The sequence below is a fragment of the Ranitomeya imitator genome, chromosome 1, assembly GCF_032444005.1.
Source record: "Ranitomeya imitator isolate aRanImi1 chromosome 1, aRanImi1.pri, whole genome shotgun sequence".
Lineage (NCBI taxonomy): Eukaryota > Metazoa > Chordata > Amphibia > Anura > Dendrobatidae > Ranitomeya > Ranitomeya imitator.
This window is the reverse complement of record NC_091282.1, coordinates 786,624,698-786,768,876: the sequence shown is the minus strand read 5'-3', so window position 1 is coordinate 786,768,876 and position 144,179 is coordinate 786,624,698. Positions and strand designations below refer to the sequence as shown.

At 46.6% G+C, this 144,179-nt stretch overlaps 2 protein-coding genes and 1 non-coding gene across 7 annotated transcripts; 2 read left to right on the top strand and 1 right to left on the bottom strand.

The window, feature by feature from the left end:
* Positions 1-447: 447 nt before the first annotated feature.
* GLRX5 (glutaredoxin 5) lies at positions 448-4,768 on the bottom strand. Its single transcript, XM_069737577.1, has 2 exons — positions 4,475-4,768; positions 448-881 (listed from the first exon to the last, which is right to left on the bottom strand). Exons 1-2 carry the CDS (start codon positions 4,725-4,727, stop codon positions 703-705), a joined length of 432 nt encoding a protein of 143 aa, XP_069593678.1. The 5' UTR covers positions 4,728-4,768; the 3' UTR covers positions 448-702.
* Positions 4,769-5,066: 298 nt separating this feature from the next.
* Positions 5,067-5,319, top strand: LOC138660494 (small Cajal body-specific RNA 13). Its single transcript, XR_011317886.1, has one exon. It is a non-coding gene; the product is annotated as a small Cajal body-specific RNA 13 (non-coding RNA).
* Positions 5,320-50,926: 45,607 nt separating this feature from the next.
* SYNE3 (spectrin repeat containing nuclear envelope family member 3) lies at positions 50,927-133,794 on the top strand. Of its 5 annotated transcripts, XM_069737529.1 has the most exons (45): positions 50,927-51,025; positions 77,873-78,029; positions 81,241-81,413; positions 81,549-81,858; positions 83,822-83,980; positions 85,129-85,473; positions 85,568-85,704; positions 89,850-90,027; positions 95,163-95,345; positions 95,553-95,696; positions 95,919-96,053; positions 96,163-96,312; positions 98,813-98,985; positions 99,219-99,299; positions 99,690-99,764; positions 100,119-100,223; positions 100,300-100,398; positions 100,482-100,577; positions 100,653-100,751; positions 100,833-100,925; positions 105,984-106,082; positions 106,183-106,281; positions 106,365-106,469; positions 106,563-106,667; positions 106,774-106,869; positions 106,957-107,055; positions 107,142-107,246; positions 107,333-107,437; positions 107,548-107,652; positions 107,739-107,843; positions 108,841-108,942; positions 109,025-109,129; positions 109,210-109,314; positions 109,429-109,524; positions 110,059-110,142; positions 116,355-116,429; positions 116,556-116,606; positions 117,031-117,108; positions 117,249-117,338; positions 117,522-117,602; positions 117,839-117,980; positions 120,499-120,633; positions 121,288-121,443; positions 121,569-121,607; positions 127,085-133,794. In XM_069737529.1, the coding sequence occupies exons 2-45, from the start codon at positions 77,886-77,888 to the stop codon at positions 127,277-127,279; spliced, it is 5,436 nt and encodes a 1,811-aa protein (XP_069593630.1). In that variant the 5' UTR covers positions 50,927-51,025; positions 77,873-77,885; the 3' UTR covers positions 127,280-133,794. The 5 variants fall into 5 exon arrangements, with proteins under 5 accessions (XP_069593630.1, XP_069593639.1, XP_069593646.1 ...); XM_069737538.1 differs by lacking the exon at positions 106,957-107,055 and having other exon boundaries at positions 110,056-110,142; XM_069737545.1 differs by lacking the exons at positions 99,690-99,764; positions 106,957-107,055 and having other exon boundaries at positions 110,056-110,142.
* The last annotated feature ends 10,385 nt before the right edge of the window (positions 133,795-144,179 follow it).

Here is a 144,179-nt window from a genome sequence, read left to right as displayed (position 1 = left end):
TGACTTAAGACTATAAGTAGGGTGCACTGGCAGCCGGGGCCCCAATAGTGGCTCTCAGGTTTGCAGTGGTTGTACAGATTAATACAGGAGCCTCACATGGGAGCAGAGAAGAAACCAAAGGGCCACCAGGTCAAGTCACAAAGTGAGAGGTGGAGGAAAAAATAAATCTTGCTTCTCGGGGAACCATAATCAGTCTCCGGAGTTGGTCTTTTCTGTCACCGAGTGGCCCCTCGATCCCTCTCACGGCTCTTCCGGAAGCCAATCACAGCGAGACCCCCCTTACACCCCTGGCCGTACAGGATTAAATCTTTCTGTAAAATGTGGAATAAAACGATGGGAGGAGTAGCTGAAAAGTGAATTCAGTGTGGCAGGAAGTAGCTAACTTCTCTTCCAATAGAAATCAATGACACGACAATGTCTGTAGACACGAGACAGGACGGCTGCGGCTAATTCTAGATAATTATACTTTAATTGCCTCTAGTGCGATCATTACATCCCTCTGGTCAGTATCCGGACAATCATACAATCCTTCTCTACAGACACAGGATGGACCTGCCCTGTAAGAACGTGAGCTTTGTCTCCTGCCGGCTCCACGGCTGTACAGTTCATAAAACATAAGGCTTCTCCGGTGCGGACGGGACAGGTCGCCTCCTCAGGGGAGGGTCCATAGAAATAGTTCACAGCGCAGGCGGAGCTCCCCCGTTACTTCTTTTCTTGGCTCGGCTCTGCGTCTAATAGTGCGGAGCGGATCCCCAGCTTCTTCAGCTCCTCCACCAGGTCTCCGCTCTGGTGCATCTGTAGGAGGATGTCGCAGCCCCCCACAAATTCTCCGTTCAGGAACACCTGCGGGATGGTGGGCCAGTTGGAGAAATTCTTCACCCCTGTGACACAAAGAAGAGGTTCATCATACAAATTCCTTATTAAAAAGATCTGTAAATCCAAAACTCTAAGGCAATCTATTGTCCTCTGCTATCAGCCACAACTGGCAATGCCTCCCCGACCCCACAGCTCTACAATCTTACATCTCATAGCTCATCCCCCTTTCCAGGAAGCAATGCACTCGATCCACGGTGGGCACAATAGCAACATGTGCGCCCCACCCGGATGGTCACTGGGGCAGCCTTATAGTACCAGCACCACAGCTCTGCGAGATCAGCAGCACAAGAAGAGCTAAGGCTATGTGCACACGTTGTGGATTGGTGTGCGGATTTTTCCGCACTGTTTTTGCAAAATCCGCAGGTAAACCGCACTGCGGATTACCTGCGGTTTTTCTGAGGATTCTTATGGAGGAGCAGGTGTAAACCGCTGCGGAATCCGCACAAAGAACTGACATGCTGCAGAATAAACAACACTGCGATTCCGCACGTTTTTTTTTTCCGCAGCATGTGCACTGCAGATTTTGTTTTCCATACGTTTACATGGTACTGTACAACGCATGGAAAACAGCTGCAGATCCACAGCGTCAAATCCGCAATGTGTGCACATAGCCTAAGCCAAGACCTGGAAGCAATGATTGATCCCATTCACTGACAGCAAGCAGAGATCTGAGTCACTGAATCACTCAGTATAGAAACTTAATCATTTCATTGCATCTCAGCTGCTGAACCTAGAAGAATGCCAAGTCCACTGGTGGTGGGAAAGGAGTGCTGAAATCTAAGGGAAACTCATGCTCAGCTACATGTATCAGCTGCGTCACAGGAAGCCCACCCTTAGAAACATTGCTGGTATGATTATCAGCTAGTACAAACCATTGAACACCTGTTTTTCTATAGGGAGATTTATAGATTATGTCCCCTTTAACGACAATCTGTGTTGTCACATTGTATCATGTGAACCCATTTAGTGTTACATGGAGACAAGTAGGAGAAGGTCAAGGGCAGAGACAAGGGGACACCTCCCAAAAAGAGGATCAGAGTCATGGAAATGTTATATTAGCCATTCAGCGAGCACCTAATTAGTAACAGGATAGTAACAGCAATGAGCGCAAAACACAAATGAAAAACAACCCCTCCAAATACAGGCAAAAAGAGATGACTCTGCTCAGGACCCCCGTAAGGAAAAACCCCTCCAAATACGGGCACCGGAGAGGAGGACTCTGCTCAGGACCCCCGTATACAAGCCAGAAAATGGAAACAACCCCTAGAAATACAGGCACCAGAGAGGACTCTGCCGGGGCCCCATATACGGGCCAGAAAAGAGTAAGACAACCCCTCCAAATACGGGCACCGGAGAGGAGGACTCTGCTCGGGACCCTCGTATATAGGTCAGAAAATGGAAACAACCCCTAGAAATACAGGCACCGGAGAGGAGGACTCTGCCAGGGCCCCATATATGGGCCAGAAAATGGAAACAACCCCTAGAAATACAGGCACTGGAGAGGAGGACTCTGCAGGGGCCCCATATACGGGCCGGAAAAGAGTAAAACAACCCCTCCAAATACAGGCACCAGAGAGGAGGACTCTGCTCGGGACCCTTGTATACAGGTCAGAAAATGGAAACAACCCCTAGAAACACAGGCACCCGAGAGGAGGACTCTGCTCAAGACCCCCATATACAGGCCAGAAAATGGAAACAACCACTAGAAATACAGGCAGAGGAAAGGAGGACCCTGCAGGGGCCCCATATACGGGCCAGAAAAGAGTAAAACCACCCCTATAAATATGGGCACAGGAGAGGAGGACTCTGTTCAGGACCCCCGTACACAGGCCAGAAAATGGAAACAACCTCTAGAAATACAGGCAGAGGAAAGGAGGACCTAGAAATATGGACACCAGAGAGAACTTTCCAGCACTGACCACACGGGGACGACGTTTTAGCTTTGTCAGTGATAAAGTTACACAATCACCATTATATGCAGATCTGGGAGATTAGGAGCCGTCAGCTCTGCACAGTCACGGACAACACTACATCTCATGGCTACTGCTTCCTGTTATACACAGACTAATGTTGGCGGGTCTGTGTATGGGGGGCTGGCCAATGGATATTAGCCCCACTTCTAATACTTCTGGACTGATAACGCCAGGGATTCCTGTACATTAGCGAGTTGCTTTTCTGGAGATATGATTTTGACGACAATAAAGGGAAATACCTGCAGGACGGACCCAACAATCCTCATTATGGGCAGACCTGGGCTATAGGTGACCAGCAGGCCACATGACCCGGCTACGGTCAGCCACAGAGGTGGAAACAGTGGCATCCTGCCCATGTGGCCGCCCCCTGCACCACATCTTTATTTCATGGGTGGTTGCATCCAGGGGATAGCGAAGAAAACAGTGATCGGGAGGCTGACGGCTCCTCCATCACTGAGCCGGTGTCAGAGCTCAGCAGGCTCAGTGTCACTAAACTGTGCGGGGTTCAGTGCACTGCAAAGACCAGAAGGACCAGGGTTAGGGGAAGAGCTGGCTTGTGAGGGGACACCCCGGCCTTCATGTTGTGCTGGGAGCCATTTCTGACTCTACAAGGGCTGAACAGGAGTGATACAATTTATAAGAAGCTGCATATTATATGGTTATAGAACACCGGAGCATCAGCCCCCGGAGGAACTGCACATAATGCGGGGGCCACAACGGATAACACAGGAGCCACACTCCCCCCTACACACATAGCATCCCCTCTCCCCACACAAAGCACCCCCCAACATCCCCTCCCCCCACACATAACACCCCCCAACATCCCCTCCCCCCACACATAACACCCCCCAACATCCCCTCCCCCCACACATAGCACCCCCAACATCCCCTCCCCCACACATAACACCCCCCAACATCCCCTCCCCCCACACATAACACCCCCCAACATCCCCTCCCCCACACATATCACCCCCCAACATCCCCTCCCCCCACACATAACACCCCCCAACATCCCCTCCCCCCACACATAACACCCCCCAACATCCCCTCCCCCACACATAACACCCCCCAACATCCCCTCCCCCACACATAACACCCCCCAACATCCCCTCCCCCACACATAACACCCCCCAACATCCCCTCCCCCACACATAACACCCCCCAACATCCCCTCCCCTCACACATAGCACCCCTCAACATCCCCTCCCTCACACATAGCACCCCTCAACATCCCCTCCCCCACACATAACACCCCCCAACATCCCCTCCCCCACACATAACACCCCTCAACATCCCCTCCCTCACACATAGCACCCCTCAACATCCCCTCCCCCACACATAACACCCCCCAACATCCCCTCCCCCACACATAACACCCCCCAACATCCCCTCCCCCCACACATAACACCCCTCAACATCCCCTCCCTCACACATAGCACCCCTCAACATCCCCTCCCTCACACATAGCACCCTCCAGCATCCCCTCCCCCCCATACACAGCACCCACCAACATCCCCTCCCTCCACCCATAACACCCCCTCAACATCCCCTCCCCCCACACAGTACCCCCAGCATCCTCTCCCCCCCATACACACAGAGTCCCTCACTCACCCTCCAGCACTCACCCTGCCTCAGGTCCTGGTCCTCCAGCACGTTATAGGCCGCGTACTCGTCCACCCCGTGCATCCGCAGGATCTGCACCACCGCGTTACTGAAGCCGCACAGGGGCTGAGCCGGGGAGCCCTTCATGAACACCACCACCTTGTCCTTCTTCACCAGCCCCTCCAGGTGCTCCCGGGAGACGCTGCTGTCGCTGAGCAGGCGGCGGACCCCGGAGCTCCGGAGCGCAGCGGACACTCGGGACACGCACCAGCTCATGACTGACACCCGACACCCGTACGTCACTCACACGCGACAACCTCGCAGAAGCTTTCTGACCCTGTGAGGCTTCCGTTGCCACATTACCACGCCCACCGTATGAGTTTCAGTGAGCTAAACAATCTCGAGCGTTTATTGGACACAGCATGTGTCTGTTACCATAAGGAACCAATAACTAACCGTGACGTCATGCGCAGGGCGGGTTCACAGAAGACGTCTTGTACGCGCGTCCTCCTGCTGCCTGAGAGAATCAGTAGCAGTCTGGGTGCCATGATGGTAAGGTAGTACGGTGAGTGCATGTGTGCCGCCATCTTGGTGGAGGCTGTGTGATTTCTGTGTATTGCAGCTTCCTCTCCGGCCTCGTGTTCATTGTACTCGAGGCCTCCGGAGCTGCATAGAGCAACATGTGAGGAGGCCGAGACACCCCCGCGGGAGAGGCCGGCGGTGCGCTATGCTCCTCACACAGCAGCGTCTGTGGCCACGGAGGTAATGACGAGCCGTGTTATTATCTATCCGCCGACAGACAGAGCAACGCAGCCAGATGTTATTTACAGGGCGAGGAGGCCTGATAAACACTGACCCTGCGACACCGTCACACGTGTGTGACCCCCCCCCCCCTCTGCAACACGGGATACGTGTGACCCCCCCCCCCCCCGCATCACGTAATGCATGTGACCCCCCCCTGCATCACAGGATACGTGTGACCCCCCCCCCCCCCCCCGCATCACGGGATGTGTGACCCCCCCCCCCCCCCCGCATCACGGAATACGTGACACCCCCCCCCCCCCCCGCATCACGGGATACGTGTGACCCCCCCCCCCCCCCTGCATCACGGGATACGTGTGACCCCCCCCCCCCCCTGCATCACGGGATACGTGTGACCCCCCCATCACGGGATACGTGGGATTCCCCCCCCCCCCCCCGCATCACGGAATACGTGACCCCCCCCCCCCCCCTGCATCATGGGATACGTGACCCCCCCCCCCTGCATCACAGAATACGTGTGCCCCCCCCCCGCATCATGGAATACGTGACACCCCCCCCCCCCCTGCATCACGGAATACGTGTGACCCCCGCGTTGCCAAATACCTGTGTGACCCCCACATCACAGAATACCTGTGTGACCCCACGATGCTGAATGTGTGTGTGACCCTCTGGCACGTGTCCTGTCTATACCACCAGTGTGTGTGTATCATACTGACCCTGTAATGCGTCCTCCCCTGTATACTTCCACATGTGTATGTAATGCTGCAGCAGCCAGTCTATTACTGATGGATTAAAAGGAACCTGTCACCAGTTCACCATCCCAATAAACGTCACCCCCCTTTTCTGTGGGTTTTCATTTCACAAATGATTACGTAGCCTCCTGCATCCCCTGTACAGGCCGCTCAGGTGGGCGTCCTCCTTGTGGTGTCTGTTCCTCCTCCTGCCCTGACTGACATGGATGATTTGTGGCACCAGCATCACAGGCGCACATTTCTCTGCCCTACTGCAGTAAAGCCAAAACAGAGCAAGGACATCAATGCGCATGTCTGCAGTAAGGCCGAGCAAAGTGCGGCCTGCGATGCTACTGCGCTGGCGCCACACATCAGTCAGGGCCGGAGGACAACTTTACTGGCAGAGAGGAGGAACACACCATAAGGAGGATGCCCACCGAAGCAGAGCGGCCTGTACAGGGGACTCGGGAAGCAACGTAATCATTTGTGAAGTGAAAAACCACAGAAAAAGGGGGTGACGTTTATTGGGATGATAAACTGGTGACAGGTTCCTTTTAAATACAGATGTATAATAACACTAACTGTAATGCTGATGTGTAATGTTAGATATGTGATTACTGTGTTTGACTGCTGACTGTCATTTTCTATTACAGGAATCCAGGGTGACGCTAATGCAAGAAAAGAATAGTGAGGGCAGCTCTGAAGTATAATGCAGGATATAACTCTGGATCAGTAATGTGAACAGTGACTGCACCAGTAGAATAGTGAGTGCAGCTCTGGGGTATAATACAGGATGTAACTCAGGATCCTATATTAAGGGTCACCAATCTAACCCAAGAAGAGGTGCGAAACCGGCTAAATAAGATTAAAATAGATAAATCTCCGGGTCCGGATGGCATACACCCACGAGTACTAAGAGAACTAAGTAATGTAATAGATAAACCATTATTTCTTATTTTTAGTGACTCTATAGCGACAGGGTCTGTTCCGCAGGATTGGCGCATAGCAAATGTGGTGCCAATATTCAAAAAGGGCTCTAAAAGTGAACCTGGAAATTATAGGCCAGTAAGTCTAACCTCTATTGTTGGTAAAATATTTGAAGGGTTTCTGAGGGATGTTATTCTGGATTATCTCAATGAGAATAACTGTTTAACTCCATATCAGCATGGGTTTATGAGAAATCGCTCCTGTCAAACCAATCTAATCAGTTTTTATGAAGAGGTAAGCTATAGGCTGGACCACGGTGAGTCATTGGACGTGGTATATCTCGATTTTTCCAAAGCGTTTGATACCGTGCCGCACAAGAGGTTGGTACACAAAATGAGAATGCTTGGTCTGGGGGAAAATGTGTGTAAATGGGTTAGTAACTGGCTTAGTGATAGAAAGCAGAGGGTGGTTATAAATGGTATAGTCTCTAACTGGGTCGCTGTGACCAGTGGGGTACCGCAGGGGTCAGTATTGGGACCTGTTCTCTTCAACATATTCATTAATGATCTGGTAGAAGGTTTACACAGTAAAATATCGATATTTGCAGATGATACAAAACTATGTAAAGCAGTTAATACAAGAGAAGATAGTATTCTGCTACAGATGGATCTGGATAAGTTGGAAACTTGGGCTGAAAGGTGGCAGATGAGGTTTAACAATGATAAATGTAAGGTTATACACATGGGAAGAGGGAATCAATATCACCATTACACACTGAACGGGAAACCACTAGGTAAATCTGACAGGGAGAAGGACTTGGGGATCCTAGTTAATGATAAACTTACCTGGAGCAGCCAGTGCCAGGCAGCAGCTGCCAAGGCAAACAGGATCATGGGGTGCATTAAAAGAGGTCTGGATACACATGATGAGAGCATTATACTGCCTCTGTACAAATCCCTAGTTAGACCGCACATGGAGTACTGTGTCCAGTTTTGGGCACCGGTGCTCAGGAAGGATATAATGGAACTAGAGAGAGTACAAAGGAGGGCAACAAAATTAATAAAGGGGATGGGAGAACTACAATACCCAGATAGATTAGCGAAATTAGGATTATTTAGTCTAGAAAAAAGACGACTGAGGGGCGATCTAATAACCATGTATAAGTATATAAGGGGACAATACAAGTATCTCGCTGAGGATCTGTTTATACCAAGGAAGGTGACGGGCACAAGGGGGCATTCTTTGCGTCTGGAGGAGAGAAGGTTTTTCCACCAACATAGAAGAGGATTCTTTACTGTTAGGGCAGTGAGAATCTGGAATTGCTTGCCTGAGGAGGTGGTGATGGCGAACTCAGTCGAGGGGTTCAAGAGAGGCCTGGATGTCTTCCTGGAGCAGAACAATATTGTATCATACAATTATTAGGTTCTGTAGAAGGACGTAGATCTGGGGATTTATTATGATGGAATATAGGCTGAACTGGATGGACAAATGTCTTTTTTCGGCCTTACTAACTATGTTACTATGTAAGTAATGTAATGTATGTACACAGTGACTGCACCAGCAGAATAGTGAGTGCAGCTCTGGGGTATAATACAGGATGTAACTCAGGATCAGTAATGTATGTACACAGTGACTGCACCAGCAGAATAGTGAGAGCAGCTCTGGAGAATAATACAGGATGTAACTCGGGATCAGTAATGTAATGTATGTACACAGTGACTGCACCAGCAGAATAGTGAGTGCAGCTCTGGAGTATAATACAGGATGTAACTCAGGATCAGTAATGTAATGTATGTACACAGTGACTGCACCAGCAGAATAGTGAGAGCAGCTCTGGAGTAAAATACAGGATGTAAGGGTACCGTCACACTATACGATTTACCTACGATCACGACCAGCGATATGACCTGGCCGTGATCGTAGGTAAATCGTAGTGTGGTCGCTGGGGAGCTGTCACACAGACCGCTCTCCAGCGACCAAGATGCCGAGGTCCCTGGGTAACCATCGGGTAACTAAGCGCAGGACCGCGCTTAGTTACCCGATGTTTACCCTGGTTACAAGCGTTAAACTAAAAAAAAACAAACAGCACATACTTACATTCTGGTGTCCGTCAGGTCCCTTGCAGTCTGGTTCCCGCACTCAGTGACTGCCGGCCGTAAAGTGAAAGTGAAAGCACAGCCGCTGTGCTCTGCTTTCACTTTACGGCCGGCAGTCACAGTGCTGGAAGCAGACTGCAAGGGACCTGACGGACACCAGAATGTAAGTATGTGCTGTTTGTTTTTTTTTAGTTTAACGCTTGTAACCAGGGTAAACATCGGGTAACTAAGCGCGGTCCTGCGCTTAGTTACCCGATGTTTACCCTGGTTACAAGCGAACGCATCGCTGGATCGCATCGCTAGATCGGTGTCACACACACCGATCTAGCGATGACGGCGGGAGATCCAGCGATGAAAGAAAGTTCTAAACGATCTGCTATGACGTACGATTCTCAGCAGGATCGCTGCTGCGTGTCAGACACAGCGATATCGTAACGATATCGCTGGAACGTCACGAATCGTACCGTCGTAGCGATCGAAATGTTATAGTGTGACAGTACCCTAACTCAGGATCAGTAATGTAATGTATGTACACAGTGAGTGCACCAGCAGAATAGTGAGAGCAGCTCTGGAGTATAATACAGGATGTAACTCTGGATCAGTAATGTAATGTATGTACACAGTGACTGCACCAGCAGAATAGTGAGAGCAGCTCTGGAGTATAATACAGGATGTAACTCAGGATCAGTAATGTAATGTATGTACACAGTGACTGCACCAGCAGAATAGTGAGAGCAGCTCTGGAGTATAATACAGGATGTAACTCAGGATCAGTAATGTATGTACACAGTGAGTGCACCAGCAGAATAGTGAGAGCAGCTCTGGAGTATAATACAGGATGTAACTCAGGATCAGTAATGTAATGTATGTACACAGTGACTGCACCAGCAGAATAGTGAGAGCAGCTCTGGAGTATAATACAGGATGTAACTCAGGATCAGTAATGTATGTACACAGTGAGTGCACCAGCAGAATAGTGAGAGCAGCTCTGGAGTATAATACAGGATGTAACTCGGGATCAGTAATGTATGTACACAGTGACTGCACCAGCAGAATAGGGAGTGCAGCTCTGGGGTATAATACAGGATGTAACTCAGGATCAGTAATGTATGTACACAGTGACTGCACCAGCAGAATAGTGAGAGCAGCTCTGGAGTATAATACAGGATGTAACTCGGGATCAGTAATGTATGTACACAGTGACTGCACCAGCAGAATAGTGAGAGCAGCTCTGGAGTATAATACAGGATGTAACTCAGGATCAGTAATGTATGTACACAGTGACTGCACCAACAGAATAGTGAGTGCAGCTCTGGAGAATACAGGATGTAACTCAGGATCTGTAAGGTAATGTATTTACATAGTGACTGCACCAACAGAATAGTGAGTGCAGCTCTGGTGTAATCTTTTGTATGCAGCCTAAAATAAAGCAACTTTACATTTCCCATCTTGTTTCTTGTGTGACTGGGGGTTTGTTGACTCTTGTGGTGGATCATTCATGGTTTGGGAACAGATTGACTTTACAGCAGTGCCGCCCTCTGACTGCTCGGTGGTTATTATGGGGCTGGTATCACATGACTACTTGGATTACATTCAATTGGTGCCATTTCTCCAGTGAGGCTAAGTGCACATGTTGCAGAATTGCCATGGAAATTTCCGCGGCAATTCTGTGCCTCCTGCCGCGGGTATATCGCATGCATATTCCCGCAGAAAACTAACGTTTTGCAAGCATAATTAGCTCGCAGAATGCTAGCGTTTTCCAAGCGATCTGTATCATCGCTTGGAAAACTGATTGACAGGTTGGTCACTTGTCAAACATAGTGTTTGACAAGTGTGACCAACTTTTTACTATTGATGCAGCCTATGCCGCCTCAATAGTAAAAGATAAAATGTTAAAAATAATAAAAAAAAAAAAAATGGTTATACTCACCTACCACAAACAGCCAATCTCCTCAGCGGCTTCCGTTCCTATAGATGTTGTGTGCAGCACCTTCGATGACGTCACGTGACCGCGACGTCATCGTGGTCATGTGACCGCGACTTCATCGCAGGTCCTTCTCACACCATCTACAGGAACGGAAGCAGCCGCGTGCAGCGCTGAGAGGCAGTTATACTCTCCTTCGATGGCCCCCGAAGTCTATCACGATTTTTTTTTTTAACTATATGGTGCCAAGTCTGTGGAGGAGTCTCCTCTCCTCCACCCTGGGTACCAACCGCACATGATCTGTTTACTTCCCGCATGGTGTGCACAGCCCCATGCGGGAAGTAAGCAGATCGATGTATTCCTAGGTGTGTGGAATCCCCGCGATTCTGCATATTTAATGAACATGCTGTGTTTTTTTTTTTTTTCTGGAATGCAAATCCGCTCAGGGAAAAAACACAGCATGCGCACAAAAAATGCGGATTGCATTCTCTTAAATAGGATGCTTAATGTGAGCGGTTTTTATAGCGAAAAATCTGCTATGTGTGCACACAGCCTGAATCTGTTGAGGGAGGATCTAAAGTGACCCTTCACTGTTGACTCAGTGATTTTCAAATTGATTCACAGGGCTTTGCCGGCAACTAAAAATGACTAGACGGAGACGTATGTCTCTATTTGGGGGGGGGAAGGGATTGAGCAGATCTCTATGTCCCATATGTCCCATACGACTTCTACATCGCAAATACGTCATGAAATTATCGCTCCAGCGCCGTACATCGTGAAGTGTGACCGCAGTGGAGCGATAATTAAGCGACGATGTAACGTCACAAATCGTGCCGTCGTAGCGATCAAAATTGCACTGTGTGACGGTACCCTAAGCCCCATCTATTGTGTCACACTTTTCATAATCTTAAGTTACACTTCAACCAATCAACATAAGAACATGCTCACAGTTCTTAACCTATAAGAATGCAGGAACAGCTCGTACGTCAAGGTCTCGTAGAACAATACACCCTCAGTGTCATATCTTGTTCGGGCTGGAATAATCAAGGTCTCATAACAACTATGAACTTTAACCTAGTAACAAAAATTTATCTCAATACAGCAAGATGGAGTCGAAAAGCACAAAATGAAGCCTGCTTTAATTTTTCCTAGTTTAACCCTTCACAAATCTTGCCCTACTCATACTGCTGCACAGCTATATCCCTGTCATGGTGGTGCTGTATGTTCCTACAGTAGAGGGCAGCTATAGCTTTACCATCTTAGACTGCAGTACATTGTTTCTGTGGCATCTTGAGGTACAGGACAGAGGAGGCCCTAGTGGGGGTAGGTGGGATATGACTTAACAAGTCAGTGAGGAAATTGAGTGATTTGTCCACCCATTTCTTGCCCTGATTTGATGGTAGGATGCTGCACCCATATGAAATGCTAGCTGTCTAATCGTTCAGCCTTGTAGTGTGACACTGCTGTGCTGTCACAGATCTGCAGTGCTAACAGCCTTTACTAACATTTATCCCCATGTGTGGATATCCTTGCCCTGGTTATACTCCACAACTGGTCTGTGAGCTATTTCCTGACCATTGATTGTTTTGTTTTGTTTTTTGTTTTTTTTTCTGCCCCCCCTGCTGGCTGTAATCTGGATATTCAGCTGTTGTCCGTGCAGTTTTATGCATTGATCACCAGGTGGCGCTGTATGACTGCTATGCATGCATTATTGAAAAGGTCACTGACCTGATACACTATGATAGGTCATGAGCGGGTACACTGGAGAAGGGGGAGGTTGGAGCTGAGCCCACTGGGTACCTTTTGTCGGCTGAGCTGGAATACTGGTTCTGGGGCTAATAGTTTGCCACAATGTATCAGGATATAGAGTTGTGATATTTGTACCATGCACAGAATTATAACACAGCCTCAGCATGACTAAAGTAATATGCCTCAGTCATTGACAGCAAGCAGTTGTCTTGAAATGCAAACATATTAGGAAAAAAAAACTGGGAAATCTTCAGTGATGAGTCTCGTTAGACATATGGATGTCTCTCTGCATTATTCATGTGCCAGGATCCTGAGGGGAGGAAATCTGTCTGCTACATTCGTCACTTTCTCCCTCCTAATCGTTTGGAGCCGGAGCGTATGGTCTTGCTCCTGTGTTTATATGGCAGCTGGCATCCTGCTCTATCAGCTTAAGGCTATGTGCATACGTAGGAAAAGAGGTGCAGAATTTTCTGCACAAAATCCGCATCTCCTGGCAGAATCCGCAGCTGCGGAATTGATGCGGATTTTCAGCGGTTTTTGCCACTGCGGAATTTTAACATGGAGAGATGCAGAAACGCTTCAGAACCGCACAAAAGAAGTGGCATGCACTTCTTTGAAATCCGCAGCAATTCCGCACTGATTTTTCCGCACAGCTTTTTTTTTTTGTTTCTCATTGACTAACATTGTACTGTACATCACAGTGCTTATCCGCAGCAAATCCGCATCGTGTGCACATAGCCTAAGTATCAGCGATCACCCAGCTTTCCAAGAGTCCTGAATGGTAGACTAATGATCTACAGCTCCTGCATCTTACTCCATCCGTGCTCTGTGTGCTGCTGCTCTATGCCATTAGTCTGGGTAACGTTGAAGAAATTTCCCCCAATCGGGAAATGTTCCTGGGCTCCAGCTTGGCTGCATTGTCTGTTGGAGACAGGTGTAGTCTGAAATATGTTTCTGGGCTTAGAGATTGCTTTACACTGCAGCCTTTCGTCTTCTGTCTGGCTGTGGTGAAGACGCACGAGCTTTGTAAGAATTCACAGGAAGAGAGGATCAAGAACTGCGAACAGCAGAAGCATCAGTGCAAAAGTAATATCCAGTAAGTGCTGCATTAGTCTGAGGCCATGTGCCCACGTTGCGAATTTGCCTAAGGAATTTTTTGTGTGGATTCTGCATCTCTTGGCAGAAAATGCAGGTGCGGATTTGATGCATTTTTTGTGCGTTTTTGCTGCGGATTTTGTGCCGATTTCTTGCGTTTTTTTTTACCCCTGCAGATTTCTATAATGGAATGGGTACAAAAACGCTGCACATCTGCAAAAAAGAAGTGACATGCTACCTCTTTTAATCCGCAGCGTTTCCGCATGGAATTTTCCGCACCATTAGCACAGCGTTTTTTTTTCTCATTGATTTACATTGCACTGTAAATCACTTGCGGATCTGTGGCGTTTCTGCACAGCAAAACATGCTGCGGATCAGCAGGAAATCCCCAACATGTGCACATACCCTGAGAGGGCCACAACAACGAGGAGGAGGCATCAACAACGAGGAGGAGGAGGCCTATCAACAATGAGAAGGCCACAACAATGAGGAGGGGCATCAACAAGGAGGAGGCCACAACAATGAGCAGGGGCATCAACAAGGAGGAGACCACCACAATGAGCAGGGGCATCAACAAGGGGGAGGCTACAACAAGGAGGAGCGTGGTGATCTGGCCTACGGACAAATAAGAAAGAGAGGCTTTTAAACAATTGCGCAACAAAGAAACGTACATCATGTTACCCCAGAACCCATTACCAAAATTTATGAGGGAACTTGGAGAGATATTGGAGGAGGCTCTGTATCAGGGTACCATCAGCAAAAAAACTTTTGATGGCTTGATAGTGGAGTACCCCGTGATGCCCACGTTTTATCTTCTCCCCAAGGTCCATAAGAATTCAGTGAATCCCCCGGGACGTCCGATTGTCTCTGGCATGGGAGGGTTATGTGACCCAGTATGCAAATATATTGATTATTACCTGCGGTCGCAAGTAGAAACCTTACCCTCCTATGTCAGAGACACAACGGACGTCCTGAGGAGACTGGATGGGCTTTCCTTGGAGCCAGACATGCTGTTGGTCACGGCAGATATCGAGACACTGTATACCTCCATCCATCATGATGATGGGATGGAGGCTGCTACCTTTTTTCTTGAATCTAGTAACATTGATCCAGATGTAGTGAGCCTGGTGTTGAGGCTCTTGCAGTTTATTCTAACACATAATTGTTTTACTTTTAAGGACCGATACTACCTCCAGAGTCGCGGGACCGCAATGGGGGCGGCATGTGCGCCTTCGTATGCAAATTTATTTTTGGGATATTAGGAGAGAACAATATTCGGGGGCGCACACTCCGCCCCCCAAGTACTGGGGTGGTATCGGTATATTGATGATATTTTGTTTATTTGGCAAGGGCCAGTTGAGCAACTCCACTCATTTATGAAAGAATTGAACTGTAACAGCCTCAACATCAGGCTCACATATAATTTCAGTAGGGAGAGTATCTCTTTTCTCGATATCTTGCTGCAGGCCCAGCTGGATGGCTCCATACACACGGATGTGTTCAGGAAGGAAACCTCAGTCAATGCACTCCTCCATGCCTCCTCATCCCACAACAGCTCCACTATAGGGGCGATCCCAATAGGACAGTTCTTAAGGATGAGGAGGATATGTTCTTCGGAGGAGGCATTTGCTAGGCAATCTGTGGACCTTGGGGAGAGATTCCAATCACGTGGATACAGCAATAGGAGTATAAGGCGTGGGTATTCTCGGGCCAAAAATCAGAAAAGATGTGATCTCCTGTCACAGCCACTCAGAACGAAGAAAAAAGATGATGAAAAAATCCGATATATCTCGACATTTAATCATCAGTGGGGGACAATGAGAAGTATTTTGAGGAGACATTGGCCTATTCTGAAGACCGAACCTACCTTGGCCAAGTATCTCTCAGATGAACCCCTGATGACAGCGAGAAGATCAAAAAATCTGAGAGATATGTTGGTCAAGAGTCACTATATTACCAAAAATCCATCGATATTTGGAGGTGGGAAGAAAAAATGGGGTTTCTTCCCATGTGGTGACTGCCTGGCATGTCGGAATCACGTGAGGACACTATCCTTTGCCTCAGCCGACGGAAAAAAAGAATTTAAAATAACGGACTACATCTCCTGTAGTACCACTTATGTGGTTTACATGGCGAGATGTACATGTGGTTTGTCATATGTGGGACTAACCTCACGGGAATTGAGGATTAGAACCCGTGAATAGGGTTGAGCGAAACGGGTCGTTCATTTTCAAAAGTCGCCGACTTTTGGCAAAGTCGGGTTTCATGAAACCCGATCCGACCCCTGTGCGGGGTCGGCCATGCGGTACGCGACTTTCGCGCCAAAGTCGCATTTCAATGACGCGAAAAGCGCCATTTCTCAGCCAATTAAGGTAAACGCAGAGTGTGGGCAGCGTGATGACATAGGTCCTGGTCCCCACCATCTTAGAGAAGGGCATTGCAGTGATTGGCTTGCTGTCTGCGGCGTCACAGGGGCTATAAAGGGGCGTTCCCGCCGACCGCCATGTTACTGCTGCTGATCTGAGCTTAGGGAGAGGTTGCTGCCGCTTCGTCAGAAGCAGGGATAGCGTTAGGCAGGGTCCATTAACCACCAAACCGCTTGTGCTGTAGCGATTTCCACTGCCCAACACCACCTTCGGTGTGCAGGGACAGTGGAAGCTACATTTTTTTTTTTTCCTCAGCGCTGTAGCTCATTGGGCTGCCCTAGAAGGCTCCCTGATAGCTGCATTGCTGTGTGTACGCCGCTGTGCAAACCAACTGCTTTTTTCAAAGCACAAATCCTCTTGTTCCTTCCTTTCTGCACAGCTATCTTGTTTGTTTGTCCACACTTTTTATTTAATTTGTGCATCAGTCCACTCCTTATTGCTGCCTGCCATACCTGGCTGAGATTACTGCAGGGAGATAGTAATTGTTGGACACTCCCTGTTTTTTTTTTTTTGTGGGAGATTAAGATTGACATTTCTGCTAGAGTGCCATCCCTATCTGTGCCATCTCTCACTCAGTGGGCCATAGAAAGCCTATTTATTTTTTTGCTTGATTTGGGTTATAAAATCTACCTGAAAAAATCACTACATCAATCAGTGGGAGAAAAATATTGGCCTCAGGGCTTGTGTGCCACTCTTGACTCCTGTGTGCATCATCACTCACTCAGTGGGCCATAGAAAGCCCATTTTTTTTTTTTTTTTTTTTTTGCTTTATTTGGGTTCTAAATTCTACCTGAAAAAATCAATAAATCAATCAGTGGGAGATTAATATTGGCCTTTGGGCTTGTGTGCCAGTCCTAAGCGTGCCATCTCTCTCTCTCAGATAGTGGGCCATAGAAAGCCTATTTTTTTTTTTTTTTATTGGGTTTATAAATTTTCCCTGGAACCAAAAAAAAAAAAGTGGGAGATTAATATTGGCCTCTGGGCTTGTGTGCCAGTCCTGAGCGTGCCATCTCTCTCACAAATAGTGGGCCATAGAAAGCCTATTTATTTATTTTTTTTTTGGTTTTATAAATTCTCCCTTAAAAAAAAGGGAGATTAATATTGGCCTTTGGGCTTGTGTGCCAGTCCTAAGCGTGCCATCTCTCTCTGTCTCTCAGATAGTGGGCCATAGAAAGCCTATTTATTATTTTTTTTATTGGGTTTATAAATTTTCCCTGGAACAAAAAAAAAAAGTGGGAGATAAATATTGGCCTCTGGGCTTGTGTGCCACTCCTGACTCCTGTGTGCGTCATCTCTCACTCAGTGGGCCATAGAAAGCCTTTTTTTGTTTTATTTGTTTTCTAAATTCTCCCTGAAAAAATCATTTTATTTTATTTGGTTTCTAAATTCTTCCTGAAAAAATCATTTTATTCTATTATTTTTTTTTCCTAAAGTCTCCCTGAAAAAAAACAAAAAAAAAAACAAATCAGTGGGAGATTAATATTGCCCTTTCTGCTTTTGTGCCAGTCTTGACTCCTGGGTGTGCCATCTCTCTCTCTCTCTCCAATTGTGGGCCATAGAAAGCCTATTATTTTTTTAGCTTGATTTGGGTTCCAAAATCTACCTGAAAAAATCACTACATCAATCAGTGGGAGATAAATATTGGCCTCTGGGCTTGTGTGCCACTCCTGACTCCTGTGTGCGTCATCTCTCACTCAGTGGGCCATAGAAAGCCTTTTTTTGTTTTATTTGTTTTCTAAATTCTCCCTGAAAAAATCATTTTATTCTATTATTTTTTTTTCCTAAAGTCTCCCTTAAAAAAAAAAAAAAATCAAATCAGTGGGAGATTAATATTTACATTTGTGCTTCAGTGACAGTCCTGCGTGTGTGGCATCTCTCTCATTTGTTGCCACCAACAACAGAGTGTGTAACATTGTGCCTGATTTTCGTTGTGGTCTCACTCACCTGTAAAGGGGTAGCTAAATCATACTGAAGTTATAGCTCACCGTGTAATTTGTGTGACAGCAACAAATACCGTTAGTTTGTTTACGTTTTTAAAACAATGAGGAAGTATGGTGGAAGAGGTCGTGGCTGAGGGCGTTCATTGTCAGCTGGTAATGAGGGTAGTGGTAGTGGTGGAGCATCAGCTGGTCGTGGGAAAAAAAATATTGCACCTAAGTCTGGAGCTGTGGAGCCAGGTTCGTCGTCTGGCTACACAAGGCCTCGAACGCTCCCTTTTCTGGGAGTAGGAAAACCGCTTTTAAAGCCGGAGCAGCAAGAGCAAGTTTTGGCTTATCTTGCTGACTCAGCCTCTAGCTCTTTTGCCTCCTCTCGTGAAACTGGTAAATGTCAAAGCAGCGCGTCGTAAGTGGATGTTCACGGTCAGGGACAAGTCGCTTCCTTGTCCTCTTCAGCAAAAACAACAACAACAGAGAAGAATGCAGCAGGCGACACAACGGGTTACTCCATGGAGCTCTTTACACATACCGTCCCTGGCTTAGAAAGTGAAGCAGTTAACAGTCCATGCCCATTACAAGTTGAATCTGACATGGAGTGCACTGATGCACAGCCACAGCCAGACTACTATGCTGGTCCTTTGACTCAGACCACAACATTGCCCTCGCAGGGTGCTGATCAAGAATCAGACCCTGATGAGACTATGTTGCCCCATCACGAACGCTATACCACCGACCGACACGGTGACACAGACAAAGTTGCACACGAGCTACAAGAAGAGGTAATAGATGACCCAGTTCTTGACCCCGATTGGCAGCCATTGGGGGAACAGGGTGCAGGCGGCAGCAGTTCTGAAGCGGAGGAGGAGGGGCCGCAGCAGGCATCAACATCGCAACAGGTTCCATCTGCCGGGCCCGTATCTTGCCCAAAACGCGTGGCAAAGCCAAAACCTGTTGGAGGACAGCGTGGCCATCCGGTTAAAGCTCAGTCTGCAATGCCTGAAAAGGTATCCGATGCTAGAAAGAGTGCAGTCTGGCATTTTTTTAAACAACATCCAATTGATCAGCGCAAAGTCATCTGTCAAAAATGTTCAACTACCTTAAGCAGAGGACAGAATCTGAAAAGTCTCAATACAAGTTGCATGCATAGACATTTAACCACCATGCATTTGCAAGCCTGGACTAACTACCAATCATCCCTTAAGGTTGTAGCACCCTCGGCCAATGAAGCTAGTCAGCAACGCAACATCCCTTCCGGCAGTGTAGGGCCACCATTTTCCGCACCACCTGCAGTATCTGTGCAGGTTTCTTTGCCAGGCCAAAGCAGTCAGGGTCAGGGAATCACCAGTTTCGTAGTAGGAAACACTGCATCTAGGGCACCGGTGGCAACAATACCATCTCCCACCGTCTCTCAGTCTGCCATGTCCACCGGCACCCCCGCTAGTTCCACGATCTCCAGCTCTCCAGTCCAGCTCACCCTACATGAGACTATGGTTAGAAAAAGGAAGTACTTAGCCTCGCATCCGCGTACACAGGGTTTGAACGCACACATAGCTAGACTAATCTCGTTAGAGATGATGCCCTACCGGTTAGTTGAAAGCGAAGCTTTCAAAGCCCTGATGGACTACGCTGTACCACGCTACGAGCTACCCAGTCGACACTTTTTTTCCAGAAAAGCCATCCCAGCCCTCCACCAGCATGTTAAAGAGCGCATCGTCCATGCACTCAGGCAATCTGTGAGCACAAAGGTGCACCTGACAACAGATGCATGGACCAGTAGGCATGGCCAGGGACGTTACGTGTCCATCACGGCACACTGGGTAAATGTGGTGGATGCAGGGTCCACAGGGGACAGCAAGTTTGGGACAGTTCTGCCTAACCCACGGTCTAGGAAACAATTGGCTGTAGCCGTTCGCACCCCCTCCTCCTCCTCTTCGTCCTCCTGCAGAAGCGAGAGCTCGTCCACAGACCGCAGTCGCACAACCACTCCATCCGCAGCTGCCACTGTTGCACACCAGGTCTCCCATTATGGGGCAGCTACTGGCAAACGTCAGCAGGCTGTATTGGCTATGAAGTGTTTGGGCGACAACAGACACACCGCGGAAGTTCTGTCCGAGTTCTTGCAGAAAGAAACGCAGTCGTGGCTGGGCACTGTAGATCTTGAGGCAGGCAAGGTAGTGAGTGATAACGGAAGGAATTTCATGGCTGCCATCTCCCTTTCCCAACTGAAACACATTCCTTGCCTGGCTCACACCTTAAACCTGGTGGTGCAGTGCTTCCTGAAAAGTTATCCGGGGTTATCCGACCTGCTCCTCAAAGTGCGTGGACTTTGCTCACATATCCGCCGTTCGCCCGTACACTCCAGCCGTATGCAGACCTATCAGCGTTCTTTGAACCTTCCCCAGCATCGCCTAATCATAGACGTTGCAACAAGGTGGAACTCAACACTGCACATGCTACAGAGACTGTGTGAACAGAGGCGGGCTGTTATGTTTTTGTGGGAGGATACACATACACGGGCAGGCAGTAGGATGGCAGACATGGAGTTGTCAGGTGTGCAGTGGTCGAAGATTCAAGACATGTGTCAAGTCCTTCAGTGTTTTGAGGAATGCACACTGCTGGTTAGTGCAGACAACGCCATAATAAGCATGAGCATCCCCCTAATGCGTCTGCTGATGCAAAGTTTGACGCACATAAAGGATCAGGCGTCTGCAGCTGAGGAAGAGGAAAGCCTTGATGACAGTCAGCCATTGTCTGGCCAGGGCAGTGTACAGGACGAGGTAGCGGGCGAAGAGGAGGAGGAGGACGAGGAGGATGATGGGGATGATTATATTTTTAATGAGGAAGCTTTTCCGGGGCCACTGGAATGTGATGAGGGAACAGCCGCCATCTTGGAACAGGCATGCTATCAGATTGGCGTGACTCCATTTTGTCTCCTGGACACAGGAGTGCTCCTGGCCCCCACCTTTGCTAATGAATAGAGTTCCTATTAGTATGCTAACGGGCTGAGCTCAGTGTAAACTGTAGACGGTAGTTCAAAGCCCCATGAGGAAACCACGCCACCAGGGGGCTTGGAAATGCTTGGGGGCTTAATTAAAACACGCATGCCAAGTGGCCACTGGATACACATCTATTATGGCAGCCCAGCCAAACCGTCTCCAACATGGAATTGTGAATTATGGACGCATCGTCTGAGGTACAGGCTCATAAAAAATATTCTCCTTACCCTAAAGAAATGGTGCATCTAATAGTGCGATTCCCGTGGCGGTGGGAGGTCTGAAACCCGAGATATAGGGATCAGCCTCCCACAGGGACCGAATGGGCCCAGGTTTGATCCCAGTACGACCGGCAGAACAAACCACAGGCGCTGGTACTGCCCGTGTGCTGATCCGATCATCCTGAGAGAAGTTATCCCATTTATTAGATATGGGAATAAATCGTGCAGGGAGGCAGAGGGGGTGGAGATTGCTAAGCCCACCCAGCTGCAGGCAGGGGGGCTCAGCCAGGTATAAGAAGACGCTGAGGTCACTGGGAGGGTCTCACTCCACAGAAGAAGATGATGATGATGACATCTTAAGGAACAGGGTATGCCAGCCAGAGGGGGGCAAGCACATGCTTTCTGGGGGCTGCCCGGCAACTAAGTTTTTGGACCTGCGGAAGGCTATGCCCCCCGGCTTCCACAAGCGACCTTCGACCTGGTAAATTGACCTCCAGCTTTATACCTTTTAAGCCTTGTATTATTGTTGTTATATTGTACTCTGACTAATTCTTGATATATTTTTTGACTGTATATTTCTTGTAATTATCTAGTGCGCCCTTAAGGCAATTAAATCATAAATTAATTTTGGGCTGATCCTTTTACTCTGATTGCGAATCTTAGAATACCCAGGGTGGGTAACAGGGCAGTCTCCCCGGCGGCCATTTGCTCTAGGTGCAGTCCCTTTACTGGCCTGAGAGACAAAGGGGGCGCCGGAGAGCTGGACCTGTGTAGTGACGTCACGGATTGGTGACGTGGGAGGAAGGGGTAATCCTTCACAGTGGTGGCAGCGTACGTGGGATCAGAGTAATAGTGTGCGTGGGACCCCTACTCCCAGACACTAAAGACTACCAGTGGTAACTTTCACTGCTGGGGTCTTAAGGTCAGCCCAGCACTAGACGGTCAGAGTGTAGATATAATAAGTTGTGTGCAAGGTCAGGGGTACAGCTGTGTCAGTAACCAGAGGTTCCAAAGATGGCGGAGGGCACCAGGAGTGCAGTGAGGGCGCAGGCCAGTGCTATGGCCTATGAGGAGGTGGTGGTGGACGGTACTGTTCCAGGCGAGGGGGAGCTCAGCCCAGACTCCCCAAGGAGCCAGCCACCCGTGCTTAGTCCGGCAAGGGACTACCCACCACCTACCCGCCCCAGCCTGTCCACATCAGCGGCCCTTGTTGCAGCGGCAGTAGCACGTCTCGAGGCGGGTAATGAAGACGCCTATATGAGACTCATGGCAGCTGCAGAGAAAGCAGCGGAGGCTGAGCGTGCAGAACGCCGTGAAGCAGCGGAGCGGGCAGAGAGAGCTGCTAAGCGGGCAGCGGAGCAAGCAGCGGCAGAGAGAGCAGCGGAGCGCCAGCACCGACTGGAGATGGCTCAACGCGGGCTCCCGCTGGACGCCCCAGCACCGCCAGAGTCCAGGGTTTCCAAAGTCCGGGCCGAGGACTTCCCTCTGCTTGAGAAGGATGGAGACCTGGATTCCTTCTTGCTGGCCTTTGAAAGGACCTGCCTTCAACACCATCTGGCCCCGGATCAGTGGGCAAGATACCTGACCCCCCGTTTGAGGGGTAAGTCCCTGGAAGTTTTGGGGGACTTACCTGCCGGGGCGGAGCAGGACTACAGCAGCATCAAGCGGGCGCTGATCCAGCACTACAACCTCACCCCAGAGTCCTACCGCAAGAAGTTCCGGAGCCTGCAGCGGGGCCCAAAGGACACCTGGACCGACCACATGCGGGCGTTGCTGAGAGCTGCAGAGCACTGGACCTCGGGTCTAGCGCTCACCACCCGCCAGGAGGTCCAGGAACTGTTCGTCATGGAGCAGTTCTTGTGGAACTGCCCAGAGGACCTCCAGCAGTTCCTCCGTGACCGGAAACCGAAGGGGGCTTCCGCTACAGCCGCCCTGGCAGATGAGTATGCCAATAACAGGGCGCCTGAGCCGAAGAAGCCTGCCAGCAGCACCTGGAGAGGGGGTAAGCCCAATCCTGCCCCTGTTTCCCCAGCCCCCAGAGTGCAAGGGGTGTACCCCCCTGCTGCCCTCTCCAGGCCAGGCGCAGAACCCAGACGTTGTCATCACTGCAACCAGCTGGGGCACTTCAAGACAGCATGTCCCCAGCGTCTTAAGGCCCCATCCATGTCCCCGAAACCGTCCACTGTTTTATGTGTGGGAGGGGGTGGTGGGAGGTCCCTGGACAATTACCAACCCGTCACTATCGGCCGCTCAGCGGTCATGGGACTGCGGGACACAGGCGCTGAACGAACCCTAGTACGTCCTGAGGTGGTGTCCCCTCAAGACTTGGTACCGGGGAAAACCCTTTCCGTCTCCGGAATTGGAGGCGTGGAACCGGCGCTGCCTGTCGCAAAGGTGTTTTTGGACTGGGGCGCCGGGAGGGGAATGCGGGAGGTGGGAGTAACGTCAAATATTCCTGCTAATGTATTACTTGGGACCGATTTGGGGCGGCTAGTGTCTCAGTATGTGGCCACTGAACCCCCAAGTTCGGCTCCCCAAGAATGTCATGACTCTACTGTGAATGTTGATGTGTTGAATGTGCCTCCAACAGTGGGGGAGGGAGTGAAACCTGAGGGTACTCCATACACTGACACCACACACACGGGGCTCACAGGTGAGGAGACTGTAGGGGAGAGCTCAGAGGTGGAGGGAGGGGCTGCTATGGGCAGTGTAGGGCCCCTAAGTGAATCCAGCCTGCTGAGTCTAGGACCCCTGCAGGAAGAGGAACAGGCCATGGGGGGAGGAGGCGTCCCGGGAGAGGAGCCACCAGGTAAGACCCCAGGGCAGGAGTTCCCCACCCCCGGGATGTCAGGAGGGCAGGAAAGTCTGCCTGACCCGGCGACTTGGTCAGGGGCCGGGGGGAAGCAGGTGCTACCCATGGGCACAGCGGTCGTGGCCGCTGTCACCCGGAGTGGGAGCGCCGGAGCCCAAGGAGCCTTGCAGAGGTCCGACGGCTTCCCCCTCTCTGACCAAGTGGCTGCCGAGTCAGACAGCGGCCAGGAGACAGATCCCGGGGAGCTGACAGCGGATGTGGCGGTGTCGTCCATTCTCGCCACATCGAGTCAGGGATTTCAGGCAGCGTTGGAAGCCGACGCTAGCCTGAAAGCTCTCAAGGAGCAGGCGGCACAGCCTCCTGGGGAGTCAGACCGCGAGCGGGTGGTCTGGGACCAGGGACGGCTGTACCGGGTATCGGTCCAGCAGGGTTCACCGGAGGCGTGGCCCAGGGACCGACAGTTAGTGGTACCCTATCCGTTCAGGGCGGAATTGTTGCGGATAGCCCACGAGATTCCCATGGCCGGACACCTAGGGATCGCTAAGACCAGGGCCAGGCTAGCGCAGCATTTCTACTGGCCTGGAATGAGGACCGAGGTAATTGCCTACTGCCGTTCGTGTGACACCTGCCAGAGGGTGGGGAAGGCGGGGCGGCGCCCCAAAGCCCCACTGGTAACTCTGCCCATCATTGAAGAGCCTTTCTCGAGGGTGGCTGTGGATCTCATTGGACCTCTGTCCACTCCCAGTCGCTCCGGGAAATGCTTCATATTAACGGTAGTGGACTATGCCACTCGGTACCCGGAGGCGGTCGCTTTGTCATCCATTCGGGCTGACAAAGTGGCCACTGCCTTACTGGAGATCTTCTCCAGAGTGGGGTTTCCCCAGGAAATGCTCACCGACCGAGGGACCCAGTTCATGTCCCAGCTGATGGAGTCTCTCTGTAAGCAGATCCAGGTGCAACATCTGGTAGCCAGCCCGTATCACCCACAGACCAATGGCCTGTGTGAGCGGTTCAACGGCACCTTAAAGCAGATGCTTAAGATGTTGGTCGACTCCCACGGGAGAGATTGGGAGCGGTATCTCCCACACCTTCTATTTGCCTACCGGGAGGTTCCACAGGCCTCAACGGGGTTCTCCCCCTTTGAGCTCCTGTATGGGCGACGTGTACGGGGGCCCCTTGCTCTGGTGAAGGAAGCGTGGGAAGGAGATTTGGCCACCCCTGGAGTGTCGGCCATTGAGTATGTTGTGCGCTTCCGGGACAGAATGACGGCCTTGACGCAGCTGGTGCATGACAATATGGCCCAGGCCCAAGCTGACCAGAAGCGGTGGTACGACCAGAATGCTTGTGAGAGGACCTACCAGGTGGGTCAAAAGGTGTGGGTACTGGTCCCCGTCCCACAAAACAAGCTTCAGGCAGCCTGGGAGGGTCCATACCTCGTGCACCAGCAGCTCAACGCCGTCACCTATCTGGTCACCCTGGACCACGCCCGTGGAAGGAGGAAGGCCTTCCACGTGAACATGATGAAAGCACATCATGAGCGGGAGGCTTGTGCCCACCCAGTGTGCAACCTCCCGGAGGAAGGGGAGGTAGAAACCCTCCTGGATCTGCTTACCCAAGTCAAGGCGGGTGGATCCATCGAGGATGTGGAGGTTGGCCACCAGCTTTCGGAGGACCAACGTTCCCAGCTGGGGGTCACCCTACACCCCTTTCGTGAGCTATTTAGCAGCCTGCCCGGAAGGACTGAGGCAGCCGTCCACGATGTGGACACCGGCAATCACCCCCCGATCCGGCGTTCAGCATATCGGGTCTCTCTCGAGGTGCAGCAGCACATGCGCCAAGAGATAGACGAGATGCTGAAGCTGGGGGTGATCCAAGCATCCAACAGCGCGTGGGCTTCGCCGGTAGTCCTCGTCCCTAAAAAGGACCGGACTACGCGGTTCTGCGTGGACTACCGGGGGCTCAACGCTGTGACGGTCACCGATGCGTACCCAATGCCGCGCATCGATGACCTGCTCGATCAGCTGGCCGGGGCCAAGTACCTGACCATCATGGATCTGAGCAGGGGATATTGGCAGATTCCCCTGACCCCTAAGGCACGGGAACGCTCTGCCTTTATCACCCCATTTGGACTGTACGAGTCCACGGTGATGCCCTTCGGCATGAAGAATGCCCCTGCCACTTTTCAGCGGATGGTCAACACGCTGCTCAAGGGACTGGAAGGGTATGCGACTGCGTACCTGGATGACATTGCCATCTTCAGTCCCACCTGGGAAGATCACCTACAGCACCTGGCGCAGGTGTTGGGGAGGATCCAGAGGGCAGGGTTGACCATTAAGCCGGAAAAGTGCCAGCTGGGTATGAGTGAGGTCCAGTACCTGGGACACCGGGTAGGTGGGGGAGCTCTGAAGCCAGAGCCCGGGAAGGTGGATGCCATCACCTCCTGGCCCTCCCCCAGGACCAAGAAGCAGGTGATGTCCTTCTTGGGGACGGCCGGGTACTATAGGAGGTTTGTTCCACACTATAGCACCCTGGCCAAGCCCCTGACGGACCTCACCAAGAAGAAGCTGCCCGTCGCAGTCGACTGGACAGTCGCCTGCGAGACAGCTTTCCAGGCGCTCAAAACCGCCTTGTCTAGCTCTCCTGTACTACAGGCAGCCGACTTCACGCGGCCGTTCGTAGTACAGACCGACGCCAGTGACTTTGGCCTCGGTGCTGTGCTCAGCCAGGTCGACACTACGGGACATGAACACCCCGTTTTGTACCTGAGCCGGAAACTCCTGCCGAGGGAAGTGGCCTATTCCACGATGGAGAAGGAATGTCTGGCAATTGTATGGGCCCTGCAACGTCTGCAGCCATACTTGTACGGACGCCACTTCACCGTGGAAACAGACCACAACCCCCTCAGCTGGTTACACTCGGTCTCTGGGACGAATGGGAGGTTGCTACGCTGGAGCCTGGCTCTCCAGCAGTATCACTTCAGCATCCGCCACAGAAGTGGCAGAGACCATGGTAATGCTGATGGGTTGTCCCGGCAAGGAGAAGGTGTGGAAGGGCGCATGGGGGAACACAGGAATGTGATGCCCCCTAGCGCCCTCTAAAGCAGGGAGGTGTGATGAGGGAACAGCCGCCATCTTGGAACAGGCATGCTATCAGATTGGCGTGACTCCATTTTGTCTCCTGGACACAGGAGTGCTCCTGGCCCCCACCTTTGCTAATGAATAGAGTTCCTATTAGTATGCTAACGGGCTGAGCTCAGTGTAAACTGTAGACGGTAGTTCAAAGCCCCATGAGGAAACCACGCCACCAGGGGGCTTGGAAATGCTTGGGGGCTTAATTAAAACACGCATGCCAAGTGGCCACTGGATACACATCTATTATGGCAGCCCAGCCAAACCGTCTCCAACATGGAATTGTGAATTATGGACGCATCGTCTGAGGTACAGGCTCATAAAAAATATTCTCCTTACCCTAAAGAAATGGTGCATCTAATAGTGCGATTCCCGTGGCGGTGGGAGGTCTGAAACCCGAGATATAGGGATCAGCCTCCCACAGGGACCGAATGGGCCCAGGTTTGATCCCAGTACGACCGGCAGAACAAACCACAGGCGCTGGTACTGCCCGTGTGCTGATCCGATCATCCTGAGAGAAGTTATCCCATTTATTAGATATGGGAATAAATCGTGCAGGGAGGCAGAGGGGGTGGAGATTGCTAAGCCCACCCAGCTGCAGGCAGGGGGGCTCAGCCAGGTATAAGAAGACGCTGAGGTCACTGGGAGGGTCTCACTCCACAGAAGAAGATGATGATGATGACATCTTAAGGAACAGGGTATGCCAGCCAGAGGGGGGCAAGCACATGCTTTCTGGGGGCTGCCCGGCAACTAAGTTTTTGGACCTGCGGAAGGCTATGCCCCCCGGCTTCCACAAGCGACCTTCGACCTGGTAAATTGACCTCCAGCTTTATACCTTTAAGCCTTGTATTATTGTTGTTATATTGTACTCTGACTAATTCTTGATATATTTTTTGACTGTATATTTCTTGTAATTATCTAGTGCGCCCTTAAGGCAATTAAATCATAAATTAATTTTGGGCTGATCCTTTTACTCTGATTGCGAATCTTAGAATACCCAGGGTGGGTAACAGGGCAGTCTCCCCGGCGGCCATTTGCTCTAGGTGCAGTCCCTTTACTGGCCTGAGAGACAAAGGGGGCGCCGGAGAGCTGGACCTGTGTAGTGACGTCACGGATTGGTGACGTGGGAGGAAGGGGTAATCCTTCACAGGCGGGCTGTTATGTTTTTGTGGGAGGATACACATACACGGGCAGGCAGTAGGATGGCAGACATGGAGTTGTCAGGTGTGCAGTGGTCGAAGATTCAAGACATGTGTCAAGTCCTTCAGTGTTTTGAGGAATGCACACTGCTGGTTAGTGCAGACAACGCCATAATAAGCATGAGCATCCCCCTAATGCGTCTGCTGATGCAAAGTTTGACGCACATAAAGGATCAGGCGTCTGCAGCTGAGGAAGAGGAAAGCCTTGATGACAGTCAGCCATTGTCTGGCCAGGGCAGTGTACAGGACGAGGTAGCGGGCGAAGAGGAGGAGGAGGACGAGGAGGATGATGGGGATGATTATATTTTTAATGAGGAAGCTTTTCCGGGGCCACTGGAAATTGGTGGCGCGGCAAGGCCGGGTTCTGGTTTTTTGAGGGACACAAGTGACGTGGATTTGCCTGAAACTGCCCCTCAACCAAGCACAACCGCAGATTTGAGAACTGGAACTTTGGCCCACATGGCGGATTATGCCTTACGTATCCTCAAAAGGGACACACACATAACTAAAATGATGAATGATGACGATTACTGGTTGGCCTGCCTCCTTGATCCTCGCTATAAAGGCAAATTGCAAAATATAATGCCACATGAGAACTTGGAACTAATATTAGCAACCAAACAATCAACTCTTGTTGACCGTTGGCTTCTGGCATTCCCTGGACACAGCGCCCGTGATCGTTCTCGCACGAGCTGCAGGGGCCAGCAGACCAGAGGAGTTAGAGGGGCAGAAATCAGAAGTGGCGTTGGCCAGAGGGGTTTTCTGACCAGGTTGTGGAGTGATTTTGCTATGACCGCAGACAGGACAGGTACTGCAGCATCAATTCAAAGTGACAGGAGACAACATTTGTCCAGTATGGTTACAAACTATTTTTCATCCCTTATCGATGTTCTCCCTCAACCGTCATTCCCATTTGATTACTGGGCATCAAAATTAGACACCTGGCCAGAATTGGCAGAATATGCATTGCAGGAGCTTGCTTGCCCGGCAGCTAGTGTCCTATCAGAAAGAGTATTCAGTGCTGCAGGTTCAATACTAACAGAAAAAAGGACTCGTCTGGCTACCCAAAATGTAGATGATCTAACCTTCATTAAAATGAACCACAACTGGATTTCGAAATCTTTTGCCCCACCTTGCCCGGCTGACACCTAGCTTTCCTATGAAAAGGTCTTGCCTGTGGACTATTCTGAATGCCTTTTCCAATCTCGTAATTTTCTGCACCTGATTGTCCAGCATACGACATGTTTACACCTCACTAAATGGCCAAACTCCCCACACGGGGCCGTGGTATCGACACTTGGCGACAGCACCCGTGAGAGTGCAGTTTGTCTGAAGAGGTGGGTGAGCCCGCTTTTGGTCGACGGCACTGCCACTGGGTCCCTCCTAGTACAATAAAGTGTCTCTGGCGGTGGTGGTGCGCACCCAACGTCAGACACACCGTTGTAATATGAGGGGCCCTGGGCCTGTACCGCCGGCCACAAGACAGTTCCCCCCCCCCCCAGCTCAAACAGTGCTCTACCACTTGCAAAATTATCTCACAGCTCCACCAATGTTTAGTCTATGCGCTGACATCCTTCAATGCCTGCCACTGACAATACCATTGTATTGACATTTTTGTTATGTTAGGCCTTCGATGCCTGTCTGTGGTCACTCCTTCCACTAGGCCTCCACTGACCACACCACTGCTGCCCGTGTACCCCTGTAACCAATTTAAAATTGCCTACAGCCATGTGTTATTATTTTAGGCCTTCGATGCCTGTCTGCGGTCACTCCTTCCACTAGGCCTCCACTGACCACACCACTGCTGCCCGTGTACCCCTGGAACCAATTTAAAATTGCCTACAGCCATGTGTTATTATTTTAGGCCTTCGATGCCTGTCTGCGGTCACTCCTTCCACTAGGCCTCCACTGACCACACCACTGCTGCCCGTGTACCCCTGGAACCAATTTAAAATTGCCTACAGCCATGTGTTATTATATTAGGCCTTCGATGCCTGTCTGCGGTGACTCCTTCCACTAGGCCTCCACTGACCACACCACTGCTGCCCGTGTACCCCTGGAACCAATTTAAAATTGCCTACAGCCATGTGTTATTATTTTAGGCCTTCGATGCCTGTCTGCGGTCACTCCTTCCACTAGGCCTCCACTGACCACACCACTGCTGCCCGTGTACCCCTGGAACCAATTTAAAATTGCCTACAGCCATGTGTTATTATTTTAGGCCTTCGATGCCTGTCTGTGGTCACTCCTTCCACTAGGCCTCCCTGACCACACCACTGCTGCCCGTGTACCCCTGGAACCAATTTAAAATTGCCTACAGCCATGTGTTATTATTTTAGGCCTTCGATGCCTGTCTGCGGTCACTCCTTCCACTAAGCCTCCACTGACCACACCACTGCTGCCCGTGTACCCCTGGAACCAATTTAAAATTGCCTACAGCCATGTGTTATTATTTTAGGCCTTCGATGCCTGTCTGCGGTCACTCCTTCCACTAGGCCTCCACTGACCACACCACTGCTGCCCGTGTACCCCTGGAACCAATTTAAAATTGCCTACAGCCATGTGTTATTATTTTAGGCCTTCGATGCCTGTCTGTGGTCACTCCTTCCACTAGGCCTCCACTGACCACACCACTGCTGCCCGTGTACCCCTGGAACCAATTTAAAATTGCCTACAGCCATGTGTTATTATTTTAGGCCTTCGATGCCTGTCTGCGGTCACTCCTTCCACTAGTCCTCCACTGACCACACCACTGCTGCCCGTGTACCCCTGGAACCAACATCAGAAAATATAAAAATAAGTATTTTGCTTATAACAAAGAAAATACTGGAGAGATATCAAATGCAGACATTTTAACATTAAAAACAAACACATACAACAAAAATCTGGTACAGTACTAAAAATGGCCACCAGCTACAATAACTTTCTCCTGCAAGTAGTTAACTGAAAGGTTTTTTCAATTTTAAACACAGATATGGCATCCACCGAGTGTTGTCCTGTCGCGTCTTCTTTATATTATTGCCAAGAAGATGCAAAACAATGAAAATAATAAAATCATTATTTACCAAAAAAATAGAGTAAGTCAAAACCACATTGCAAATAAACATTCATTACAAATAAAGAAGCAGGGCGCGTCCGAGGGTGAGTATATACCTAATAAGAATATAATCACCCTCGGACGCGCCCTGCTTCTTTCCGACAGCCTTCCTTCCTAAGAATCAGCCCTTCCGTGGTGTAGAGAGAGGGTTTGTTACACTCCAAGGTGTTCCCCAGGTTGCCTTTCCTGAGCTTCGATCTTCCGGCTCTCGTTTAGTAGTTGTTGGAAACTACGCTGCATTAGGCCTACAAATTGGGTATGGGGTGTAGAGAGATGGTGTGTTCCACTCCAAGGTGTTCTCCAGGTTGCCTTTCCTGAGCTTCGATCTTCCGGCTCTCGTTTAGTAGTTGTTGGAAACTACGCTGCATTAGGCCTACAAATTGGGTATGGGGTGTAGAGAGATGGTGTGTTCCACTGTAGAGAGATGGTGTGTTCCACTCCAAGGTGTTCCCCAGGTTTCCTCGCCAATGCTTCGATCATCATGCTCTCGTTTAGTAGTTGTTGGAAACTACGCTGCATTAGGCCTACAAATTGGGTATGGGGTGTAGAGAGATGGTGTGTTCCACTCCAAGGTGTTCCCCAGGTTGCCTTTCCTGAACTTCTATCTTCAGGCTCTCGTTTAGTAGTTGTTGGAAACTACGCTGCATTAGGCCTACAAATTGGGTATGGGGTGTAGAGAGATGGTGTGTTCCACTCCAAGGTGTTCTCCAGGTTGCCTTTCCTGAGCTTCGATCTTCCGGCTCTCGTTTAGTAGTTGTTGGGAACTACGCTGCATTAGGCCTACAAATTGGGTATGGGGTGTAGAGAGATGGTGTGTTCCACTGTAGAGAGATGGTGTGTTCCACTCCAAGGTGTTCCCCAAGTTTCCTCGCCAATGCTTCGATCATCATGCTCTCGTTTAGTAGTTGTTGGAAACTACGCTGCATTAGGCCTACAAATTGGGTATGGGGTGTAGAGAGATGGTGTGTTCCACTCCAAGGTATTCTCCAGGTTGCCTTTCCTGAACTTCTATCTTCAGGCTCTCATTAAATTGTGGTTAAACGGAACAACTGCATTTGGCGTACTAGTTGGTTTGGGGCCTACTATCGGTGTCTGCCGCTCCTTGCTGTTCTCCTGGTTTCCTGTCCTGAAATTCCGTTTTCAGGCGCTCGTTAAGTAGTTGTTAATGTTAGACTGCATTTGGCCTACTAGTTGGGTTGGGGCCTACTATCGGTGTCTGCCACTCCTTGCTGTTCTCCTCCACTGAACAAAGCTGTGCCGCCTGTTTACTACTGTTGCCAATTTTGAACTGCATTTCGACTTACTTACTGATTTGGGCCTACTCTCTGTGTCAGCCTCTCATTCCAGTTGTCCTCCACTGCAATGCCCCCTGATTAGTCCTGTGTTACCAATTTTGAACTGCATTTAGCCCACTTTATTCTTTGGGCCTATATCTGTGTTTCCTCCTCATCCTGCCCATTGCCCAGCCAGTGATAGATGAGTCTGCTGGTACATTGACCCATAACGCAACATTTCCCGTGCACGCTACACTGCAAGATTGTGACCCTGCTGAAAGTCAGGTCCCCCTTCCCGCATACCATACCACCTTACACGGGGACAAACAGGAAGGTGCAGATGAAAGTGCAGGTTCCTTCATCAGGTGGGGGGAGGAATACTAGTTGGCGACGTCACTGGCACAGGGCCTCTCATAGTACGCAAAAGTGTTGCTGCCGGTGGGAGGCGCCCCCGCCGTGCAAACACCGCTGTACTTTGAGGGGCCCTGTGCCAGTGCCAATGCCAACGAGTGGGCCCCCCCTGCTTGCTCAGGTTCACAGCACTTGCAAAGTTGAAATACTTACCTCTCCCTGCTCCACTGCCGTGACGTGGTCCAGATTTCCTGGGCCCACTAATTACTTGAACCAGCCCTACCCACCACAACTTTAGCCAAATTAACCCCAATTTCAAATGCCTTCCAATTATTATAAGGTAAATTACGCTTGACAAGCTTCATTAAGAAGAATGGATGGTTTTGACATTAAAATGGGCACTCTAGGTGTTTTCCTGGCCCCCACTCACTGCCGACTATGCTGCCCCATTGACTTGCATTGGGTTTCGTGTTTCGGTCGATCCCGACTTTACGTCATAATCGGCCGATTTCACTCGACCCGACTTTTGAGATAGTCGGGTTTTGCGAAACCCGGCTCGACTCTAAAAAGGTCAAGGTCGCTCAACTCTACCCGTGAACATATTAGAGACATCATGGCGGCTAAAGAGGCGAAGGATATTCTGTCCCTAAAGACGATTCCTAGACATTTCAGGCAGCACCACAAATGCAATCCCAAAGATCTGAGTGTCTTCGGAATAGACCATGTCAGGAGTGGAATAAGAGGCGGAGATTCGAAGAAAAAACTCGCACAATTAGAGTGCCGTTGGATTACGGTATTGGGCACGTTGGCCCCACATGGCCTAAACGAACAAATTAGTTTCGCTCCATTCTTATAGATTGAATGATATCGGGTTCGTTTATATATCCCTTGTCTAGATTTTAATTGTGTGCGTCTTATGTGTTTTTTTAGTACCTGTACCGCATGTAGTTACTCCATCATTGTTTGTCTCTGGGGGTGTATGAAGACATCTGGACATCTGGACAGTGGCGTCTCCTGATGAAAGAAAAAGATTGAAGAAGAATCTATCTGGCGGCTTTGTATGTTGTTAGAAATATACAATAGCAAGTAGGATGCTATCTTTCGCATGTATGGCAGTAGTTATGTGTTGATAGGATTTATTTATCTTTATCTTTTGTGTTTTTCACATTTCTATTACTCTTCATATGTTGTTCTGTATATATATGTTTATTAGATGTTTTCACTGTTAGTATGTATAGATTATATATCTTATGGAAACACGGAATGTATATTCAAGCCTTATATATATATAATAGTCGGCATTTTTATGCACATATGTTGTCTCTAGTATATTCCTAGATTAGCTTGTAGGTATGAGAAGTGGTTAGTATTTATATTGGGTGGGGGTAATGGAGGGATACGCCCACCTTTCGTCCCATCCTCTCCTAGGTATATGGATTTTCTTAGTAGTATATTTTTTTCTTGATTCACCCCCACATATTTTGGTGTTTCACGCCGTTTTTTAGGGGTTAATATATTATGTTGCGATATAGCGTAGGGATGCTATCTATATATACCTGCTGCCCTTGTATTCGCCAGTAGTTGAGATGGCCGATGGTGCACGCGCGCATGCGCGCCACAGTGAGTTGTGCTGATCATCCTCCCCGCCGTCCAGAAGCGCCGAAGCAGGATATGACGTCATGAGGGATTTCCCTCTTCCTGCTTCTGGCGCCGGAAATGCCGGGGATGATGGCGCGGTGACTTCACTTTTGGTGGTGCGCATGCGCCAATTACGGTGTGCCATCACTATTTCAGCTGGATATGTTCCCTTAAATACCACCCCTAATACACGCACAAACACGACCCCCCGAGGAAGCCAACGCGAAACGCGCGTCGGGGCCGCCGGACGGACGCTGGCACCTAAAATAGTGTGGGTAAGACAGGCAGAGTACCGTTCATTTACTTGAACTATTTTAAGATGTCACTCATGTAAGATGATGTAGCTTTACAGGGTATGTGTAGTCGGCACTGTGCACTTTTATAAGAGAGGATATTTTATAAGACTGATACATCCCTGATAGGCTTTCGGTTCATGCCGTGTCTGTACCCTAGGTGGCATATGCAGCGGTTCCTGTCCGCCGTACATGAACTATATGTGTACACTGTATGTCGAGTCTGTTATCTTTTGTAACTTTGTGTATTTATGTTATTATGAGATTGAATAAAGTTGTTACCATTTTTACTTTTGGGTATTTTTATACTCCGTGGTTCGCTTGTAGGATCTATCTAGTAGTGGAGTTTGCCCTGTATTGACCCTTTGTCCATGATAGGGAATTTCCCTGTATTTGGTATGCATGAAATATGCATCAGTGGTATGTGTATCAAGTAATTCTCTGTGTATTCACAGTTGGTTGCACTGGTGCGATGGACTTTAATGCACGTGAGAAAACGTGGCTTGTACAGCTCGACAAAGTGTTCAACGATAGCACATGTACGGTTTTAGATCCTAGATCAAGGGATGTGACAGACCTGACTATTAAATTCAAGGAGCTATTACATAAAAAAACTCGCCTATGGTGGAATAAATAATTTCTGGAACGATACATCTCTTGTGGATTGATCCCAAGAGGGCTACGAATTCAAGTATTTCCGTCCTTCAGTATTGACAATGAAATGTTTAAAAATGACTGGGAGGAAGTAGCAGCAACTTGCTCTAAAGGATTTATGACCCTTCTAATAAAAAATAATGAATTAACTATTAATGAACTTGATAAAGAACTGGAAGGGATTCAGGAAGAACTTATTAAAATCCTTACCCCTGAAGCTAATGCCATCTTTAAAAATGAACTGGATTTAGATCTCCAGAAATGGGAAAAGGAGGTTGTAGCCCTAAAAACCAAAAAATATCAACGAGATGTCTCTGATGCCAAAAACAACAGGGTATACAGGTGGAGGAACACCCAGGTGAACAGGGGATCAGGATCAAGAATGAGATCTGTATCGTTCTCGTCAGTATCATCTACTGACGAGAAAAGGGAAAAAAAGGGAACGTCAGGATCAGAGAGGAATGACATATATAAAGATCGGTGGCAGAAAGTGACCAGATATGGTAACAAAAGAAAGGTCCCTACGTCCCCCCAGAAAGACAAGAGACCCAAGAGCACCACACTTGAGGTAATAAATTTATCACAACATACTCTTACAAAAACCCAGTGTGAGGTTCTGGGCCTCGGTCTTTCATTTTCCCCATGCAATAACTATGATTATTTCACAGCACTGAAAGATTTGAATTTATTTTCACGAAAACTTGTGTTGAAAAAACTACACTCCCGACACTCTATTGAAGGGACTTCGATATCCGACCAAGAAGTTGTTGCCATGTTGGAAGAACTGGAGCAAGAGTCTGCTAATCCTCCCACAGGTATACCTCCTCCTTCGATCCGTGCCAGGTCAACCACGTTCCCTCCTTTGTCATTATGCCCTCAAGTAGAAATTTTCACCAACCTAGTTGCTGCCGATTTAAAAACCATTAGCAACAGAAAAAAGAGGGACAACCTGACACGTTGTCAGAGAATGGCTTTGCAGGAAATCCGTGAGTTACGTGATGTTGTTATTAAGCCATCTGATAAAGGGGGGAGCGTGGTGATCTGGCCTACGGACAAATACGAAAGAGAGGCTTTTAAACAATTGCGCAACAAAGAAACGTACATCATGTTACCCCAGAACCCATTACCAAAATTTATGAGGGAACTTGGAGAGATATTGGAGGAGGCTCTGTATCAGGGTACCATCAGCAAAAAAACTTTTGATGGCTTGATAGTGGAGTACCCCGTGATGCCCACGTTTTATCTTCTCCCCAAGGTCCATAAGAATTCAGTGAATCCCCCGGGACGTCCGATTGTCTCTGGCATGGGAGGGTTATGTGACCCAGTATGCAAATATATTGATTATTACCTGCGGTCGCAAGTAGAAACCTTACCCTCCTATGTCAGAGACACAACGGACGTCCTGAGGAGACTGGATGGGCTTTCCTTGGAGCCAGACATGCTGTTGGTCACGGCAGATATCGAGACACTGTATACCTCCATCCATCATGATGATGGGATGGAGGCTGCTACCTTTTTTCTTGAATCTAGTAACATTGATCCAGATGTAGTGAGCCTGGTGTTGAGGCTCTTGCAGTTTATTCTAACACATAATTGTTTTACTTTTAAGGACCGATACTACCTCCAGAGTCGCGGGACCGCAATGGGGGCGGCGTGTGCGCCTTCGTATGCAAATTTATTTTTGGGATATTGGGAGAGAACAATATTCGGGGGCGCACACTCCGCCCCCCAAGTACTGGGGTGGTATCGGTATATTGATGATATTTTGTTTATTTGGCAAGGGCCAGTTGAGCAACTCCACTCATTTATGAAAGAATTGAACTGTAACAGCCTCAACATCAGGCTCACATATAATTTCAGTAGGGAGAGTATCTCTTTTCTCGATATCTTGCTGCAGGCCCAGCTGGATGGCTCCATACACACGGATGTGTTCAGGAAGGAAACCTCAGTCAATGCACTCCTCCATGCCTCCTCATCCCACAACAGCTCCACTATAGGGGCGATCCCAATAGGACAGTTCTTAAGGATGAGGAGGATATGTTCTTCGGAGGAGGCATTTGCTAGGCAATCTGTGGACCTTGGGGAGAGATTCCAATCACGTGGATACAGCAATAGGAGTATAAGGCGTGGGTATTCTCGGGCCAAAAATCAGAAAAGATGTGATCTCCTGTCACAGCCACTCAGAACGAAGAAAAAAGATGATGAAAAAATCCGATATATCTCGACATTTAATCATCAGTGGGGGACAATGAGAAGTATTTTGAGGAGACATTGGCCTATTCTGAAGACCGAACCTACCTTGGCCAAGTATCTCTCAGATGAACCCCTGATGACAGCGAGAAGATCAAAAAATCTGAGAGATATGTTGGTCAAGAGTCACTATATTACCAAAAATCCATCGATATTTGGAGGTGGGAAGAAAAAATGGGGTTTCTTCCCATGTGGTGACTGCCTGGCATGTCGGAATCACGTGAGGACACTATCCTTTGCCTCAGCCGACGGAAAAAAGAATTTAAAATAACGGACTACATCTCCTGTAGTACCACTTATGTGGTTTACATGGCGAGATGTACATGTGGTTTGTCATATGTGGGACTAACCTCACGGGAATTGAGGATTAGAACCCGTGAACATATTAGAGACATCATGGCGGCTAAAGAGGCGAAGGATATTGTGTCCCTAAAGACGATTCCTAGACATTTCAGGCAGCACCACAAATGCAATCCCAAAGATCTGAGTGTCTTCGGAATAGACCATGTCAGGAGTGGAATAAGAGGCGGAGATTCGAAGAAAAAACTCGCACAATTAGAGTGCCGTTGGATTACGGTATTGGGCACGTTGGCCCCACATGGCCTAAACGAACAAATTAGTTTCGCTCCATTCTTATAGATTGAATGATATCGGGTTCGTTTATATATCCCTTGTCTAGATTTTAATTGTGTGTGTCTTATGTGTTTTTTTTAGTACCTGTACCGCATGTAGTTACTCCATCATTGTTTGTCTCTGGGGGTGTATGAAGACATCTGGACAGTGGCGTCTCCTGATGAAAGAAAAAGATTGAAGAAGAATCTATCTGGCGGCTTTGTATGTTGTTAGAAATATACAATAGCAAGTAGGATGCTATCTTTCGCATGTATGGCAGTAGTTATGTGTTGATAGGATTTATTTATCTTTATCTTTTGTGTTTTTCACATTTCTATTACTCTTCATATGTTGTTCTGTATATATATGTTTATTAGATGTTTTCACTGTTAGTATGTATAGATTATATATCTTATGGAAACACGGAATGTATATTCAAGCCTGTGCCGCCTTTTTCTTATATATATATAATAGTCGGCATTTTTATGCACATATGTTGTCTCTAGTATATTCCTAGATTAGCTTGTAGGTATGAGAAGTGGTTAGTATTTATATTGGGTGGGGGTAATGGAGGGATACGCCCACCTTTCGTCCCATCCTCTCCTAGGTATATGGATTTTCTTAGTAGTATATTTTTTTCTCGATTCACCCCCACATATTTTGGTGTTTCACGCCGTTTTTTAGGGGTTAATATATTATGTTGCGATATAGCGTAGGGATGCTATCTATATATACCTGCTGCCCTTGTATTCGCCAGTAGTTGAGATGGCCGATGGTGCACGCGCGCATGCGCGCCACAGTGAGTTGTGCTGATCATCCTCCCCGCCGTCCAGAAGCGCCGAAGCAGGATATGACGTCATGAGGGATTTCCCTCTTCCTGCTTCTGGCGCCGGAAATGCCGGGGATGATGGCGCGGTGACTTCACTTTTGGTGGTGCGCATGCGCCAATTACGGTGCGCCATCACTGTTTCAGCTGGATATGTTCCCTTAAATACCACCCCTAATACACGCACAAACACGACCCCCCGAGGAAGCCAACGCGAAACGCGCGTCGGGGCCGCCGGACGGACGCTGGCACCTAAAATAGTGTGGGTAAGACAGGCAGAGTACCGTTCATTTACTTGAACTATTTTAAGATGTCACTCATGTAAGATGATGTAGCTTTACAGGGTATGTGTAGTCGGCACTGTGCACTTTTATAAGAGAGGATATTTTATAAGACTGATACATCCCTGATAGGCTTTCGGTTCATGCCGTGTCTGTACCCTAGGTGGCATATGCAGCGGTTCCTGTCCGCCGTACATGAACTATATGTGTACACTGTATGTCGAGTCTGTTATCTTTTGTAACTTTGTGTATTTATGTTATTATGAGATTGAATAAAGTTGTTACCATTTTTACTTTTGGGTATTTTTATACTCCGTGGTTCGCTTGTAGGATCTATCTAGTAGTGGAGTTTGCCCTGTATTGACCCTTTGTCCATGATAGGGAATTTCCCTGTATTTGGTATGCATGAAATATGCATCAGTGGTATGTGTATCAAACAAGGAGGAGGGGCATCAACAAGGAGGAGGCTGCCACAACAATGAGGAGGGGCATCAACAAGGAGGAGGCCACAACAATGAGGAGGGGCATCAACAAGGAGGAGGCCACAACAATGAGCAGAGCATCAACAAGGAAGAGGCCACCACAATGAGCAGGGACATCAACAAGGGGGAGGCCACAACAAGGAGGAGGGGCATCAACAAGGAGGAGGCTGCCACAACAATGAGGAGGGGCATCAACAAGGGGGAGGCCACAACAAGGAGGAGGGTCATCAACAAGGGGGAGGCCACAACAAGGAGGAGGGGCATTAACAAGGAGGAGGCTGCCACAACAATGAGGAGGGGCATCAACAAGGAGGAGAGGCCACAACAAGGAGGAGGGGCATCAACAAGGAGGAGGCCACCACAATGAGCAGGGGCATCAACAAGGAGGCCACCACAATGAGCAGGGGCATCAACAAGGGGGAGGCCACAACAAGGAGGAGGGGCATCAACAAGGAGGAGGCTGCCACAACAATGAGGAGGGGCATCAACAAGGAGGAGGCCACAACAATGAAGAGGGGCATCAACAAGGGGAGGCCACAACAAGGAGGAGGGTCATCAACAAGGGGGAGGCCACAACAAGGAGGAGGGGCATTAACGAGGAGGCTGCCACAACAATGAGGGGCATCAACAAGGAGGAGAGGCCACAACAAGGAGGAGGGGCATCAACAAGGAGGAGGCCACCACAATGAGCAGGGGCATCAACAAGGAGGAGGCCACCACAATGAGCAGGGGCATCAACAAGGGGGAGGCCACAACAAGGAGGAGGGGCATCAACAAGGAGGAGAGGCCACAACAATGAGGAGGGGCATCAACAAGGAGGAGAGGCCACAACAATGAGGAGGGGCATCAACAAGGGGGAGGCCACAACAAGGAGGAGGGGCATTAACAAGGAGGAGGCTGCCACAACAATGAGGGGCATCAACAAGGAGGAGAGGCCACAACAAGGAGGAGGGGCATCAACAAGGAGGAGGCCACCACAATGAGCAGGGGCATCAACAAGGAGGAGGCCACCACAATGAGCAGGGGCATCAACAAGGGGGAGGCCACAACAAGGAGGAGGGGCATCAACAAGGAGGAGAGGCCACAACAATGAGGAGGGGCATCAACAAGGAGGAGAGGCCACAACAATGAGGAGGGGCATCAACAAGGAGGAGGCCACAACAATGAGGAGGGGAATCAACAAGGAGGAGGCCACAACAATGAGAAGGGGCATCAACAAGGAGGAGGCCACAACAATGAGGAGGGGAATCAACAAGGAGGAAGCCTCAACAATAAGGAGGGGCATCAACAAGGAGGAGGCCACCACAATGATCAGGGGCATCAACAAGGAGGAGGCCACAACAAGGAGGAGGCCACAACAATGAGGAGAGGCATCAAAAAGGAGGAGGCAACTCGGGAGCGATGGATTGTAAAGAGCCAGTCTGCAAAAGTCATCTTACATTCTTATATATTGCATATAAAAACTTTTGAGCACACGGCCAGTATCTGTAAGCCAAAACCAGGAGTGGAACAATCAGAGGAAAAGTATAACAGAAACATATGCACCACTTCTGTATTTATCACCCACTCCTGGTTTTGGCTACAAATACTGATGTAAGATACTGACCAAATACTGAACGTGGCCTAAATATAATTTAAAAAAATCTCTAGGTGAAGCCGCTGAAATACAAAGGGTTTGCACGGTAGACAAATCCCCGGGAAAAGTGGCCACAAGCTCCCAGCTTCCTAGCAGCACTAGGTCACTCCACAGCACAATACTGAGAGACCGTACAGGGACTGATCTTGTACGTGCTGCTGCTGCCGCTGGAGATGTCACTTATCAGATGTCATAGAAGTGACCTGTGTGCTCGGTAGCGCTTCACTGTCCATGACCATTCGGGTATCTGCACATGTTGCGGATTCCATTGCGGATTTTTCTGCGCAATCCGCAGATAAAAAACCCTGCAGATTCTCCGCGGATTTCACCTGCGCTTTTACACCTGCGGATTCCTATTATTGAATATGTGTAAATCGCTGCGGAATCCGCACAAAGAATTGACATGCTGTGGTATATAAACCACTGCGTTTCCGCTTGGTATTTTCCGCACCATGGGCACAGCGGATTTTGTTTTCCATAGGTTTACATGGTACTGTACAACGCATTGGAAATGCTGCGAATCCGCAGCCAAATCTGCAACTTGTGCACAGAGCCTTCTACTGCTTTGATCAGGGTGAGAAGACTGACGAGAGCAGAGACCAGTGCTAATCATAGTCACAAGACTAGAGCAGGAAAAATCTGACAAAGTAGCTCTATGTCCCCGGAGCCATAACACCTCCCCGCAGGTGCATTAGTAGTGTGTGGTGCAGGGGATTAATGAGATGCCTCACGGTCCACAAGATGAAGGAGCACTTATCGCTAATCACTGTAAGTGAGTGTGCTTGGATGAAGTGTTATCTGAGCATGCTTAAGTGCTAATAGCGCATCTTCGGTTCGAGTCCCCGCGGCTGCATGTCTCGTGGCTATTCTACATCCGTGACACATGCGTGGAGTGCCTACCAAACAGGAAATCCCTGCATGTGTTGCAGCTGTCAGCCGCGGGTACGCAAACATTAGAGCACGCCGAAGCCCCCCAGTCAGCACCCGCACATGCTCGCTCATCACTAATAGTGATATATTGGAATATAAAGGAAAGGATTTTGATACATACTGACTAAGTCAATATCTAACTCCAGTAAATACAGATATATTTGCGCACAGATCGGATGCTGCTGGTCGGTCTTACTTGGAGCGCCTCTTGGGTCGGTTTCAATGTGGACCTTTCAATAAATTAGTATAGCGCCACTCCAGCAGATATTTTTATTTCACCCCTGGAATTATGCCCTTTCCCTGCCCGTAGTAATATACTTACTGGCCGCCGTCTTCTGCTCTTCCCAGCGCTGCTCCCCCACTCGTCAGAGGGAACAATCACGAGCTCCCAGTGTAAGGCCGGCGTCACACTACCGTGTTTTACGGACGTAAGAGAGGTGCAGAAAATACGGATTGCATACGGTACAATGATTCTCTGCCCCAGCTCCTATCGGCCGTATTTTACTGATCCGTATTATACGGTCTTCGGCCGGCGTCACACTCAGCGTATAAAAATACGGTCCGTATTTTACGGCCGTAATACGCCAGAAAAGTAAAAAAATGGTGATCCGTAAGTACTCCGTAGGCAGGGTGTGTCAGCATATTTTGGCATGGCATCCTACGTATGTAATCCGTATGGCATCCATACTGCGAGATTTTCTCGCAGGCTTGCAAAACCAGATTCAGCAGAAACCGACACTTGTCACAATTTGAAGCCTGGTGGTTTTGTGGTCGTGAAAAGCTATGTCAGAAAACACGGACTAGAACCCTTGTATGACGGTCCCTACCAAGTCCTCCTCATTACTCCTGTGTCAGTAAAGCTGGAAGAAAGGTCGACGTGGATCCACGCATCGCACTGCAAGCTGGTCAAACAGACTAGTAGCAAATAAGGGGAAATAATGTTTTAGTTTTTCGTATTTCCATATAATAATATTGGTAACCGCATGGGACAGCCTAAATTCTCCAATATCCTTGAATAATAAGTTTGTACAATATCATGAAAGATTAGTAGTACAGATGGGTATAGCCAATAAAATTGTCAATTACACAAATGTGGGATAAATTGCTTAGGGCCACAGACTATCTAGATGATCAAATTTGGGATATATTGGATATACAGTGGGGCAAAAAAGTATTTAGTCAGTCAGCAATAGTGCAAGTTCCACCACTTAAAAAGATGAGAGGCGTCTGTAATTTACATCATAGGTAGACCTCAACTATGGGAGACAAACTGAGAAAAAAAAATCCAGAAAATCACATTGTCTGTTTTTTTAACAATTTATTTGCATATTATGGTGGAAAATAAGTATTTGGTCAGAAACAAACAATCAAGATTTCTGGTTCTCACAGACCTGTAACTTCTTCTTTAAGAGTCTCCTCTTTCCTCCACTCATTACCTGTAGTAATGGCACCTGTTTAAACTTGTTATCAGTATAAAAAGACACCTGTGCACACCCTCAAACAGTCTGACTCCAAACTCCACTATGGTGAAGACCAAAGAGCTGTCAAAGGACACCAGAAACAAAATTGTAGCCCTGCACCAGGCTGGGAAGACTGAATCTGCAATAGCCAACCAGCTTGGAGTGAAGAAATCAACAGTGGGAGCAATAATTAGAAAATGGAAGACATACAAGACCACTGATAATCTCCCTCGATCTGGGGCTCCACGCAAAATCCCACCCCGTGGGGTCAGAATGATCACAAGAACGGTGAGCAAAAATCCCAGAACCACGCGGGGGGACCTAGTGAATGAACTGCAGAGTGCTGGGACCAATGTAACAAGGCCTACCATAAGTAACACACTACGCCACCATGGACTCAGATCCTGCAGTGCCAGACGTGTCCCACTGCTTAAGCCAGTACATGTCCGGGCCCGTCTGAAGTTTGCTAGAGAGCATTTAGATGATCCAGAGGAGTTTTGGGAGAATGTCCTATGGTTTGATGAAACAAAACTGGAACTGTTTGGTAGAAACACAACTTGTCGTGTTTGGAGGAAAAAGAATACTGAGTTGCATCCGTCAAACACCATACCTACTGTAAAGCATGGTGGTGGAAACATCATGCTTTGGGGCTGTTTCTCTGCAAAGGGGCCAGGACGACTGATCCGGGTACATGAAAGAATGAATGGGGCCATGTATCGTGAGATTTTGAGTGCAAACCTTCCATCAGCAAGGGCATTGAAGATGAAACGTGGCTGGGTCTTTCAACATGACAATGATCCAAAGCACACCGCCAGGGCAACGAAGGAGTGGCTTCGTAAGAAGCATTTCAAAGTCCTGGAGTGGCCTAGCCAGTCTCCAGATCTCAACGCTATAGAAAACCTTTGGAGGGAGTTGAAAGTCCGTGTTGCCAAGCGAAAAGCCAAAAATATCACTGCTCTAAAGGAGATCTGCATGGAGGAATGGGCCAACATACCAACAACAGTGTGTGGCAACCTTGTGAAGACTTACAGAAAACGTTTGACCTCTGTCATTGCCAACAAAGGATATATTACAAAGTATTGAGATTAAATTTTGTTTCTGACCAAATACTTATTTTCCACCATAATATGCAAATAAAATGTTAAAAAAACAGACAATGTGATTTTCTGGATTTTTTTTTCTCAGTTTGTCTCCCATAGTTGAGGTCTACCTATGATGTAAATTACAGACGCCTCTCATCTTTTTAAGTGGTGGAACTTGCACTATTGCTGACTGACTAAATACTTTTTTGCCCCACTGTACTTAATACTACTGTTGCTGTCCAAAACCAACTTATCATAGTCACTAATCAATATACTGTAGTACTGGACTACTTAACAGCAGCACAGGGTGGTATGTGTCAGATTATTGGACCCGCTTTCTGTTATTATACAGATCCCAATAATACTTTAAAGTTAAAGTTAGATGATATTCAAAGACTCAGAGATCAATATGATAAAGACAATGACTGTAATAAGGACAGTTGGTGGGCAGACACCTTCTCCTTTCTTAATCCAGCCAATTGGTTTATGGGATTTGGGGGCTGGATAGCTGGAATCTTGCAAAGTTTGTTACACATCGCTGCCTTTATCCTTGTCATGTATGTAATACTAAAATTTGTTCTTTGGTGTATTTCTGTATGTATTAGGAAATTCTGCACTAAGACAACTATTGATGAAACCAAAAGCGTTGCCACCCCTGCTCTTCTCTACACCGATTTCACAAAGTTATCTGATGAAGATGTTGAAGCCAAGTGCATGGCTATCTTCAAAAGATCCCCACCACCGTCATCAACAATTGTTATTCATAAATTCTAGTATACAGGGGGGACAGGTACGCCGCAACAGCCATGGCTGGTAACATGGCACCAGTCATGTGAAAACCAGTACCCCTCGAGCTTATAGCTTGGGATAGTACCTCTGATGCTGGACATTAATGAACAAAATTTATCTAGGGGGGGTGGGAATGTGAAGGAATAATAAAGCTTCTGAGGTGTCTAGATGAAGAAATCCACCTCCCCTTTCCCCATCACATGGACAGTCTCGAAGGATCTTCCTTTTTAGGGAAAAACTTAGTGTTTAGGGGGGATTGTCAAGGTGAAAAGATATATCTTTATACACTTTTTGTACTTTTATATTCTTATGCTGTGAAACAATAAGTTTTCCCCTTTGCTTGCTGATGCAAATGTAACTGTATTTAAGATGGCTGCCAGTATTCACCTTTGCCCTAGTTTCGTTTTTGAGAAGCTAAGTATCATTTCTGCTGAAATGAAACCTGAGTAACGTGGAGAGAGGAGGATCCACCAGATGACGTCAGAACCAACCAGAAAGACTGAATACTAGACATATATTGCTTCAACCCCGCCTAACCCCGCCTATTGCACGCCTTCCCCTCATAGAGCATATAATGCTGTGTATCAGGAAATAAAGTCAGTTGCTGTGACGTTGCTACTTGTAGAAGCACGAGCATGCACTGAGATTGAACCAGCACTTTGTCTGACTCATTCTTACCCGGTACCAATGCTCATAGTCTAATTTGGAATGACTGGTGAAGGAAGGGTATTGTCGTGACGACCCCGACAATATATATATTAATATATCATACAGCGCTAGATAGCTTAAAAGACGGTAATTCAATTGCCGGCTTTTGCTATCTCCTTCTCAAACCCGACATGATATGAGACATGGTTTACATACAGTAAACCATCTCATATCCCTTTTTTTTTTGCATATTCCACACTACTAATGTTAGTATTGTGTATGTGAAAAATGTGGGCTCTGTAGCTATTGAATTAAAGGGTTAAATCACGGAAAAAATTGGTGTGGGCTCCCGCACAATTTTCTCCGCCAGAATGGTAAAGCCAGTGACTGAGGGCAGATATTATTAGCCTGGAGAGGGTATATGGTTATTGCCACCCCAGGGCTAAAAACATCTGCCCCCAGCCACCCCAGAAAAGGCACATCTGGAAGATGCGCCTATTCTGGCACTTGGCCACTCTCTTCCCATTCCCGTGTAGCGGTGGGATATGGGGTAATGAAGGGTTAATGCCACCTTGCTATTGTAAGGTGACATTAAGCCAGATTAATAATGGAGAGGCATCAATTATGACACCTATCCATTATTAATCCAATAGTAGGAAATGGTTAAAACACACACACACATTATTCCAAAGTATTTTAATGAAATAAATACACAGGTTTTTGTAATATTCTATTATTCTGGTAATCCACCTGAAGACCCTCGTCCTGTAAAAAAGATAAAATAAAAAAACAACAATATCCCATACCTTCCGTCGTTCTGTAACGTCCCACGATGTAAATCCATCTGAAGGGGTTAACTATTTTTACAAGCAGAAGCCTGCTAATGCAGCTGTGCTCCTGCCAGTAAAACCCCGAGAAATGAATGGAATGTAGGTCAATGACCTGTAGTTACCTTCAGTTGCGGTGATGCGCCCTCCGCTGGATGTCCTCATATGAACTCGAGCCTGGGAACTTTTCTGAATATATTATCCAAGCCTCCAGCCCACCAGGGCACTGGACGTGGCAGCTCCACTCCTGGCCATCTGCCTTCTGGACCGTTCACCCAATGCAAACTCTCTGCCTCAATCACACATCGCTTTTAAAGGGGTGGTCCTTCTGTGGCTAGATCACATGGAAATGACTATAGTGGGAAAATAAAAGGGATGTGGTACAGTTCTAGGATCGCTGATTAAAGGGGTTGTATCATGTTATTAGGATCCTGGCACCTTCAGAGCGAAGCGTACAGGCTCTAAATAGAGAGTTCTCCAGTGTGTGCTCCTCCCTAGGTGACCGTACACGAAAATTCCCTGTTATTGAGACTGAAAAGGACTTTTAATGAGGTGTTATTGCCAGGTTCCTTGTGTTTACAAAAGTTCATCTATTTTATCCATATATGAAGATGAAAAAATCCTTTAATGGGACTCTGTCAATCGATCCAAGCTGTGCAGCCCAGACTAGTCAGGAGGTGCCCCCTGCCGGCTCCCCAGCGCTGCTGCAGGCGATTGGCAGGGCTCTCACTCATCACTATTGGCACGGGACAGTGACCTGGCAATCATCTGGGGGGGGGGGGGGGGGGCAGAGGGGTCTGGGGGGAGAGAGGTATGGAGAGGAGTCAGGGGGGAGTAGAGGAGTCTGGGAGGTGAGAGGGGGTCTGGGGGGAGCAGAGGGGTCTGGGGAGGTCAGAGGCGTATGGAAGGGAGCAGAAGAGTCTGGGGGACAGAGGGGTCTGGGGGGGAGCAGAAGATTATGGGGGACAGAGGGGTATGGAGGGGAGCAGAAGATTCTGGGGGACAGAGGGGTCTGGAGGGGAGCAGAAGAGTCTGGGAACAGAGGGGTCTGGAGGGGAGCAGAAGAGTCTGGGAACAGAGGGGTCTGGAGGGGACAGAAGGGTCTGGAGGGGAGCAGAAGAGTCTGGGGACAGAGGGGTCTGGAGAGGACAGAGGAGTCTGGAGGGGAGCAGAAGAGTATGGGAACAGAGGGGTCTGGGGGGACAGAGGGGTCTGGAGGGGAGCAGAAGAGTCTGGGGACAGAGGGGTCTGGGGGGGACAGAGGGGTCTGGAGGGGAGCAGAAGAGTCTGGGGACAGAGGGGTCTGGAGGGGAGCAGAAGAGTATGGGAACAGAGGGGTCTGGGGGGACAGAGGGGTCTGGAGGGGAGCAGAAGAGTCTGGGGACAGAGGGGTCTGGGGGGGACAGAGGGGTCTGGAGGGGAGCAGAAGAGTCTGAGGACAGAGGGGTCTGTGGGGAGCAGAAGGGTCTGGGGGGGACAGAGCGGTCTGGAGGGGAGCAGAAGAGTCTGGGGACAGAGGGGTCTGGGGGGGAGCAGAAGGTTCTGGGGGACAGAGGGGTCTGGAGGGGACAGAGGGGTCTGGAGGGGAGCAGAAGAGTCTGGGGACAGAGGGGTCTGGAGAGGACAGAGGGGTCTGGAGGGGAGCAGAAGAGTCTGGGAACAGAGGGGTCTGGGGGGGACAGAGGGGTCTGGAGGGGAGCAGAAGAGTCTGGGAACAGAGGGGTCTGGAGGGAAGCAGAAGAGTCTGGGAACAGAGGGGTCTGGAGGGGACAGAGGGGTCTGGAGGGGAGCAGAAGAGTCTGGGGACAGAGGGGTCTGGAGAGGACAGAGGGGTCTGGAGGGGAGCAGAAGAGTATGGGAACAGAGGGGTCTGGGGGGACAGAGGGGTCTGGAGGGGAGCAGAAGAGTCTGAGGACAGAGGGGTCTGTGGGGAGCAGAAGGGTCTGGGGGGGACAGAGCGGTCTGGAGGGGAGCAGAAGAGTCTGGGGACAGAGGGGTCTGGGTGGGAGCAGAAGGTTCTGGGGGACAGAGGGGTCTGGAGGGGACAGAGGGGTCTGGAGGGGAGCAGACTATTCTGGTGGACAGAGGGGTCTGGAGGGGACAGAGGGGTCTGGAGGGGACAGAGGGGTCTGGAGGGGAGCAGAAGAGTCTGGGAACAGAGGGGTCTGGGGGGGACAGAGGGGTCTGGAGGGGAGCAGAAGAGTCTGGGGACAGAGGGGTCTGGAGGGGAGCAGAAGAGTCTGGGGAGTCGGGACAGAGGGGTCTGGGGGGGACAGAGGGGTCTGGAGGGGAGCAGAAGAGTCTGGGGACAGAGGGGTCTGGAGGGGAGCAGAAGAGTCTGGGGAGTCGGGACAGAGGGGTCTGGGGGGGACAGAGGGGTCTGGAGGGGAGCAGAAGAGTCTGGGGACAGAGGGGTCTGGAGGGGAGCAGAAGAGTCTGGGGACAGAGGGGTCTGGGGGGGACAGAGGGGTCTGGAGGGGAGCAGAAGAGTCTGGGGACAGAGGGGTCTGGGGGGGACAGAGGGGTCTGGGGGGAAGCAGAAGAGTCTGGGGACAGAGGGGTCTGGGGGGAAGCAGAAGAGTCTGGGGGACAGAGGGGTCTGGAGGGGAGCAGAAGAGTCTGGGGACAGAGGGGTCTGGGGGGGACAGAGGGGTCTGGAGGGGAGCAGAAGAGTCTGGGGACAGAGGGGTCTGGGGGGGACAGAGGGGTCTGGAGGGGAGCAGAAGAGTCTGGGGACAGAGGGGTCTGGGGGGGACAGAGGGGTCTGGGGGGAAGCAGAAGAGTCTGGGGACAGAGGGGTCTGGGGGAAGCAGAAGAGTCTGGGGACAGAGGGGTCTGGGGGGGACAGAGGGGTCTGGAGGGGAGCAGAAGAGTCTGGGGACAGAGGGGTCTGGGGGGGACAGAGGGGTCTGGGGGGAAGCAGAAGAGTCTGGGGACAGAGGGGTCTGGGGGGAAGCAGAAGAGTCTGGGGGACAGAGGGGTCTGGGGGGGACAGAGGGGTCTGGAGGGGAGCAGAAGAGTCTGGGGGGCAGAGGGGTCTGGGGGGAAGCAGAAGAGTCTGGGGGGCAGAGGGGTCTGGGGGGAAGCAGAAGAGTCTGGGGGACAGAGGGGTCTGGGGGGGACAGAGTGGTCTGGAGGGGAGCAGAAGAGTCTGGAGCCAGGAGATAACGCTCGGTGTGCACAGTGTACACGGCAGCAGATCCCCCATAAGCGGAGTCCGGCCGGCCCTGTAGGAGAGCAGCGGCACCAGCGATGTGCAGGACTGTGCCGGCAGCCGGTGCCCTCTGATCACGTGCCGCCCCTGCCCGCCGGCGGCGCTGTGCCCTTATATAGCCGCCGCGCAGTCACCGCCTCCAGTCCGCGCTCAGTGTCAGGAGGACGGGAGGTTCCTGTCTGCGCCGCCGCTCAAATCCGGTCCCGCTGCCCCGAGCCCGGAGCCCCAAGGTATGTGACCCCCGGGAGTAGAGCAGATAGCGGCCAGAGACCCCCGGGGTGATGTCGAGGATGCAGGGCTGGGGGTGTATTGGATACATGGAGCTGTTTTCTGGGTGCTCTGAGTATGGGGCATTCCCATCTCCTGTGTGCAGTACTGGGGCGTTACTACTGGCTGTGGGGGGCTATATACAGTGTGTGTATGGATGCTGGGGGTGACACAATGGATGCAGTATAGAGTGTACCCTGTATACATTACGTTGGATATATGGGGTGATACTTGGGGCGTGCTGGCTTTAATACTGTGCATACACTTAAGTCCAAAAATATTTAGACAGTGACATACGTTTTGGCATTTTAGCTGTTTATCAAAACATATCCCACACCCAGTTCTATAATCCATATGGGCTTAAAGTGCCGACTCTTAATTTGCTGGGATTCACATCCTAACTGGAGGAAGCGTTTAGGAATGACAGCTCTTGTAGCTGCCTCTTTGTAAAGGGAATCTGTCACCAGTTTTATGGCATAGCAGCTACAAATATCGCCGACACGTACTTGTGGCTCATGTACCAGAACTACGTTTGCCAGCGCATGCGCACTTATGTTTTTTGGCTTTGCCCACAGTTGGACAAAGCATACTGCTCAGGCGCACAAGGCTATATTTCTGAGCAGACGCGAGTTGTCGCATAGAACAAGATGCGCTATATATGAAGTATGACGGCGACCAACAGCCAATGGGCGTGATGTAGAGACCCGAAACCATGCCCATCGGACCGGACTGAGAAGTTAACATACAGCGCGGGACACATTAAAAAACATTTTTGTGAGTATGCAAGGGGAGTCAGGGGGTTCTATAAGGATGTAGGGAATGCATAGCAGATGCTTAATAAGGCGATATTTTTAGCTGCTATGCCATAAAACTGGTGACAGATTCTCTTTAAAGGGACCTAAAGTATTTGGACAACTATCTTAGAAGCTCTTCAATGGGCTGCATGGACTATCTCCTCGTTAATCATTAATTAAGCAAGAAAAAGGTATGGAATTTTCATTTGGAAGCTGTTGCTGTGAACCCACAACATGCAGTGAGAGGAGCTCTTAATGAAGGAGAAACAGACCATTAGGCTGGGAAAAAAAAGAAGAAATCCATTGGAGAGATAGCGAAAATGTTAGGAGCGGCCAAATCAACAGTTCGATACAGTCTCAAAAAAACTAAAAAAAAAATGCAATGGTGAGCTCGGGAACTTTAAAAAGATCTGGATGTTCATGGAAGACAACAGTGGTGGATGATCACAGAATCCTTCCCATGGTCAAGAAAAATCCCTTCATAAAATCGACCCATGTGAAGACTCTCCAGGAAGTTGGTGTCTCAGTATCCAAGTCTGCAATAAAGAGAAGATATCATGAGAGCAAATACAGGGGGTCACCACAAGGTGACATATTAGACATTACCAAAAAACATACAAAGAAGACACACAGTTCTGGAAAAGCAAAACTAAGATCAACCTGTCCTAGGATGATGGGAAGAAGGAAGGATGGAGAAGGCTTGGAACGGCTCCTGATCCTTGGCACATCCTCTGTAATGCATGATGGAGATGGTGTGATGGTGCGGGCATGCATGGCTTCCAATGGCTCCGGATCACTAGTGGTTATTGATGATGTGACTGAAGACAGAAGCCGGCGGATGAATCCTGTGTACGGGCCAAACGTTCTGCTCAAATTCACCCAAATGCAGCAGGGTTGATGAATGACGCTTCACAGGACAGATGGACAATGACCCAAAATGTCCTGCAAAAATAAAGATAATTTGCAATGGCAGAGTCCTCACCAGGTTTCGGCCCATCAAGCCTCATTTCACAGGCTGAAGGCAGAAAGAGACAGAAACAAACGAGAATTGAAGCCACTGCAGTAAAAGTGACAAAGCCTCACACAGGAGGAGACCAGCGGTGGTGACGTCCATGGGCTTCAGACTTCAGGTCGTCATTGCTGCAAAGTCTCACACCTGTGGAGACCAGCGATGGTGACGGCCACGGCCTTCAGACTTGATTCCATCATTGATGCAAAGCCTCACACGGGAGGAGACCAGCGATGGTGACTGCCATGGCCTTCAGACTTCAGCCAATCATTGTTTCAAAGCCTCAAACAGGAGGAGACCAGGATGATGACGGACATTGATTTCGGACTTCAGACCATCATTGCTGCAAAGCCTCACACAGGAGGAGACCAGCAATGGTGACGGCCATGGCCTTCAAACGTCAGACTATCCTTGCTGCAATGCCTCACACAGGAGGAGACCAGGATGGTGACGGCCTTGGCCTTCAAACGTCAGACTATCCTTGCTGCAATGCCTCACACAGGAGGAGACCAGGATGGTGACGGTCATGGCCTTCAAACGTCAGACTATCCTTGCTGCAATGCCTGACACAGGAGGAAACCAGGATGGTGACGGTCATGGCCTTCAAACGTCAGACTATCCTTGCTGCAATGCCTGACACAGGAGGAAACCAGGATGGTGACGGTCATGGCCTTCAGACTTCAGACCATCATTGCTGTAAAGCTTCACACAGGAGGAGACCAGCGATGATGACGGACATTGTTTTCGGACTTCATACCATTATTGCTGCAAAGCCTTACACAGGAGGAGACCAGCGATGGTGACGGCAATGGCCTTCAGACTTAAGACCATCATTGCTGCAAAACCTCACACGGGAGGAGACCAGCGATGGAGATGGCCTTCAGACTTCAGACCATCATTGCTGCAAAGCCTCACACAGGAGGAGATCAACGATGGTGACGGCCATGGCCTCCAGACTTCAGGCCGTCATTGCTGCAATGGATTCTCTGCAAAGTATTAAACATGGACATTGTAGTTAAGGGAAAGTGAATTTGCTCAATTATTTTGAGCCCCTGAAATGAGGTGGCTTTGTAAAAAATGGCTTTGTTCAACCCCTTTAATTAAACATGGAAGCCTCTTCTTCAATTGTATCTCAGTTGTTTCGGTATCTGGCTAAATATTTTTGGACCTAAGTACATGTGGCGAGCAGTGCTGGGACGATAGCATCGTGTCTATAGTGTGGAGTCTACAGCATGGGGACTGTAGCATGGGGTATACAGTGCGGAGTATTGTATGGGATGTACAGGGGCCAATGTACTGAATACAGTGGTCTATGGAGGTGTAATATAGGTGGGTGTGGGGTGCTGGGCTGTGGAGTAGGTGTATATAGGGTGTATGTGGCATGGGGTGGCTGTATTTTAGGTATATGTAGGCTGGGGGTCCTGAGCTGTATTACAGGTGTATTGGGCTGTTGTACAACTGTATGTAGATTACTATTAGGCCTATTTTCCATTTGAGAGAAACACATCTGTGTCTCGCATGTGAAAACCAAGCTCTGGCGCCGGCACTTGGGAGTGGAGCGTGCGGCCGCATAGCAATACATGGAGCCGCACGCTCCGCTCCACAGTGCCGGCACCACAGCTTGGTTTTCACATGCGAGACACGGACGTGTTTCTCGCAAATGGAAAAGAGCCCTTAGGGGGATATTCGGGGGCCCTCGGGACAGTAGACTTCATATTTTCACCCTTATTGGACCGGTTGTCTTTATTCACAATGGAATGAGATGAGACTTTTATTGTTGTTCTATACGATGATACAATTTGAAGTTGCTGCAGAACATCTTCATCCTGCTTTACATCTGTGTCTATGTGACACTCCCTGGTGTCAGCACCTGAGTCTCTGTGTGAATATTTCAGTACATTTTAATAATTAATTGTGTTTTGTCTGGTGTCACTTTACAGAGGGTGGAGGGTCCCTGCTGTGTCTGTGCAGTATGGGGGCTCAGAAGTTGTACAGAGGGTCCCTGCCGTGTCTGTGCTGTATGGGGGCTCACTATTTCTACAGAGAGTCACTGCCGTGTCCGTGCATTATGGGGGCTCACTATTTGTACAGAGGGTCCCTGCCGTGTCCATGCAGATTGGGGACTCACTATTTCTACAAAGAGTCACTGCCATGTCCGTGCGTTATGGGGGCTCACTATTTGTACAGAGGGTCCTTGCTGTGTCTGTGCTGTATGGGGGCTCAGTAACTGTACAGGGGGTCTGGCCATGTGTATGGGTTATGGGGGCTCAGTAACTGTACAGAGGGTCCCTGCCGTGTCTTTGAGGTATGGGGGCTCAGTAACATTACAGAGGGTCCCTGCCATGTCTGTGGGGTGTAGGGGCTCACTATTTGTACAGGGGGTCCCTGCTGTGTTTATGGGATATGGGGGCTCACTATTTGTACAGACGGTCCCTGCCGTGTCTGTGCGGTATGGGGGCTCAGTAACTGTACAGAGGGTGCCTGCCTTGTCCGTGGGGTAAGTGGCTCACTGTACAGAGGGTCCCTGCCGTCTCTTTGGGTTATGGGGGCTCAGTAACTGTACAGAGGGTCTCAGGCGCCAAATGTTTGTGCAGTTGTACTGGGCCGTGTGTAATTGTAGCCTCCTGATGATGTGCAGGAATCCAGGGGTCTCCTCACCCCCCTCCACTATACAGAGAGGGATGTCTATTTTGCGCAGAGCATGGTCGACAGCATTCCTGCGGTCCTGTCAGCTGAGGGTTGTGCTCCTGTTGTTTATGAGTTGTAGGCGGAGTGTATCTGCAGATCAAAATTCATACAGTATCTGCGAAAACAGGAGCAAGACAGAACCTGGTCCCTGCGGCCTAGAACCTTAGATAAATCAGTATCTTCAGCATTCTGCAAAGTCATGCTGAGACTTGTAGTACCACCGGATATATCGGTGATAATGCTGCCAGTGCCAGCTTGTGCACAACACCCAATGAGATACAATTCGGGTGACTCAGTGCGATGGTGTGACGTGGTGGCTGTACTGAGTCACGTAAGCCGCCATGATTAGATGTTCATCCCTGGGAGACCCCGGGGCATTTATAATTGTTATATGCTGAATGGAGCCATCAATGTGCAGACAGTTTGGCGGAGCTTTGTCCTTGGAGCGTAGCCCGTTGTGTTCTATGGGAAAGCGGATCGATCTGATCTCATTATTTTATCTCCAGAGAACTGGATGAGACCGGGGACAGTGTACCCAAAAAGCTGCTACTTTGTAGAAATGTTCTGACCTTGATGTCTCAAGTTATCTGAAGACGTCTGTAGAGTATTGTGGGTATCTACCCCAGTGACAGATACTTCAGCGGCATCCTTGGTATATCCGGATCCCTCACACTAGCGCCTGTACTGCTACAGTCCTGACCCTGCTGTGACTGTTGATAACCCCTCCTGTGACATATAAATCTGTGACCATCTATAATATGTCGTGATTTTTTTTATTTCTAAATGACTTTCCATATTGCTACATTACTGCAGAATATTCTGGAATGAAGCAATGATGAGAGTTTAGGTAATTAATCGAAATTCCCCGGCTTGGATGATTTTGCACCCACCACCCCTCCTCCGGGGGTCCTGCTATTGGGATAAGATGCTCCTTTCATCCATTCTGCATATTAATTGCCACAGAAACCGAAATTACTAACAAGAAACACGAGTTCTGAGAAACAAAGATCTTTTCATCTGTGTCAGCGTCTGACGCCGAGGATTGGACCGCTGGGAATACTGGGGGGGGGGGGGGGGGGGGGGGGGGGTTTGGGGGGACGAACTGTCTCATTGCCAAATTGTATCCACCGCATGGAAATGTTAATGATCTGTAAATAAGTGAGATTAGAGGAATGTGACTTATGTAAGAAAGTCCATGAATGGTTAATGTTTAACCCCTTACATGTCTAGTGGTAAATGTAACATGGATCCATCATGGTGGTCAGGCGATGGATACAGGGTATATGCTGTAGATGAGGAATGTCCTCCTCCGGGGTGAATGTGTCCTTATAATGAGAAAATGTGACTGAAAGACAAGTCTGATAGATTTACATCCGAAGTGATGAAGAATGACGGTGAGACACTGAGCAAACTGGTTCAGCAAAGCCGAGACAGACAAGTGAGGATCACAGATAATAATGTATCCAATGCCAAATATACAGCAATAATAAATGGCAATGCATCACCCCCGGGGACGGTGGCCATGCTGTTATAGGGCCATACACACCAGAAAGCTGAATTCTCTCCTGACTGCATGGTGTACTCCTCTTGGCCTGTATGGGGAGAGGTCTTCTGGGCTCCTCTGTCCCCCCCACTCCATTCCTCCAGACTCCCCCCACACACACACTTCTCCAGTCTCCTTTGTCCTCCTTCCACATTCTCTTCCCCCTCTGTTACTCCAGTCTCCTCTAACCTCTGGGCTCCTATGCACCCCACCCACCGTCACTCCTCCAAACTCTGTCCCCCCCTCACCTTGCTCCTCTATAGTCTTCTCTGTCCCCCCCACCTTGCTCCTGTAGTCTTCTCTGTCCCCCCTCACCATTCCCCGCTTCTCTGGACTCCTGTTCCCCCCACCCCTGCTCTTCTCCGGACTCCTGTCCACTCGTGCTCCTCCGGACTACTGACCCCCCTCCCACGCACCTCCAGACTCCTGTTCCCCCCGTACTCCTCCAGACTCCTGACACCCCCCCCCCCCCCCACGCTCCTCCGGATTCCTGACCTTCCCCCCCGCACACCTCCGGACTCCCGTTCCCCCATGCTACTCCTGACCCCCCGCCCCCCCCCCCTGCCCCTCCGGATTCCTGTTTCTCACTCCTCCCCTTTCCCCCCGCGCTCCTCCAAACTCATGTCCTCCCCTTGCTCTTCCGGCCTCCTGTCACCCCCTCAACCCCCCCCCCCCTCTCCTCCAGACTCCTATTCCCCCCCTGCTTCTCTGGACTCCTATCCTCCCCCCTCCCCACTTCTCTGGACTCTCGTCCCCCCCCTGCCCCTCTGGACTGCTGTCCCCTCCTCCGGACTCCTGTGCCCCCTGCTCCTCACTCCTGTCTCCCCTCTGTGTCTGTTCCCAACTTGTCCTGCAGGAAGCCTCCATGCACATAAATCAGCAGGATTAGCCGACTTTATTGCAAACGAGGTCCTTAAAATTCCATCGTATCAGCATTTGCTGAACAGCTGAATATTACTTTATTGCCCCCTGTTATCAGCTATTTTAATCTGGAGAAGCCGCGATTATGGTCATGTGTCCTACAATCTACTGCTCCTGTTCATCAGCCATCACCTATGCACACATTATGTATGCTATCACTCTCCGTCCATAAAGGAGCAAAAAGTTGCATTTAACTCCAAATAACATCCAATCTCTTGCCGCAGTAAATGGTGAACCCCTTTGGCCGGCGTCACACTCAGCGTATGCAAATACGGTCCGTATATTACGGCCGTAATACGCTGAAAAGTCCCGAAAATAGTGGTCCGTAGCTCCTCCGTAGGCAGGGTGTGTCACCGTTTTTTGCGCATGGCATCCTCCGTATGTAATCCGTATGGCAGCCGTACTGCGTGTTTTTATCGCAGGCTTGCCAAGCCGACATACCGCTATAGAAGTGATCCATGTGTTAAAAAAAAAATAAAAACATATATACTGTCTATATATATATATATATATATATATGTCAGTGAGACACATATATGTATATATATTCTTACTTCATACAGCCGCGAGATAGCAAAAAGCCGGTAATTCAAGGTGGCATTAACCCTTCATTACCCCATATCCCACCGCTACACGGGAATGGGAAGAGAGTGGCCAAGTGCCAGAATAGGCGCATCTTCCAGATGTGCCTTTTCTGGGGTGGCTGGGGGCAGGTGTTTTTAGCCAGGGGGGGGGCCAATAACCATGGACCCTCTCCAGGCTATTAATATCTGCCCTCAGTCACTGGCTTTACTACTCTGGCGGAGAAAATTGCGCGGGAGCCCACACCAATTTTTTCCGCCATTTAACCCTTTATTTTAAGAGCTAGAACGGCCAAATTTTGCAGATACACACTACTAACATTAGTAGTGTGGATTATGCAAAAAAAATGGTGATATGAGATGGTTTACTGTATGTAAACCATGTCTCATATCATGTCGGGTTTAGGAAGGAGAAAGCAAAAGCCGGTAATTGAATTACCGGCTTTTTGCTATCTCGCGGCTGTATGAAGTAAGAATATATATACATATATGTGTCTCACTGACATATATATATATATATACCTATTCAATGTGTACACATTTATTCTACCTATTCTACTATAAGCTGTCAGTGTGATTTTACTGTACACCGCACTGAATTACCGGCTTTTCTCTGTAACAGCGCTGCATATTTCTCGCAAGTCACACTGCTGGTCCGTGTGTAATCCGTATTTTTGGGGCTTCCATAGACTTTCATTGGCGTTTTATTTGCGCAATACGGTGACAAACGCAGCATGCTGCGATTTTCTACGGCCGTAGAAAGCCGTATAATACTGATCAGTAAAATACAGCAGATAGGAGCAGGGGCATAGAGAATAATTGTGCCGTATTTTTTGCGAGTTTTACGGACATAGTTTCTGCGCTGTTACGTCCGTAAAACTCGCAAGTGTGACGCCGGCCTTTGGCTGTATATTATGTAGGTTCCCTGTATTTTTGTGTTTTCTCCATATGTTTGACCTAAGATCCTGGTCCATTATTCTGGAAACACTGCGTGTTTTACCTGTTTCCGCCTGTCACCCCAATCATCATATAAAGGCACAGCGGCGAGAGCTGCGCACCGGCACCATCTGCATTCCGCCTCTTGCATCTGTCCTGATTGCAGGTGTATTAATAATTCATTGTGCATTTAATTAGTCATGTAAGCAGCAGCTGTCACCACTTAGATCCGTCACAGCAGAGCGCGCCGCGTCCACGAGTCCCATCATTTCTCAGCCATTGTTTGCACGCTATAATTATCATCTATTCTGCTTCAATTGGCCGTAAACTCTGAGGTCCTTTATGAAGCTGATGACTCGTGGCCGTGTGATAAGCCCAGAGCAATCCGTCCTCACACTCCTGTATATGCGGCATCTGGAGGCTGCAGGAGCCCAGCCCCGATGATGCATGCGGAATACTGGTGTATGTGACCCGCCACGGGAATCGGTGCAGGTGTTACCTCTGCACTCGCATTCCTCCCGTAGCTGCATCCACAACTATTTTAACTTTTTTCTTTTTTTCCCCCACCAACTGTTTCATTAGGCTTCTTTTACACTTGCCGTGTTTTTTGCGGGCCTTTTCTGCCAACCGTATTGCCGCAATTTTGTCTGCCGCAATAACGGACCTCAAAAAACTTGCGGATTGCCGTTTTTCTGGTTTCCAATACTATGGAAAAAGTATTGGAAAAAAAATGGTGTTTCCGTCCATAAGCCATGAAAAATATCGAGCAGGCTCGATATATTTTCATGGCAGTAAATACGGCTTTCATGGCCATACGGCGTATGGTACTCCGTGGAATTATTGCGGCCCGTTTTTGCGGCCCGATAGAAATCTATTGGGGCCACAAAAATGGGCCGCAAAACCACGGCAAGTGTAAAAGAAGCCTTAGGCCGGGATCACACAAATGCGAGAAACACGTCCGTGTCTCGCATGTGAAATCCAAGCTCTGGCGCCGGCACTTGGGAGCGGAGCTTGCAGCTCCATGTGTTGCTATGCGGCCGCACGCTCCGCTCTGGATTGCTGGCGCCACAGCTTGGTTTTCACATGCGAGACACGGACATGTTTCTCACATGTGTGATCCCGGCCTTATTGTAAAAGTTGCAGACTAATAAAAATCCCAAACTGTCTCACTTATCTGTCTATGCTGCATCACCCCCACGGCTAAAGGTTCCAGCTATGAGGATTTGCCTCCTCCTCAAAATCTCAAAACGTGGAGTTTCTGCTCTGAAAAGTCTGCAAGACAACTCCGTGCACATAAAAACTTTGGGAAGTTTTTGAGGAGTTTTTCATTTTCTGAATTAGTTTTCAAGACTTCTTGAAGAGTTTTTTTTCTTTCCTTTTGCCTGTTGATTGGACAGTGCGTAGTTTTGAGAGGTCTCTGATCAGGATTCTCTTTACGACCTCATTCACATATCAAAATAATTTGGTTCATTATTCTTGTATGAGAGAAAATTGGATAAGACCATGATCAAACTGTGGTCCAAGTGTCATCTTTCATGCTGCTGCAATTCAGGTAGGTGCAGGCTTCATTAGATGGCAGTAGAGAGGAAGCAGGTCTGCACCTAAACAGAGCTGACCTGCAGTGCAACAGTGAGGCTACCACAGGTGGCAGCAGAATAGTCAAACAAGCCGGGTCAAGTCCTAGACCGCAACGCAGTGCCAAAGGAATAAGCAAACTCGCGGTCAGAGACAAGCCAGGAGGCCATAACGGTCAGGAGCGGATAAGACAAAGGACAGAAACAGGTCAGGATACAAGCCAAGTCAAAACCAGGGAGTCTGCACCCTAAAGGGAAACACTGAGTCAAGACGGTAAGGGTATGTGTCCACGTTCAGGATTGCATCAGGATTTGGTCAGGATTTTCCATCCGTTTTTGTAAGCCAAAACCAGGAGTAGGTGATAAATACAGAAGTGGTGCATATGTTTCTATTATACTTTTCCGCTAATTGTTCCACTCCTGGTTTTGGCTTACAAATACTGATGAAAAATCCTGACCAAATCCTGATGCAATCCTGAACGTGGACACATACCCTTACGGGAAAACAGAGGCACGGGCCCAGACAGCAAACGCAGCAGGACCAACCAGAGCCAGCCACAGCAGCACCAGGCACAAAACACAACTGACATCGCCTGCAGGAAGCAGCAGCGAGAAACAGCGATTCCAAACCCAGACAGAGGCCAAGAAAGGCCAAATCCCGACACTACCAGACCGGGAAAAAGGGAAAACAGGACCCAAAACCTGGTCCGGATCATGACATCATCCGTTTTCATGTACACGGATAACAAAGAATGTTTATTCACCGTGTCCTATGTGAAAATCAGACAGCAGTCTGACCCATAGATTACCAATTTTGATTTCACCCTCGGGTACAAATCTTACATCGTCGAGCTTTTCTGCGGACTACCCGGTCAGTGAAATATCTTGAACACGTGAATGGCCCCATAGACTATCACAGTTACAAGTCCCATTAATTAAAATCCCAGATAGCGCTCGTATGTGAAAGTCAGATATCATAATGGGTCTACAGAAGTGAGAACATTTTACCAAAATGGAAAATGCTCCAAATTTTTATTTTATTCAAGCAATTTGGAGAAAGTCCACTCCAAAGATGTCCATGTCAACACAGCCTTAGGGTAAATGGACTTTCTTAATCCTTTAAAAAGTGACATGTTTTTAGGTGCACACCGCTTCAGAAACCGCTCCTTGTTTTTCGAGGAATTTTTTCTATTCCTGAAACTTTTTTTTTATTAGACAGTGCCTTAGTTTGGAGGCGCTTTAAAGAAGTTACATGCAATATTTTACAAAACCTGAAGTAAAAAAACTGCACTTAAAAAAAAATAAAAATAAAATAGAATAGAACATGATGAACAGGAAAGTGATTTTTCAATAGAAATGGACAGGAAGAGTCTTCCCAGGGCTTTTTTAGACCCACTAATAAAAAAAAAACCACAGTGTCCATTTTGAGATTAAAAGTTTTCAGTGTGACATGTGCACAATTATTTTTGACAGCTGCTGTATCAATATGTTGTACTGTCCCTTTAAATCCAGCACGGAGCGTGCTGGCAGCCGGGGATGTTTTTGTCTGGGGCTGCGACGTTCCGCCTTTTACTGTGGCTTTTAGTAGGCGGTTTGGTATTTCATCCGCTGCTATTATCTTCGATGCCCAAAATGCCACAGGAACACCCTGCTCCCGGGGGGTTTATTGGCCGCAGCTATTGTTCAGCGCTGCAACAAACAAAAGAAAAATTGTTTATAAAATATTTCTGCTTTGACTGTTTATTTATTTTTTGCAATGAATTTTAGTTATTTTACGAGGGACTGAAATACTCACAGCGGTCACGTGTCATGTGTCTTCATTCAGGAGGTAATGAAATTCTCCGTCTTGTTTTTCAAGATTTTTTTTGTCCCCCTCCTCCCCCGCCCCGGCCCCTCCTTCTCTATATTCTCATTTTTCGAACGCATTATATAGGGGATGAGCGCACATGAGGCGTAATCCGGGTGTACAGGACGGCCGTGTACACAGGGTGTGGGCACAGGGCCACGTTGCTGTGTTTGCAGGTGTCAGCCCCAGATGCAAATTGTGCAGATGATTTGTATTTTGCACATTGGGGGAGGGGAGCGGCAGATCTGTAACGCTCATTATTTACGATTGCTTTTTATTAATCCTTAATTAAACATTTTGGCCGTTGTGTTTCTGTAACATCTTCAGATTTTTGCCTCTGTTTCTGTGATGATAAAACGTTTCTCCGCTTCGCTCTGAAATAACACAGGAAGTGGTCGGCTCATAGGAAGACGCGGAGTCGGCAGCACACGCTCTGCAGCGCACGCTCTACAGCGCAGCACGTGATATCTGTGGCTTGTAGGGGAAAGGTAAAGCATCTCTGCTCAAAAACAACAGTAATGTCCTCTGTACATGAGCCAATGTCAGTAATAGTAAACTGTCACTAAGGCTGTCGTCACACTAGCAGTATTTGGTCAGTATTTTACATCAGTATTTATAAGCCAAAACCAGGATTGGGTGATAATACAGAAGTGGTGCACATGTTTCTATTATACTTTCCCTCTAAGGGTATGTTCACACGTTCAGGATTTCCATCCTTTTTTTTTCAGGACAGTTTTTTTTAAAAACTGCAGCTCTTGGCAGAAAACGCAGGTCCTTTTTTTGGTCCTTTTTTTGTCCTTTTTTGATGCGTTTTTTGATGCGTTTTTTGATGCGTTTTTTTATCCTTTTTTTATGCAGTTTTCTATGCAGAGACTGTGTTTCCTAGGAAGCTTTTTAGGGCTAAAATGGCTGAAAATACCCTACCCCTACCCCTAACCCTAACCCTACCCCTAACCCTACCCCTAACCCTACCCCTAACCCTAACCCTAACCCTACCCCTAACCCTACCCCTAACCCTACCCCTAACCCTAACCCTACCCCTAACCCTAACCCTACCCCTAACCCTACCCCTACCCATATTCTAACCTTAGTGAAAAAAAAAAAAAATTCTTAATTTTTTTATTGTCCCTACCAATGGGGGTGACAAAGTGGGGGGGGTGTCATTTACTATTTTTTTATTTTGATCACTGAGATAGGTTATATCTCAGTGATCAAAATGCACTTTGGAGCGAATCTGCCGGCCGGCAGATTCGGCGGGCGCACTGCGCATGCGCCCGCCATTTTGCAAGATGGCGGCGCCCAGGGAGAAGACGGCCGGACGGACACCGGGACGCCGGGTAAGTATAAGGGGGGGAGATTAGGGCACGGGGGGGGCATCGGAGCACTGGGGGGAGGCATCGGAGCACGGGGGGGGGCATCGGAGCACGGGGGGGCGGGATCGGAGCACGGGGGGGGCAGCCACACTCCGCCCACGCACTTCCGCCCGCTCCCCCGCACTTCCTGCTGCAGCGGTTCTGCACATCAAATCGCAGTAAAACCCGCAGATATATTTTTGATCTGCGTGTTTTACTGCGATTTTGACCTCACAATGGAGGTCTATGGGTGCAGAACCGCTGCGGTTCAGGAAGAAGAATTGACATGCTCCTTCTTTTTTCCGGGAGCTATTCAGCGCGGCTTTTTTTTTACAATTTCCGGACCATGTGCACAGTGTGTCCTGTTTTCCATAGGGTACAGTGTACTGTACCCTGCATGGAAAACAGCTGCGGAACCGCAGCGGCAAAACCGCCGCGGTTCCGCGGTAAAAAACGCACTGTGTGAACATGGCCTAATTGTTCCACTCCTGGTTTTGGCTTACAAATACTGATAGTGTGACGGCAGCCTAAGTCTTAAAGATTTATTTCATGTCTTTGGTGGCTGCGACCCCGGTGTTATGGGATGTCTGTCTGAGATCGCCATCATTACACAGATGGGACCGAGAGTCATGTGACATCAGTACAGCACCATAATAATAATACAGAGCCGTCAATGTCTACTGTGCAATGGGCGGTTATATCATCTGCAGATCCCTGCTCATCCTCATGCTTCAAGGAAAGACAGCACTGGTATGTAGTCACACTCAGCGGTGCGAAGCTCTCCGCACCTTCACATAAAGTACATAACTGATTCTGAGTTACCTCCTGTATTATACTCCAGAGCTGCACTCACTATTCTGCTGGTGCAGTCACTGTGTACATACATTACATTGCTGATCCTGAGTTACATCCTGTATTATACCCCAGAGCTGCAGTCACTATTCTGCTGGTGCAGTCACTGTGTACATACATTGCTGATCCTGAGTTACATCCTGTATTATACCCCAGAGCTGCACTCACTATTCTGCTGGTGCAGTCACTGTGTACATGCATTACATTACTGATCCTGAGTTACATCCTGTATTATACTCCAGAGCTGCACTCACTATTCTGCTGGTGCAGTCACTGTGTACATACATTACATTACTGATCCTGAGTTACATCCTGTATTATACCCCAGAGCTGCACTCACTATTCTGCTGGTGCAGTCACTGTGTACATGCATTACATTACTGATCCTGAGTTACATCCTGTATTATACTCCAGAGCTGCACTCACTATTCTGCTGGTGCAGTCACTGTGTACATACATTACATTACTGATCCTGAGTTACATCCTGTATTATACTCCAGAGCTGCACTCACTATTCTGCTGGTGCAGTCACTGTGTACATACATTACATTACTGATCCTGAGTAAAGATTATTTTACAAGAACAGATCGGCAGCGTTAAACAACCAGTGATTGGCTTTTCAACAACAAACCGATAGGTAAATATTTCCCTCTCTGCTCGCTGAGTTGACAATGAATGGTCTGTGATGGATTTTTTTTTTTGCTGCAGTGTGATTCCTGCTTGCTCAGAACAATGTGCTCCCGAGAATAATGATCTTTTGTGTTGCACAGAAGTTCATCCAATGGACTAGTAAAATGCTTGTTCATCGGGTAAAATGATCGGCATTTTCTTAATTTCGACTCTGCAAAAACTCTGACTGTTTCACTTATTCATTCTCGTCTGGACTATTGTAACTCTCTACTAATCGGTCTCCCTCTTGCAAAACTCTCCCCGCTCCAATCTGTCCTGAATGCTGCAGCCAGGATCGTATTCCTCACCAACCGTTACACCGATGCCTCTACCCTGTGCCAGTCATTACACTGGCTACCCATCCACTCCAGAATCCAGTACAAAACTAATGGCTCAGCACCACCCTACATCTCCTCCCTGGTATCAGTCTACCACCCTACCCGTGCCCTCCGCTCCGCTAATGACCTCAGGTTAGCATCCTCAATAATCAGAACCTCCCACTCCCGTCTCCAAGACTTTACACGTGCTGCGCCGATTCTTTGGAATGCACTACCTAGGTTAATACGATTAATCCCCAATCCCCACAGTTTTAAGCGTGCCCTAAAAACTCATTTGTTCAGACTGGCCTACCGCCTCAATGCATTAACCTAACGATCCCTGTGTGGCCTATTTATAATAAAAAAAAAAAAAAAAAAAAAAGGTTCCTCGCATCATGTTCTCATACACTTTATGCAGTATTAGCCCTCTGTGTCTGTACTGCTACATACTTAGGCAGTTAACTGGTTCATGCAGCTTTACATGAACACCTGAGCCTTACACTATAGCTGGTCCGAATAACTAAAGCAATTGTTACCATCCACCTCTCGTGTCTCCCCTTTTCCCCATAGTTTGTAAGCTTGTGAGCAGGGCCCTCACTCCTCCTGGTATCTGTTTTGAACTGTATTTCTGTTATGCTGTAATGTCTATTGTCTGTACAAGTCCCCTCTATAATTTGTAAAGCGCTGCGGAATATGTTGGCGCTATATAAATAAAATTATTATTATTATTATTATTATCGGCAGTCTGTTTACACTGCAAGATTATTGTAAAATGAATGATCCTAGAAGTGTTCATTCACAATGGTCTTTCTGTGTATGTAATATCCCAGAGCTGCACTCACTGTTCTGCTCCTATAAAGCTGACAGGTAATTAGTCTTTCCTATATCTGATGACTTTACATTATCTGATGTACAGCAGATCCTTAAGAGAATGATCATGCTTCGACGCTTTTCTATCAGGGAATGAGTGCAGCTCTGGACGATGTAATCCTGTATAAGTACAGATGGGTTATTTCCTTTGAAATAAATCGTTCATTAGAAAGTCATAAAGTATCGTAACCTGCAGAGTGCAGCTGGCGAGCCGTCCGTTATTGCAGCAGGTGAGAATGGCAGCGAGGTCTATACAGGCTGCAGTTACATATTAACCTGTTAGATGGCTTGAAGTTATTAAGACTTTACAGCAGGGGGTTCGCAACATTGTTTTTTGTAAGTCTACAATCCCCATTATGTAACCCACAATAAGGCCGGAGTCACACTAGAGCGTAATATGGATGAGTGCTATGCGATAAAAAATCGCATAGCACTCGGCCCAATGTTAATTTATTGGAGCAGCTCCTTTCATCTGTTGTTTTCTCGGCCATATTATACGAGCAAGAGAAATTGCAGCTTGATACGATTGTCACCGTATTACGGCCGAGACTCGCAAATAAAAGTCTATAGGTGCGAGAAAAACTCGCACACCACAAGGACCATCAGTGTGACTTGCGAGAAATACGCAGCGGTGTTCTATAGAAAAGCTGGCGATTCAGTGGTGTACAGTAAAATCACACTAACAGGTTAGAAAAGAATAGATAGAATAAATGTCTACACATAGTATAGGTATATATATAGCCCATAATTCAATTATCAGGTTCTGTAAAATCATTACAGAACCCGACAGGATATGAGACATGGTTTACATACAGTAAACCATTTCATATCCCTTATAATTTTACATATCCCTCACTAATAATGTTAGTATTGTGTGTGTTCACAATTTTGGAGCTGTTGGTGTTAAACTAAAGGATTAATTCATGGAAAAAACTGGCATTGGATCCTGCCCAATTTTCTCCGCCAGAGAGGGAAGGCCAGTGACTGAAGGCAGATACTAATAGTATAGAGAGGGACCAAGGTTATTGCCCCCCCAGCTAAAGGCATCTGCTCCCAGCCGCCCCAGAAAAGGCACATCTGTAAGATGCACCTATTCTGGCTTTTAGCCTCTCTCTTCCCATTGCCCTGTGGTGGTGGCATATGGGGTAATTACGGGTTATTGTCACCTTGCTATTGTGTCAACGACACCTATCCATTATTAATCCAATAGTATGAATGGGTTAAAAATACACACACACACACACACACACGTTAAGAGTAATGTCTTTTAATGAAATAATGAAACACACAGATTTAACATCTTTATTACACTCTCAATCCAAGCGAAGCCCTCGCTCTTCTGTTAAAAAAAAAAAAAAAATCCAAAATGAAAAAGCAACAATATCCCATACCTGTTTGCTGTACAGTCAAGACCCACGCTGCAATCCATCTCAAGGGGTTAAATAATTTACAACCCGGAGCAGTGCTAATGCTATGGGCCAGGCTGTAAACCACGGAGGAATGAATGAAAAGCTGCCTGCACAGCCTCCCCGCCTGACCGGACATGAACTCATTAGTGTGGGAAAGTTTCTGAACATTTTGCCACGCTGTCAAGTTCACCTCAAGTCAGTGGAGAATATGTGCAAGTAAATAAAACCATGGCTAATGGAGAGCAAGATACCATGAGGCTATGTTCACACTTTGCGGATTTTGCTGCGGATCCACAGCGGATTTGACCGCTGCGGATCCGCAGCAGTTTCCCATGAGTTTACAGTACAATGTAAACCTATGGGAAACAAAAAACGCTGTGCACGTGCTGCGGAAAAAAACGTGCGGAAACACTGTGGATTACATTCCGCAGCATGTCACTTCTTTTCTGCGGATTTCCACCTGCTCCAATAGGAAACTGCAGATGAAAATCCGCATAAGAATCCGCAGTAAAAACCGCGATAAATCCGCAGTAAAAACCGCAACGGGTTTTCACTGCGGATTTTGGAATTCCGCTGTAGAAAAATCCGCAGTGGAATCCGCAAAGTGTGAACTTAATAATAATCTTTATTTTTATATAGCGCTAACATATTACGCAGCGCTTTACAGGTTGCACACATTATCATCACTGTCCCCGATGGGGCTCACAATCTAAATTCCCTATCAGTATGTCTTTGGAATGTGGGAGGAAACCGGAGTGCCCGGAGGAAACCCACGCAAACACGGAGAGAACATACAAACTCTTTGCAGATGTTGTCCTTGGTGGGATTTGAACCCAGGACTCCAGCGCTGCAAGGCTGCTGTGCAAACCACTGTACCACCGTGCAGCCTAAGGATTCAGCTCCCAATGTGCTTAATAGGTGAAAAAAATGTGACTACAAAGTACAAGGGGCATGAGTAAAAATGCAATGTACCTTTAGGGGTTAACAGGTCCTGTACCCACATGCACCCCTATTTCTCTATCATTATCTAGTTTGTATTTGTAGCTTGTTTGTATGTCTGATGTGTATGGAATTGTGTTTACGTCTTGTATCCACCGTGTATCTGTTATGTGTCTTGTTAGTTTCTTCTGTTATGTATCTGTTTCTCACCTGTTTCTCTTGTGCTTTTGTTTGTGTACCGTGTGTATTTTTGACCCATTTGTGTCTTGTGTATGGGTCTATGTAGAAGGATTGACCGCAGCCAATAAGCGACCAGCAGTTACATACATGCAAGGTGTCAGGTAGACCTCCCTGCTGTGTGCATAGAATAACATTGTTCTCGTCAGCACTTGCTGGTTACACTAATTGATCAAGAAGATTATTTTAAAGCAAACCATCAGCTGATAATCAAGAAACTATGCTGATTATTATCGGCCTGTTTACATTGGGTTAACACGTATCTATTTTGCGTCTGTTCTGTATTGTATATGTGTTATGTGTGTGTTTGGTGTTTGCGGTGTGTGTTGTGTGTCTGCAGTGTGTGTTGTCTGTCTGCTATGTGTGTGTTGTGTCTGCAGTGTGTTGTGTTTCTGCAGTGTGTGTCTGTGATGTTTGTCTTCTGTGTGTGTTGTCTGTGTGTGTTGTGTGTCTGCAGTGTGTGTTGTGTGTCTGCTATGTGTGTGTTGTGTCTGCAGTGTGTTGTGTGTCTGCAGTGTGTGTTGTGTGTCTGCTATGTGTGTGTTGTGTCTGCAGTGTGTTGTGTGTCTGCAGTGTGTGTTGTCTGTCTGCTATGTGTGTGTTGTGTCTGCAGTGTGTTGTGTTTCTGCAGTGTGTGTCTGTGATGTTTGTCTTCTGTGTGTGTGTTGTCTGTGTGTGTTGTGTGTCTGCAGTGTGTGTTGTGTGTCTGCGGTGTGTTGTCTGTCTGAGATGTGTGTGTTGTGTGTCTGCGGTGTGTGTGTTGTCTGTCTGGTCTGAGATGTGTGGTGTGTGTCTGTCAGTGTTGTGTGTCTATGGTGTGTGTTTGCAGTGTGTGTCTGCGGCGTGTTGTGTGTCTGTGTTGTGTGTCTACAGTGTGTGTGTTGTCTGTCTGGTCTGAGATGTGTGGTGTGTGTCTGTCAGTGTTGTGTGTCTATGGTGTGTGTTTGCAGTGTGTGTCTGCGGTGTGTTGTGTGTCTGTGTTGTGTGTCTACAGTGTGTGTGTTGTCTGTCTGAGATGTGTGTTGTGTGTCTATAGTGTGGGTTGTTTGTCTGCGGTCTGTGTTGTCTGTCTGAGATGTGTATGTGTTGTGTGTCTGCGGTGTGTGTTCGTTATCTTCAGTGTATGTTGTGTGTGTGTATATATTTTTGTCTTTTGTGCTTGTGTTTCTATCTTTGTTGTGTTGCCCAGATGTTGCCGGCATTGTTTCCCCCCCAGGGACGGCGTTAACCAGTCTCGCAAGCCCTAGTTTTCTGGTCTTGCCCACATCATAGAAAAAGCCGCTGTAATCCCCCTGATTATGATAAAGCCCTAATTGATTCTGTCATAAGAAATGGCGCAAATCCTGGGAGGAAGAGGAGGAGGACATGTGCAGTAAATGGAGGAAGGGTCTCTGGGCTGATGACACAATGTAACAATCTCTGAGATGCATTGTTACATGCACGGTAATGATATTGAGCTCGCCGGCCGCCCGTCACCCATGGATTTTAGCATTTAGATTATGCTAGGAACAGATGGGGACCAGGTTGTGCTGGGGGTCTGTGCAGGCTGCTGGAGTGAGGGGCTCCCCAGACTGTTGGGGGAGGTCCTGGTTGTGGAGTGTGGGGGAGTCCAGACTGTCAGGGGTCCTGATTGTGGAGGGTCCCAGGTTTAGGATTATATTGTATTTGTATTGGAGCTTCTCCTATAGACAATGAGCTTGTGTTCAAATTTAAAGGGCCGGCTCCCCCTTTGTACTTTGGGTTCTCACTGTGGTGAATGCTTGGTGTCAGTGCATGGAACCTTGTATCTCCGATAGAGCTCATACTTCAGAAATCAATGATATGTCTGCAGCGAGGGGCACGATCGGGGCTACTCTTTTCCTCTGACTCTGCCTGTAGCCGCCATCTGGGGCCTGATGAGAATTTGGCCTCAGTGCTTGTTGTACTATCTGGTGGCACATGTGACAGGCTGCTCCGGGTGTGACGACACATGTCCTCTGATAGCCTGCAGCTGCTGCGGAACATCATGACAACCAGGCCGGATCCTGCTGAGCGAGTTTGATAGTGTGATTGACAGGTGATCCCCTGACAGCTGAGATTACTCCTCCTGGCAGCTGTCCGGCCATGTGCCGCTGTTGGACTCATTGTCCTTTATGGCTATGGGCACACAGGATTTTTTTTTTTTGAGGTGGTCAAAAATGTTCTAGTAGAAGCCATTTTCGGGGCTTTTTTGCTTTCTGGAGGAGTTCTTTGTTTCCTGCCTGGTTTGGAGAGGAGCCGCTATAAAGAAGTGAGGACATGGACTTTTTTTCCCAGCAGGCATTTTTCAAAAGCAGAAGTGTAAAAAAAAAACAAAACAATTAAAAGGCTAAAAAGACTCATGTAGCCTAAAAAGAGGAGGCCGTTCTGCCATTCAGAGCACTGGGAAAGATGGGTCATGAAAGTGTTCCCCAGGACGTTAATGTCTTTGAGCGACGCTCATTAGAATAGGTGACCAATATCAGATTGGTGGGAGTACCATGCACCCCCACTACACAAGGTCTGGACCCCATCGATCCCAGGAACCTCGTCGCTCTGGTATTAACCACAATCTGGATCTTAGAAAATTCTTTTAAAATTTTTTCCTGGTTTAAAGAAATTTATACAACAAATAACCTACTGGGGAATCCTGGGAAAAGGAAGTGAGAGGGGGTCTCCGTTCAGAAGTGGAGGGAGATGACAAGATCGTCCCTCACTTTGGAGGACCTGTACATCCCATACATGACATGGCCCAGTGAATTAGATAAGGGCTGTGTAATGCTTCACTTTAACTGCGGGGGCGCTGCAGAGGAAACGTACTACTTAGTTCAGGTCCCCTAAAGACTTGATTGCTGGGGGTCCCAACTTGAGATCTTGCCAAAGGCTTGACAAAGGATAACATATCCGAAACGGTGCCACGCCGTTCAGGCATTAAAGTCCACTTTTTTTCAATTATTTTGTGCTGCTTTTCCTTTTTTTTTTAGTTTATTACTTTTTGACCATTGGATTGCTGGTCGGGAGAGCTCTGCATGCCTTGTAAGGTAGTAATTTGATGCTGTTCCAATTTTTTCACTATATATATATATATATATATATATATATATATAGATAGATTGTGGCCCGATTCTAACGCATCGGGTATTCTAGAATATGCATGTCCCTGTAGTATATGGACAATGATGATTCCAGAATTCGCGGCAGACTGTGCCCGTCGCTGATTGGTCGAGGCAACCTTTATGACATCATCGTCGCCATGGCAACCATTATGACATCTACGTCGATACTGTGCCCGTCGCTGGATCAGAAACGTGGGATTTCTACGTCCTTTATGACATCTTCGTCGCTGTGCCCGTCGCTGATTGGTCGAGGCCTGGCGGCCTCGACCAATCAGAGACCTGGGATTTCCAGGACAGACAGACAGAAAGACAGACAGACAGACGGAAAAACCCTTAGACAATTATATATATAGATAGATTGTCTAAGGGCTTTTCTGTCAGTCTGTCCTGAAAATCCCACGTCTCTGATTGGTCGAGGCCGCCAGGCCTCGACCAATCAGCGACGGGCACAGCATGGCGACGATGATGTCAGAAAGGTTGCCTCGACCAATCAGCGACGGGCACAGTCTGCCGCGAATTCGCCTCGACCAATCAGCGACGGGCACAGTATCGACGTAGATATCATAATGGTTGCCATGGCGACGATGATGTCATAAAGGTTGCCTCGACCAATCAGCGACGGGCACAGTCTGCCGCAAATTCTGGAATCATCATTGTCCATATACTACGGGGACATGCATATTCTAGAATACCCAATGCGTTATATCTATAACCACCAATGTGCACCAATGGAAGATGTATCGGACAAATCGGGAAAACATATAGAAAAAACGAAGAAAAAAACGAAACAAAGTCCAAAATGCAGACGCCGAAACGTGCGTCGGGGTTTGGCACATCCCAGGGACGTTCATCCCATTCAGCAGGTAATACCAGGCGGCTTCTTTTTGACCTCTACTGAAATTTTTTTTTCTTTTTTTGCTTGCCCGCTGGGTGCTTTATAGCTCACTGGTCACTATGACTATTATACTATATGCCGGCCGGATTTAGCGCCAATAGTTTGCACCAATAATTATTATCAGCATCTCTATTTGGTCTCCTTTTTGCCACCAACTACGGTAATTAAGTTTGCACATGCACTTTATAATATTTATTTGGTAAATCTGCATGCTATATAGTTTATGGCTTATTGACACAGGTATGCACATATATGTTGTTCTTACACTGTGGTTATATATTTAACTTATTTTTAGTGCTGCCATTTACATGTCCCTGGTGTTGTGCTTTTTATGGTATTTCATCCCACCGTTACACTATATTATATATATTTTAATAAATCTTGTAATTTATACTGCATTTTGGACTTTGTTTCGGTTTTTTCTTCGTTTTTTCTATCCCCTGTAAGTGGACAGATTTTCTATTTTTTATGACATTTTATACCTTTTCATGCTTTTTTGCCCTTTTTCACTGTTCTTATGGGCATTTGCCCTCTGGATATAATAAGATTTCTTCCTCTGCTGCTAATGAAGCCCAGATGTATTTATAACGGCCTGTGACCAACGAGAGGAAACTGCTGCTGCGCGGCACGACTGAGTCACAGGAAGCTGCGCTGGCAGGGAGGGATTCCCTCTATCTCCGAGCACAGGGTGTTGGGTGACGTGTGGGCCTGGGGATGAGGGGGTCACTATAGGACATGCAGTTGGTGCAGCTGCAGAGGGGCCCAAGAAAGTCAGGGGCCACACCCAGCTCCAAAGCAGGGGGAATTGTGCATTATGATGAATTATTGGACTACAAGGGGCCCATATACTTGGTCTTGCACAGGGGCCCTCGTCTGTCTGTGTCTCCCAGTGGGTCACGTCATATATGTCTGTACGCTGACATGTTAACCAATGCAAAACGTGGGGGGATGCGAAATGTGACGCACTAGTCACTTTCCAGCCCCATAAAAGGAGTGTAGATATTTGCAATTATTTTCATTGCTCCATTGTATTTAAAAAAAAAAAATGATTTTTGTAAAAAGTAGAGTACACATCTCCTGTTTTGTGTTTGCAGTTCCAGTGAAGACCTTTGTGTTTCCTTGGTTACAGACTACAGTCCCAAAGTAGTCAGGTCCTGGGGTTCCACGCTTCTTGCTTTGCTCCTCTATAGACACATGGGGGCATACGACTGCATGGGGATATTAATAGTCTGTAACCATGAAGACAAATTAATGTGCACAAGAGCTGCGGACACATTACTTTTATAAAGGGTTGAGATCTTCACCTTTAGTCCCTCTTTGTATGAGCGAATGCTGCATTTATTTTAGCTTAGGCTACTTTCACACTAGCGTCGGAATCTCCCCGTCGCAATGCGTCGGGCAGAGATTCTGACACTAGCGTTTAACGCACTGCACAACGGAGGCAGCGGATGCATTTCTCCGGCGCATCCGCTGCCCCATTGTGAGGTGCGGGGAAGTGGGGGCGGAGTTCCGGCCGCGCATGCGCGGTCGGAAAAAGCGGTCCGTCAGGAGCAAAAAACGTTACAGGTAGCGTTTTTTGCTCCCGACGGTCCGCCAAAGCACGACGCATCCGTCGCACGACGGATGCGACGTGTGGCAATCCGTCGCAATGCGTCGTCAATACAAGTCTATAAGGAAAAAAACGCATCCTACAAGCACTTTTGCAGGATGCGTTTTTTCTGCAAAACGACGCATTGTGACGGATTGCAGTTAACGCTAGTGTGAAAGTAGCCTTAGATGCATCAAAACAATAGTACATTGGTTGCAAAAGTTTTCACACCCCACGGAAGGGAACCTGTCCGCAACCTTTTCTGCTTATCAATATGCAACAATTGCAGAGTCTCTTCTTATTGATGTCACCTCTGCTCCCAGCTGAAATCTTGTGGCCGCTGCGTGCGCCCTTGTCTTTTGGCCGATGCATGCGCCCTCGTCTTTAGGCCAATGCGTGCGCCCTCATCTTTGGGCCGCTGTGTGCGCCCTCATCTTTGGGCCGCTGCGTGCGCTCTCGTCTTTAGGCCAATGTGTGCGCTCTCGTCTTTTGGCTGGTGCGTGCACTCTCGTCTTTAGGCCAATGCGTGCGCCCTCATCTTTGGGCCGCTGCGTGCGCCCTCGTCTTTAGGCCAATGCGTGCACTCTCGTCTTTAGGCCAATGCGTGCTCCCTCGTCTTTTGGCCGGTGCGTGCGCCCTCGTCTTTAGGCCAATGCGTGCACTCTCGTCTTTAGGCCAATGCGTGCTCCCTCGTCTTTTGGCCGGTGCGTGCGCTCTCCTCTTTTGGATGATTTGTGCGCCCTCGCCTCTTGGCCAGTGCGTGCGCTCTCGTCTTGGTCATCTTTGGCTGGTACTTGCACAGTGCGCTGACTTGCTGCCCAGATCTATGTTCTCGTACTGTGCATGCGCCAACCAGAAAGGAGAATGGCGCATGCACAAGATTTCATCAAGAAGCAGAGGTTCTGTCACGCAGCAGAGACTCTACGCTGTCAATCAATCAGCTGGGGGTGGGGAGGAGTGAAGAGGAGGCGTAGGCTGCAAGTGTCTCAATTCACCTCAGTGCACATGTGGATAAAATGGGTTGTGACTAAATTGGGGTCATTGTTGCACTGCAGATTGTTGCTTGGCCGTTGTTGCTCTGCATGGCAAAAATGTTGCAGGTAGGATCCCTTCAAGGGAATAATAATTTTGTTTTATAGCACCAACATATCCGACAGGAAAGGAACAGAGGGGTCACTGTACCCCCTCTGCTGGGGTGGATGACATTGCACTGTCCACAGCACAGAAGAGGTTAAACCTTTCTTCCCTTAGTTTCCATTGCAAAGTCTCTGTAAACACAAAACAGAGGAGCCACAGTTCTGTTTGTATGTGATACATTGTTGCAACAACAAGAGCAGATGCAGAAGTTTGCACATCCTGTAAGGAAAGTGCTTTGTGGCTCCGGGCCCTTCGCTCCGAATTTCATGTTCTGACTCAAAGGACAAGTATTTTAATATCTTCCATGTTTCTTTTACAAGTTTAATTGAACCTCCAAGAAATCCCTGAGCAAGATGGAAAAAGTGAGAAATAAAGTCACGAGAAGGCACATCTGGGGGGCACGAGCTGCAGGGCGGCGCCGCTGGCCGGGGGGCATCTGCCGAGGTTCCACACACATCCCAGTGCCAGGAACAGGCAATGGTGCCCCCCACTGGCCCCGGGGATGACCTTCATATTCTTAGAGGGCATGACGAGGTGCAGCGACAGAACGAGGATTCCTGGGGAATGTTTTGGTAAATCCAGAGGGAGGCGTAATGGAAACGTTATTTTCCAAACTGGCAGTGTCCCCGTCCCTCCCCGCCGTGGTCCCACTCCAGAAGAGATTTTCCTTGTTTTTGGATCCCGAGTGAGCGCAGAGTAATTCTGGGGGGCAAAAAAATCTTCAAGGGGAAATTTTTAACCTCTTCTGTGCCTGGAGGAATATCTACAGTGCTTTAATAAAATGCCATCTACGTTTCCTAAAGGGGTGTTAATAGTTTGGACATTTTTTTTTATTGCCCCAATGTATTTAAAATACAAAAAAAAAGCCATTTTTCGAACAGTCTTGATTAAAAAAAACCTCCAACCCTTTCTTGTATACAGCTCCGATACCAACCTGTGTGTCTCCTTGGTGACAGACTACAACCAATCGTGGAGTTGTCTGATCCTTCATTGTATTTCTCTACCACATCTCACTCCTAAATTCTAGGTAGTTTATCAGGTTGCACATAACTATAGGATCAGACTTTAACTATTAAGACCCATAGGTCTCACATGTAAAGCGCCATGGAATAAATGGCGCCATAATAATAAATAATAAATAATAATAATAGGTCGCATTGGAGCTGCATACACAAAACGGTAGAATATTTTCCATTGAGACCCTTTGAAAAGGTGCTTCAGTTTGTATATTCGATGCATTTGAGGAACATTAAAATGTGCACATGCTCTGTGAATGTGTAATCTTGGCACAAACCAACACAGTTTCCTATTTGAAAAGGCCTTTTCCATCACCTTCCCGTAGTCTGGAATATCTGATAATCTAGAAACCAGCGTATCCCATTAATGACTCTGTAAAAGATTTTCCTGTAAATGTGCTTACTGTTCCCTGAACCAAATAAAAGGGGTGGGATAATGCAAATAAACACAGTTGGGTTGATCCTCGGGGGCGGTCCTTTTGAATATTCCGCAATTTGGGATTCATAGTGTCCTTGTCTTGCAGCTATTCTCATGCGATGACTCAGCTGCCACATGATGAATTTGAGACGTCCCTGGAAATGGCAGAAGCCTGGATGAAGGAGATCCACAAGCGGCTGAAAGAGAATGACAACACCCAGGGTCCACGGTCAGCGCTGGAGTCCAGGCTCAGGGAGACAGAGGTGAGGACGGAGTCTCACCATCTCCTGATCAGCACTATATTCTGTCTGTTACTGTGTTTCGCCATAGGTGGCTTCTGGCGCTCATGTCAGCTGCAACATTAGCACAAGGATACGACCGATAGGACTTGTAATGGCAGCCATATTGGTTGTCACTCAACTTTTCTAGGTATAAGTATGACATCAAGCTCAATATAAATCTTACTATATTGACAGGAGGAGCAGCAGAGGGGCCCCTCCATGATCTGTGCCCTTTGCATCCTCATCGATTAAGTCGTCAGTATCTGAAACATAGTGGAGCTTCCTCACATTGCAGGTTGCCCTGTGCCAGACTCACCGGGGCATAGACATTCAGGAACCAAGGGTCAGAAATCCCAGTGTCCAATGATTGATGCCAGGATAGACTGATCCGTTGTCTGTCATGTCGTGTATGTCCGGCTGAAATTCTGCTGCCCATTCAGTATGAACATCTGGACAGTCCACATTTTACTTTGCACTGACATTCTAAAACGTCAGTGCAGAGTAAGCAGCTTGCAGGAGCAAAACTCATGTTTCTCGGCAGCACATCGTGTAATCAAGACAGGCTGTCGAGATCAATGATATTTGTATTCCTGATTGTTCTGGGCACAGTCAGGCTGTCTAATTGGGAGATAAAAAAAAACTGCTGATTCACAGTCATTTAATGGATCTCACACTACCAATGCAGCTAAGCGAGAGACAATGATCATACCGTTGCCCTACTTGAGCACAGATGCAGTGTACAGCATGGGGAAGGAACAGAACAGCATCTTAAAGCCTCCTTACTCATTCCTAATAGAGTCCCCCCATATACAGGATCGCTTGGCTACCTGAAGGTCAGAAATGCAAGGTCCTGAATCCTGCTCCCTGACATCGTGTTGTGGGCGAGTCAGTAGGCCCCCACACACATTAGACTGCCAGCCGACCCCGCCAGGTAGAGCCGACATTATATAATGTGTAAGTTTACCAACTTTTGGCGTTTTCAGTCCTGGTCGTCTCTACTGAACTTTGAAGCATGAAAGGACCGTTGTGTGATGAAGGTCGCCCGACAAATCGAAGCTTACGTGTATCTTACACCAGAAGAGTTCTCCTGGCGCGGGGAGGTGCACACCTCCGAGATGCGCCTGACTCCTTAGTGGTGTGCGCCTCTTTATTAATTGGGATCATCGATCGGAGTACAAAATGCACCAGTCTGAATGAATCCGGCCCAAAGAGTCTAAGACACATAAATATTGCGCCGGTCATGAAACAGTTATCTGGCACAAATTACAAAATGTGGCACATTTCCCTGCCCATTATATGGAGTTATTTATTACTGCAGTTTATTATTCTGCTACTTATTGAATATGTTACTGTCCTATAATAAAACATCGCAGTGTCACTACACTATATAATGAGCGTGTACCCGAACTCACGTGCAGAGGACTCGCAGGTTGCACAGACGTCTGTGTGGATCTCCACAAACTGTTCAACCTGAGAAGATCCCAGAAGAAGAAGAATAACAAAGTAGCAAAACAATCCACGTCCTGGCCGACACGTTTCAGCAGGTTCAGCCTTTCTGTCCCTCTCTGCAGCCTCCTGATGGTGCGATATGGGATCAGACCACCCTCCCCCACACACCGGGATCTCTCCTGATCAGTTGTGTCTGAGGGGGAGAAACGGTTAAAAGCAAATATATAAAATGTGAATTTACACACTTACGAGACAAATAAAGATGGTGCCCAAAGGGCGTAAGCCCCAGAGCTCCTGATAGGGGCCCGTTCACACCACACGTTCTCGGATCAGATCATTCAGCAGAATGTTGTAACTCTGGAAGTCGATACGTTGGGTCTTATGGGATCGTCACGGCATTGTTGGGGTTTTCTGTTTGAGGTTGACAAGTCGGTGAATCCGAGCAGACACATCATACACATCCATTATAGACTTTGGTGCTGCTCATATGTCCATGTAATTTTTTGGATCAAGTGGTCTCTAAAAATTGTACAAGAAAATCACACACAGCACATAGAAGGTCTCAGCGTGCAGTCCGTGTGCCGTCAGTGTGCGGTTCACATGCCGTCAGCGTGGGGTCTGCATGCCATCAATGTGCAAGCCGTGTGCCGTCAGCTTGCAGTCAGTGTGCAGTCCTTGTGCCATCAGTGTGCAGGCCGCGTGCCGTCAGCGTGGGGTCTGCATGCCGTCAGCATGGGGTCTGCATGCCGTCAGTGTGCAGTCCTTGTGCCGTCAGCGTGTAGTCCGTGTGCCGTCAGCATGGGGTCTGCATGCCGTCAGCGTTCAGGCCGTTTGCAGTCAGCGTGCAGGCCGTGTGCCGTCAGCATGCAGGCCGTGTGCCGTCAGCATGGGGTCTGCATGCCATCAGTGTGCAGTCCTTGTGCCGTCAGCGTGGCGTCCGCGTGCTGTCAGCTTACAGACCGTGTGCGGTCCACGTGCCGTCAGCGTGGGGTCTTCATGCCATCAATGTGCAAGCCGTGTGCCGTCTGTGTGCAGTTCGTGTGCCATCAACATGGAGCCTGTGGGTCAGCAGTGTGCAAGCCGTGAGCCATCCAAGTGCCGTCAGTATGCAGTCCATGTACCGTCAGCATGCAGTCCTTGTGCATTGGGGATCTTTTTTTTTTAATATATATGCCCCCATAAACTGAAAGAGTCTCATCTGAAACTTGGAAGAAGGTATCGCACCCTGCCGATTTGGACAGTCGGAAATTAAAAATCGGACAGCGCTCATCTACTTTGTCTGCAGGAGCCTGAATCTTATGGGGTTAGCTCGGCAGCACTGGACTTTTTCTATGTTTGGGATACATTATGGAATGATACATTGTATTAAATGATAAATAAATGATAAATCATTACAGTATTACATTCTATTATCACATTATACAACACGAGATTATAGGGTGTAACCATTTATATAGTAATATATTACCTTATAAAACATCTGTATTATACTACATTATTTGAAATTGCATTAGGAAATGTTACATTGTATTCTATTCCATAATGTATGTAACTTCACATCATCGGTTATCTTTTTATTACACTGGATAATATTATATTACATTCTGAAACTTCCCAGTGCCGCATCATTACATCATCTATATACATTGTATCATCTGTATGTTAACGTTATATTTATGTGTTACGTTGTATCGCATTAGATCCTATTACAATGGCTCTGAGTAATTTGTTGCTTTCTGGGTAGAAAATCTGCTCCTTGGAAGGAGACGGGAAGCTGCTGGTGGAGAAAGTCCTGATGAAGGCCGAGGTTCTGCTGGGAGAGAGCAGCGAGGAGGAGAAGCACGAGGTCCAGCTGAAATTGGCCAAAATCAAGGGCTCGTTGGAGGAAACCACAACATACATGATCCACTGTCACAGGTGAGACTTGCGGACCTCCTATACTTTGCCCTCTGTTTCTCGGCACTTTCAGGACCTCTGCTTGCTGTCAGTGAATAAGAACATCCTGATTGGAGCATTGGATCTGTCATTATCAACGTTTTGCTTCTTTCATAGCCGAATCGAATGGGTCTGGCTGCACTGGAACGAGTACCTGAGGGCGCGGGACGAGTTTACGCTCTGGGTTCACAATGTCTCCCTGACCCTGGAGCCAGACGTGGAGCTGCAGCTCGGCCTCAAGGAGAAACGCTGGCAGTACGAGCAAGCCCTGGTGCTCATGAAGGACGTCCTGAACCAGTCACGACTGGTGGATCGGCTGCTGGAGGAGGCCTCCTCCCTATACAACCGGATCGGGGACCCCAGCGTGGAGGAAAGCGTCCAGAGCGCCATGATGGCCGAGTACATACAGATAAAGAAAAAGGCCCAGGTCTGGTTAAACTTTGTTTAATTCTCCAGTCACATCCAAAGCTGCATCCAGAATTCTCCTGGTTGTCAGAGAGCAGTGCATTGTCGGAGCTGAGACCACATCTAATGTCGCATCTCTGAGCGTTGCTCAGCTAATGAAGCGTGGCTGCAATGTGAACGCAGCTCTGGTTGCAACTGGAGGATAAAGCGTAATTTAGCTTAGAGGAGTTTTAATAATAATAATCTTTCGCAGCGCTTTACAGTTTAACAGTATCAAACACAACAGTCATAGGTAACAACGTTAACAATACAATAATTAAAGCAATAAGACGACCCTGCTCGTGAGAGCTTACAATCTACAATGAGGTGGGGGAGATACAAAGTACAGGTGTGTATTTACAATGATGTATTTACAATGATGGTCCAGCCATCTTCAGGGGGTGGGGGATAGATGAAGATAGTGAATGGGCTACACACACACAAACATAACATGATTTTGATTAGGGAACGTTATAGGCCACTCTGAACAAATGTGTTTTGAGCGAGCGCCTAAAACTATGCAAATTCTGGATAGTCCTAATATCTTGGGGTAGAGCATTCCAGAGGATTGGCGCAGCACGGGAGAAGTCTTGGAGTCGGGAGTGGGAGGTACGGATTAGTGCAGAGGTTAATCGAAAGTCATTTGCAGAGCGCAGCGGTCGGTTAGGTCGATAGACAGAAATGAGGGAGGAGATGTAAGGAGGTGCCGCACTGTGGAGAGCTTGGAGTTTTACACTTTCGCAGTTCTCCCCAGAAAGGTGTGTAAGCGAGCACAGAGAGAACTCGCACTCCCAACATCCAGAGACAGCTCTCCGCTGGCTGCAACAGGGACATCAGAACTACAGCCAATCAGTGTCTCCTGCATCTACGTCTGCACAGCTGCTAAGCTCAGTGATTGGCTGCAGCGGTGATGTGCGCTGTAGTCATGATGTTCCCACTGTAGCCAGTACGCAGAGACCGGAGCAGCGGCGGAGACCTGACCCCGGACGGGGGAGGCCAAGATCTGTCTGAGATAGTTGTTTTACATGCTGGCTTTGTTGGGGAGCAATATGCCAAACAGATGATATGGAGATCTGGTCAATGATGGTTGATTATCTGACAGACTATGGGTGATCATCTGGTGATCTATAGATCCTGATCTGCTCACTAATAATAATGATGTCCTGTATGATAATGTGGTGATGTGGAGGAACCTGAGAAATGGGAAATAGACATGAAAATATGATAATCTCCAGGCAGTGATCTGGTTACCTATAAGAGAGTGATCTGGTGACCTATAGGTAGTGATCTTGTGACCTATAATTAGTGATCTGGTGACATATAATTAGTGATCTGTAGCTGATTACAGGGTGAGCTATAGGTAGTGATGTGGTGACCTATAATTTGAGACCGCGTGACCTATACGTAGTGATCTAATGACCTATAATTAGTGATCTGGTGACCTGTAGCTGATTACAGGGTGACCTGTAGGTAGTGATCTGATGACCTATAGGTAATGATCTGTAACCTATAATTAGTGATCTGGTGACCTGTAGCTGATTACATGATGACCTGATTTTTGACACTCGGTCAGTGAACATTTGCATGAACCCCCCTTAGAAGTGACTGAGATCTCTGATGGATGTGCTTCTATGCTTCGGATACAGGAGATCTGGTGACCTCTCCTCAGTCACCAGCGTCTGCCACTTCCCCTTCGGCACCTGATTACAGCTCTGCAGAAGCTTCTGCCCAGCTTCAGCTGCTGCTTGTCTTTGGCCCCATCTCCTCTCTGGCTGTTTGCTCAGTTTCATGTCTGTTTGCATTTAGTTTACTGGGTGTATGAGAAACTTGTGCGCATTGTCCCACAGCAATCCACCGAACCGCAGGCGATAAGGCTGAGCCAAGCTTAACCCTTTCTGCCATCTCATCTTGTGTTACACACAGATATCGGGTTTCTGTGATTTCAGGAGCGGGTTGAACGTCTGGAGAAGATCTGGAAGCATCATGAAGCCTATGAGGGCGACGTCAGTGGCTTCAAAACCTGGCTGAACAGTGTCATCGAGAAGCTGAAGGTTTATGTAGCAGCTGCATCCAACAGTACGGAAAACAGGCTGGACATCCTGCAGGTAAAAGTAATTGTATGGGTGTAGAAAAATGTCTGATCGAGACAGAGAAACAGTGCTGGGAAAAAGCACATTAAAGTAAAATGACGCCAACCTACAGTATAAGTGATAGTAGTTTATATTCATCAAATAACAAAATGCAAAGTGAACAAAAGAGAACTATAGATCCCATCAGTATCTGGTGAGCGCCTGTCACCTCCATCATCAGTATCTGTTGACCTCCCGTCACCTCCAGTATTTTGTGGCCGCCCATCACCTCCATCAGTACCTGATTGCCACCTGTCGCCTCAATCATCAGTATCTTTATTGCCACCTGTCACCTCCACCATCCGCATCTGGTGTCTGCTCATTACCTCCGTCATCAGTATCTGGTGACATCCTGTCACCTCCATCATCAGTATCTGGTGGCCACCCGTCACCTCCAGTATTTTGTGGCCGCCCATCACCTCCATCAGTACCTGATTGCCACCTGTCGCCTCAATCATCAGTATCTTTATTGCCACCTGTCACCTCCACCATCCGCATCTGGTGACCGCCCATCACCTTCACCATCAGTATCGGGGCCACCAGATACTGATGGGATGTAGTTAGTTATCGGTGGAGTAATCGCTCCTGTGTTATCGCTGACACTTGGAATGTCAGATCCGCAGTAACAGGTTGTATAACGACAGGTATGTCTGATATGACAGCTTATATGTCACACCCGGCTTGTCGCCTCCGCTCACTCCCTGCCATTGTGAAACATTCCTGAGCTCCAATAATTTACATTTCACGTTTCTGTTTTAGTTTTAAAGTGACAGTGACTTAAATATATTCTGTTGAAATGTCCTGACTATTTTGCCTATATGTGCACTCATTTTTGTTTGAAAATAAAAAGGAGGACACAATTTTGGGGCCTCCCGTGTTGTAATTTCTTTGTATTCTCTTCATATATTTTTCTCCATCCCTTTCCTAAGATCTGGAAAAAGGACAAGGAAATGAGATCATGTGGCTGAGTTACAAATATAACAATTCTCTACCTATCCTACAATGGGCAGGGGCAGGAATTCACTTAGCCCCACCCATGAGGATCTCTACAGTCACTAATATATTTGTGCTAACGATCCATATTGTGCCATCTCCTTCAGGGTCTTATGACTTCTCTATTGCAGGAGATCAGTAAAGATGTGGAAAGTGGTAATAAACAGTTAGAAGCCCTGGAGGAGAAGTCGGCGCAGGTGATTAAGAATACATCACCCCTGGGAGCTGAGAAGATCTGCAGGGAGCTGGAGGAATTGCGCAAAACCTTGAAAGAGTTAAAACAGATGAACGATGAAGAGGAAGAGACGCTTCTGAAGACTCACAACATGGACAACACCTTCCTCCTCCTCGCCCAACAACTGGAGGCCAACATCAATGAGTTTCGTAAGGCCACGCAGAGGCTGGAGGAAAGTCTGGAGTCCGGGGAGCGAGTGAAGAGCGAGGATGAATTAATAGCCCTATGGAAAACGCTGAATGTGAGAAGAACTGTTTATATCATTTACTAAACAAATAGTCCTGCAGCTCATAGGTCGTAATATAGACTAACGAGACCCTTCTCCACATGTATAGGCCACCAAGTCGGCACTAGCCGCAGAAGAAGCCAAAGCAGAGAGGGTGAAAGTGCAACTAAAAGATCTCTTCAAATTCTCCAAGGATGTCCAACCACTGTCCGATGGCGTCATCTCAGCCATGCGCGACTATCAGAGGTATGTAAACACGTCACCACATAATAACATAATAAATACTGCCCTCTATGTACAAGAATATAACTGTTATAATACTGCTCCTATATATGAATATAACTACTATAAAACTGCTCCCTACGTACAAGAATATAAGTACTATAATACTGCCCCTATGTACAAGAATATAACTACTATAATACCGCCCCTATTTACAAAATATAACTACTATAATATTGCTCCTACGTACAAGAATATAACTACTATAATACTGCCCAAGTGTACGAGAATATAACTCCTATAACACTACCCCTATTTACAAGAATCTAACTACTATAATACTGCTCCTATGTACAAGAATATAACTCCTACAATACTGCCCGTATGTACAAGAATATAACTACTATAATACTGTCCCTATATACAAGAATATAACTACTACACTACTGCTCCTAGGACTGCGGAGGACAAGTGAATATCGCGCTATGCCCCCGTCATACTCACCTGCTCCTGGAGTGGTCCCTGCAGGTCCCTGGTTCTCCGGTCGCTGACAGCTTCTTCCAGTGTTGAGCGGTCTCATGGTACCGCTCATTGCAGTAATGAATATGCGGCTCCACCCCTATGGGAGTGGAGTCGGGTCCATATTCATTACTGTAATGAGCCGTACCATGTGACCGCTCAATAAAGGAAGAAGCTGTCAGCACCCAGAGAACCAGGGATGTGCAGGGACTGCGCCAGGAGCAGGTGAGTATGATTAGACAGCTGCCGCTCCCCCTTCCCTGCCGACCCCTGGGAATGACTCGAGTATAAGCCGAGAGGGTCAATTTCAGCCTACAAAAATGGGCTGAAATGCTCAGCTTATACTTGAGTATATACGGTAACTTTTGTCACATTATTTTCAGGGGTACCATCATTTCTGTCCGGGCCTATTTCATGAGTTTTATTTTTTTTTAATTCTGTGGAAGCATGGTTGAAAAGCAATGCCTGACTTTCATTTGTTCATTTTCATAGATTTTTTATTTATTATCACTTTTGTCAGATTCAAGTTATTTCTGTGACCATTGTCGGTTTTTCTGTAATTTAAACGAGGGGTACCAACAATTTTGACCATGTGTATAATACTGCTTACTATGTACAAGAACATAACTACTATAATACTGCCCCCTTTGTACAAGAATATACAGTGGGGAAAAAAAGTACTTAGTCAGCCACCAATTGTGCAAGTTATCCCACTTGAAAAGATGAGAGAGGCCTGAAATTGACATCATAGGTAGACCACCATTATGAAAGTAAAAATGAGAAAACAAATCCAGAAAATCACCTTTTCTGATTTGGCAAGATTTATTTTGCAAATGATGGTGAGAAATAAGTATTTGGTCACCTAAAAACATGCAAGATTTCTGGCTCTCACAGACCTGTAACTTCTTCTTTAAGAGGCTCCTCTGTCCTCCACTCATTGCCTGCAGTAATGACACCTGTTCGAACTTGTTATCAGTATGAAAGACACCTGTCCACAACCTCAAACAGTTACACTCCAAACTCCACTATGGTGAAGACCAAAGAGCTGTCGATGGACACCAGAAACAAAATTGTAGCCCCGCACCAGGCTGGGAAGACTGAATCTGCAATAGTCAAGCAGCTTGGTGTGATGAAATAAACTGTGGGAGCAATAATAAGAAAATGGAAGACATACAAGACCACTGATAATCTCTTTCGATCTGGGGCTCCACGCAAGATCTCACTCCGTGGGGTCAAAATGATCACAAGAACGGTGAGCAAAAATCCCAGAATCATACAGGGGGACCTAGTGAATGACCTGGATAGAGCTGGGACCACCTTAACAAAGGCTACCATCAGTAACACAATATGCCGCCAGGGATTCAGATTCTGCAGTGCCAGACGTGTCCCCCTACTTAAGCCAGTACATGTCCAGGCCTGTCTGAAGCTTGCTAGAGAGCATTTGGATTATCCAGAAGAGTATTGGGAGAATGTCATATGGTCTGATGAAACCAAAGTAGAACTGTTTGGTAGAAACAAAACTCATCGTGTTTGGAGGAGACCGAATGCTGAGTTGCATCCAAAGAACACCATGCCTACTGTGCAGCATGGGGGTGGCAACATCATGCTTTGAGGCTTTTTCTTTGCAAAGTGACTAGGAGGACTGATCTGTGTACACGAAAGAATGAATGGGGTCACGTATCGTGAGATTTTGAGTGCAAACCTTCCATCAGCAAGGGCATTGAAGATGAAACGTGGGTGGGTCTTTCAGCATGATAATGATCCCAAGCACACCACCAGGGCAACGAAGGAGTGGCTTGGTGAGAAGCATATGAAGGTCCTGGAGTGGCCTAGCCAGTTTCCAGATCTCAACCCCATAGAAAACCTTTGGAGGGAGTTGAAAGTCCATGTTTCCCAGCGACAGGCCCAAAACATCACTGCTCTAGAGGAGATCTGCATGGAGGAATGAACCAACATACCACCAACAGTGTGTGACAACCTTGTGAAGACTTACAGAAAACTTTTGACCTCTGTCATTGCCAACAAAGGATATACCATATATACTCGAGTATAAGCCGACCCGAGTATAAGCCGACCCCCCCTAATTTTGCCACAAAAAACTGGGAAAACTTAATGACTCGAGTATAAGCCTAGGGTGGGAAATGCAGCAGCTACCGGTAAATGTCAAAAGTAAAAATAGATACCAATAAAAGTAAAATTAATTGAGACATCAGTAGCTTAAGTGTTTTTGAATATCCATATTGAATCAGGAGCCCCATATAATGCTCCATAAAGTTTAGATGCTCCATATTAAAATATGCCCCATATAATCCCGCATAAAGGTTAATAATGGCCCCATAAGATGCTCCATAGACACATTTGCCCAATATAATGCTGCACAAATATTGATTATGGCCCTATAAGATGCTCCATAAAGATATTTGCCCCATATAGTGCTGCACAAACCTTGATTATGGCCCCATAAGATGCTCCATAAAGATATTTGCCCCATATAATGCTGCACAAACGTTATGGCCCCATACAAACACTTGCCCCATATAGTGCTGCCCAAATATTATGGCCCCATAAGATGCTCCATACAGACACTTGCACCATTTGCTGTTGCTGCGATAAAAAAAAAACACATACTCACCTCTCCGTCACTCAGGCCCCCGGCACTTTCAATATTCACCTGACTTCGTTCCGGCACCGCTATATCTTCAGCGTCTTCTGCACTGACGTTCAGGCAGAGGGCACGCACTAACCACGTCACCGCACCCTCTGACCTCAGCGTCACTGCAGAAGATGCTGAAGACGGAGCGGCGCCCAGAACGGGGAGCAGGTGAATATCGCGCAGCGCTCCCCCACTCCGTTATATTCACCTGCTCCAGGCGCGGTCCCTGGCTTCCCCGGCGCCGCTGCTTCTTGCTGTGCTGAGCGGTCACCGTTACCGCTCATTACAGTAATGAATATGCGGCTCCACCCCTATGGGAGGTGGAGCCGCATATTCATTACTGTAATGAGCGGTACCATGTGACTGCTCAGTACAGGAAGAAGCTGCCACGCCGGGGAAGCAGGGACCGCGCCAGGAGTAGGTGGGTATAATTACACAGCCCCCGCTCCCCCTCCCCTGCCGACCCCTGGGTATGACTCGAGTATAAGCCGAGAGGGGGACTTTCAGCCCCCAAAAATGGACTGAAAATCTCGGCTTATACTCGAGTATGTACGGTACAAAATATTGAGATGAACTTTTGTTAATGATCAAAGACTTATCTTCCAGCATAATTTGAAAAATAAATCTTGCCAAATCAGACAAGGTGATTTTCTGGATTTGTTTTCTCATTTTGACTCTCATAGTTGTGGTCTACCTGTGATGTCAATTACAGGCGTCTGTCATCTTTTTAAGTGGGAGAACTTGCACAATTGGTGGCCGACTAAATACTTTTTTCCCCACTGTAACAACTATAACACTGCCCCTATGTACAAGAATATAACTACTATAATACTGCCCCTATTTACAAAATATAACTACTATAATACTGTCCATATGTACAAGAATATAACTACTAGAATACTGCCCCTATGAATTCAGTGACCCTTCTGGTGTGTACAGGGGACAATGTGTGATTGTTCTGTTCTTTCTTGTACTTTGTGATGAATCTTTTCTCCAGGGCAAAGAGTAAAGCCTTTAAGCTGAGCACTGACACGGAGTCGGAGCTGAAGCAGCTTTTCCAGAACCCTCTACGTGAATTTCTCTACTGGAAACCAATCGCCGAGAGCGTCCTCGACGCAACTGCAGTCCCTGTGAATGATGGCGCCATGAATCGCGATGCCCTGGACAATATCGAGGTGAGATATTAGGGCCCCGTTAACTTGGTTGAGTTGTGTATATAAAATGCTGGTGCTTTTCACAAAATTAAAATATCAAAAAGTTAATTTATTTCAGTTCTTCAATACAACAAGTGAAAATCATATAGAATCATTACAAACAGAGCGATCTATTTCACGTGTTTATTTCTGTTAATGTTGATGATTATGGCTTACAGCCTATGAAAACCCAAAAGTCATTATCTCAGTAAATTAGAATAATTAACAAAAACACCTGCAAAGCTTTCCTAAGTATTTAAAAAGGTTCCTTAGTCTGTTTCAGTAGCTCCACAATCATGGGGAAGACTGCTGACTTGACAGATGTCCAGAAGCCAGTCATTGATACACTTCACAAGGAGGGTAAGCCACAAAAGGTCATTGCTAAAGAATCTGGCTGTTCACATAGTGCTGTATCCAAGCATATTAGTGGAAAATTGTGTGCAAGGAAAAAGTGTGGTAGAAAAAGGTGCACAAGCAACCGGGATAACTGCAGCCTTGAAAGGATTGTTAAGAAAAGGCCATTCACAAATTTGGGGGAGATTCACAAGTAGTGGACTGCTGCTGGAGTCATTGGTTCATGAGCCACCACATACAGACGTATCCAGGACATGGTCTACATGTGTCACATTACTTATTGGCAGCAAACTCGCCTGACCTAAACCCTATAGAGAATCTATGGGGTATTGTCAAGAGGAAGATGAGAGACACCAGACCCAACAATACAGACGAGCTGAAGGCTGCTTTCAAAGCAACCTGGGCTTCCATAACACCTCAGCAGTGCCACAGGCAGATCGCCTCCGTGCCACGCCGCATTGATACAGTAATTGATGCCAAAGGAGCCCCGACCAAGTACTGAGTGCATTTACTGAACATACATTTCAGTAGGCCAACACTTTGGATTTTAAAATCATTTTTCAAGCTGGTGTTATAAAGTATTATAATTTACTGAGATAATGACTTTTGGGTTTTCATTGGCCGTAAGCCATAATCATAAACATTAACAGAAATAAACACGTGAAATAGATCACTCTGTTTGTAATGACTCTATATAGTAAATGAGTTTCACTTTTTGTATTGAAGAACTGAAATAAGTTGCCAGATTTTTCGGATTATAAGATGCACTTTTATGATCCCCAAAATTAGGTGGATAATGGGGGTGCGTCTTATAAACCGAACACTGTTCTTACCGATGCTGGAGGTGTTGCGGTGGTGGTGCGGCGGTCCTGCAGTGTGCAGTGGTGGAATGGCGGCAAGCGGTGGTCCTGCGGTGGTGGTACAGCGGCAAGCAGTGGCCCTGCGGCGGCATATGGCGGCCACCATTCTTCTTCCGGCGTTCGGCTTCACACTTGCAGATGGAGGAAAGCCGAGATCTCCATCCGCGTCTGCCTCTACGCGATGTCTCCAGGAAAATGGCCCCGGACGCAGCAGGCGCCGATGGAGCTCTCGGCCTGGCCTCGATGATGTTACCGCTGGTCAATTATGCAGCTCGTTCACCAGGGGTTTTCAGCCTGGATGTATCTTGGCACCGTGCAGGTTGAAAACTGTTTCCCCCCAGATATGGGTTACGGTGTGGGACAGAACGACGGACAGGTATGGCATATTGTTCTTTTTTATTTTTGGTTTATTACAGGAGAATGAGCGCTTCGGTGGAATTAAGCCTTTAAATGAAAAAGGAAAACTGTGTTTAGTCTTATTTCAAATAAAGGACTTTATTCTGGCTGTGTTTTTTTTTTTTTACCATATAACTATAGGATTAGTAATGGATAGCTGTCTTATAGACGCCTCTCCATTACTAAGCCGTGGGTTTGATGTCACCTGACAATACAAAGGTGACATTAAACCCACAAATATGAACACCCCACTAGCCACCGCTACAGGGCAAGCGGGAAGAGCCAGGCAGAGCGCCATCTAATAGATGTGCCTTTTCTGTGCAGGTGCTTTCTGCTGTTTTTAAGCTGGGGGGAGCCAATATCCATGGCCCCTTACCAGCCTGAGAATACCAGCCCCCCGCTGTCTGCGTTAGTAAGGCTGGTTGTCAAATAAAAATAAGGCGTGGGGACTCCTCTATTCTTGATAGCCAACCTTGCTGAAGCTGATAGCTGAGAGTTCCAGCCCCCAGCTGTGAGTTTTTCTTGTTTGGTTATAGAAAATACGGGGGAACCCACGCCAGGTTTTTCATTAATTTTAGTTATATCGCAGGCCGCGGGCGAGGAAAACCCTGATCATCTGCTCCTGCTGTCACTGTTATTAGCGGCAGCAGGTGTAGGTTGATGGGCGTAATAGTCCAAAAAGCCCCCACCTGCTGTCATTGTTTTGACTTTAATATAACTCTCATCATTCTCCCCTGCTCGCTCAGATTACCGGCAGAGCAGGGGAGAATGATGAGAGCCGTCTTCAGCACCCGGCGCCTGGAACGGCACTTATTGTAGAACTTCTTCCCCGGCGCTGATGCGTGTCACACGGATGACATTCATATGTGTGTTCTCAGTGTTCACATGTGCTGGACATTTTGCCGCCTGTGCTGACAGTACAAAATGGGTATGTCTACAGTACAGACCAAAAGTTTGGACACACCTTCTCATTTAAAGATTTTTCTGTATTTTCATGACTATGAAAATTGTAAATTGACACTGAAGGCATCAAAACTATGAATTAACACATGTGGAATTATATACTTAACAAAAAAGTGTGAAACAACTGAAATTATGTCTTATATTCTAGGTTCTTCAAAGTAGCCACCTTTTGCTTTGATGACTGCTTTGCACACTCTTGGCATTCTCTTGATGAGCTTCAAGAGGTAGTCACCGGGAATGGTCTTCCAACAATCTTAAAGGAGTTCCCAGAGATGCTTAGCACTTGTTGGCCCTTTTGCCTTCACTCTGCGGTCCAGCTCACCCCAAACCATCTCGATTGGGTTCAGGTCTGGTGACTGTGGAGGTCAGGTCATCTGGCGTAGCACCCCATCACTTTCCTTCTTGGTCAAATAGCCCTTACACAGCCTGGAGGTGTGTTTGGGGTCATTGTCCTGTTGAAAAATAAATGATGGTCCAACTAAACGCAAACCGGATGGAATAGCATGCTGCTGCAAGATGCTGTGGTAGCCATGCTGGTTCAGTATGCCTTCTATTTTGAATAAATCCCCAACAGTGTCACCAGCAAAGCACCCCCACACCATCACACCTCCTCCTCCATGTTTCATGGTGGGAACCAGGCACGTAGAGTCCATCCGTTCACCTTTTCTGCGTCGCACAAAGACACGGTGGTTGGAACCAAAGATCTCAAATTTGGTCTCATCAGACCAAAGCACAGATTTCCACTGATCTAATGTCCATTCCTTGTGTTCTTTAGCCCAAACAAGTCTCTTCTTCTAGTTGCCTGTCCTTAGCAGTGGTTTCCTAGCAGCTATTTTACCATGAAGGCCTGCTGCACAAAGTCTCCTCTTAACAGTTGTTGTAGAGATGTGTCTGCTGCTAGAACTCTGTGTGGCATTGACCTGGTCTCTAATCTGAGCTGCTGTTAACCTGCAATTTCTGAGGCTGGTGACTCGGATAAACTTATCCTCAGAAGCAGAGGTGCGTCTTGGTCTTCTTTTCCTGGGACGGTCCTCATGTGAGCCAGTTTCTTTGTAGCTCTAGATGGTTTTTGCCACTGCACTTGGGAACACTTTTAAAGTTTTCCCAATTTTTCGGACTGACTGACCTTCATTTCTTAAAGTAATGATGGCCACTCACTTTTCTTTACTTAGAATTTGTATTATGGCAAGAAAAAAGCAGCTAACAGTCTGTTCAGTAGGACTGTCAGCTGTGTATCCACCAGACTTCTGCACAACACAACTGATGGTCCCAACCCCAACCCCGTTTATAAGGCAAGAAATCCCACTTATTAAACCTGACAGGGCACACCTGTGAAATGAAAACCATTCCCGGTGACAACCTCTTGAAGCTCATCAAGGGAATGCCAAGAGTGTGCAAAGCAGTCATCAAAGCAAAAGGTGGCTACTTTGAAGAACCTAGAATGTAAGACATAATTTCAGTTGTTTCACACTTTTTTGTTAAGTATATAATTCTACATGTGTTAATTCATAGTTTTGATGCCTTCAGTGTGAATGTACAATTTTCATAGTCATGAAAATACAGAAAAATCTTTAAATGAGAAGGTGTGTCCAAACTTTTGGTCTGTACTGTACGTGTGGGGCACATGGACACACCGTCCGTGGAAACACGCTGACATGTGCACAGACCCATTCATGTGAATGGGTCTACGTGTGTCAGTGTCTCCGGTACATGGGAAAACTGTCACCACATGTACCGGAGATACTGACGGACGTGTGAAAAGAGGCCTAAAGCTGAGGAGGGAGAAAAGAGCGATTCTCCTTTTCCTCTGCAGGGATGGATAGTGGTTGGTGGTTGGAATTGTTTCTGAGCTTCCTCCACCAATCATATATCTTTTCCTGCACACTATTTATGATACAACTGCGGTACTCACACGTCCGAGATCCTTTTAGGAAAGGTGAGCAAACAACCCCCATCATCCTTCAGAATATACTGTATCAGTGGGTATATTCTGAAGGATGATGGGGTTTAGCCATATTTAGTGGAAAATATACACTTTAATGTAGTGTCCAAAATGTTTATTGCAAATGTGACTACCACCCCCCTCATCTTTCAGAATCATCCATGTACACAGTAAGTGGGTGTATTCCTGAGGATGAGGTGGGTGGCAGTCACAATATTAGGTACTACAGGCACTGTATTGTAATTCACAGATCCCCCCCATAGCAGAGAATGTTTTTGTATTTTAGTAAAGGTTTTTGCACACTATTTGGCTCAATATACATATTTTTTTCCTCTCTAAAATCTAGGTGCATCTTATAATCAGGTGCGTTTTATAAAGCGAAAAATACGGTTACTTTTTGATGACACTCTAATTTAGTGAGAAGCGCTTGTATTCACAGGTCAGTGGTCTCAATCCTGTGGGGGTAAAGCTGTTGATTCTTATTTTGCCCTTATATTTGCTAGGATGGCATGCTGGGAGGTGTAGTTCCCCAGCAGCTGTTGAGCCTCAGGTTGTTATTTTTTCCAGGCTGTGACCTGCTCACATAATTTTCTTTTCTGTAGAAGTTACTTGGAGAAAGTTGCACAATTCAAGATAAGTTGGCTGCTCTAGAAAAAAAGAAGGAGCGCGTTCATCTTGTCCTGGGTGACCAGAAAACCCAGACTCTTCTGCAGGATATTGCCACAGCAGAACAGGACCGAGAAGCACTTCACCGGGATCTATTGGAGAGGAAGAAAAGTTTACAGGTAACTTCCAAACTTTGTGTGTTGTGTCTGGACAAGGTAACACTGACCCCTGGTGGTCTTGCGTGGAACTACCAGCATAAATACTTGCTACATTTTGGCAAATATACCGAATTGGTCCTTCTGTAACATTCTGTGTCTATTAGGTGTTTTACCTAATAAATGTAATTATTTTCCATATTTACCATGAAATGTAATTCTCTGTTACAGAGCTTGACTGAGCTAAGAAAAGAGTTTGATTCTGCATTGAAAACTTTACATCATAAGATATCCGCCATCCGAAAAAAAAGCCTGAAGGAAAATGAGCCACAGTCGGATATTATTGGGAAGGAGGCGCAGGTTCAGAGACTGCAGGCGAGTTTTTGTGTTCAAAGGACTGCTGGGAAACTTTCCATAGAAATCTATATGACAGCGCCCCCTGTTGTGAGACCATGATATTGCTATAATATAGGAATAACTCACTACCGGGGATTACACTGTCTAGATATAAATTAGGATTAGTAAATCTGCCTTGTGCTGTCCAGACAGTGGAGAGATTCCATTTTAATTTATTGATCTATGGCTCTTTTTTTGCAGATGTTACTAGAAGAATTAATGATCCTACATACCCCCATCCAAGAGTTAATTTCCATGACCAAGTCCCACTCGCCCCACGCGCTCAGAGCCGAGCAGCTGAACGCGGATTACCTAAGGTTACAGAGATCTCTGGAGGTAATCTCTGCTGATCCCATCGCTTACATGGAGAGAATAGAAAAGGGATCTCCCACAGTCATAGATCTGTATAAATGTAATCTTCTCATCATTGTCACTTTCCTATTAGAACAAGATACGGAGCAGTAAAGAGAATATTCATAACCACCGGCTGTTCAGTCATAATCTCCACGATCTCCAGCACTGGATCATGGTCACTCGCCAGAAGCTGGAATTATACCAAAATGGTGGCAAGAATTGGGGCGAGCTGGATACTGAGGTAGGGGGTGACGCTAAAATACTGACAGGTAGAATATGGGTATTTCATGGTTGATGGGAGACATTTAATATGTTTAGCCAACACATAATATCCTGTACTGATCCTGAGTTACATTCTGTATTATCCTCCAGAGCTGCAATCACTACTCTGCTGGTACAGTCACTGTGTACATACATTACATTACTGATCCTGAGTTACATCCTGTATTATACTCCAGAGCTGCAATCACTATTCTGCTGGTGCAGTCACTGTATACATACACTACTGATCCTGAGTTACATCCTGTATTATACTCCAGAGCTGCACTCACTATTCAGCTGGTGCAGTCACTGTGTACATACATTACATTACTGATCCTGAGTTACATTCTGTATTATACTCCAGAGCTGCACTCACTATTCTGATGGTGCAGTCACTGTGTACATACATTACTGATCCTGAGTTACATCCTGTACTATACTCCAGAGCTGCACTCACTATTCTGCTGGTGCAGTCACTGTGTACATTTATTCCATGGCGCTTTACATGTGAGGAGGGGTATACATAATAAAAACAAGTACAATAATCTTGAACAATACAAGTCATAAGTGGTACAGGAGGAGAGAGGACCCTGCCCGCGAGGGCTCACAATCTACAAGGGATGGGTGAGGATACAGTAGGTGAGGGTAGAGCTGGTCATGCAGCGGTTTGGTCGACCGGTGGTTACTGCAGGTTGTAGGCTTGTCTGAAGAGGTGGGTCTTCAGGCTCTTCTTGAAGGTTTCGATGGTAGGCGAGAGTCTGATGTGTTGTGGTAGAGAGTTCCAGAGTAGGGGTGATACGCGAGAAAAATCTTGTATGCGATTGTGGGAAGAGGAGATAATAGGGGAGTAGAGAAGGAGATCTTGTGAGGATCGGAGGTTGAGTGCAGGAAAGTACCGGGAGACGAGGTCGCAGATGTATGGAGGAGACAGGTTGTGGATGGCTTTGTATGTCATGGTTAGGGTTTTGTACTGGAGTCTCTGGGTGATGGGGAGCCAGTGAAGGGATTGACAGAGGAGAGAGGCCAGGGAATAGCGGGGGGACAGGTGGATTTGTCGGGCAGCAGAGTTTAGAAGAGATTGGAGGGGTGGTAGAGTGTTTGAGAGGAGGCCACAGAGCAGGAGGTTGCAGTAGTCGAGGCGGGAGATGATGAGGGCATGGACTAGGGTTTTTGCAGATTCTTGGTTTAGGAATGTACGGATCCGGGAAATATTTTTGAGTTGAAGTCGGCAGGGAGTGGAAAGGGCTTGGATATGTGGTTTGAAGGAGAGATCAGAGTCAAGGATTACCCCGAGGCAGCGAGCTTGTGGGACTGGGGAGAGTGGGCAGCCATTTACTGTAATGGATAGGTTCGTTGGGGGGGTCGCGTGAGATGGGGGAAAGATGATGAATTCTGTTTTGTCCATATTAAGTTTTAGAAATCTAGCGGAGAAGAAGGATGAAATAGTGGACAGACATTGAGGGATTCTGGGCAGCACGGTGGCGCAGTGGATAGCTCTGCAGCCTTGCAGCGCTGGAGTCCTGGGTTCAAACCCCACTAAGGACAACATCTGCAAGGAGTTTGTAAGTTCTCTCCGTGTTTGCGTGGGTTTCCTCCGGGTTCTCCGGTTTCCTCCCACATTCCAAAGACCTACTGATAGGGAATTAAGATTGTAAGCCTCAACGGGGACAGCGATGATAATGTGTGCAACCTGTAAAGCGCTGCAGAATATGTTAGCGCTATATAAAAATAAAGATTATTATTCTGGTTAGTAGGGTTGTAATATCTGGTCCAGAGAGGTAGATCTGTGTGTCATTAGCATAGAGATGATACTGAAAGCTGTGAGATTCTATGAGCTGTTTCAGGCTGAAGGTGGAGATGGAGAAGAGCAGGGGTCCTAGAACTGAACCTTGGGGTACACCAACAGATAGGGGGGGAGATGAAGAGGTGGTGTGTGAGTGGGAGACGCTGAATGTCCTGTCTGGTATGAAGATATCCAGGATAGGGCAAGTCTGTGATGCCAAGAGATGAGAGGGTCTGTAGTAATCGGAAATGCAGAGGACAGGTCCAGGAGGAGGAGGACAGTAGTGCCACTTGGCTTTGGCCGTTAGTAGGTCATTGGTGACTTTAGCCAGGTCAGTTTCAGTGGAAAAGGGCGGTCAGAAGCCAGATTGTATTACACTCCAGAGCTGCGCTCGCTATACTGCTGCTCATGTCACTGTGAACATACATTAGCTACCGTAATTTGTATTATACTCCAGAGCTGAAATTCCCATATTCTCTCCTTGAGTAGTATTTACTATTGTCTGTGCATCAGGCTCTTGTACAGTCATTTGTTTAGGGTAAAACTAATCGCCTTGTTGCATTATTGGAGTTCATCCAGCAGAATTCTGACTGCAGCTGTGAAGGATTCTTTGCATTGTTTGTGTCTCTTGTTATACCCTTTGGATCTTATTGCTGGTGCTGTACTGATCGCGTCTCCTCTGCGTTCTCATCTCCAGTCGCTAAATGCTGAATTGTCAGAAAAGGAAATCCTGCGCCATCTGGTGGAGACTCAAGGACTGACTGTGATGGACTCCTCCTCGCCAGAGGGCGCCGCGCTCATCCAGCAGGAAATCAAGCAACTGATTGACTCCTGGGAATTTTTACAGCTGCTGTACGAGCAGATGTCCAGGTGAGAAGTCCTGGCCCTGACTCGTTGCCTTACAGAAGGGACCCCGCGGTAAAGGGGGCTCATTGGGGGCTGCAGACTCCTTCTCCTTTGTAACTCTCAGCATCCTGAGACTTCACTGCTGATTTAGAACTACAACTCCCAGTTTTGCCCAGGTAGATGTAGTCCTCAGCTTGCAGCCCCCTGCCGTACTCTGTGTCCTGTTGTAACTTTTATGTGATTGTCACATTTTACAGCGTCGAGGACAAAGAACGGCAAAAATCGAGACCCAGATCTGTGCAGAGACCCCCGGTGGTCACAGGATGTCAGACACCCAGGTAAATAGTGCATTGTGGCCAGAGTAGAGCGGGGGCGCTAGTCCCATGTTCCTGCAATGGCGGGGGTCCATTGGGGTAGGTGACGACTTGCTGAGGCTGGAATACCCCTTTAAGGCTGATGTGAGCGCTGCCAGCTCCTTGCCTTTTGTTTTGTAAGTTTTGTATTTGCAACAGATCCCAATAGTCAAATCTGACAACCTAACTGCTCGTGGCCTTCTGTCTGACAACTCTACATAAAGACTGTGTTTTCTAGGCTGTTTATTCTTACCAACCTAAATGAATTGGCTGACTACAGAGAGCAGTAGTTGCATCCTGGCATAGACTCCTCCATCTGTGTTCTTTTATGTATCTAGAAGTTTCCCCGACGTAATAGATTTTGTAATCTCTCAGCCTCGTCTCACTTGTGGACACAGATGACATCCAGCAGAAAGACGGGACCTTTACCTCCAAAAAGACAACTATGAGGTCCGTGTTTCCTGTGCACACATTTGGTTGTAATACCCCTTTAAAAACTTGTCTAGGATTATAAAATCATGGTTGCTTTAAAAAAAACAAAAAAAAACAGCGCCCCCTCTGTCTACATTTCGTTTGTGGTATTGCAGCTCTGCACAATTCATTTAAAAAAAGTAGGTGAGCTGCAGAACCACGGCCTGCAGAGAGGAATGGCGATGTTTGTGGAAGAAGACAGACACGTTTTGTCTAATCCTGGACAATCCCTTTAAATAGTCCTGTCATTATTTAATATATTCTCCTTCTTCTTTATGTAAATGTATAAACTCACATTTAGTAATATCCATTATTGATTACTTCCTGTGTCAGTATCAGCCAAGACGGGCAAGTCGTCCATATAAATTCTTCAAACGCCTTCAGTACCAGTGGCTCTCCGAGAAAGGAAGGATTTCGGCAAATTTGGGGCTCGTCGGGGTAAAGCAATTTTGATATTTTCTATAGGCTCCATAACATAGCCAAACAGACATTAATCGCTTACTTCCTGTACCAGTATCAGCCAAGACGAGCAAGTCATCCATATGGATTCACCAGATGACGTCAGCGACTCTCCGAGACAGGAAGAATTTCTACAAATTGGGGGCATGACCGGGTAAAATATATATTTTTTTTCAGTGACCCTCATGATGCCCTCACATACATTTATTAATGTCCATTATTAATTATTTCTTGCAGCAGCCAAGACGAGCAAGTAATCCATATGGATTCACCAGATGACATCAGTGGCTCTCCGAGAAAGGAAGGATTTAGACAAGTTTGGGGCTCGTCCGGGTAAGGCAATTTTGATATTTTCTGTAGCTCCATAACATAGCCGAACATACATTAATCGGTTACTTCCTGTACCAGTATCAGACAAGATAGGCAAGTCATCCATATGAATTCTCTAGATGACGTCAGCGGCTCTCCGAGAACTGAAGGATTTCTACAAATCAGGGGCTTGTCCGGGTAAAATATATATATTTTAAGTGACCCTCCTACGATGCCCTCAGATACATTTATTAATACTCATTGTTAATTACTTCTCAGCCAAGACGAGCAAGTCATCCATATGGATTCACCTGATGATGTCAGCGGCTCTCCGAGAACTGAAGGATTTCTACAGATCGGGGGCTCGTCCAGGTACAATATATACATTTTCCGTGACCATCATGTGGCGCCCTCACAGACATTTATTAATACCCATTATTAATTAAGTACAACCTATACACAAAAAGGAAACCTTTATGCCAAGTATATAAGAAACATACAAATCTTTCTGAAAAAATATACAGACATTTAATTAAAACATAAAAAATATTTCCAGGAGTAAATACAAATGCAAAAATTACTGCAATCAAGGAGAGTACATTCTGTTCATTAAAAATAATTCCATATGTTTTTATAATTAGCCACCAATGATGTCTAATCAGTATGAGTGTCTAATCAGTATGAGTGCAGTTATAAGACAACATATCACCGCATATATTCTAAAAAGGTAAGACTAGGTCAGAAAACCTTAGTAAAATAAATACCGTATTTTTCTGACCATAAGACGCACTTTTTGTCCTCCAAATTTGGGAGGAAAGTGTGGGTGCGTCTTATAGTAGGGATGTAACGTGGGGAGGGGGCAGCGGCGAGTGGGATCGCACTAGGAGGCGATCCCACATTGTCCCGATCATTAAAGTTCAGTGAATATTCATTAGCCGCTTCCCCGCCCACCTGTCAGCTCTGAGCAGTGAGTGGGGAGCAGAAAATGAATAGTCCTTCACTTAAGCAGGGACACACATGGTTTCCCCAGCGCTGGATTCCTGTAGCAGCTGGGGAGATCTGGGTGTCCGGTGGATGAGGGGGCAGGAGCAGGGGCCAGAGGAGATAAGATCGCTGCATACCTGCCCGGGCTGTGCTGGATGCCGAGTGCTCCAGCACAAGGACCTGTGTGATGTCATGAAGTAGGCGGGCTGGAGAATCACATGACTGCACAGAGCACTCCCTCTTCTTGATGTCATCACAAGTCCTTCAGACCAGGGCTGTGGAGTTGGAGTTAGTTTTGGTTGGAGTCGGAGTCGGTAGAAATGTACCGACTCCAGCTTTAAAAAAAAAAAATTATTAATATTTCATAATTGAACTTTCATATGAATTTTATAAATGTGACTCAAATATATATGTTCTATCAAACTATGAACAACAGTGATAAGCAGTTCTGCTGGAGATATAGACATTTCTTACTTCTTGTGTGTCACTGTTCTCCACTGCCCATATCTAATCTTATACTTGGTTAACCTCATGCTGCCCCAACCCCCCTACTTACAATGTATGAAACTGAAAGTGAAAATGTGTTGCAAATTCTTAGTAGTAAAGCTCCTCCTCTAGACTAGATGTTTGTGCGTCTTCCAAGCATCTCACAGCTGCTACTCAGAAGAGGAAGACTGTAAGAAGTATTATCCTTTCAACAAACTTTGCATCAGTTAATGTGAGTACATGAGGAATAACAGTATTACTGACCACTATATCAGTTGTACGACCTGGCAATAATTTTGTACAATTGTTTTTAGGAAAAACAATTGTCATTTGGATTGTGAATGCAGAATTAAAAACCTGAGAATGTCAAAAAAGCGTCACATTAAATCAGCTGTATTTGAACATTTCACCATCACTCAAGATAGAAAACATTATGTCTGTCAGTGTATGACAAATGATCCAGACGAAAACAAATGCTGTGAAGCCAAGATCAGTGCATATTCAGGCAAAGATAAAAATGCTCCTACCAGAGCTTCTAATCTAAAAAGACATTTACAGCGTTTTCATCCAGAAGTACTGAAAGCAGTGGATGAGAAAGACTGCATCCAAACCAATGAACCAGTGCCCAGCTCTTCCAGCCAAACAAAGGAGCAGAGAACTTTGCAGCCATCAGTTGCAAGATATTTTGTCAGTGACAAAGTTACTGTGACAATGACAGTAGATACATTTAAAAAACAGATCATAGAGCTTGTTGTAAAGGATAGTGTGCCTATTTCATTATTTTCACGACCAGCTTTTATGTGTCTGAATGGGGAAATAGCCCGCAAGCTTGGTGTTTCTCTGGAGAGAGAGCATTAGAAAATTAGTAATCGAAGAAGCTTTTAAACAAAAGGAAGAACTTAAAAAAACTCTCAAGGGACGCTTTCTGTTTCTTAAAATGGATGCCTGCACACGTCAGAGTGCACTATTTTGCCATCAATGTCCGATTGTTTGTGACAAAAATGAAATAGTTACCAAGACATTGGCAGTAAAAGACACCAAAGCTCATCACACCAGTGAGTTTTTCCAGGTCTTGGTGGAAAAGGTTCTGCAAGACTATGAACTTACAAAAGAGCAAGTTCTTTCTGTCATAACTGACAATGCTTCAAATATGATCAGTACTATTAAGCTAATGAATGAGAGTAATGATGGTGACCAGCAGCTAGAAGAACATTCTGGGTCCACAGATACAGAAATGTTTGAAATAGAGGAACACAGTATTGTAACTGAGGAGCAAACTGAAGTTGCTTCAGATGAACAGCAACATGATAGTTTAGATGATCTTGTTGAAACTGTGTCAATACGTTCTTTCATTCATCACATGCGCTGTGTTGTGCATACGCTACAGCTGGCTATAAGAGACAGTCTGCAAGAAGGACATGCTGCTGCACTGATTATTGGCAAGGTGAGAAAATTGGCTACTGTTGCCAGAACCCCTAAAGTTGACTCAATTTTGAAGAGACGTGCTGGAAAAGGGGCAATTATTGATCAAGCCACACGATGGGGCAGTACTTACTTAATGATTCAGCGCTTGGTTGAACTGAAAACCTTTCTTGTAGACATGGCTAACCCTCAACTGACGCTAAATGAAAGTCAGTGGAATCAGGTGACTGAGCTGGAAAAATTGCTAGACCACCCATTTACAGTGACTAAAAAATTACAAGCAGAGGACTTAACTCCAGGTATTTTCTTAAAAGAGTGGAAGAACCTGATGTTTCGCCTGTCCCAAAGAGGAGGGTTAATTGCAAGTGGCATTGCTACATCAATGAAACGGAGAGAGGAGCTACTATTACAAAATAACATTCTTTTGGCAGCTGTTTATGTAGACCCAATGCATCGGATTCTTCTAGATGATCAACAGCAAACTAAAGGAAAAGAAGCTCTGTTTGAAATAGCTGTAAGGATGAAAGGGTTGCAGAACAGTCAGGAGGAACAAGAAGAATTTGGTCGTCCTGCCACATCTCCACCCTCATCAACTGACGAAGAATTTAATTTCGAAAAATATTTCGATCACATCCCCATCAAAGAACACAGCCAGTACTTTTTCAGCAGAATTTTTCATGTGCACTAAAAGAAATTGAGAAATTTGACCGTTCATCAAAAATAACAGTGCAACAAGCGATTCCTCTGTATCCTGATATTGTCAGAGATGTTGCCCGAGTGGTTACTGCTTTGCCACCAACCCAAGTTAGTGTAGAGAGGTTGTTCTCTGCTCTCAAAATAATTAGATCAGATTTGAGGGCATCCATGAAGGAGGATCTGACAGAGGCAATACTTTTTCTGAGGACAAATTTATAGATTTCTTTTTATTAACTGCATAACAGTGTTTATTGCATATTTACTTACATGAGTCTAGAAAAGTTTATATAAGTAATTTGCTATATTCTAATTGTATTCTAATAAATATAGTTTTTGCTCTAAGTGGTCTGATTACTTATATGATGGTGAGAAACTGAATAAGCACGATATTAATATTTGACAAAGTAAATTTATTGTTACGAATTGGCCATTTATGAAGGAGTCGGAGCCGGAGTCGGAACCTGATAAAATCCACGAGTCAGAGTCACAACTGTGGCTTACCGACTCCACAGCCCTGCTTCAGACACCACACTAGAATCTGCAAGCTTCCTCCTGTGCTGTGGAGAGGCAACAAGAGGGAGGGCTCTGTAGTGTGATGGGATGCTCTAGCATTTTACCTCACCACAGTGTGGCTGGTTGCCACAATTAAAAGGTTAGTCTTTACAACACGCAATAAAGCACTCTGCCACTCCTGTGGTGAACTATAACTCCCTGCATGCCACAGAATCTGCAGGACATGCTGGGAGTTATAGGTCTCTCATGGGTTCTTAAAGTAGCACTCCAGTGTTATTTTTCTGTGCTGGAGTGGTGCTTTAAATATAAGCCCTGTGCCACCATTCTTATACTCACCCTCCAGCGTCTTCATACAGTACTTTACTGACACCACTCTGGTCCCGCAGCACCATCTTCTACCCATAGCTTCCAACATAATAACATAACTATTATATATAATAACATCCCATATAATAGTATGTTTGTGTTATTAAATATTTTACCACCTTTTTTGCTTCAAATACTCTTTCCCCTATTTTCCACCTCTAAAACCTGGGTGCGTCTTATAGTCCGGTGCGTCTTATAGTCCGAAAAATTTAGAAAAAGATTTTGAGAATAAAAAGAGTATAATCACAGCGGGAATCTCCTGTCAGACAGCTACACACATACGATGATGTATATATTAAACCTAGATAATTTTATAGCATATAGTATAGAGCTGGTGATTAAAGTGATCTATATTTGCTGCAAGTTGGACTATGTATTGGTGAAAAACCACCTTCTATTAATATATTCTAAGTAGATTAGCAACATAGAGGCATCACATAAGGCCTGAATTAGATACTAATAGCAGGTGGATAATATTTAAAATGTTTATATTAAATAGACAGTCATGTAGAAAGTTATCACAAAGTGCTTTACTTACATAAGGTGCAGAAACTTATGCCTGCTGCTGGCTGAACTAGGCATAGATAAGAAACCTTATCTTTAATATAATTTAGCAGCATATCAATAGCTTAGCAGCACCACAGCATTGGAAATCCAGGCATATTGACAGCAGAGTATGATTGCAAAATAAATGAATGAATAAAGCAAATGTACATAACCGTAAGGTGCAGCAATGGTCCCTGACGCGCGTTTTGCTTTTGCTTCTTCCTGGGGGTTTCTTTCTTCTTAGACACTAAAGAACACCCCAGGAAGAATATTTCTTAATAAAGATTTGTATATTTCTTATATATTTGGCATAAAGGCTTCCATTTTGTGTATAGGTTGTACTTATTTAATGGAAGTGCCATTAATCTAGGGCGACACATTGGTTTTGTTTCCATTATTAATTACTTCTTGTATCAGCCAAGACGAACAAGTCACCCATATGGATTCACCAGATGACGTCATCACCAGCGGCTCTAAAAGAAAGGAAGGAAGTCGACAAATTTGGGGCCCATCCAGGTAAAAAAAAATTATATTTTCATTGACAATTATAAGATTCCCTCAGGCAGTTACTAGTATCTATTATTTTGATTATTTATTTTTTCTGTGCTATTTTCAGCCAAGATGGGCAGATCATCCGTAAGGATTCTTTAGATGAGATTAGTACCAACCTTTCTATGAAGAAGGAAGGATTTCGACAAGTTGGGGACTCGTCCCGGTATGAAAAAAAATCTGATATTTTAATGACAGTCATATATGCTTTCACAGCCTTTATTACTATCCATTATTTGATATTTTCAGTATCGGCCAAGACGGGCAAGTCAAACATGTAAACTCACTAGATGACATCCGTACCAGTGGATTTCGGAGAAAAGAAGGATTTCAACAAATTGGTGACTTTTCCGGGTAAAAAAAAATCTTGATATTTTGTCTGGGCTTCATAACAAAGCCTCACAGACATTTACTAATTATGGATTTCTTTGTGCTTTGTGTGGAAAGTATCATCCAAGACGGACAAGTCACCCATATGGATTCACCAGGTGACATCCACACCAGAGGTTCTTCAAGAGAGGAAATAATTCGAGAAATTCGGGGCCCATCCAGGTAAAACAAATATTTATATTTTTATTAACTATCATAAGCTCCCCTCCAACAGTTACTAATATCTATTATTTGATTTTGATTTATTTGTTTCCTGTACCATTTTCAGCCAAGACGGGCAAATCATCCATAAGGATTCTTTAGATGACATCAGTATCTATAGCTCTAGAAAGGAAGGATTTCGACAAATTGGAGGTTCATCTTGGTAAAAATAAATTATATTTATATGACCATCATCAAATACCCTCACAGACATTTATTAATATTATTTTTTTTTCTGTACTGGTATAAGCCAAGATGGGCAGGCCATCCATAGCGATTCTCCAAATGACGTCAATACCAGTGCCACTCCGAGAAAAGAAGGAATTAGACAAATTGGGGGATCATACGGGTAAAACAATTTTGACATTTTCACTTAGGTTCATATCATTGTCCCATGAACATTAATTTATATCCATTGATTAATTCCTGTACCAGTATCAGCCAAGACGGGCAGGTCATCCATAGAGATTCTCCAAATGACGTCAATACCAGTGCCAATCCGAGAAAGGGAGGAATTGGACAAATTCGGGGATCATACGGGTAAAACAATTTTGACATTTTCACTTGGATTCATATCATTGTCCCATGAACATTAATTTATATCCATTGATTTCTTCCTGTACTAGTATCAGCCAAGATGGGCAGGTCATCCATAGAGATTCTCCAAATGATGTCAATACCAGTGCCAATCCGAGAAAGGGAGGAATTGGACAAATTGGGGGATCATACCGGTAAAACAATTTTGACATTTTTACTTAGAATCATATCATAGTCCCTTGAACATTAATTTATATCCTCCTATGGACATTAATTTATATCCATCGATTACTTCCTGTACCAGTATCAGCCAAGACGGGCAGGCCATCCATAGAGATTCTCCAAATGACATCGATACCAGTGCCACTCTGAGAAAGGAAGGATTTGGACAAATTGGAGGATCGTACAGGTAAAACAATTTTGACATTTTCACTTAGATTCATATCATTGTCCCATGAATATTAATTTATATCCATTGATTTCTTCCTGTACCAGTATCAGCCAAGATGGGCAGGTCATCCATAGAGATTCTCCAAATGACGTTAATACCAGTGCCAATCCGAGAAAGGGAGGAATTGGACAAATTCGGGGATCGTACGGGTAAAACAATTTTGACATTTTCACTTAGGGTGGTTTCACACTTGCGCTTTTGTCTGCAGCGTTTTTTCCCCTATATTTAACATTGAAAACGCATGCGTTTTTTTGTGCATGCGTTTGCATGCGTTTTTGAACGCATGCGTTTTTTTACTGCATGCGTTCATTTTCAAAAATGCAACTTGTAGTATTTTTGAGGAGCGTTTTTTGGACACATAAAAACGCATGCGTTTTCATGCGTTTTTTTTGGGCCAAAAAATACATTGGAGTCAATGGAAACGCATGCGTTTTTTTGTGCATGCGTTTGTTTGCGTTAAAAACGCATGCGTTTTTATATTAAAAAACCAGAAAACACACTGATATATGCCACCCTCCACCATAAAGGTGATAAAGGGGATCCTAACCCTAACCATAACCCTAAAGGGATCCTAACCCTAACCCTACAGGGATCCTAACCCTACCCCTAACCCTAAAGGGATCCTAACCCTAAAGGGATCCTAACCCTAACCCTAAAGGGATCCTAACCCTAAAGGGATCCTAACCCTAAAGGGATCCTAACCCTAAAGGGATCCTAACCCTAACCATAAAGGGATTAGGGTTAGGGTTAGGATCCCTTTAGGGTTAGGGTTAGGATCCCGTTAGGGTTAGGATCCCTTTAGGGTTAGGGTTAGGATCCCTTTAGGGTTAGGGTTAGGATCCCTTTAGGGTTAGGGTTAGGATCCCTTTAGGGTTAGGGTTAGGATCCCTTTAGGGTTAGGATCCCATTAGGGTTAGGATCCCCTTTATCACCTTTATGGTGGAGGGTGGCATATCAGTGTGTTTTCTGGTTTTTTAATATAAAAACGCATGCGTTTTTTGTGCATGCGTTTACATGCGTTTTTTCACCATGCGTTTTTTTTCTCCAAACGCATGCGTTTAAAAACGCAAGTGTGAAACCAGCCTTAGATTCATATCATTGTCCCATGGACATTAATGTATATTCATTGATTACTTCCTGTACCAGTTTCGGCCAAGACAAGCAGGTCATCCATAAGGATTCTCTATATAACATCAGTATAGATGGCTCGCTGAGAAAGGGAGGATTTCGACAGATTGGCTCATCCAGGTAAAAAAAATCTTGGTATGTTCTATGGGCTTCATAGCATACCCTAACATTTAGTAATTATGGATTTCTTTCTGTTGGGAAGTATCAGCCAAGACGGGCAAGTCATTAACATGAATTCACCAGATGACATCAGTACTAATACCTCTCCGAGAAAGGAAGGATTTCAACAAATTGGGGGCTCGTCCAGGTAAACAAAAAACATTTTCAGTGAAAATCACAAGATGCCGTCACAGACCTTTATTAGTATTCATTATTCATGACTTCCAGTATCAGCCAAGACAGGCAAGGCCTCTATACAAATTTTCTAGATGACCTGAGTACCAGTGGCTCTCCGAGAAAGGAAGGATTTCAACTAACTGGGGGCTCGTCTGGGTAAAAAAAAAATATTGATGTTTTCAATAGGATCAAAAATTTCACAATATTTGGTTAAAGGTAACATTTGGTTTTATCAACAGGACACAAACTGATACATTTTTCTCTTTGTAGCAGCAGCTATGATGTCCTGATGAACAGTAATACAGATCCCGCCGGGCGACCCCGTTATAATAAAGCACCCCGACATAAAGAACAACACGTGCACAGGTGACCGCATGTGACCACAATCTGCCCCTGTTATACAGGACGAAATAATAACATAATGGTTCTCACCCCTCCCAAATCCCAGGAGATGTATTGTGGGGTTGCTCTTCAGGAGCGACGCTACTGGTCATGTAATCCTCTCCCCGGCACAGATGTAACTGTAAGGCCAAGTTCACACGGTCAGTATTTGGTCAGTATTTTACATCAGTATTTGTAAGCCAAAACCAGGAGTGGAACAAATAGAGGAAAAGTATAATAGAAACATATGCACCACTTCTGTATTTATCACCCACTCCTGGTTTTGGCTTACAAATACTGATGTAAAATACTGACCAAATACTGATAGTGTGAACGTGGCCTCAATTGGATATTTGGAGAAAGGCTCCTGAAGTGTCACCATTTACCTGTTGTTTCTCCAGCTATTTAGAAAGTTACAACTCTCAGCAGGCTGTGAAGTCGTTGTATTTCCCCACAGTTACTTATGTGATATAATAGATGTGAGACTGTAATAACCTTATATTATATCATCTACACCAGTAACAATGTGGTTAGCATCAGCTCGGCGGAGAAGACAGATGGAGATTGGCCGCCAGAGATTCAGGAGAACAATGGCTCATACAGGTGAATATGACATACAGTATTAATAAAATACTGGATTATGATGTAATATAATATCACTTAGTATTTACAGGTAATGTAACATGTTATGATATGTGATATAAAGGAATGTGATTAATCACAGACACGTGATATAATGTAACATATGATACAGGGATACAATGAAGCACACTGTAATAGAATTACATGTTGTGTAAATTATATAATAATATATATATTTATAAATAATATATATATATATATATATATATATATATATATATATATATATATATATAATAAATGGAAAATAATGTTCCATAAACCCACAGCAGCGGCGTCCAACAGATAAGTAGAGATCGACCCAAGCAAGCAATCGAAATGTGTGATGTTAGTTCGAACACTGGAGGACGATCCCTCCACACAGAACCATTGTAAGAACTGGGACTAAATAGTAAATGATGAGACTGACTGAGGGGCCAGGAAATGGAAATTGGGCAATATGGAATGATTTAGCAGAATTCAGGCGATAATGTCCCGGACTCCATCATGCATCAGGATGGGAGTTTGGATCGTTGTCCCCCCTAATGAGAGAGATTCCCGGCCGCTCGTTCAGTCCCTTCTTTTTACTAGTTCTTACAATGGTTCTGTGTGGAGGGATCATCCTCCGGAGTCTGCGCTGACGTCCCACATTGTCTTCCTGTATTTATATCCAGGTCTCATGTTATTCCGGCAGCTGCAGATTCCTGATCTTCCGCTATCACCGCTCACATCTCATGGGCGAGACTGTTATTTCTTTCCTTTATCATTTAGTCACCTATTTCTATTGCTTGCTTTGGTAGCACCGTAGTGATTAGTGGAATATTACATTGCATTTATAATGTTTTCTCACATGGCACAACATGTATTTCTATTATAGTGTATTACGTCATGTTAGATGTCTAATAAAGGGAAAAAAAACACTTCAAAAAATTCTAATGAAAAAAAAGAATCCTATTTTGCAAGGAGGGGCGACGAAGGTTCCTTTGTGACGACGCGTTTCACTGCCAAACAGTCATCTTTATCAAAAAACTACTATGAATCTTCCTCTTCCCTCCTTGCAATATGTGATTCTTTTTTCATCAGCGCAGCGTTCAAGTGTTTTTTACCTGAGCTTTCTCCCAAACCATGAGGAGGCGGCAAGTGGAATTCTACAATAGCGGCAGCTCACATCCCCTCGGTGAGTAATACCAATGTAATAATTACATTACACAGGGTTACTCTATTGTGTGCGCCTTCCCGCAGCTCGTACTACATACACGTCATATTGGATAACATTTGGTGTCACATTATATCACGTGTCTGTTATACATCACTTTAATACGCCCCTATATTATATTACCTGTCATTGCTATACACCACAGTATAATAAATCGCTTTACTGTGTATTATATATCCTAATAGGCCCCTATATTCTATTACCTGTCATTGTTATACGCCACAGTATAATAAATCGCTTTACTGTGTATTATATATCATAATAGGCCCCTATATTCTATTACCTGTCATTGTTATACGCCACAGTATAATAAATCGCTTTACTGTATATTATATATCCTAATAGGCCCCTATATTCTATTACCTGTCATTGTTATACGCCACAGTATAATAAGACGCTTTACTGTATATTATATATCATAATAGGCCTCTATATTATATTACCTGTCATTGTTATACGCCACAGTATAATAAATCGCTTTACTGTATATTATATATCATAGTAGGCCCCTATATTCTATTACCTGTCATTGTTATACACCACAGTATAATAAATCGCTTTACTGTATATTATATATCATAATAGGCCCCTATATTATATTACCTGTCATTGTTATACACCACAGTATAAGGCTATATTCACACTTAGCGGTTTTTACCGCGGAACCGCCGCGATTTTGATGCTGCGGGTCCGCAGCAGTTTCCATAGCGTTTACAGTAACATGTAAACCCTATGGAAACCGCAAACCGCTGTGCACATGCTGCGGGAAAAACCGCGCGGGAACGCAGCGGTTTACAACCCGCAGCATGTCACTTCTTTGTGCAGAATCGCTGCGATTCTGCACCCATAGGAATACATTGAACCGCTTACTTCCCGCATGGGGCTGTGCCCACGTTGCGGGAAGTAAGCGGATAATGTGCGGGTGGTACCCGGGGTGGAGGAGAGGAGACTCTCCTCCAGGCCCTGGGAACCATATTTGGGGTTAAAAAATAAAAAATCTGGTTATACTCACCCTCTGATGTCCGGAGCTCCTGGGCGCTGCACGCGGCCGTCCGGTCAGAGTTGCTGTGCGACCAGGACCTGCGGTGACGTCGCGGTCACATGACCGTGACGTCACGAAGGGTCCTTCTCCCACAGCATCTTAGGAACCGGACCGCCGGGTGCAGCGCCCAGGAGATCCGGACATCAGAGGGTGAGTATAACCAATTTTTATTATTTTTAACATTACTATTGATGCTGCATATTGCTGCATATGCAGCATCAATAGTATAGGCGGAAACCCGCAGCGGAAAACGCGGAACAAACCGCGATAAATCTGCAGGGAGAACCGCAGTTGTTTTGCCCTGCAGATTTATCAAATCCGCTGCGGGAGAACCCGCAGGGACCCGACGCAAGGTGTGAACATAGCCTAATACATCGCTTTACTGTATATTATATATCATTATAGGCCCCTATATTATACTAGCTGTTTCCAGCCAGCTAACGCTCGGCACGCTCATTGCTATCTAATTAACGCTGCAGGTGATTAAAGTAAATAATGACAACATTCAATAGCGCTTACGCAGGTGGTAAATTAACTTAAAATGAAGTTAATAACAGTGTGGGGACGGAGCCTCGTGTGGTAATGTGGGGGGACGGAGCCTTGTGAGGTAATTTGTGGGGACGGAGCTTCATGTGGTAATGTGTGGGGACGGAGTCTAGTGTGGTAATGTGTGTGGACGGAGCCTCGTGTGGTAATGTGTGTGGACGGAGCCTCGTGTGGTAATGTGTGTGTGTGTGTGGACGGAGCCTCGTGTGCTAATGTGTGGGGATGGAGCCTCGTGTGGTAATGTGGTGGGGGGTGGGATTATGTGTGGTAATGTGGTGGAGGTGCGGGATTGTGTGTGGTAATGCGGTGGGGGGCAGGATTATGTAGTAATGCGGTGGGGGGTGGGATTATGTGTGGTAATGTGGTGGGGGGACGGGATTGTGTGGTAATGTGGTGGGGGGCGGGATTATGTGTGGTAATGTGGTGGGGGGCGGGATTATGTGTGGTAATGTGGGGTTCGGGACTGTGTGGTGGGGGGCGTGATTATGTGTGGTAATGTGGTGGGGGGCGGGATTATGTGGTGGGGGCGGGATTATGTGTGGTAATGCGGTGGGGGGCAGGATTATGTGTGGTGGGGGGGCGGGATTGTGTGGTGATGTGGAGGGGGAACGGGATTATGTGTGGTAATGGGGTGGGGGAGCGGGATTATGTGTGGTGATGTGGTGGGGGCGGGATTATGTGTGGAAATGTGGTGGGGGCGGGATTATCTGGTGATGTAATGGGGGCAGGATTATGTGTGGTGATGTGCTGGGGGGCGGGATTGTGAGTGGTAATGCGATGGGGGGCAGGATTATGTGGTAATGCGGTGGGGGGGCAGGATTATGTGTGGTAATGTGGTGGGGGGCGGGATTATGTGTGGTAATGTGGTGGGGCGGGATTATGTGGGGGGGCGGGATTATGTGTGGTAATGTAGTGGGGGGCAGGATTATGTGTTTTTGTGTGGTGATGTGGAGGGGGAACGGGATTATGTGTGGTCATGGGGTGGGGGGGCGGGATTATCTGTGGTGATGTGGTGGGGGCGGGATTATGTGTGGTGATGTGGTGGGGGGCAGGATTATGTGTGGTGATGTGGGGGGCGGGATTATGTGTGGTGATGTGCTGGGGGACGGGATTTTGTGTGCTGATGTGTTGGGGGGCAGGATTATATGTGGTGGGCGGGATTATGTGTGGTGATGTGGGGGGGCGGGATTGTGTGTGGTGATGGGGGGCGGGATTGTGTGTGGTGATGTGGTTGGAGGCGGAGCTACTGTGCAGGGGGCGGGATTAGCGAGTAATCATGATGCCTCTTACATACAGTGGGGCAAAAAAGTATTTAGTCAGTCAGCAATAGTGCAAGTTCCACCACTTAAAAAGATGAGAGGCGTCTGTAATTTACATTATAGGTAGACCTCAACTATGGGAGACAAACTGAGAAAAAAAAATCCAGAAAATCACATTGTCTGTTTTTTTAACATTTTATTTGCATATTATGGTGGAAAATAAGTATTTGGTCAGAAACAAAATTTCATCTCAATACTTTGTAATATATCCTTTGTTGGCAATGACAGAGGTCAAACGTTTTCTGTAAGTCTTCACAAGGTTGCCACACACTGTTGTTGGTATGTTGGCCCATTCCTCCATGCAGATCTCCTCTAGAGCAGTGATGTTTTTGGCTTTTCGCTTGGCAACACGGACTTTCAATTCCCTCCAAAGGTTTTCTATAGGGTTGAGATCTGGAGACTGGCTAGGCCACTCCAGGACCTTGAAATGCTTCTTACGAAGCCACTCCTTCGTTGCCCTGGCGGTGTGCTTTGGATCATTGTCATGTTGAAAGACCCATCCACGTTTCATCTTCAATGCCTTTGCTGATGGAAGGAGGTTTGCACTCAAAATCTCACGATACATGGCCCCATTCATTCTTTCATGTACCCGGATCAGTCGTCCTGGCCCCTTTGCAGAGAAACAGCCCCAAAGCATGATGTTTCCACCACCATGCTTTACAGTAGGTATGGTGTTTGATGGATGCAACTCAGTATTCTTTTTCCTCCAAACACGACAAGTTGTGTTTCTACCAAACAGTTCCAGTTTGGTTTCATCAGACCATAGGACATTCTCCCAAAACTCCTCTGGATCATCCAAATGCTCTCTAGCAAACTTCAGACGGGCCCGGACATGTACTGGCTTAAGCAGTGGGACACGTCTGGCACTGCAGGATCTGAGTCCATGGTGGCGTAGTGTGTTACTTTTGGTAGGCCTTGTTACATTGGTCCCAGCTCTCTGCAGTTCATTCACTAGGTCCCCCCGCGTGGTTCTGGGATTTTTGCTCACCGTTGTTGTGATCATTCTGACCCCACGGGGTGGGATTTTGCGTGGAGCCCCAGATCGAGGGAGATTATCAGTGGTCTTGTATGTCTTCCATTTTCTAATTATTGCTCCCACTGTTGATTTCTTCACTCCAAGCTGGTTGGCTATTGCAGATTCAGTCTTCCCAGCCTGGTGCAGGGCTACAATTTTGTTTCTGGTGTCCTTTGACAGCTCTTTGGTCTTCACCATAGTGGAGTTTGGAGTCAGACTGTTTGAGGGTGTGCACAGGTGTCTTTTTATACTGATAACAAGTTTAAACAGGTGCCATTACTACAGGTAATGAGTGGAGGAAAGAGGAGACTCTTAAAGAAGAAGTTACAGGTCTGTGAGAGCCAAAAAAACTTAATTGTTTGTTTCTGACCAAATACTTATTTTCCACCATAATATGCAAAAAAAATGATAAAAAAACAGACAATGTGATTTTCTGGATTTTTTTTTCTCAGTTTGTCTCCCATAGTTGAGGTCTACCTATGATGTAAATTACAGACGCCTCTCATCTTTTTAAGTGGTGGAACTTGCACTATTGCTGACTGACTAAATACTTTTTTGCCCCACTGTATATAGATTACCTGTCATTGTTATACACCACAGTATAATAAATCCCTTTACTGTATATTATATATCATAATACACCCCTATATTATATTACCTGTCATTGTTATGCACCACAGTATAATATGTTACATGTAACAGGTCAGATTCCATAATAACAGTGATACAATGTAAGTATACAATGCTGCCCAGTAATGTCATTGATGGCGATATGTGACCATTTAATGCGGCAGGATCTGATGTGATATCATCATATATTGTGTGACATATTAAGACGTAATATAATGTTCAGTAACCGTAATGAGCGTTACACACTGATATATTCTATCTATGTGTCATGCAGTATAATGATGTTTTAGATACTATGGTGACGGGGAATAGAATAGTGTGTACCCTGTAATATCCTATCCCTGGTGTGTAATATGTACTATATGTGACCTCATATAACCCCCTATTGTAATGTGATATCCTATGACTCGATCCTCTGTCCGGCAGGGTTTCTGGCAATGGATCTAATTCTCCATGGAGATCAAACAAACAAAGGGACAAGAGGACGTCGGGGGCGTCCAGGTGAGTGTCGGCGTGTGGGGTCACCAGTCATTCCTGGGCATGTAATGACCCCACAGAGATCTCCGGTGATTCTCCGCACTCGGGCGACTTCTGTATCCGTCCATTGAATGTTCTTGTGTCTTTCAGCTATGAATTCAGAGTAGTCGACAAAGATGACAAATCTGAAGCTCCGGGAAGGTAATTCAGCCAAAATTCTGTATGATCAGGGTGACGTAGACTGGATGCAAGCTATTACTCCCCGTTATCAGCCATTCAAGCTGGATAAAAGCTCTTGATTGCAAAGTTCTCCAATGGGATGAAGTAATAGACTTCCTTGCCCCACTGGTGTATGTCCGATCATTTGGGGGTGCTGCTATAGGGGTGGATGTGCCAAAATGTGGGAAGGTAAAGGATAAGAGGGAAGTCGTGTGATAGAGGGGAATTGTGTAGAAATCATTACATGGGGTCAGTGCCGGATGAATTCTTGAATTAGGGAAGGTCGGAGGTCATGGATCCCCGGCTGTGGTACAGCACAAGGTGTGCAGCTGTGCGCTCAGTGTCCGTCTGCTGCTGTAAAGCGTCCGCATTATGTGTTCTAAAGCCTCAATCTCTGTATCGTCAGTGGTGATGAAGAGGTTAATGAACTTGGTGGTCAAGGACACTTGAGGTGGTCTTCAAGGATAAACGGTGACTCAGGCAGGTATGTTGTGTGTGATCTCAATATCAGGGGTGTCCGTAGTGACTCCCAGTTATTTCCAGATGAAGATCGTGGGGTTCTGAGCTTACTGTAATGTAAGTCTGTGGCAGATGGGAACGAGACCCTTATATTTTACTCTTCAGGGTTTCACATCCGACCCAAGGAACGAGTCTGTCCCACCCACCACTAGCATCTCACAGGAGTCCAGCAGCGGCCGGAGGTCTGACTTTCAGGTAACTGTACTGGTACTTTACACTGGTCTATACTGGCTTATCCTTGTCTATATTGGCTTACACTGGTCTATATTGGTCTATATTGGCTTATTATGATCTATATTGGTTTAAACTGGTCTATATTGGTTTATACTGGTGTACATTCTTTGGTTCCAGTATCTGATGGTTCTTTCCTCTCCCCAGGACCAGCCATCACCAGGACGAGGAGCGGCAGCGCAGACCTGGACCACAGATTAGTCCGGGTCATCTGCAGATTACTTCTAGGTGAGTGAAGAACCGAGTTGCGTGCAGCACATATTGGGGGTAAATTCACACTTGGCAGATTTATAGAATTTTCTATCACTGTCCAATATGTCTGAGTGAGATCTGCAGAATTATGACCCCAACTGCAGGAACGGCCACATTCACATGGAAGATTTCAGACATTTCTGCAACTAATGTGAAATATCCCTTACATTACTCCATACATGATGAGTGATGGTGTCTTCTCTGCTGGAAAGTTTTATTGCAGAAGAAAATATGAAAAAGAAAGCGAAATCTCCCAATAATCCTGCCACATCCAGGAGGAATCAGAAGTTCGTGTCCCTGGCGGAGTCTGTGGACCTTGTGGATTCTCCCAGCACAGACGGAACTGGAAGGAAGGTAAAGATTCGTACAGTGTATGTAATGGATCCACAAGGATAATACAGTACAAGACACTAAGGGTACAGGGCGACGACACTGGGGTACAAGAGACTGGGCTACAGGATGATGACGCTGAGATACTAGATGCTGAGCTACAGGATGATGATGTTGGGGTACAAGAGACTGGGCTACAGGATGATGACGCTGGGATACTAGATGCTGAGCTACAGGACGATGACGCTGGGATACTAGATGCTGGGCTACAGGACGATGATGCTGGGATACTAGACGCTGGGCTATAGGACGATGATGCTGGGATACTAGATGCTGGGCTACAGGACGATGACGCTGGGATACTAGATGCTGGGCTACAGGACGATGACGCTGGGATACTAGATGCTGGGCTACAGGACGATGATGCTGGGATACTAGATGCTGGGCTATAGGACGATGATGCTGGGATACTAGATGCTGGGATACAGGACGATGACGCTGGGATACTAGATGCTGGGCTACAGGACGATGACGCTGGGATACTAGATGCTGGGCTACAGGACGATGACGCTGGGATACTAGATGTTGGGCTACAGGATGATGATGCTGGGATACTAGATACTGGGCTACAGGACGATGATGCTGGGATACAAGAGGCTGGGATACAGGATAATGATGCTATGATACAAGTTGCTGGGTTACAGGATGATGACACTGGGATACAAGATGCTAGGGTACAGGACAATGACACTTCGATACAAGAGGCTGGGCTACAGGATGGTGATGCTGAGGGTACAGGACAATGACCCTGGGATACAAAATGGTAGGATACAGGAAAATGAAGCTGGGATAAAAGAGGCTGTGCTACAGGACCCTTGGCAACAGGATAATGACCCTGGGGTAAGGGACTATGACGCTGGGATACAGGACGATGACGCTGGGGTACAGCACTCTGGGCTACAAGACGATTACGCTGGGGTACAGTACCTTGTGTAACAGGATGATGACCCTGGGGCACAGGACACTGGGGTACAGGATGATGAAACTGTGTTGCAGGACGATGTCGCTGGGATACAGGACAATGATAATAGGGTACAAGACGGAGGCTGGAGGTACATGACAATGACGTCGGGGTGCAAGAGGTTGGACTACAACACGATGATGCTGTGATACAAGAGGCTAGGGCACAGGACAATGACCCTGGGATATGAGACACTGGGATATGGGACAATGATAATAGGGTACAACAGGTTGAGCTACATCAATGACGCTGGGATATAAGACACTGGGGTACAGGACAATAGTAATGGGGTAATAGAAGCTGGGGTACAGGATGATGACGCTGGGGTACAAGAGGTTGGGCTACAGGACGATTAAGCTGGGGTGTAAGACGATGATTATCACATATCTGCTAAACGTAATTCACGTATAGAATACATTACTCCATTATGCACTGAGGGAAGACGAGAAAAGAGGAAAGAAGAAAAAAAAGACGACAAAGATCTAAAAATGTGAGTAAATATAAATGATATAAAATAGAACTTTTTCACGTTCAGTTACTTGTTACTATATAGCAGTATTTTCTTTTTTATTAATAAAACGTATTACTGATCCTGACCGAGAAGGACCCCTATCCGTATTTTGAAGTTGGGAAGAGGAGAGGTAAATCCAGACTGGGGTCGGCAATCTGTTACTTGAGATCCAGTCGGGGCCGCAGGTCGCCCTTCGAGGACAGAGTTACCATCGAAATCTATAGAGAGATGCATGTCCTAAACTGTGATCCGCAGACTATGTTCCCGAGCGACGTTCCTCTGGTTATAGGGTCAGGATATGTGTTGTGTCCCCGTGTAATAGGATTGTTGCTGTAATTGCCGTCTGGCTGTAATCTATGTCCGAGAGTCACAGACCCCGGATCCACCTACATGCGGAGCATCACTCATTTATTAATCACTGTCAGAGGTCACCCATGGGGAGGATGAGGCTCCATCAGATCCGATTGTATCAGCGTCAGATTTTCTGAATGACCTTATGAATAAGGCGGACATATTGTCTGGCCGCACTGCTGTCTGTGTATAGCTGAAGTGTTGGTGACGAGATGTATTAGAGTGCAATGTGTCCTTGTTACTCGGCAGGACGTTGTATCCTCGGGAGGCCCAGAGATGAGACCCGTCTGAGCCTCTTATCACGATATCAGTGACACACCGTGTGCAGATGGGTTCAGTATCTGTGACCCCCGGACATATTACAGGGACCCCCAGTCGGGATTTACCTCTCCCTTTCCCAATCTCAAAAGGCAGTCTGGGTCCTTCTTTATCAGGACCAGTAATAGGTTTTCTATAATTCTATTCTCTTTTATAATAATGTGTAACTGAAGTTATATTTTGTATCTTTTATATTTAATCACATTTTCGGATCTTTCTCGCCTTTTTTTTATTTTTTTTCCTCATTTTTTCCTTCTCTTCCTTTATTATATGTTACAAGACAATGACACTTGTGGTCCCAGGTTCCTACTTTTTCCCTATTTCCTCTTTTTCTCCTCCAGGCCGGAGACGATCACAAGAAGCTACTTTGGGAGTTTGAGCTCTGGCTGCAGGCGGAAAGCACAAAACTGAATCGGATCTGTGCAGCTCCTGTGTCCGACAGCAACGGGATAAAAATGCGGCAGAGCCAACTACAGGTATAATATACAGCACATACATTGCGTTACTGATCCTGAGTTACATCCTGTATTATACTCCAGAGCTGCACTCACTATTCTGCTGGTGCAGTCACTGTGTACATACATTACATTACTGATCCAGAGTTACATCCTGTATTATACTCCAGAGCTGCGCTCACTATTCTGCTGGTGCAGTCACTGTGTACATACATTACATTACTGATCCTGAGTTACATCCTGTATTATACTCCAGAGCCGCACTCACTATTCTGCTGGTGCAGTCACTGTGTACATACATTACATTACTGATCCTGAGTTATATCCTGTATTATACTCCAGAGCTGCACTCACTATTCTGCTGGTGCAGTCACTGTGTACATACATCACATTACTGATCCTGAGTTACATCCTGTATTATACTCCAGAGCTGCACTCACTATTCTGCTGGTGCAGTCACTGTGTACATACATTACATTACTGATCCAGAGTTACCTCCTGTATTACACTCCAGAGCTGCACTCACTATTCTGCTGGTGGAGTCACTGTGTACATACATTACATTACTGATCCAAAGTTACCTCCTGTATTATCCTCCAGAGCTGCAGTCTCCGCTTTCTGCTTGGAATTTGGGTGACATATAAATAATATACTTTGTCATTTCTCTTTCTATAGAATTTACAGTTTCGGGTCCCTCAAGGCCAAAACCTCTTTGAGTCTCTTCTGCGCAGCAGATCGTCGATGGCAGTGACAGAGGACCTGAAGATGGAGGAGCTGCGCTACCAGTGGATGTTGTACAAGTCCAAGCTCCGAGATTCTGGGAAACACACGGTGAGAGATCTGCAGATTTTCATTGTGAAATTTGAATTTATCGTTTGTCTTAATGGTAAAGTTCACACTTAGAATTTTCCAATGTTCTTTATGCTGATTGAAGTATTTGTATATAATCTTCACAGATCATGAAAGTAACAGATGAGCCCAGAGGAATAACCAAGGTAAGAAGGGTAAGAACCCCCAGGGTATATCAAAAGTAAGAGCCTATGCATCACTAAAGATCAATTGTGATGAAACGTGAAGGATCCACTCATCACCCCGCTTAATGTCAATATTACGTCAGTGGGATTATGGGGTAAGGTCTCCCCACTTGCACCAACGTAACGGTGCGCACCCCGTTTTGACACATAAGGTCAGCTTGGCACAATTTTACACAGAATCCCCTGTCCACATGGGCCCAGGGAGATATGGGGAGTGAGAGGATGTGGCCCACACAGTCACTGAGGTGGCACCACACTCGCCCACAACCCTGACAGGCTGAGAGGCCTCTCTCACTAGCACCAGTAAAACAGAACTTTATCAGGCCGGTAGGACTGCCAACAGTTCCTCGTTTAATGTACGTCTGAGCCACCTATCACTAGAGATCAGCGGTGACATCACTGAGAATGCCTCCTATCCATCACTAGAGATCAGCAGTGACATCACTGAGAATACCTCCTATCCATCACTAGAGATCAGCAGTGACATCACTGAGAATGCCTCCTATCCATCACTAGAGATCAGCAGTGACATCACTGAGAATACCTCCTATCCATCACTAGAGATCAGCGGTGACATCACTGAGAATGTTTCCTATCCATCACTAGAGATCAGCGATGACATCACTGAGAATGCCTCCTATCCATCACTAGAGATCAGTGGTGACATCACTGAGAATGCCTCCTATCCATCACTAGAGATCAGAGGTGACATCACTGAGAATACCTCCTATCCATCACTAGAGATCAGCAGTGACATCACTGAGAATGCCTCCTATCCAACACTAGAGATCAGAGGTGACATCACTGAGAATGCCTCCTATCCATCACTAGAGATCAGAGGTGACATCACTGAGAATGCCTCCTATCCATCACTAGAGATCAGAGGTGACATCACTGAGAATGCCTCCTATCCATCACTAGAGATCAGCGGTGACATCACTGAGAATGCCTCCTATCCATCACTAGAGATCAGCAGTGACATCACTGAGAATGCCTCCTATCCATCACTAGAGATCAGCGGTGACATCACTGAGAATGCCTCCTATCCATCACTAGAGATCAGAGGTGACATCACTGAGAATGCCTCCTATCCATCACTAGAGATCAGAGGTGACATCACTGAGAATACCTCCTATCCATCACTAGAGATCAGAGGTGACATCACTGAGTGCCTCCTATCCATCACTATAGATCAGAGGTGACATCACTGAGAATGTCTCCTATCCATCACTAGAGATCAGCAGTGACATCACTGAGAATGCCTCCTATCCATCACTAGAGATCAGCAGTGACATCACTGAGAATGCCTCCTATCCATCACTAGAGATCAGCGGTGACATCACTGAGAATGCCTCCTATCCATCACTAGAGATCAGAGGTGACATCACTGAGAATGCCTCCTATCCATCACTAGAGATCAGCAGTGACATCACTGAGAATACCTCCTATCCATCACTAGAGATCAGCGGTGACATCACTGAGAATGCCTCCTATCCATCACTAGAGATCAGCGGTGACATCACTGAGAATACCTCCTATCCATCACTAGAGATCAGAGGTGACATCACTGAGTGCCTCCTATCCATCACTATAGATCAGAGGTGACATCACTGAGAATACCTCCTATCCATCACTAGAGATCAGCGGTGACATCACTGAGAATGCCTCCTATCCATCACTAGAGATCAGCGGTGACATCACTGAGAATGCCTCCTATCCATCACTAGAGATCAGAGGTGACATCACTGAGAATGCCTCCTATCCATCACTAGAGATCAGAGGTGACATGACTGAGAATACCTCCTATCCATCACTAGAGATCAGCGGTGACATCACTGAGAATGCCTCCTATCCATCACTAGAGATCAGCTGTGACATCACTGAGAATGCCTCCTATCCATCACTAGAGATCAGCGGTGACATCACTGAGAATGCCTCCTATCCATCACTAGAGATCAGAGGTGACATCACTGAGAATGCCTCCTATCCATCACTAGAGATCAGAGGTGACATCACTGAGAATGCCTCCTATCCATCACTAGAGATCAGAGGTGACATCACTGAGAATGCCTCCTATCCATCACTAGAGATCAGCGGTGACATCACTGAGAAAGTCTCCTATCCATCACTAGAGATCAGCAGTGACATCACTGAGAATGCCTCCTATCCATCACTAGAGATCAGAGGTGACATCACTGAGAATGCCTCCTATCCATCACTAGATATCAGCAGTGACATCACTGAGAATGCCGCCTATCCATCACTAGAGATCAGCGATGACATCACTGACAATGCCTCCTATCCATCACTAGAGATCAGCGGTGACATCACTGAGAATGCCTCCTATCCATCACTAGAGATCAGCGGTGACATCACTGAGAATGCCTCCTATCCATCACTAGAGATCAGCGGTGACATCACTGAGAATGCCGCCTATCCATGACTAGAGATCAGCGGTGACATCACTGAGAATACCTCCTATCCATCACTAGAGATCAGAGGTGACATCACTGAGTGCCTCCTATCCATCACTATAGATCAGAGGTGACATCACTGAGAATGCCTCCTATCCATCACTAGAGATCAGCGGTGACATCACTGAGAATGCCTCCTATCCATCACTAGAGATCAGCGGTGACATCACTGAGAATGCCTCCTATCCATCACTAGAGATCAGCAGTGACATCACTGAGAATGCCTCCTATCCATCACTAGAGATCAGCGGTGACATCACTGAGAATGCCTCCTATCCATCACTAGAGATCAGCGGTGACATCACTGAGAATGCCTCCTATCCATCACTAGAGATCAGAGGTGACATCACTGAGAATGCCTCCTATCCATCACTAGAGATCAGCGGTGACATCACTGAGAATGCCTCCTATCCATCACTAGAGATCAGAGGTGACATCACTGAGAATGCCTCCTATCCATCACTAGAGATCAGAGGTGACATCACTGAGAATGCCTCCTATCCATCACTAGAGATCAGAGGTGACATCAATGAGAATGCCTCCTATCCATCACTAGAGATCAGCGGTGACATCATTGAGAATGCCTCCTATCCATCACTAGAGATCAGAGGTGACATCACTGAGAATGCCTCCTATCCATCACTAGAGATCAGCGGTGACATCACTGAGAATGCCTCCTATCCATCACTAGAGATCAGCGGTGACATCACTGAGAATGCCTCCTATCCATCACTAGAGATCAGCGGTGACATCACTGAGAATGCCTCCTATCCATCACTAGAGATCAGAGGTGACATCACTGAGAATGCCTCCTATCCATCACTAGAGATCAGCGGTGACATCACTGAGAATGCCTCCTATCCATCACTAGAGATCAGCGGTGACATCACTGAGAATGCCTCCTATCCATCACTAGAGATCAGAGGTGACATCACTGAGAATGCCTCCTATCCATCACTAGAGATCAGCGGTGACATCACTGAGAATGCCTCCTATCCATCACTAGAGATCAGAGGTGACATCACTGAGAATGCCTCCTATCCATCACTAGAGATCAGAGGTGACATGACTGAGAATACCTCCTATCCATCACTAGAGATCAGCGGTGACATCACTGAGAATGCCTCCTATCCATCACTAGAGATCAGCTGTGACATCACTGAGAATGCCTCCTATCCATCACTAGAGATCAGCGGTGACATCACTGAGAATGCCTCCTATCCATCACTAGAGATCAGAGGTGACATCACTGAGAATGCCTCCTATCCATCACTAGAGATCAGAGGTGACATCACTGAGAATGCCTCCTATCCATCACTAGAGATCAGAGGTGACATCACTGAGAATGCCTCCTATCCATCACTAGAGATCAGCGGTGACATCACTGAGAAAGTCTCCTATCCATCACTAGAGATCAGCAGTGACATCACTGAGAATGCCTCCTATCCATCACTAGAGATCAGAGGTGACATCACTGAGAATGCCTCCTATCCATCACTAGATATCAGCAGTGACATCACTGAGAATGCCGCCTATCCATCACTAGAGATCAGCGATGACATCACTGACAATGCCTCCTATCCATCACTAGAGATCAGCGGTGACATCACTGAGAATGCCTCCTATCCATCACTAGAGATCAGCGGTGACATCACTGAGAATGCCTCCTATCCATCACTAGAGATCAGCGGTGACATCACTGAGAATGCCGCCTATCCATGACTAGAGATCAGCGGTGACATCACTGAGAATACCTCCTATCCATCACTAGAGATCAGAGGTGACATCACTGAGTGCCTCCTATCCATCACTATAGATCAGAGGTGACATCACTGAGAATGCCTCCTATCCATCACTAGAGATCAGCGGTGACATCACTGAGAATGCCTCCTATCCATCACTAGAGATCAGCGGTGACATCACTGAGAATGCCTCCTATCCATCACTAGAGATCAGCAGTGACATCACTGAGAATGCCTCCTATCCATCACTAGAGATCAGCGGTGACATCACTGAGAATGCCTCCTATCCATCACTAGAGATCAGCGGTGACATCACTGAGAATGCCTCCTATCCATCACTAGAGATCAGAGGTGACATCACTGAGAATGCCTCCTATCCATCACTAGAGATCAGCGGTGACATCACTGAGAATGCCTCCTATCCATCACTAGAGATCAGAGGTGACATCACTGAGAATGCCTCCTATCCATCACTAGAGATCAGAGGTGACATCACTGAGAATGCCTCCTATCCATCACTAGAGATCAGAGGTGACATCAATGAGAATGCCTCCTATCCATCACTAGAGATCAGCGGTGACATCATTGAGAATGCCTCCTATCCATCACTAGAGATCAGAGGTGACATCACTGAGAATGCCTCCTATCCATCACTAGAGATCAGCGGTGACATCACTGAGAATGCCTCCTATCCATCACTAGAGATCAGCGGTGACATCACTGAGAATGCCTCCTATCCATCACTAGAGATCAGCGGTGACATCACTGAGAATGCCTCCTATCCATCACTAGAGATCAGAGGTGACATCACTGAGAATGCCTCCTATCCATCACTAGAGATCAGCGGTGACATCACTGAGAATGCCTCCTATCCATCACTAGAGATCAGCGGTGACATCACTGAGAATGCCTCCTATCCATCACTAGAGATCAGAGGTGACATCACTGAGAATGCCTCCTATCCATCACTAGAGATCAGCGGTGACATCACTGAGAATGCCTCCTATCCATCACTAGAGATCAGCGGTGACATCACTGAGAATGCTGCTTATCCATCACTAGAGATCAGCGGTGACATCACTGAGAATGCCTCCTATCCATCACTAGAGATCAGCGATGACATCACTGAGAATGCCTCCTATCCATCACTAGAGATCAGCGGTGACATCACTGAGAATGCCGCTTATCCAGTACCTGATATGTACCCTGTTCTTTGTTGCAGGTGCCTGGGGGTCTCTGCTCCTTCCTGCATCGGGTGTGTTGTGCCGCTCTACCTCTGCAGCTGCTCCTGCTCCTCCTCCTCCTTCTGGCATTTCTTCTCCCTCTTCTACATGGAGCCAAGACCTGCGCCCTGTCGAACAATTTTGCTCGTTCCTTTAACCTGATGTTGAAGTATGACGGGCCCCCTCCCACTTAGGGCCCCAGCTCCAAAGGGTCCGGTATATACTGTAATCACTATATTATGGCAGCTGCACCTCCGTCTTGTACATAGCGTTTTTAGCAAATCCTGACCAGCCGGGTTCACCCTAGCACTGCCAGCGATGACGGGGTTAACGTTCCCTGTATATAGCTGCGCTTGTATATATAATATAATGGCGCAGTAGCGAGTTCTATATTTTATACATTGTATTTATGGTTTATACAACCGGTAACGTGCTTTTTGTATGTAAATGTGTATTTCTGAATATTGTCTTTTTTTTTCTGCTGTTGACAATCACAAACGACTGTGGGAAAATCCAACATGAAAGGGGGTCCAGGATCAGCGAAACATGGCCGCTTCCTTCCAGACACTGCGCCAACGTCCACTTTTTATTCTTTTTAAATTTGATATTTTAATAAGATATTTTACATTTTAGATGAAGTTCCCCTTTAAGATTTTTGTAAGGACCACCCCTGCTTATTCTGTTACATTATAGCTCCACCTTCTTATGCAAATGAGGAAAGATTTTTCTATGAAATGTTTTTGTACGCAGGTATTTTTACGGCCAGTTTGCCCTTTTATATTTGTCCATGAGACATAATACAGATATGTAGATGATACATTGTTACTTTTCGTATGTTTTTAGCAGAAATTTGTAATTTTGTATTAATGCTGCCTGTTACCCAGAAGCCTTGTCGTAGGTCATTGCTTTTAGCCGGATACTAAAATGATGAGAGATATAATTGTAGCAAAACAAAATATAGCAATATGTGTGTCAGTATATGTCCAGAGTAATGTATGAAGGGGGCTGGCTGCTTAATTCAATAACCAAGCCAGCCTCCTTCCCAGTCATGGTTGGTGAACAACTGGAGATGTGGTCTGGCTTACCTATGAAATGAGCAGTCAGCCAGCTCCCGTCTATGTCATGGGGGAAAAGCAGATTGGCTTAGTTATTAAAATAGTCAGCCAGCCCCCTCCTTTCTCTTCTATAGTCGATGTACAGATGTGGCTTTACTGTTGAATTGAGCTATCAGGCAGCTCCCTTCTATGTCGCGGTTGATGCTTTGATGGAGAAGATGGCTGGCTTGGTGTCTGACATAAGCAGTCAGCCAGCCCCCTTCACACAATGCAATTGATTTCCCCGATCCACAGCTATAAGGTCCGGGTGCCAGGTTCCCGCAGGTTGTGTTCTGGTTTGTATCCACCTGTATTTTCCTGTGTCATAAAGGACTTACTGACCAGTCCTTCCAGTAATAAGTAATGGAAGGAGGTTGCCCATTACAATGAGCAGCCAGCCAGACTTCATCACACATGTTACTGTTCTTCACTGATCTTTGGCGTTAAGGTCCAGTCCTGGGTGTCAACAGCTCCATTTCTGGTTTGTGTCAGGACATGAACAAAGCTGTATGTGAAAGGAGGCTGGCTGACTGCTTTCTTCATAATGAAGCCCAGTTGCTCCTCTGTGATGGCCATGCATGGACAGAGGAGGCGGCTGGCTAACTCATTGAAATAAGCTGTCTGCCAGCCCCCTTCTCTGCAATGGTTAATGCGCAGATGGAGAAGGGGGATGACTGACTAATCGCTTCGTAATTAAGCCCAATCGCTCCATTGTGATGGTCATGTATGAACAGAGAAGGGGCTGGCTTACTCATTGAAATTAGCTGTCTGCCAGCCCCCTTCTCTGAAATAGTTGATGCGTAGATGGAGATGGGGCTGGCTGACTAATCGCTTCGTAATTAAGCCCAATCGCTCCTTTGTGATGGCTATGCATGGACAGAGGAGGGGGCTGGCTAAGCTATTGAAATCAGCTGTCAGACAGCCCCCTTCACACGGAGCCTTTTCAGAAAGATCAGGGACCTGAAATACATTACTGAAGTCTTTTATTTTAGGACATTTCACTACTTTAGGTGGACAGCCCCCGTTACTGTAATTAATCTTCCACTTTTTCTTGGCCCCGCAGTAGTAATAAGGCTGGAGGATAACCCCCATCAGAGCAGCCATATTGCTGCCCGCCAGCTTTCCTTGAGTGTTTCGAGTTCCTTTCACCTATAATGTAGCAGAAGCCTCTTTGTTACTTTTTGTTTTGTCTGATGAAACATTTCAGGCCACATAATCCGCCCACGGAAATTAAGCTGCGGATTAATGCGCCGGTTATTGCGGCGTTAGCGTATTTAATAGCCGGCGGTAGAAATAATTCCAGAGTAGTTTGGGGACAGCGGAGAAGTGAGATAAAAGTTTGCTCACTTGTAAGACAAGTAACTGCTGCTGGGATGGTGAATAGTTTGACTTTATTATTTTAGGTAACACGAGTAACTACCTAGGAAAAAAAAATCTGCATTCACGACGTGTCCTGGAAATTTAATTCCAGCTGGCGGCTTATTCCCTGAGCTCCGCATGTTCTCCTAAAATGACCGAAAAAAGAAACGTGACATCTTGTCTTAAAACTTTGCAGTACCATTTTTCACCACTACTGTTGGCACAAATTTTTCGTAAGTGACTATGCAACAGCGCCCCCACTCATAATCCATCTATTTCCATCATAGACATGATCCTTGGAATTCAATATCTTTGTATTGAACAGTCTCACTGAACGATCAGACAGGTATGTGTAACCAGTAGTAAGGAGGCTACAGCATATCTGTGTGTGGAAGTATTATGCGCGACCCCTTTTAAATGGTGCGATGTCATCGGGCCGCATAGATGAGTTCAGTGTTTCCTGTCACTGATACTTGAGGTCGGGGAAGAAATGAAAAGTTAATTCAGGAAATTGCATTTAATACATTTGTTTCCGTACAGGCGTCAGTCTGAGGTCAGGGTATAATGAGCGGCGGTCACTGGGATGTGAGGGGTTAAACCGGAGATGTTTCCAGGTAGAGACAGTCTAGAGTGTAAAAGAGACGGCTAAGGAGGGAGTTGGGATGTAGTTATGAGACAGTTTGGAATGTGAAGGAGATTGAGACAGTTCTAGATCTGAGTAGGATGGAGACATCTGAAAGACAGTTCTAGATCTTAGTAGGATGGAGACGTCTGATGGACAGGTCTAGATCTGAGTAGGATGGAGACGTCTGATAGATAGGTCTAGATCTGAGTAGGATGTATGCGTCTGATGGACAGGTCTAGATCTGAGTAGGATGTATGCATCTGATGGACAGGTCTAGATCTGAGTAGGATGGAGACATCTGAAAGACAGTTCTAGATCTGAGTAGGATGGAGACGTCTGAAAGACAGTTCTAGATCTGAGTAGGATGGAGACGTCTGATGGACAGGTCTAGATCTGAGTAGGATGGAGACGTCTGAAAGACAGTTCTAGATCTGAGTAGGATGGAGACGTCTGATGGACAGGTCTAGATCTGAGTAGGATGTATGCGTCTGATGGACAGGTCTAGATCTGAGTAGGATGGAGACGTCTGATAGACAGGTCTAGATCTGAGTAGGATGGAGACGTCTGATGGACAGGTCTAGATCTGAGTAGGATGTATGCGTCTGATGGACAGGTCTAGATCTGAGTAGGATGGAGACATCTGAAAGACAGTTCTAGATCTTAGTAGGATGTATGCGTCTGATGGACAGGTCTAGATCTGAGTAGGATGTATGCGTCTGATGGACAGGTCTAGATCTGAGTAGGATGTATGCGTCTGATGGACAGGTCTAGATCTGAGTAGGATGTATGCGTCTGATGGACAGGTCTAGATCTGAGTAGGATGTATGCGTCTGATGGACAGGTCTAGATCTGAGTAGGAGTAGTCTTGTCTGATAGACAGGTCTAAATCTGAGTAGGATGTATGCGTCTGATGGACAGGTCTAGATCTGAGTAGGATGTATGCGTCTGATAGACAGGTCTAAATCTGAGTAGGATGTATGTGTCTGATGGACAGGTCTAGATCTGAGTAGGATGTATGCGTCTGATGGACAGGTCTAGATCTGAGTAGGATGGAGACATCTGAAAGACAGTTCTAGATCTTAGTAGGATGTATGCGTCTGATGGACAGGTCTAGATCTGAGTAGGATGTATGTGTCTGATAGACAGGTCTAGATCTGAGTAGGATGCATGCGTCTGATAGACACGTCTAGATCTGAGTAGGATGTATGCATCTGATGGACAGGTCTAGATCTGAGTAGGATGTATGCGTCTGATGGACAGGTCTAGATCTGAGTAGGATGGAGACATCTGAAAGACAGTTCTAGATCTGAGTAGGATATATGCGTCTGATGGACAGGTCTAGATCTGAGTAGGATGTATGTGTCTGATGGACAGGTCTAGATCTGAGTAGGATGGAGACTTCTGATGGACAGGTCTAGATCTGAGTAGGATGTATGCGTCTGATGGACAGGTCTAGATCTGAGTAGGATGTATGCGTCTGATGGACAGGTCTAGATCTGAGTAGGATGTATGCGTCTGATGGACAGGTCTAGATCTGAGTAGGATGTATGCGTCTGATGGACAGGTCTAGATCTGAGTAGGATGTATGCGTCTGATGGACAGGTCTAGATCTGAGTAGGATGGAGACATCTGAAAGACAGTTCTAGATCTGAGGAGGATGGAGACGTCTGAAAGAGACAGATCTAGAACTGTCTATCAGACGTCTTCATCCTTCTCAGATCTAGAACTGTCTCTTTCAGATGTCTCCATCCTCCTCAGAACTAGAACTGTCTCTTTCAGTCATCTCCATCTTTCTAAGATATAGAACTGTCTATCAGACTTCGCCATCCTCAGATCTAGAACTGTCTATCTGACGTCGCCATCCTCCTCAGATCTAGAACTGAGTAGGATGCATCTGTCTGATAGTTCTAGATCTGAGGAGGATGACGATGTCTGATAGACACATGCATCCTACTCAGATCTAGAACTGTCTCTGATAGACAGATCTAGATCTGAGTAGGGTGGAGACATCTGAAAGAGACAGTTCTAGATCTGAGTAGGATGGAGACATCTGAAAGAGACAGTTCTAGTTTTGAGTAGGATGCGTGTGTCTGATAGACAGATCTAGATCTGAGGAGGATGGAGATGTTTGAAAATGACAGTTCTAGATCTGAGGAGGATGGAGACGTCTGAAAGAGACAGTTGTGAGTCTGAGAAAGATGGAGACATCTGATAGAGACAGGTCTAGATCTGAGGAGGATGAAGACATCTGATGGAGAGATCTAGATCTGAGAAGGGCGGAGATGTCTGAAAGAGACAGTTGTGAGTCTGAGAAAGATGGAGACATCCGATAGAGACAGTTCTAGATCTGAGTAGGATGGAGGTGTCTGATAGACAGTTGTGGGTCTGAGAGTTGGAGACCTGGTAGGACATGATAAAGGCAGCTATGAGGAATTGAGAATGAGAGCGTTCAGGACAGAAGAGAATTTTAAATACAGAAAGTTCTGTAGTTTGGAGACTAAACCAAATGGATGAAATGGAAGAGCTCTCAGCTGGAGGCTTCATTCCGGCACTGTGGTTTGGATGTGATATAAGATGTCAGCTGAACATTCTCTACAGTTTATATTTCTTCTTAGGCCCCTCTCTCACACACCAGTTTTTTTTACATCCGTCACAATCGTTGGCTCGTGATGAATATCAGATAAACTATGTGACTCTTCAGGTTCTGTATTAGTCTATGCCTTAGGCTAGGTTCAGATTGCGTTAGTGCAATCCGTTTAGCGCCTAGCGCTAGCGGATTGCGCTAACGCAATGTGTTGTAAAGGGGTCGCGTTAAACGTCCCCGCTCTCGCAGATCTCAAGCAGCGTCCACGGCGCGCCACAAAACACCGGCACATCGCTAGCGCATGCCGAAAATGGCATGCGCTAGTGATGCGCGTCCCCATTGCTGTTAATGGGCGCGCTAACGGACGCGTTGCACGGCGTTAATTTCGCCATGCAACGCTGTCCGTTAGCGCGGTCCCATTAACACAATGGGAACCTAGCCTCATGTAGAGACCTGGGTAGTCTCGAAAGCTTGCAATTTGTTACCATCTTTTCAGTTAGCCATTAAAAGGCATCAACCACTGAGGACTCTCAATTCTAAATATTTTTCTATTCACTGGCTAACACGGTACCAAGATATATATCTTTCCTGTGTGATTAGCAAACACTTTCTTTTGACTCCCATGAAACAGCGCCCCCTTCTCTAGCCTGAAATGAAAATATGTGATAGTAAAATGTAAATACCAAAATGTAAAATTCAATCAAAGTGAAGGAACGCAAGTCCAAAGGCGGGGGGTAGGGATAATGCGTGAAAGAGCAACCCAAGAGGGTAAGATATTTCCTAAATACACTAATCTCTTTGCCCCAAAATACACAAAGCCTGAATATTACGGTATTTAGGATTACGTCGCAATGTTGCCATCACCCACATGTTATCTATGTTCGCAGCCCTCAATAGCTCCTCCACCCTGTATCACACAAGTCTATGAAGTAGAGTGTAAGCTCTGTGGAGCAGCATGTTTCACGCTCTTCTCTATTCTCATCTATTTTTATTGTAAATTGACTTTTTACATGGAGAAGGTATAAATAAAGATACCTGAAAATATTATATCTGGTCTTTGGTCTTTTTTCTTCCCATTTTGGCAATCTGATCACTGCACGGTCATATATTACATAAAAATGCAAGACAAGCTACACATTGGATATCATGACTAAGGGTGCTTGGTCACCAGAAACGCGTTGATATCGCATTTTATTTTCTGTAATTGCTGATGTTTCTATCCTCTACTGAACACATTTTTAAGTGAATAAAGAAAAGAGGTTTTTTTCACTGTCTCGTTGAGCTGGATTCCTCATCATTTTCTTGATTACCTTTTTCTACCCAACCTCAAAGGGGCCCCCAAGTAGCACAGAGCCACTCATTATGTAATGGCCATGAGTGGTACTGCAGTTTCTTCCATAATACAAGGTAAAACTTAGGAAACATGCAGTACCATTCATGGCCACTGCACAATGGGCTGCACTGTTACTAATGTGAAGGCTGGATGGCAACCTACAGTCATGGCCAAAAGTATTGACACCCCTGCAATTCTGTCAGATAATACTCAGTTTCTTCCTGAAAATGATTGCAAACACAAATTATTTGGTATTATTATCTTCATTTAATTTGTCTTAAATGAAAAAACACAAAGTATTGTCCTAAAGCCAAATTGGATATAATTCCACACCAAATATAAAAAAGGGGGTGGACAAAAGTATTGGCACTGTTCGAAAAATCATGTGATGCTTCTCTAATTTGTGTAATTAACAGCACCTGTAACTTACCTGTGGCACCTAACAGGTGTTGGCAATAACTAAATCACACTTGCAGCCAGTTGACATGGATTAAAGTTGACTCAACCTCTGTCCTGTGTCCTTGTGTGTACCACATTGAGCATGGAGAAAAGAAAGAAGACCAAAGAACTGTCTGAGGACGTGAGAAACCAAATTGTGAGGAAGCATGAGCAATCTCAAGGCTACAAGTCCATCTCCAAAGACCTAAATGTTCCTGTGTCTACCGTGCGCAGTGTCATCAAGAAGTTTAAAGCCCATGGCACTGTGGTAACCTCCCTAGATGTGGATGGAAAAGAAAAATTGACAAGAGATTTCAACGCAAGATTGTGCGGATGTTGGATAAAGAACCTCGACTAACATCCGAACAAGTTCAAGCTGCCCCGCAGTCCGAGGGTGCAACAGTGTCAACCCGTAGTATCCATAAGCATCTGAATGAAAAGGGAATGTATAGTAGGAGACCCAGGAAGACCCCACTTCTTACCCCGAGACATAAAAAAGCCAGGCTGGAGTTTGCCAAAACTTACCTGAAAAAGCCTAAAACGTTTTGGAAGAATGTTCTCTGGTCAGATGAGACAAAAGTAGAGCTTTTTGGTGCAAAGGCATCAATATAGAGTTTACAGGAGAAAAAAAGAGGCATTCTAAGAAAAGAACACGGTCCCTACAGTCAAACATGGCGGAGGTTCGCTGATGTTTTGGGGTTGCTTAGCTGCCTCTGGCACTGGACTGCCTGACCGTGTGCATGGCATTATGAAGTCTGAAGACTACCAACAAATTTTGCAGCATAATGTAGGGCCCAGTGTGAGAAAGCTGGGTCTTCCTCAGAGGACATGGGTCTTTCAGCAGGACAATGACCCAAAACACACTTCAAAAAGCACTAGAAAATGGTTTGAGAGAAAGCACTGGAGACTTCTAAGGTGGCCAGCAACGAGTCCAGACCTGAATCTCATAGAACACCTGTGGAGAGATCTAAAAATGGCAGTTTGGAGAAGGCACCCTTCAAATATCAGGGACCTGGAGCAGTTTGCCAAAGAAGAATGGTCTAATTTTCCAGCAGAGCATTGTAACAAACTCATTGATGGTTACTGGAAGTGGTTGGTCGCAGTTACTTTGGCTAAAGGTTGTGCAAACCAAGTATTAGGCTGAGGGTGCCAATACTTTTGTCTGGCCCATTTTTGGAGTTTTGTGTGAAATGATCAATGTTTTGCTTTTTTCTTCATTCTCTTTTGTGTTTTTTCATTTAAGACAAATTAAATGAAGATAATAATACCAAAGAATTTGTGTTTGCAATCATTTTCAGGAAGAAACTGAGTATTATCTGACAGAATTGCAGGGGTGTCAATACTTTTGGCCATGACTGTATATGGCCACTATCACTGCTCACATGGGAGTTACCACCCTTTCCTATAGAAGAATCCCAAATGCTAGACTTCCATAATAATTAAGCTACAGATGTCAATCCTAGGAAAGCCGGGCTGTAGATGCCGATCCTGGGAAAGCTGGGTGACAAACACTATAAAAGCTTTGATAATGACCATATTGGTTATCATTCCCTCATCTTAACAGAAGAGTCTTCACTCTGAGATCTAGTATAATCATTTTATCTTCGCTAATGGTTGGGATAACCTCTGCTTGCTGGCAATGAATTGGAACAGTTTTTAACAATCTCTAATCCTTCTCACAGCTGAGGGTTTGCTACCATTGTATCCAGCCTAGACAATCCTCTTGGAGCAAAACAGCTGGGTCTACAAGCTGATACTTTGTTGCACTCTGCCTGCGATGCTACATTGTATCAGGCAACAGAGGATTGTGTTGGGCTCACTGAGGATGGTCTAGACTGGATACAATTGTAGCAAACCCTCAGCTGTGAATAACATCAGGTCTGTACACGTTTGCAGCTTTGGGATGTAAACAAGGATGTTTTAATTCATTGACAGCAAGAACTGAAAAGGTGAAATTATTGCTATTGATCATTGGCTCCTGATGGGAATACGAGCGATAACTCCCGGCCCTCGCCGTCCATTATGGCCCCTCCATAGATCATCCGGGCCGAGAATGAAATTCTACACGACGGTTCCCTAAATCAGGTCTCCAGCTCCCAACATTGCAGGTAAATTAGGAACACCCCGTACCCCCGGGGGGCAGACTTACGTTTTCGTCTAGTAAATCTGGCAGCGAGGCCTCGTACATCACGGCGGCCATTATATCTCGCAGCCTCCACAATTGCTTATCCATATTGTACATTAGGTAACGGTGTAAGATTGATGGCCGCACCCCGGCGATGGCCTCCGCATGTGCGCTGGGGGAGGGGACGTCTGTGCGGTTATTACGCTCCCCGGCGGATTATCATTATTACGCCATGTATTTGGTCAGTATTTCACATCAGTATAATAGAAGCCCTGTGTCTATTTTACCTCTCTGTGCCTGGGAAAGCTGGGTGACCGCCTACGTTCCCATATCTGCCCTGCCAGCCAGTGGTGGACGATGGCGGCCGCGCTCATTCCCACCATCCACGCGTTTTGAACCTGTCGCATACTTTGGCGCATTGACCCGGAATCTTTATAATCTGTGACATTCCAGCTCCCAGACACAGCGATAAACCCTGCTTCCCTGCGCTGCGTCCACCGCGGCTTCATCCGGTTTTACTCCGCCGTTCGCAGAATTACGGCGGATTGGCCCCTAATCCCCTCCATGGAACGATCCTAGCAGATGTTATCGGGCGGCGGACCTCTGCATATAGCTCCCCCCCGGGGGGGCATCAGTCTATAAATCGCCAGCCGTCTCCGCGCACATCTGTAATGCATTACTTCTCCGTTCTCTGCGCCGTTGGCTTCCCTAGAAAAGCAAACAGCAGCGCCGCTAATCTCCGCGTCGTACGCGGCCTGACGGACGTATCTGTACGGAATAAATATACAGCCGCGCCATCACACGTCTGTAATCTGCCGAAAACCACGGGATGAAAACCGCCGCCGTCCGCGGGTGATGTTCCTTATTATGTCCTGTCAGTGTGACTGACGGCTCATGGCGGGCACACGGGGCCTTGCGCCAATCTTGTATTAACCCTTTATATCACATATTACTCGAGAAGTGATCTGGAAAATGCTTCTTAGTTATATCTGAGCCTGGGAAAGTTGGGTGACTACCAGTACGGTAGCAGTGCACATCTGCCCAGATGTGCAGTAACGTATCATCCCATACAGTCACAAAGCTACATAGCTAGACAGATTTACTGGGAAAGCTGGGTGACAACTTACGTAAATGCAGTAACGGAGGCCATATTAGTTGTCGCTCAGCTTTCCTAGATTTCTGAATGGCAAAGAGGCTCAGATATAGTGACACTAAGATCCAGTACTCCCACATCGCTATGTAACCAGGCCAATGTGACATTTACAAGTGCAATAATTGTGGCCATATTAGTTGTCACCCAGCTTTTCTAAACTCCTGAGTGGCAAAGCTATCTAGACACAATAATCCCATGCTCCCATATAACTAAATACTAGGCAGATTTGCTGGGAAAGGAGGTATCTACTTAGCATATGCAATATCAGTGGCCATATTAGTGGTCACACAGCTTTTCTAAACTCCTGAGGGGCAACCAGCTAGATATGCAATAACACCATGATCCCCTGCTCTCATGTAGCTAAATACTAGGCTGCGTTGGTGGTGAAAGGAGCTATCTATTTCGCAAAAGCAATATTAGTGGCCATCTTTGTTGTCACCAAGCTTTCTTAGACTCCTGAATGGCAATGCTGACCAGATAGGCATGAATTCTATCATCCTCTATACTTAGCAGATTGGTTGGGAAAGCTGAGTGACAATAATTGCAAATGCAGTAATATTGGCCATTTTATTTATCACCCAGCTTTGCTATGCTCCTGAATGACAAGGCTATCTTGAGAATATCCATACAGCGGGGTGAATGGCGCATCTGTGCGGCTGCCCTACTCTGTCAGGTGTCACAGACCCACAAGTAGCAGAAATCGCTCAGGTCTCACAAATACACCTGGATTTACTAACCTCACCCCCAAATACGCCCCAAATTCCTGCCCTCCACTAACAAGAATCCCAATTATATCTGTTTCTGGAAAAGCTGGGTGACAGCCAATATGAGCCGCCGATAGGGCTTGTCAGAAAGTTACCCAGCTTCTTGAATGAGAGGTATTATTGGGTTACTGTCTCTTTAAAGACAATCAAAGTTGTCACCCAACTTTCCCAGTTCCAGATATTAGGATTTCATGTATGCAGCCCCCACGTAGATGGCCTTAAGTTGTACCCCCACCCTAGTAAGGTCTGTACAAATTATTATGGCTGTTGTAGCATGTATTAAAAAAGTCACCCAGCTTTCCCGGACTCCTGGAGGGCAAATGTTACGAAGGATATGGATGCATGAAAAAGGTTAATGGAAAACCGGATAATGGTCCATGATCCCACGCCTGCCCCTCCACGGTCCCCCATCACACACCTGTATTTATTTAAAGAGACAGCGTCTTAATCCTGACCAGGAGCTCGTGATATTATTTTAGTAACAGGAAGAGAATTGTAAAAATAATCCAATAATCGGTCTCCATCAGTAATGCAATATGGCGATTCACGGATGGACGGGCATCAGGAATCTGCCCCTGGAAGGTGTGGAAGGAATGTGCACTTTCCCAAACCATAAAAGGCTGTGAGGGGCCATCTGTGACCCCCAAAAGCAGACTAGTTCTCATTTATTGTACTTGACTTATAGAGGTGTATTGTTCACACAGATATCATGTAGCAGAGCTGACCTGATCATTCCAACCCGCAGTCCTATGTAAGGGTGAGCTCTCCAAAGGACAAACTCAGCTCTGCTACATTGGCACTTTCTGCACTGCTGCATATGAACATTATAGCCCCGCTCTGTGCAAGATGTGACCAGCAGGGGGAGCCACCGAGCTCACTGTGGATGGAGCACACAGGTCAGATCTGCAAGGGTCGGGGTCCTCACATTTCCAGACAGTTATTTTTCTACTTAAATACATTTTTATTGAGCTAGAAAAATCCATCATTTTTTTGCAATTGGCTTACATGGCATCTCTTGCCTCCTATAGCCTCAGTGGCTGCAGAATGAGTTAACTGAGAGTCTGACAGTGAGCTCCGTCAGGGGCGTTTGTATCTCCCTTATCTGTCTTTTCTGAGCTCCTCTCAGCAGATTCATCAGCACAAACCACATCATGGGCTGAGAAACAAAGTCTGGAAAACTCAAAGAAAGCAACATTTTTAATGAAATCCAAGCGCAAAAATGATTTTTAGCTCCAAATACTTGTAATTAAGGAAAAATAATAATATACCCAAAGATGGACGATCCCTCCAACCAGAAACACTCTCCTAGTCAGCATCTGATAATGAAGAAAGACTGATCATCCAGCACTAAAACAGTTCAGTAATCCAGAATATCTGATAATCTGGCACCACCCACGTCCCACTTAGTGTAATAATCCAAAATATCTGATAATGTGGCACCACCCTCGTCCCACTAATAGTGTAATAATCCAAAATATCTGATAATCTGGCACCACCCTCGTCCCACTAATAGTGTAATAATCCAAAATATCTGATAATCCGGCACCACCCTCATCCCACTAATTGCGTAGTAATCCAGCATATCTCAGAATCTGTCACCACGCTTGTCCCACTAAGGCTGCCGTCACACTATCAGTATTTGGTCAGTATTTTACATCAGTATTTGTAGCCAAAACCAGGAGTGGGTGATAAATACAGAAGTGGTGCATATGTTTCTATTATACTTTTCCTCTGATTGTTCCACTCCTGGTTTTGGCTACAAATACTGATGTAAAATACTGACCAAATACTGCTAGTGTGACGGCAGCCTAATAGTGTAATAATCCAGAATATCTGATAATCCAGCACCGCCCTCCCCCCACTAATAGTGTAATAATCCAAAATATCTGATAATCCGGCACCACCCTCGTCCCACTAATAGTGTAATAATCCAAAATATCTGATAATCCGGCACCACCCTCGTCCCACTAATAGTGTAATAATCCAGAATATCTGATAATGTGGCACCACCCTCGTCCCACTAATAGTGTAATAATCCAGAATATCTGATAATCCGGCACCACCCTGGTCCCACTAATAGTGTAATAATCCAGAATATCTGATAATCTGGCACCACCCTGGTCCCACTAATAGTGTAATAATCCAGAATATCTGATAATCCAGCACCGCCCTCCCCCCACTAATAGTGCAATAATCCAGAATATCTGATAATCTGGCACCACCCTGGTCCCACTAATAGTGTAATAATCCAGAATATCTGATAATCTGGCACCACCCTGGTCCCACTAATAGTGTAATAATCCAGAATATCTGATAATCCAGCACCGCCCTCCCCCCACTAATAGTGTAATAATCCAGAATATCTGATAATCTGGCACCACCCTCGTCCCACTAATAGTGTAATAATCCAGAATATCTGATAATCCGGCACCACCCTGGTCCCACTAATAGTGTAATAATCCAGAATATCTGATAATCCGGCACCACCCTGGTCCCACTAATAGTGTAATAATCCAGAATATCTGATAATCCAGCACCGCCCTCCCCCCACTAATAGTGTAATAATCCAGAATATCTGATAATGTGGCACCACCCTCGTCCCACTAATAGTGTAATAATCCAGAATATCTGATAATCTGGTCTCAGTGATTGGGAAGGTTCACACCACGGTGTCAAACATCGGTCAGAGTTTCATCCAGAAAAGTGAGCAGGTTTTTTCTCACTCGTCATGATCCGTGTGCAATGTGTTTTCTACAGCAGCGATTATTAACCATTTACTTGACTATTTTCAGTTTCCTGTCACAGAATTGCAGCGTTTCCGTACCATTGTTGCAATGTATCATAGCCCTGCGTTACTGCGGCTCCATGTGGCCTCTAATTTTCCTTCTCGCACCCATAGACAGGAATGTCTGAGTCTCCTCCGATTTACAGAAGACACTAATGCTCGCTGACATTTTTTCACATGCTATTTTAGTCAGTGAAAAAACAACTCGCTCATCTGCCCTGTCCACAGCACAGGATTGGGCCGAGTGCTGCCCGTTAGAGTCACTGATGGCGCTTGTGTCGGGTGCACGAGCCCAAAGTGTAATAATAAGGAATATCTGATAATCTGGCAACACCTTGCTCTCATTGATACCAGAGCCAATAATAAGTGTCCGCAACCTGAAGAAAAAGACTCATCCAGGCCAAATAAAAGACGTCAGCGAGCCCCGAGGAGTTCCCTAAGCAGCACCAGATTGCCCAAGGAAAATGAAACATTAACCTCTTAGCTTATCCATACCGAGCGAGGCAGCAGTGCAATAAAACAGGCTGGAAAAACACATCGGGAACCTCCCGGGAGCCCCCAAATTTATAGGAAATCCAATAAAAGTCTGAGAACAAATAGTGGGGGCTCTCAGCGGCCAATAAAAGGCTGCACCAATCTATTGGGAAGGGGACAAGCGGGGGGCTTAGTCCTCGAGAAAAGTAAACATCAAGACCAAAAGAGCCGGAGCGAGGCCGCACTCACGCCCATAAAGCGGGCGACGCGTCACCTGGGAGGCACAAGGGACGAAAACCCCGACATCTACAATGAACAGGAAGGAGAGGACTGAGAGCTGACATAAAGCCTGCGCAGAGGAGCCGCACCAGGGGAAGTCATCACGCCCGCACTAAAACTTTTACAGGACCCCCGGCACAATCCTGTAAAAGGTGACAAGACTAGCGGGATGGAGCACCAAATACGGCACACATGTGCGGAGCCACAGACCAGAGAGGCAAATGCTGCAGTCACTGTCGGGCCCCAGTTATGGAGGGCCCATAATCTCCACCTGTAACACAGAAGAATGGCGAATACAATATAACATTACTATATATTTGATATCTGTCTGCAGAGAGGGCAGCACAGGAAGGTATTGCCAACATGGCTGTGGAGTTTGTAAGCCAAACCTTTGACTCCGACTCCTCAATTCCCATGACACCGACTCCACCAAAATGGACTCCGACTCCACGACTCTGACGCCAACAAAATGGACTCCAACTCCACAAATCTGACTCCACCAAAATGGACTCCGACTGCACCAAAATGGACTCCAACTCCACGACTCCGACTCCACCAAAATGGACTCCGACTCCACCAAAATGGACTCCGACTGCACCAAAATGGACTCCAACTCCACCAAAATGGACTCCACCAAAATGGACTCCACCAAAATGGACTCCAACTCCTCGACTCTGACTCCACCAAAATGGACTCCGACTCCACGACTCTGACTCCACCAAAATGGACTCCAACTCCACGACTCTGACTCCACCAAAATGGACTCCAACTCCACGACTCTGACTCCAACAAAATGGACTCCGACTCTACCAAAATGGACTCCGACTCCACAACTCCGACTCCACCAAAATGGACTCCAACTCCACCAAAATGGACTCCACCAAAATGGACTCCACCAAAATGGACTCCAACTCCTCGACTCTGACTCCACCAAAATGGACTCCGACTCCACGACTCTGACTCCACCAAAATGGACTCCGACTCCACGACTCTGACTCCACCAAAATGGACTCCAACTCCACGACTCTGACTCCAACAAAATGGACTCCGACTCCACCAAAATGGACTCCGACTCCACAACTCCGACTCCACCAAAATGGACTCCGACTCCACCAAAATGGGCTCCAGCTCCACGACTCCGACTCCACAGCCCTGCCAGGCCTGTGGAGTCAGTAAGCCAAACCCCCGACTCCTCAATTTCCATGACTCCGACTCCACCAAAATAGGCTCCGACTCTACAGCCCTGATTGCCAAAACATTATATGACAAACTGCATCATAAAAAAACAAGATCTTTGCTGTCAGTGAATGAGAACACTCTGGTTTACATTCAGATGCAATAAAACCATGTTCTAGAATAAACTATCCAAACTCCTCCACGATGCCTTCTTCAAAGAGTATTTGGACGCTTTAGGGGTTTAGAAAAACTTCTGTAGGGGAAAGAGAACGCACATCTTTGAAATAATTCTCTCCAAACTAGGCACCGTCAAATCAAAAGGCTGCAAACCACTTCATAAAGAAACTCTTCCAAAAGTCTTTACGTCTATGTGCACACTGAGACTTTTTGGTGATTTTTTTTTGGAGTGGAAACTGTGTGAAATCTCCAGGTTTTTGATGCGCTTTGAGTTTGAAGAGTTTCATCTCAGATTCTGCTTCAGAAGACTCTGTGCGCACATAGCCTGTAAAGCGCTGCGGAATATGTTGGCGCCAAATAAATAGATTACAGCCCAAAACAACTTCAGGAAAAGAAATGACTCCTATAAAACCTCCACAAAAAAAAGTTTTCCAAAGCCGCTTCTGCTTGGAAACTTATCGTTTTTCAACTCCTGAAAAACTTATTTAATCTGTACTCAGCTAAGTCCTGCTCCCAGAAGAGAAGCTCCTGCAGAGGTCTCGCCCTCAATGTATCAGTCTGGAGTTCCGCTTTACTTCCTAAACTGTATCCCCCCCAGGTAAGAACAGGACTAGCTGCGCTCAGCCTTTCCTGTCTCTGGATGAAAACAAAGTGTTCTCATTCACTGACAGCAAATCTACTCAGAATTATGTTTAGAAAGTTATAGAACTTTTCATTTCTAGATAATA

Bases quoted from the DNA above. Each gene is read 5' to 3' on its own strand.
- SYNE3 (XM_069737529.1), top strand. From the start codon at position 77,886: ATGACTCAGCTGCCACATGATGAATTTGAGACGTCCCTGGAAATGGCA. The intron at 85,705-89,849 runs GTATGTAAACAC...TCTTTTCTCCAG, and splicing joins GCCATGCGCGACTATCAGAG to GGCAAAGAGTAAAGCCTTTA. The intron at 95,346-95,552 runs GTAACTTCCAAA...TCTCTGTTACAG, and splicing joins AGAGGAAGAAAAGTTTACAG to AGCTTGACTGAGCTAAGAAA.
- GLRX5 (XM_069737577.1), bottom strand. From the start codon at position 4,727: ATGAGCTGGTGCGTGTCCCGAGTGTCCGCTGCGCTCCGGAGCTCCGGG. The intron at 882-4,474 runs GTGAGTGCTGGA...TTTGTGTCACAG, and splicing joins GGACCAGGACCTGAGGCAGG to GGGTGAAGAATTTCTCCAAC.